Source organism: Rhopalosiphum padi, chromosome 2 (assembly GCF_020882245.1).
Source record: "Rhopalosiphum padi isolate XX-2018 chromosome 2, ASM2088224v1, whole genome shotgun sequence".
NCBI classification, from domain to species: Eukaryota; Metazoa; Arthropoda; class Insecta; order Hemiptera; family Aphididae; genus Rhopalosiphum; species Rhopalosiphum padi.
In genome coordinates, this window is record NC_083598.1 from 22,750,937 (window position 1) to 22,895,115 (window position 144,179).

At 30.4% G+C, this 144,179-nt stretch overlaps 4 protein-coding genes and 1 long non-coding RNA gene across 5 annotated transcripts; 4 read left to right on the plus strand and 1 right to left on the minus strand.

Moving 5' to 3' along the window:
• The first annotated feature begins 507 nt into the window (after window positions 1-507).
• LOC132920539 (ecdysone receptor-like) lies at window positions 508-37,405 on the plus strand. Its single transcript, XM_060983008.1, is given in 8 exon segments — window positions 508-1,432; window positions 28,249-28,635; window positions 32,095-32,222; window positions 32,297-32,461; window positions 32,534-32,692; window positions 32,768-32,990; window positions 33,086-33,291; window positions 33,293-37,405. Coding segments are annotated over 8 exon segments (1,803 nt in total). The 5' UTR covers window positions 508-936; the 3' UTR covers window positions 33,332-37,405.
• A 13,246-nt stretch (window positions 37,406-50,651) lies between these two features.
• Window positions 50,652-54,245, plus strand: LOC132922004 (uncharacterized). Its single transcript, XR_009660980.1, has 3 exons — window positions 50,652-51,940; window positions 52,177-52,269; window positions 53,690-54,245. It is a non-coding gene; the product is annotated as an uncharacterized LOC132922004 (long non-coding RNA).
• Window positions 54,246-58,751: 4,506 nt separating this feature from the next.
• Window positions 58,752-61,867, plus strand: LOC132922295 (uncharacterized). Its single transcript, XM_060985739.1, has 4 exons — window positions 58,752-59,379; window positions 60,896-60,964; window positions 61,176-61,268; window positions 61,594-61,867. Exons 1-4 carry the CDS (start codon window positions 59,113-59,115, stop codon window positions 61,711-61,713), a joined length of 549 nt encoding a protein of 182 aa, XP_060841722.1. The 5' UTR covers window positions 58,752-59,112; the 3' UTR covers window positions 61,714-61,867.
• Window positions 61,868-65,811: 3,944 nt separating this feature from the next.
• Window positions 65,812-113,533, minus strand: LOC132919364 (reversion-inducing cysteine-rich protein with Kazal motifs). The gene is made up of 15 exons (XM_060980930.1): window positions 113,287-113,533; window positions 110,721-110,770; window positions 94,703-94,783; window positions 80,129-80,168; window positions 78,847-79,007; window positions 74,653-74,893; window positions 73,758-73,894; window positions 72,292-72,550; window positions 71,391-71,667; window positions 69,146-69,654; window positions 68,220-68,424; window positions 67,932-68,089; window positions 67,486-67,613; window positions 67,121-67,383; window positions 65,812-66,620 (listed from the first exon to the last, which is right to left on the minus strand). The coding sequence occupies exons 1-15, from the start codon at window positions 113,384-113,386 to the stop codon at window positions 66,206-66,208; spliced, it is 3,024 nt and encodes a 1,007-aa protein (XP_060836913.1). The 5' UTR covers window positions 113,387-113,533; the 3' UTR covers window positions 65,812-66,205.
• Window positions 83,318-91,080, plus strand: LOC132919366 (uncharacterized). The gene is made up of 2 exons (XM_060980931.1): window positions 83,318-83,962; window positions 89,020-91,080. Exons 1-2 carry the CDS (start codon window positions 83,925-83,927, stop codon window positions 90,635-90,637), a joined length of 1,656 nt encoding a protein of 551 aa, XP_060836914.1. The 5' UTR covers window positions 83,318-83,924; the 3' UTR covers window positions 90,638-91,080.
• Window positions 113,534-144,179: the final 30,646 nt, after the last annotated feature.

Here is a 144,179-nt window from a genome sequence, read left to right on the forward strand (position 1 = left end):
TTAGTATGGAAATAAGTAATGAAGTGCATGTTTTAACTAGTGTACTATGGAGTTTCTTTCTGGAACTTCTATAGTGCCTTATAATAATCACGAATTAATTAAAACAAGGATGATGGACGTATCCTTGATTAATATATATATTATTCTGAATTCCTATAATATATAATATATATTATTATAAACTGCATTGGTTCGATCATGAATTTATTGTATTAATTATTTCTTCTGGCTCAATAATTGTGGTTTATAACTGTTTAGTGTTTAAAATATATTTATATTATTTTTAATTAAAACTACCCCGTGTTACCCCCCCCCCCCACTGCATAGAACTATTATAATAGGTATGCTATCACACGACTTGGTGTTTGACTAAATCCCATCGTCTCCGCTACGCGTTTACTTTTTTTTTTAAAATTATTTAATGTTCACCATAATAAAAACTATAGTGTGTAAAGTTAAATAATTTAAATTACGATTTCCTAACTCAGCTCGCGTTTTTGTTCGCAGGTCTGGAAACAGTCACAGCAGCAGCAGCAACATAACAGTGACAGGCGACAGTGTCGGCGAACGAGACCGTTTATCGCGTGTACATATTATATAGTGTCATAGTGTCGTGTTGATAACGTGCGAGGCGTATCGTGAAAAGTGTCGTATCGATTTTTATATTAATATAGTAATACAAAAGTGGTGTTGCCGCGTCGGCCGGTGTGCGGTGCGCGTCTCGACGACAACGACAACGACGACGACAGTGCGTGGCGCGCGTACAGGCTGCGGGAAATGCACCAACGCGGCGACGTTCAAGCGGACGACGGTCACGACGAGCCGGCCACCATCGCGGGGTGGTGCGCGTAGCGGCCGAATCGCGGCGGCGAGCAGCACGTCGTGCCGGGCCGCAACAGTCCATGCGTGATAACGTGCGACCCGCACGCGGCCGCAATGATGGACCAGAAATGTGACGGCGGCGGCGGTGGTGTCGCTGCTGCCACCGCCGGTGTCGGTGGCGGCGGCGTCGGCGGCCTCATGTCGTACAACCGTGGCCGTGGTGGCACCGAGGTCATCATCAAACCCCGTAGTCCCGCTGTGGTGCAGGTGGCCACCGGTGGCGGTTACCACGGCCTTCCGACGGCCTCCGACGCTGTCATCGTGCGCAGCCCGCCGGGCGGCCACTTACCCGGGCCGCAGCAACAAGCGCCACCGTCCCGCAACGGTTGTTCCACCCTGTTCAGCGACATCGCTGGCGTCAAGCGGCTCAGGCCCGACGATTGGTTGGCCGTCAACTCGCCGCCAGCTTCGTCACCCGGCACGTCGCACATATCCTACACCGTCATATCCAACGGCGGCAGTGGCGGTGGCGGTGGCGGCGGTGGTTACAGCACGTCTCCAATGTCGACCAACAGCTACGACCCGTATAGTCCGATGAGTGGCAAAATCGGTGAGTGCTTATATATAAATTATATGCAGTTTTTTGAAATTCTCTCAAGGTAACCCCTATTATAATATTATGTTAAGTGCAACGTCTCTCAGTCCATCTAAACTCTCCTTCCCCTCCGTACACCCTTACACACGGCTAATGTCCGTCTCGTGCGGTGTCAACTGCCAAGTTTGAATCTTTTGCATTTTCCATCAGTTCCTTATTCGGTGCGATGCACACGCGTACATTCTTATTTAGATTTATCGTGTGCGTGTGCATATAAAGTTTTTGTGAAAAACATAAAAAAAAACGACAAACCTATTGATTCGTTTGTCGAAAAGTATTTTCGTAATTTGGTCAAACGTGTCAACAAGGCGATAAAATTATTTTAATGCCATAGTCTTTCAACGAGTGGTCTACAAGTTTGATGTGTGTAATAATACAATAAATATTATGCGCGTCCGTATTTACTTGGCCTAGTTAGGAAATCAAACACTTGAAATGCCGCGGCCGCCGGTCTGTTATTATTACCATTATACGTTTTTATAATTACAATATATCGTACGGTCGGCAAATAACCGCGCGAATAGAAAAACAAACCGAATGACCGCGCGGTATATCGCGGTACCTGTTTATAGGAATGAAAAACGGTAAGCCTTGAGATTGTTATTTGCTAGGTGTAGGAATAATATTATAACCCGTACAGCGCGCGTCTAGACAATTTTCGTTTTTTTTCTGCCGGCGTCAATATTTTTCACGAAAATTTTTACCTCAAAAATCATTTTTTTTTTGTACGCGGTTCGGATATGAATAATAATAAAAAAAATGAATTTGTTACTCGTTAAATTAGCTACGCGAGTTATACACGCGACTATAGGTATACGTTTATTGTATCTCTCTCCGACTACACTTATACATTTTATTATGTACACGTACAATTTTTAACGACCTTGGTGGAACTAGGAATATTCACGTCGTCGATTGCGCAATAACCGAACGTTTATGTGTGTAAATGCAGCAAGAAATAATAATTATCTCTAAATAGTAATAATAAAAAAAAATTATTTAAACGATTATGATGTGTGTGTGTTGTGCTTATAATACATATATGCTATATGTACTATATATATATATACACGCATACATAATATTATTTTACTATCGTACACGCTGTATATAGGCCACACACACACACACACATATTATTATAATATACGATGTGTACACTCTGCGGGGTATCAATCACGTAATTGGGTTACGGAAATTTATTCAAAGTTCGACGGTTGACCTCTGCGGACCTCTGGGTGCCAAAATGTTTTTTTCTTTTTATTCTTACAAAAGAAAACATTACTTCGTCATAAATGGCGAAAGAAATAAAGTAGTATCGAGAGCCATTATATATGTCGTCGTCGTGGTCGTCGCCGTCGTTCCGTTGACGTGAAGGTGGGGATTATTAATTTTGGGATAGACCTTGTGTGTTTACACACTATACAGTAATATATATATAATACATATATACATGGCACTCGCGCGGACTGATACGAAAACAAATATGTAGGTCATTGAGCCTCGCGTGTCTGTATATCTCTTTCTTTTCCTCTCCCCGCTGCTGCAGTCTCCCCACCGTCCCTCAATAACATATTATATATATATTTCATTGGCTCGCCAAGCCAACGGTATAATATTTTTTTTTTTGGTCGTGGTCCTTCATTTTTTCTCGAAAACAAATATATAATATACATAATATATATTATAATATTAGAAACCGCTTATATTGTTCGAGATAGAAAATAAAAACCCACTAAAACAATCTCGGCGACACAGGTAAAAATATAAAAATAATAATAGTAATAATGAGTTATAAAAAATCCAGAAAGGGGAATATATTACTTTATTATACAGCAACTTCATCATCGCCTGCTGGTACGTTTTCTTTTATTCTCTCGCGTCCCATCATCATCAGATAATGATAATATAATAATAATAGTAAAGCATATTTCGAACGTAAAAAATACCTAACGGTACCTACAATAGGTAACAACTACGTATACTCTGTAGTTTTCTTCTTCGCGTCCGTTGCGCCGTGTAGCAGCGCGCTCGTCGGAGAACAATATCGCCCTTGGGTAGCTTAACCTTGGGCGGCCGCGGAACGGTGGTACATTAATATAATATAATAATATTATATACGAGGGAGAAAGAGAGGAGGCCTTTCTCTTTGTCCATACATCGTAAAATAACGTTTCATGTAGACCGTCCGCTGTGACAATAACAAAAATATGCGTTATAACGGATCACTGCAGCGAACTTTTTATCAGTTTTTAATTATTTAATATATACCGTGTGTTCGATTTCGACGTGTGCAACGTACAGCAACGTAGGTACTCGTCGTCGTCATCGTCGAGTCGATCGGCTAGTTACTCGGCTAGTTATTACATATTATTATACTATTATTATTATTATTATGGTAATCTGTAATATAATGGTTTACGCTCGTTTTTTTTTTATCCGCGATAATATAACTTCTTGACCTTGTAAACTATGGCGGAGGATACACTCAACTGATAAAAATATGTAGGCCAAGCTTTAGCGAGAAGTAAACTTTTTCGCGGTGTCTACTTACATAAAAATAATCGCGGGTGTACAATATATTATTTTACAATATTCTGTGTGTAGAGCATGCCCTACCTAACTTGACTCGTATATGAAATACGAATAGACACAACTTAGTAATATTTCTTTTGAAAGACGTTGATAAGTTGTATGCTCGGTCATACTATATATTTTATATTATATCATTATAGTAGATAACGTTTTTTCGTTTTATTTGTGGTTAGCTTGCCAATAATGATATACCACAACAAGGTGACGACTGGCGGTAATTATAGTGCATGATAACTATATCATCAACTCTAGTTGATTTCCAGTTAAAATTAAATCGATGGTTTTGCGTTAAAAAAAAAATTGTATCTATTTAAACACTGAATCCGAGTGTGTACAAATCGAATGAAGCGTGTTTTTGAAAGTTAATGATAAAAAAAAAAATTGATTTATATTTAATTGGACGCACATTTGTCTGCGAGAAAGGACATCGCTCAAACGCACAACTCAAATGCGGGTTGATGTGGTATGTTTTTTATATTGTATTTGTTTCGTATACGCTACCCGTATGCGCACATGACACATTAATTGGTTGAAATTTTACAGTTTATGACGTCGTGTGTTATATTATATTATGCCGCTCACACACGACCGTCGGTTGTGTATTATAATAATTCATGAAATTCTTTTTCAACTCTTTTCGACGTCTCCCCCCCCTCCAACCGCCATCACCTCAGACGTGTGCGTGCGCGTGCGAGCGTTGGACACATAACTGTGTGGGCGTCTTATTCGTTCAAAGGGTTGTGCGAGTCAAGGACTTTCGATCGCGAACGGTGTGATCGTGACACGACAATAATAATATTATTGTTGTTGTATCGTATAGTGATAGTAATTATTGTTTATCAATTTATCACTAAGAAGGGAAATCGACGAGGATTTCACGAACCGAAGGGAACGCTCGCGCGGTGAATGGACCGAAACGAAACGACGACACGATGACGACGACGATAATAATCGGACCAAGGTCGTCGGACGATATGTTATGATTGTTTTCCTTCGCGGGCCGACGGTTTCAGGAAACGCGGCCGCCCGTCGTCGAAAGGGATCGCGGCCTGTACGTGTTTTTTATCCTATCAATGCACCTAGGTGCATTATATATTTGTATGCACGTATTACCTAACACGTAACGGGGCATCGCGGTGTAATGTCGGTAGATAAATCATATTTTTTCTCCCCTCCCGGACAATGACGAATACACAATACACTACGGGCGTTCTGTATTGTCACTCCGTAATGAACCGTGTGTGTGTGCTCGCGCTAGAAAGAAAAAAAATAACGTTTACCACATACAACGACGACGACGACGCTGACGAACGACGCACAGCGTACGCGTTAGATAACAGCGGCCGACGGACGTGACTACTTTTATTTGAGTATATTATTATTATAAAAATGGTGAAACGCCGTCGGTTTTGGGATATTGTTGTACACCGCGAGCCGGTATACCCGTACGTTATGTGGGTCATTCGGTGTTTAATTTATTATATTATTATTATTATAGAAAGGGAACCGACATTTGACCTACACCCCGGAGCCGGTTAACCAGTCGGATTTTTCGTCGTCTACGCGTACGCACGCGCGACTGAATTTTTTCTCTTAGTCATCACCGTGTACAGTATTTATATTTGCTGGAGAAATAGTCAAAGTGAAATCTCCGTTTTTTTCCATCCGTCCGTCCGTCGATGAAGTTTATTAATTATTATCGTTATTATCGTCGTTACTACCGATATCCGGTCCGCTGCATCAGCTCGCCACCGCTTTTTTTCTTTTTCTGTACACTAACGAGTAATAATAGTAAAAGCGTATCGGCTTCTGTGAATCATATGTAATATACATCATCACGAGAGTATAGTAATCATATTTTATGGTCGTTTATTGACTCGGATGCGTGTGCCGTGTACGACTGGGCATGTTTTATGTTAATATGCCTACATGGCCGATAACTCTGTTTTTGTCTGGCGTGATTTGTTTTTTCACCAAAAATAAACATATTTAAACGAATTATGTCAACGATTTAACAATTCAGTTAAAAATTAACCGTTATCTCTACATGCTTGTATCGTATATTTTTTACTCTACAGATTAATATTGAAATTTAATTCGACAATATTATTCGTATTGAATTCGTAAAACTCTATACTTAAAATAACGTCACTTACGAATTATTGACGGTGTTGGTTCACTAGTCCCCCTCTCTCATAACTCGATTGTGTGCATTTAATAATTTAAGAGCTTGGTTTCGAATTTCGACGTCTGACCGATTTTCTTCGTGTATAAAAATATTTTTAAACACGACCGACTGACCAATATTATTTTCGCTCGCTATACCTACCTATCGGACTTTTGCATATTTAATCGGCTCGTTCGACTGCTCGTCGGCCGTTGTAAATAAATAAATCTATAATACTATTATATAAATGTATTTTGTATTTAATTTTTCTCTTAGCTGCACGCATACATATTTTCATATTATTATTTATATTATATACGTATTATAGGTCCGTATATTATAGAGCGGGTCCGGCGTTTTCTAAAATTAAAATTTCTACGACCCGAGTACCCGACTAAAAATACACACACACGTCGTACAAGTACGTGCCGGGCGGGCGGAAGGTTCCAGTCTACCGGTAGTATCGCGTTGTTGAGTGTTGGTGTGGGGAAACGCGATTGGGAGGGGGAGATGGATCTTTCACTTTTCGAATGGGGACACGGTGGCACTGAAAACCAACAGTCACCGCGGCGGCGGTGGCGTGAGCGGCGTTTTTTATACTTTCACTATATAATATACAAAATAATATAATATACCAGTTACAATAACGTGAATAACGTTGCTAGTCTTTTATAATAATAATATAATCGACACCACCGTATACGTATAGCGCGTGATTGATACGCGTGCCCGTCAAAAGCAGCAGCGGATATTAAGAAAAAGAAAAATTAACCGTTTACCCTGAGTTGATTGCTTTTATCGCGAGAATTCGTTAAGGGTGTCTGCGCACTATATTTGTTTTTTCTCACATTGATCTCCACACAAAACATAGCAATTTTTCGTTCAACGCGGCCTTTCTCATGGTTTTAACTTAAGCATTAGAATAAGTTGAGCTATAATTAAACTTAAATTTTAGAACATTATCTGTGTTTAAACATGAGCATTTTTTTTAATGTTTAAATTTGTATGAAAGTTATAAGTATTGTTAAATTGTAATATTTTACATACTCATATAATTTGCATAACATCGACATTTTATGAAAAAAGCTAACTTACTAACACAAGTTATGTTCTTAGTTTTAAGTTTGATAAATAATCAATTCATTATAACAAACAATAACGTAAATTTACCATATTATGAATGAATCGGAGACAGAAAATGCATATTGCGCTGACATGCTCTTATTATAGTTTTGTACGCACATGAATCGTTTGGAAACGGTCAGCAGGACCGGGCATAGAGACTATTCATTTTTCAACAACCTTCGATCGAATGCGCGCAGAAAACACTGTATCTCATCGAATTTATTGTATTAATTAATTTTGTCTGTGGTTGTAGCTAAGGCGAACAATGTACCGTGTTAATATACACACCCGGAGAGAAGACTCGCCTTCGTTGTGTTTATTTCGTTTGTCCGCTGAATCTGCAGCCGTCGTTTGATTAAAAAAATAATAATCTCGACGAGATTACACGTTTTTTTTGTATTCAATGGTGCCGCCAATTTGTTCAAATATTATAATATTAATATATAATATATGTATGGGCGTACCGTAACTATGACAAACGAACAAAAGAGAAATTAATTTCGGGAATCAATTGTTTTGTTTTTATTGATTTCTCGTCTAGGTATATATAGTTTTTCGCGTCTGTATATTTTTTTATTCGATTGAAACAAACCAAAGTGTAACAGTTTTGTATATTAAGCTCGTATGTTTTACAAACTTAACGTGTATATACCATTAAATTAAAAATCGTTCAAGCCCCTATTAGGTTAAATATTACATGTTAAAATGTAGATACGTCCATTATCATGCAAGGTTACTATATTATAATTTAGAATATTACAAGTGTAGATGTTGTTTTGGCTTGTAAATATATATTTAAAAAAACAAATGTTATGTTTTATGTTCAAATGAGTAAATGCGATGTATGATGTAGGACGTGGTGGTGTAAGAGTAGTCCCATGACACAGTTTTAAAGATTCTCATTAGTGGGCTTATATATTTTTATTTTAACCTATACTTGACCGATAAACGCTCATAAAGCGGAACTTGATGTATTAACTACATGGAAAATTGTACATTTCAATATTTTTATTTTAGTTTTTATGTAATTTCTTCCGTCAATTCAAACCGTACTTTTTTATTAGATTATTATTATTATCATTTTCCACGAGCAGCGCCAAAAAACACCTTTTATCTATGGATTTTAACCGTGAAATCATACAACAAGTTTCGTCGGCTAACGTCATCTTATCGTTCGATCAAATGCTTTATAAATGTTATGGATAGTAATATTCGTTATTATAGTTACTAGTTTATTACTTTATAATAATATGCGTGTATGGCCGTTATCCCGCGATTCATCGAAATTCTTTTCTCCATATGCGTACACCATTAATTTTCCATAATTACTAGGTATTATCCGTTACCCAACCCTCCCGTGATACATTATTATTAATTAGGTATAAACAGTATATTTACCAGCATAATAATACCGGATTGGAATGTAATAATAATCATGCGCCTTTAACCGTTTCAAACTTTTAAAATATCAAATTATTTATTTTTATACTCGCGTGGGTATATAGGCATGTAACAGCCTAGTATACATATTTACATAATATTATATTTGTTATTTAGTAGTATTATAGACTTAATATTTATTAGTAGTTGGATTTTACGTTGGATAAAATGGACAAAATGAAAACAAATGCACACGATTTCGTTTCAGTCGATGTATCCTTTAATTCGTATATTTGTAATGTATTCAATACAATAATTATTTAAACCGTCGTTTGTTCACAATATACACAATATAATATAAACACATCTAAAATATTATTATATACAGCAAATCCAGATAAAATGGTACTGTTATTGTTTAATTAGCAGTTTTTTTTCATTGATATCTGTAGATCCGGATTCATATTGACATAGGTGTTAATGTGTTACAAAATTTGTGATTTGCGTTAGCCTTGATAATACATTTTTATTATATTTTTATAATAATTTATTGTGCGATTTGATTTTCGACAGTTACATTTTCTATTAATAATCTCGTGTATTATGCGTGACATTTTATTATTAATATTTTGGTAATTGTTGTCAATCTCTCTTCCAAGCGGTTGAAGTCGAGCACATGTTTAATGTTTTTGGGCTGAATATTTTTATATACGACACACACACGTGTTAAATTGAAAAAAATACGTTACATTTTGCAATGAATCAATGGTTTTGGAAATCGATTGTGTATATTCATAGAGAGAATCTCTACACATGCTGAAAACCTACGGGTTACGATGCCCAAACGGAGGAGGTGTTCAGTAAAAATAAAAACATTTTGTCGTAGTGATGATTGTTGTTTTCGTCTGTTCCTCCGATTTTCGTAGTTTTGAACGGTTTCGGTGAGAGCTGGTTCGCCATCTAGCGGACGAACAGTGCGTAGACGTCATTCGGATTGCTATTCGGCCGACAGATGGCATCGGACGTTACGGCTGATCTGTTGCAACGACACCATCGGGCGGTGTGTGGCGTGTCGGACAACATTCATCGTCAGAAATCAGCCTTTAACAGAATTCCGTATTCCAGACCCGTTTTCGGGTAACCGAAAAATTAAACGAAACGTAAAGGCCGAGAACAGTTGGACTTTCTAAACTTGGGTTTGTAACTCACCATTTCTTACCGCGTATAGATGTTGGTTTAAGTATGGACGACTCGCCGAATTTGGAGTTGCGATTTCATGAGTACAATATTAAAGACAATATCGTGTGATGCGATCTGTTTAGATAACACGTACTTTCTATTATGGTGACCGGCGAGTGTACCGAGTGCTATAGGTACTACAGCGATACAATGATTGTTCATTAGTAGTAAACCGTTTTCAAAAATATCGAAATAACAATTTCAGAGCAATATGACGACGTCGTATTATTATCATCAATTGACAAGCACATCCGTCAATAAACGTTTTTAAATCTGATCGACGTTCGGTTACGCGGGCGTTCAAGTTCCCCTAGCGACACTCCCCCATAGTCCCCTATGCCGCTTTACTCGTATAATAAAACGACCGCGCTCTAACCTATACCAACGGACGAAAATATTCTACCCCCATCGGTATATTATGCTTTATGCGTATAAGCTCGTTCGAACTATAGATACCTATATATTACTACTACTACTACTACTACTACTACCTATAGATTATGTGCATGTGTTTTTTTTTTTTCGTAAACGATTTATTATTTTCAACGACCCGGCCCAAAGGTCAATAATATGTTTACGATTAAACACACCGGTCCCCCCCACTTCAACCCCGGACACCGCCGCCGACGTACTCGCGCATACCCATTGTAGGTCAGCAGCAGCTGCCTGCCAACGCCACCGCGTTTCCCTGCACCGTATAATATATAATAATGTAATATCATTACTATTATTATTATTATTATTATTTCGTTTTCATTGTCGTTGTAACGTAACGTGTACCTCCTATATCATAGCTGTATATGTGCAGCGTATTACCATTTATTGTAATGCGCTTCGCTCGACGTTTATCGTCGTTATAGTCTACAGTTTTTTTTCCTCTCCTATGGAGATACGACCTACCGCTGGCGTCGCATATATTATATTTATACACACATACATGTCAATATTATATCATGTATACCTCGTACGTGTATATTGCCTCTGTCATATTATACTATTTATATACATAATATTATACTTGCTACACTGTAACTTGCAGTCTGTACGACCGATTAGATTGCGTTCGGTCGATTATCAACACCGTATATACCACCGGCTATGCAGTGTATAAAATTATTACACGCGCCGCCTTATTTTCGATGGTATTATATTATTTAAAAAACACGTACCCGCCGCCTCGTGTTTTATAATAGTATTACAATGGTGGCGATATACACAATATGTTGGTTTGGGCCGAGTCCAATCAACCTGTCAACCCGTGACAACCGAAACTGATTTTTTTTCCGTTCTGACGAAATTCCCCCACTCACCTCAACTTACTGTATCAAAAACGAAATTATCACCTCTACCATCATAATCATCGTCATCTTCGTCATGATCACGGTTATTTAAATTATTATGTGCGAGTTGTAACACACACGACGACATTGATTTTCCAGCGCATCGTTTATTTTTTCCACGATCGTTTTTTGAATGTTTTTTTTTTGTTATTGCCATCTCAAGGCCGCTTTTTTCTCGTGAAAAACTAACCATCATCATCTATACTGCGCCCCACAAATCCACTTCGTAGGTATACAAACGGCAGCATCGATCGTCGACAGCGTACCGTCAGTATCATGTTATATTACGTGAAAGCGTACTCATATAAAAGTACAATACTTTTGTGTATATATTTAAAAAAAACTAAATAGCGTTTTTCACGTCTTCTGAACGTGATGCAGTGTTATTGTGCACCACGCGCGTCGTGTGTGGGGCCGTGGGGGACCCAGGAAGATAATATTGCGCCAACGCGAACCGATAATGAAGTATGCACGTAAATTATTAACTCGCGCGCGTACCTATCTCTGTAGCGAATAATAAAAATATTAAAAATGCTAGCAAGGTAGTTCAGACGACAGTCGTAAGATACATTGCACATATTATTCATCGCGCGGCCGATGTTATAACATTGCATTGCAATATTGCAGCGGTGTTTACCGGCCGTGACGGTTGTGACGGTTGATGTTGCAGTAGTAGCTGTGTGAAATGGCAATCGTAAACATGGAGCTAGAAGAATGTATACGGAACAAATGGCCAAATAGTAAAATAGAAGAGAAAAAAGTAAAAAAAAAAAAAAAACGAGAGGAGAGTTGAAAGACGGTCGCTCCGACCACAAAAAGCGCGGGCTATAGACGAAATAATAGCCAAGCAGTTTGTTGTGGTCGTTTATAGTTCGTATATTATTATTACACGAATTCTATGTACATCGAGAATTACGGAGCGTGTGATAATATCTGCAGCCCGGCCTAATAATGCGTAATAATATTTTTACGTTTAGTCATCGTCATCTCGCTCTCTGTAAGATATTTATTATGTATATATATATATATATGTGTGCCCTGCAATATGTTTATGCGTTGTTGTTATTATTATCGCGTGTACAGTTGTCCTTGGAACGGACACGCGCTTGTTCGGGGTGTGTGTTGGGAACATAAATTTATTATTATTATTATTATTGGTTTCTGCCGATCTCTGGCACGGACGCGTATTTTATTAACGTGTCGGTGATTTAAACGTCGGCGGTGTGTATTAAGTGCACATTACAGCTGCAGCCGTCGGTAAATCGCTAATAATATCTCTAACATCCGACGTTACCAGGTAACACGCGTGACCCGGTTAATAACTGTGGCGATTTGCGTTCGACGACTTCGGATCCAGCGAGATGTGGTTGGTCGTGTCTTGCTCGATAAACAATTCGGCACGTGCGAAGTTCGTCTTCGACATTCGGCATTACATAATATGTGCATATTTATTACCCAGCCATACAGTCGATCCGTACAGCTGGTCGGACGACAAGTTCATCCGGAGGCGGGCGGACAAATACCTTCGGTGGTGTGTATATGCATCATATTTTTGGACACAATAAACACAATAATAGTATAATATTACAGTTTCTCGCGACCAAACACACGCGCTGCACAATGGCGCCGAGGCCAGAGGCACATACGCCGCGCATTGTTGAGACGCTTCAGTCGTACAATATAATATCATTACGGCGTTTCGTTCGTTCGGTATGACGTGTACCGACAAAAACGTCGTAGGTATACCCGTGCGATAACTATAATATGCGCGTGCGACGTGATGATGTGATATGATGTAAAAAAAAAATTGTTTTCGACAAATTTTAATGGATAATAAATAATAATAATACCACAGGTATACCTACGCCACTTAATAGTCGTGGTGGGCACATGCTGCAATTTCGTGAAGGTTATCGCGTCCGGATTTGACGCCGAGAGAACGTTTGTCGTCGTCGATATTTGGTGGAGGCCGAGAAAAGATTTGAACGCATAAAAAACACCACGTTATCGATCAAAATATCTAGTGTTATAACAATGCCAGCGGGAGTTGAGCGTATATTTTACGTATTGTTATTATTACGACGTTAACGCATCCGTGACAAGCAAACAGAAAAAAAAAATAATCATGGCGGTGGCGCAAAAACCTATTGACGCTTGTGAAACGTTGCCAAAGAATAATATGTATAATAATAATATGTGCATGCTTGCGAGTTCGAAATAAGAAAAGAAAATCTCATTTGAAATCGGTCGAACGGAGATTCATGGTAGGAAACCTCGACGATTCCTTCTCCAGTGGAAAACACGCTCAAATTACGTATGGTGCTCGATATTCGTTTTTGTTTTAATTCGATAGATACGATTAAGCGTATGATGCTACAACACTCAACGGTTGTAATTACACCCCGAGAATTAATTACTTGCCTGTACATAATGCTTTTTTATTGTGCAATTAACTGTTGCGTTAATTAGTTAATTTTATTTTTGTCCTCGTTCGATTGCGATCTGTCGTGTTTTTACGACGTGGGTGTTTTGTTGACGACACGATCATTGCAATATACTTCGCCAACTACCATTTATATCGATTTGGAGTTGCAGTTTAGGTATAAGGTATGAATACGATGAAACACATAAATTCGTATTTACCGTCACTATTTACACGTTAGGAAAATAAAGTAGAAATTGTATACAACATTTTTATTATATTGTAATTTGGATAATATTTTATTAGATAGAAAAATATTTTCCCAAACCATTATCATCTTTCGGAAATCTATTGACAGAGTGAATCATTTTTTAAACGGAATTGTTATAAATAATGCGCGATCGGGATACGCTATTGTGTTGCCTATATTTGTATTTTAAAGGCGCTTTTTGATTTTCTCCGGCTCTTGACTGAAACAGTAATAACGTCTTTAGATTTAAGATAACAATTATAAGTGTTGTATTCTGTTTTATTCCAATTTTATTTTAAATTTGAATTTTAGCAAACTATACGTTATAAACGGCATCATAATAATTTTGTTTCTATTTCATCTATCTATCTATAATACAGAATAATATTTTTAAAGTTGAAATTTAAGCAGCCCCCTAATCTATATGTATATAACCTACCGGCTAGAATAAATCACTTGTAAATACCAGTTACAAAGAGAATATTAATATTTGTGTAGGTACCTGCTTTTAAAAAATAACTTAGTCTAAAAAGCTCTATATCTGCAGCTATTCAAATATACAAACAACTTACTACCAATTAATATTTATAATCTTTAAAAATGTTTATACATTTAAATCAATCCTCTTACAACCATAGACTTTTCGACTATAAATATTTTATAAGACCATTTAAAAATGTAGAAATATTATAATCTTTATTTAATTATCTATGCATGTTTATATTAGTGTTGTAATTATATTGTTTACTTTATCTTACTCTTAAGTTTGTACTGAACTTTGCAGACATATATACCTCCCCCCCTAAACAAGGTTTATGCTTAAAGGGCTTAATGCAAACATAATATATACCTTGTATATTTTTATTTATATTGTAAAATTGTATATTGTTTTGTTAAATAAATTATTATTATATATAATAATAAAGGTTTTCGTATACTTATCTTTATATTTTCGATTGTGTAATATCATATATGTGACGTGTTAGAATTTTTATTTATTTCACTGATTTGCCCGAGGTTCGATATTATATATTAGCAAACGTTAATATAACGAGGACGGAGTACAAACGTATTACGAAATCAGACGTCTGATTTTTATTTAAACTATGATGTTCGAGCAACGTAGTGAAAATTGGATCGTGATCATATAAAAAAATAATTATATATTTTTCTTATTATTTTTTTTCTCATTCTGATTTCTATTCCTTTTTAAAGTCAATATTATTGCCGTGATTACTCGTATAATTTACACGTTGAATAATAAGATGAAATTACTATTGCGTTCATATTAATTATATCTGTATACTCTGTAGTGTGCTATACGCATGTCTTATTATCCATAATATACTGATTTAAATTAATAACGTTGTACGAAAAGTAGAGTTAGGATTTTAAATCCATACGTTTTATCTAAAATATTGTATTTATTATCTAAAAACTCCAAACTTATTGCCCTTGAAAATGCATTAAATACATAATTACATTTTTGTTGATAGAATAAAAGTACCTATTATTTAATAATGGATGAGATCTGTTGTAGAAATAGAATAAAATTGACATATATATATACATATATGTATTCAATCGAATAAATCTGAGACTGGTATTTCAAAGCTAGATTATGACATGTTTAAGGTATTGTATACAAAAATGAAAACTACATATTTTATGTAACCTTATATCTCGCAAGATTTTTTTTTTATTTTGTCATATTTTTTTTTAACAATTAGGTGAAAAATGACCTATAACAATGAAAAACCGCACCGAAAACGCCAAAGTCCTAAACAAATCCGTTGTTAAATTAGTATGAAGACGAAACACATTTTATGTAGCTTGGAAAGCTCCGTCAGAAAATAAAAATATAAGATTCAAATTTTCATAGAAATGTTAGTTAATTCAATACTGCTTCTATGGTATTCTAAACACGCGTGTTACTTCACCAGTCGTCTCGTATAAATAGTATTATAATAGTCTACTGAAATGTTTTGATTTTGTGAGCAATGAGCATGTAATTAGACTGTATAACATCTTGGACTGCGTACAATAATTATGTGCATTCGTAGAATACTTTTTTCTATTTCATTTCTACATTTATAAGCACAAATATTCCCTTTTACGTTCAGAAGGTATACGCGCAATCTCCAGATGGTTCGACCAAGCTCGTAAATCGAAATCGTTAATATATATATATATATATATATATATATATATATATATAAAAACTGACTCGGGGAAACGTAGGTCGTGCAGAGCCGTCGTTACAGCCGTTGTACAGCATAGGACCTACTATAATAATATCCCTCTAGAGAATTATTATTCTTTTTTTTTAAACCTCCAAGAAGAGACGCAAAATCAACAAATGAAACTGGTTCTTATCTTTCTCTCTCTCTTTACTATCTATAGTCTATACCTGTTATACACACACACACACTCGCGCGCGCAACGCGTATTGCTTAACGAGTTTTATTCACCGCGTGTGTCTTATATTACAAGCACGTCGTAAAGAATGTCTAAGGGTTGAGAACACCGAGAGAGGGTTGTATAATGTATAACACCTGCTGTACCTAGAGGGGGTTGCTGGAGTTCGGCTTTTAACCCCGCGCACTGCAAGGTGTGCATCAAAAACCGCTTCTAAGAAACCCGCCTCCGCGGCCCGTAGCCGACCCGCGCTGCTGCTGTTGTTTGGGTTTATCTCTATCTGACTGAAACGTATATATATAATAATATATAACCGAAGAAATAAAATCCGTTTCGATAAGACTATAAACATGAAACTACCGCTACCGACATGTCTCTTTCCGTCTAATGGTAATAATAATAAAAAAAAATCTCGCAGGAGAACCGCTTGTGATATGAAGGAGAGGGCCGTATGCGTTAGTCATGGGTTTCCATGTATAAAAAAATATCCATTAATCATTCACGTATGATATGAACAAAATTAATATTAACCCCTTTAAACATTAAAATGTATGACCACGTTTGAAAAAATCTCCCGACAATCAGCCACGTGATCCGATTATGTTATAACTTTTTACCTACACACACGTCATATATATATATATATATATATAATGTTCTATAGTATACGAGTTTATATTATGCGTTTTACTTTTTCGTAAAACATATTTTTCGTGTAATATAAAAATCATTATTACTATTTGGTGTGTCGTCGAATAAAAATAAAATATATCATAATGTTTTTCGATACTTTCTTGAGAAAAATTGACTGAAACAAAGATCGTCTACTTGGTATCTATTTTTTTTTTAATCGAGTAAAAAATAAAACAACGATTTTCCTATACATTGTATAGTATACAACAGTCGTGCGGGATCGAGGTAGGTAGTAAATTATTCTCTCCACACACGTCGTAATAACCGTATCGTAAAACGCGGTGACGCGGGTAGGATAGACGATAGATAGATAGTGCGTGTATAGGGTAACTCGTAAGAATTTGAAGTGCATCTCAATAATATAATAAATAATAATATATATTATAACGGGTTACCGATCGGACGCATTATATACATTTTGAGATTATGTACTACGTGTGCTGTTCAGTGTTGTGATGACGCCGAAAACCCGTAGGTACCATAAACACTATTTATATTACTACAACTACGGGTTCGCCGGTTTCAGATATATACAAACGATAAATAAAAAAACGTTTTTAAACGTCCACGTCGCTGCCTCTGCCGCGGAGAGAGTACTACTTTCACTTGAAAACGTCGTAGCCGAGAGAGTGTGTTCTCACTCGTGTGCCGTAATATCAACGTAAGACCGTAGAAACGCTTGTATTTTCTCGGTTTTTGGTCGATTCGCTCGTCGTGTTTTGTACTCGAAACATTACAATTTTACGACATTATAATATTATATTATTGTGCTTTATATACGGTCGGACGCGGTCGCGGTATAATAATAATATAGTCTTGGTATAGTCGTCGTCGTTCGTGTGTGATTGTGGTGGGGGCGGCGGAGGTGTATTAAGCGGGCGGGCGGGCGCAAAGTGTTGGCCCTGAACTTATCCCCACCCAGCGGTCGTGACGACCACGGCGGCGGCACTCGCGTGTTGTGTTGATATCGGAGGCCAATGCCGCCGCCGCCCGGACGTCGCACTCTCTCTCACCTGCAGCCGCCAGTTCAAGTTCATCGTTCCGGCAGTGTCATCCCGTCGCGCGTTCAAGTCTCCTCTGGTCGTCGTCGTCTCGACCGTCGCGTGTTATTTATTTCTCTGACACTTTTTATCAGTTTTAAAGTTTCCGATACTATATATTATTGTTATTCGTTTTTGAAACGGTGTGCGTTCAAATTTTAATATTAATTTTGTGATCGTATGCGTCAAGTTTGACAAAAGGTTTTTGGTTTCGGTTCGGTATTAAGTGTATTTCGTTTTCGTTGTTACATGTCGTCCCGCTCGCGGGCGGCTCGCTGTACGAGGTACGAGAATATAATTTATATAATAGTGGCTTAACGAAATGGGTGTTGTAGTGATATGTTATGCGAGATTATGTGCGACTAAAGAAAAAATTCTGATTACGAGCAATCTGAGGTACTTACAACGACTAAGAAAAACACTGGTTACGGTTTTTGTTTTTTTATTTACCAAGTTTTTGGAATTATTCAAATTGAATACATATATTTATTCTTAAACTTATCAATACCCCCTTCGTCTTGTGTTACGACCATAACGTGTGTTTTTTCAAGTCAAGTTGTGTTCTCAAAATAATTTATTACTCTTGTAATTGTTTTACTTGATGATGATATACCTACTTTTTTATGCGTTTAGACGTTTAGACGGATAAACAAAAATATATGTGATAAGAAATATTGATGATACTAAAAATATTATACCGGATAACTCAACTCTAAGCACACTGAATTTGCTTTTTAAAATCTTGCAATAGCATATCAAAACGACAACCCAAAATCACCTGAATTAAAAAAATAACATGTTTCAAAGCCGTTTTCGAATATTCGCTCCCAACAATATAGGATATCAGATACGTCTCCGCGTCAAAAACTTTAGACGCGAACGATGGGAGAAAAAAATATAAAATATATGACATTCAGCCGCATAAACCAAAATCTAATTGAATAATCGTATACCTACGTTAATTTGTTAATACATTATATATAATATGTATATTGTATATGGGTACATTAAACATTTATTTCGTGGTGGATACCATATAGATTTCTATAAAGATGACATTGTAGACGACGTCGCTCGTATCGCACCTGTATATATAACGTGCGTGGAATGTGGTTTTTTTTAATGGACTTTTTCAAACAGTCGTCGCAATGTGACACACAGACAGGCTCAACATTAACGACCCTACGCCTATATAGTATAATAATATACATTTATACACGCGTGTTACAGATAAACAAATAATCGCTTAGCGCGTTCTTAATGGGCCTGTGAAAATAAATATAAAGATAAACACTGCTATCGACCGCGTTTTCGGCAATTCGAAGGTTTTGTATATATAATGTATCGTATCGCTATCCGCGCTCCTTTTCGAATAATTATTTTCGGGACTAACACAATTTCTATCGTGCAACTGTCGATTTCTTACCTAGATCTTACCGATCGCGTGTGTAAGTACGGACAATCGTCCCGACATCTGCATAACATAATAATGTTATAATGTTATATCGCGGTGTAAGGAAAAAAATAAAAAACCGTATTTGATGGGCCGGCGATGGAGCACAAAAGATTCTATTGTGTGCACGCAATGACGTCACTTTATTATTAAATCGCTGCTGGTCCCTCGCGTACATATTATAATAATGTAATGATATAGTATAATATAAGAAACGCATTCACGTGATGTTACTGTTGCTGCGTCGTAGCGACGTCGTAGAATAAATCATAATAAAAAAATTAAGTAAATTAATATCATTTTCACTGTCTTTCCGGGGATAGACCGACTTGGGGGTGTAGACAGAGGTATTGGCTCTCCAGATGGGCTATAGGTTTTATTTCCTCCCATTAAGGTTTAGAAGTCATAATTATAATAATAACATAATTTCGTTACAAGTCTCAAGTTGGGAGAAGTTTTTGGTATATTTTTAAAATAACCCATACGAAAAACGGTGGCGAAACACGTTGACGGGTCTTATCACACAAACACATAAACAAAGACACAACCATACATGTATAAATATAGTAGACGTTTCCGAACCCGTTTTACAGAAGTACAGCTACTACTATCCCGGTTATTTGGTCGTACTTCCGCGGTCGACCTCGCAGTCACGACCTACGGCCCCTAGTCGGCCGCGCCTCCTCTGTTATTCACATGTAAATCGGCCGACTCGGTGACATGTTGCGACTCGCGTCGCAGAACGATGGGGCCATGACTTCGTCGTCCGAAGTCACCTCGTCGTCATCGTCCTCGTCGTCGGCGGCTGCTTCTGCAGGGTTCTCGGCCACCAGCATGTTTATCAACGCATTCTTCAGCACCAACATCAACAGCCCAATGACCCGGGAAAGCTTTGAGTTTCTGCAAGACCTCGACGACAGCTTCGGTGAACAGCCCACTTACACCACCCATCAGCAGCGGTATCACCAGGACACCATCATGAACCGGTTCATGACACAGCACAACAACAATTCGTCCACCGTCCCCGTGATAACAACAGGTATATGATGACGGTCACCTACGTTTATTTACTAATGGAATAATTGTCGTGTCGTCAAGTGGTCGAAGTTTATTTTTTATTTACATTGTACACTCTCGTTGTGCGATGACTAGCAGGGTTTGTCGTTCATCACTGACTGAGGGGGAGGGGTTATTTTAGTATTGTGATTATAATTATTAATATATGTTCGTTCGTCACCTTATTGTCGTTGTCCGTGCAATGGACATCATGATGTTGATATGTCAACTGTTGCTTCAGTATTACCGGTTTGGTTTGGTTAAGATAACAGAAACGATTTTTTCAATACGTATATATCTTAATTCTTGAAATGGTTAAACGGTTTGATAATTTTTTTAATAATAGTCCGCGCATAGGTACATACGATCTGACTGCGTGTGCGATACTTAACGAAAATGCGCGTTCTGTAGTTCAGCTAAGTTTCTCCTCTAGTCTGTATTCTAAGATTATAACCAATCCGCGCGCCGAGGTAATAAAGTATTTCTTCCAAAGTGTCGTTGAAAAAATAACTCGTTCTATTGTAAATGTATGTACGATTAATCTTCCATTGAATAAACGCCGTCCCGTGAGTCGTCACCAAATCACGAAAAGAGACTGTCATATAGTAATCTGTGTAAAAAAATAAACTGAAAAAAAAGTTGAATCTTATTGGCGACATACTGCAGACGTATAATATTGTAGTGGTGGAGTAGTTGGAATATCTCGAAGAGGATCGTACAACAAACTCGTTGTGTACGTACATTATACAGCAAGTACGCCTACGTTTTGGCCCACAGACACAATAAACGCACACATGAATAAATCCGTTTAAATTCTTCGCGTGTTTTATTATATTTTTTTTACTTTATATATAATGTATATATATTAAAAATACACAAGTATTGCTTATTAGTACTCTTGACCCGAAATGTCCCGTTTCATTCCGTACCAGACGACTAATTTTTTTTCCCGATCCGAATAATTTTTGAGAAACGACTATATATATAATAATACTATATTTGGTGCTAAACTGCTAAATGACTTATGTAATGAATGCACAATGCTAATTATAAGAACTGCAGTGTTTGAATATTTTGACGGTTATTTGTCAAAGTTTTTTAATAAAAAAAAAACTGATAATTTCATATAAAATAATATTTTGCTTATATTATGTGAGGTATATAGACTTACTATACTATCTACCTTAGCACCTTATAATTTTAAACATACATTTAAAAATATATATAGTACCTATATCAATAAAGTATTTTGTTGATATAGGTGTCGACTGTCGTTCACTACAGGGCGTAATATTTCCACGTGTGTTTTAATTTTTGTGGACTTTATCTAAACAATCGTTGTTACGTTAGCGAGTAATGACCATTAGCACCAGATTATTTTTAACGTATGTTATGGAATAATAAATTAACTATGAATTATGTAAATATTTTTATGTCACTAGGATATTATACCTATAGGCTATAGTAACTAATGTTTAAAAAAAATTGTTTACTAAAATAAATCACAATCCGTGTCCATGGCTGTTATAATTTATTGTATGCTATTCTGGTTATTAATTTTTTATTATATATTATACTATTTTTTTTAATGCATCTGAAAAAATATTTGCGTTTAATCTATTGTTTTTTTTATGTAAAGTATAATAAACCGGTTCCCATTATTTTAGTTAAATCAGACTTATGATTTGTGAGTCACAACCCACAAGTGTATGGGAGTGCACTAATACGCGACAAAATTTCTTAACACGTTCGTGCAACTTCCTTCCGCTCAAGCAATTTATTAAATCCTATGATATGTTTACCGTTAAGTCACGATAGGTTTTCCGATCGATTATTAATTTGTTTCCAATTATTTATCATGCTCATCCGGTTGAGTCCTTTTAAATACATTATTTAATAATTATATTGTTTTTTACGATTATATTTTCCACAAAGACTTACTTCCTCTTAGTCTTAGGAATTGATTACATTTTTATTTTTATTTGTAATTATATTATTATTATTTTTTTTTAAAAGTTTTTTCATGTTACATTACTTGTATCATCTGCATATTCGTTTCGAGACATCGTCCCAGAGACAGACACCTTATAGTGATACATACTACATAGTGAAGTTAAATCTGTTCCAGTTCACCATTAAGTAAAATACGAAATACCTTTGTTTATTAGAATTTGAATGTTTTGTGATTCTTATTGCTTTTTGACGCTTTTATTGGTATTGTAAAATTTAAATACAATTAAAAATGTACAGAAAAATCATGAGTACTATAATTATAAACAGAAAATTAAATATTTATAATTATTAGTTGGATTTTCTATTTTTTTGAGATTTTCATTACTTATTTTTATATACATACCTGCTGGTTACCAAAATGAACAGGCCTAATACCAGGTATTCTCAAATCCTAAATAATTATTTTTTTCCTTCACATTTTTATGTAAATTTAATAATAATTTATTTATTGTTAGTTAAGATATTGTACAGGTGAAAAAAGGTTTAAATATATTTATATTTTATTACTTTGAATTTTTTCACAGTATATAAACGTGTAGGTATATTTTATAGACTTTTCAACATTTTTATTGCACATTTAAGCGCTTCTATAAATATTTTTAATTATCTACTTTTAATATTTGTTGAATTACAAATTCTAAGCCTTGTTTATTACTTTTAGAAGAATATAAAAATTTATTTAATAACATTTGTATTACAAATGTACCTTATTACATTATTAGTTACCTATATTTTTAGTTCTTATTAAGAATTTAATTTCTGTCCTATAAGCTTATATTATTATAGCGTTCAATAGCCCCGAGTCTGCTAACACATTTTATGTTGATATACTATTTAATATGACTTAATAAGAGAGTTAAAATTTGAATATTAATTTTGTTCAACCTTGTACTCGCGAAAATTAATGAATAAATGCCATTAAAGTACTTACAAATTCATATCAATTGTTAACACCACATATTAGAATCGATAAATGATTGTTAGTCATGTGTATTCGGGTGATACGTTAAAGTAGTTAATCAAACAGAAAAAAATCGACGGTAAATACGACCCGTGTGAATACCGCCATCATTAGTTATTGACGTAAAAGTTAAAATTATTTTTCAAAACCTATAGGTACTGACCCAAAAGTTAATTAAATTAATTACTTAATTAAAATTACATTTTATATTATTTAATATAATACTATCTTATATACTATATCGGTACATGTATAGCATTGTCTTTTTTGAAATCCAAAACCCAAATAATTATATAGGTAATATATTTTTATAATATAACATGTTTATTGTGGAGTTTATAAAAAGAGGTAAAGTTTATAATTGCTTAGAGTACATTGTGTAGGTACATATACGTTTACGTGCTCATTGTTCTTACTCGCGCCACCAATTCTACCTTCACGTTAATTATTTCTTTGCTCATTATTGCGAATAATATATTATTCACATTCGGAAGTTTTTTTTTTTACGTTACCGAAGATTCTCACCATTGAGGAGCACTCTGACATCACCAGAAGCAACAGCAGCAGCAGCAGCAACAACAACAACAACAATAACAATAATTGCTGTTCACTTGACCGTGGCAGTAGGAATGAACCTTAGTCGTCGTTCTGTTCTGCCGAATGCACGTGCCTTAGTATACGTGTGTATATCGCATATAAAACGGATATTATTATCACCGTCGTCCAACTGAGCAAATATACTTATAAACAGCAATAATTATAACGATTAACATATATTTTTTTGATCCTCTCATCCGTGATATACGTAGATGTCTCCTAAAGTGCAGCCACAGTGTCTATACCTACTTATTGTGTATAGCTCTAAAATTCGCGATTTACCTCTTTTGGTCGTGTTTTCCCTCCCCAATACCATAATTCAGTCAATTATTACTTTTATTTTCACGATTAAAACCTCCACCACCTTCCACTGAATGTTAGCTACATTATATTGCTACAATATATAACTACGTAAACGTAACTATATTAAATAATGCATTATTTTAGAAATGTGACCTCTTTTTACACACTATCTCTCTGTTGAATTCTGGACAAAGTCCGATTTGAAAAAAGTCTGTACTTATTTTTTCACTGTTGAAAAAGTCTTAACTTGTTTTTTGAGTAGAATAAAAATAAAAAGTCATAAATTATTCAATTCACAAAATTAGAATATTGTATAATATTATTTGATTATTGATTGTTAAATAATAATTTTGATTATAATTTATAGCCTATAAACTTATAATTTTATATTGTATAAGAAAATTAAATACATGTGTACTGTGTAGTGTAGTTTAATATTTTAATTTTGTAAATTGAATAATTTGTATTTATTTTTTTACTTTTAGACCGATTACTTTCCATGATCATACCAGAATATTATTATAGTTAAAACATATAGTAATTGTATTAAGCCTGGCGACTGCCGATAATATTAAATTGAGAAAAAAAAACTTATCATGACGGAAAACTATGTAATAACAACAATGATAAAAGAAAAAAAACTAATCTTGTTTTCCATTTTTGTCTTTCGTTCTGGTTGTTATCTAGACCGCAGATCTTCGCGGTTTTCTGATTCTACGGCCTTCACGGGCTGCGAGTCTGTTTTTTACTCACTTCATACGTCGACGTCTGTTCCGCTCGCCGACCGCACAGATTACTCGGCGAACGAATAATGTAATGTGCGCACAACCGTTTCCGTCGTCAATGTCATGTATACGTAAAAATGTAAAACATTAGCACGTAACTGCGAGTCGAATTTACGTCAAAAGCTTTCGTTTTTTTCCTCCGATTTTTATGACGTTTCCTATCGGTTAAAACGACGACGACGACTATGATTTCTTCCTTCCCTCATTTTCCTCAACACTATAAACATTATTGACTACGTAAAATTTTTTTTTTTATTAAACAACAAGCGCATACTACTTACAGCTTTTCATTCTTTGCTTGCACACAATACACAATCATCATCGTCGTCGTGGTCGTTGTCGTTAACCGGTTTCAGTTCTTCGAATTCTTCTTCGTCGCCGCACGCCTTCACCGAGCACATATTATTATTATCGTTACTATTACCTCTACGACTGCTGCATCGTGCGCTTACTCAAGACACATTACACACACAATATGATACGAAATAATAGCGTTTCATTCCCGTGGCGTTCGAGATCGATTTTTTTCTATACAATAGACTGTTGACGATGCTGTATTATTTTATCATTATTATCGAGCGTGTATATACGTTTTAAATATTGTAATATATATATATATATAGAGATAGAAAGATTTACACTCGATAAACCGGTCTACGAAGATTGTTTTCTCCCTGTAGTTGTAGTGGAGCTGAGTTGCAGAAATTTTGAACAGGGTTTTCGCCAGTCGGAAACCCAAAAATTAGCGTACGCTGTGACAATGACGCCGTTCTGCAGTCACGCTTACGTGCAGCAGTGGTTCCGGTAATTAGCGCAAAATATATTCCATTTGCCGCTGGCTTATTGGTGTTCGGAGAGTTGCGTTCGATGAATATTCATTTGATTTTAACGTCGAATAATTAACATCTGTCCCAGTACAGTACGTACGTCCGGTGCGCGAAACCCGTGAACGAAATATGTGAGTAGGTACACGCCAATTTTATATCAATTTTATGTTTGCTCTTTGGCGTCTCCGACATCAGTGTGGTCGTTTCTCACATTGTTTTGTATACAGTCCACACACGTGTATTATACGACATGCTACTTGAACGATAGATTTATCAATCGGAATGCGTTCGTTTTTATTTATTTTTATGTAAATGTGCGTGTGCGTGTCGTGTGCGAGGTCTCTCGAGGATTACTGTTGGGCTAGGTCGTGGGGGGAAGAAAAAAATGCGCATCTCGCTAGACGTTTAAAAACAACGCACACACGAAAGCAATTAATCTCTTGGGATTTATATATTTTTTTCCCCACAAACCATACAACAATAAGGCTGAAACCCAGTGTGTGTGTTTGTGTGTGCGCGATATCTATTCGTTTCTATTTCTGTATATAATATGTTATTACTATTGCGAGAATGCGTTCGTCGTGTCGGCGACTGTTGCGAAACGCGGACGGCCTTGAACGTCGTCGTCGTCGAGTGATTTTTCTTTGGAATAATAATAATAAAAAAAAACTAGTCTATTATATATCATTATTATTTACTTATCCGGTCGCTTTTGACGTTGCCTTGTATAGTCGTAAGTGCGTCCGTTTTCAGATTTTGCCGAATGAGAAAAATGAGTGTACAATGACGTAAGCGTCAAAGGTAAATACGATGTATACATTTATATAATACATCATAAGAGCCAACATTTTAGGGATTACAATAGAATTACACAATTACTCGTTGATATAACTTGAAATATTTTATTTTTAACATGAAATCGTATGACCGGAACACTTTATTTCAATAGTTAATAAATATATAATTTAAAATACTTTAAAAACATTCTTTTGTTTAATTTAACACATTTTTACTTTAATGATAAATATATATTTTAACTTATTTATAAATATAAATTAAATAATTAATACACGCATATACTTTATTAATAAGTTCAAGAATTCCAGAAGCCACATTATTTAATAATATAGTTTATTCATTAATCACGTCAAGTTAAACTTAAATCAAGCAAGGTATTTTAGCTATTCTTATTATTCGATGAAAGCTTACTATAAATCCTTTGAACATTTATAAAATATTATTTTATGAACAAAATTAACAATAAAATACAAAAGTATTGGTCATCGGAATATTTTGTATACAAAGAAAAAGTATTTTTAGAATGTTTAAAATGCGTTAATCAAAAAAATATTTGAAATACCAAAATATTATATTTGAATACACGTATCTGAATATTCTGAATACTTGTCAAGACTGTCCACAGGTATCCCGGGATATCTGCTTGACGTCTAGTTTTAGTGCTTTTTTAAACGGTATCTAACGCTGAAAAACAACGTTGCCCGCATAATATTTTATAATATATTCGAGACCCGCGTATACGAGGCCTCCCTCGTCGGCGGTGGTACTCTCCTGCGGGTTACTCGGGCCCGCGTCGATTCTGTCGCATTTGTCATTACAATAAATAATATTATATGATGGACACCGTTCGAGAACGCACTGCGTAGCGACAAAATAATTACAACGACACGATACTATCCGATTCGAGGGGCATTAACCCCGCGTGACGCAATGCCGCACATGGTATTATTATGTTATTATATTGTATACCATAAATATATACATATATATTTATAATATATGTTATCTGAAAAGATTTTTGGAGGGAAAAGATTTGTGTATAATAACATAGGTATATTTCGTTGTCGATCACAAGGTCACTGGGTTCGTCCACTCCGCGATGGTGTCGGTCGTTACCAAACAGGTTTTCGGGTTCTGTTTACTTCCTCTTCTCCCACACCCCGGCCCCTTAACACCACTCGCCCAAGACGAAAGTAAAACATAATATTATAAATAGATATTAATATTTAAGTGATACATTTTTTTATATTGGTATGTAATAATTTTTTCGTTTTTGTTTAACCGTTATTCCTTCTTTTTCCATTTGCAGTCAAAGAGGAGTTGTCTCCGCCGAACAGCCTGTCGGGAGTCAGCAGCCACTCAGATGGGTTGAAGAAAAAGAAACTCAATCACGCGCCCTCGACCGGCGCCGTAAACACCACGGCATCGGGCCCTGGTGGTGGTGGCGTGGGCGGCAATGTGTTGAATAACCGACCTCCCGAAGAACTGTGCCTGGTGTGCGGTGACCGATCGTCCGGTTACCATTACAACGCTCTCACGTGCGAGGGATGCAAAGGGTTTTTCCGGAGAAGTATCACCAAGAACGCTGTGTACCAGTGCAAGTACGGCAACAACTGCGAAATCGACATGTACATGAGGCGGAAGTGCCAGGAGTGCCGGCTGAAAAAATGCCTGACCGTTGGCATGAGGCCCGAATGTAAGCGTTACATTACTCGTATAGTAAAATAATAATTAAAGAATACTCATATTTCGATTTAAAATTAAAATACCATAAAAAAACCACCGTAAAAACATAGATAATGTTCTTAAATTTAAGTTGGATAATAGGTCAATTCACTCTAATACTGAAGCTATCACAAAGTTGGTTTTGTTGAACGAAAATTTACTATACCGTCTATACCGTACGTGGATTAGAATAGTTAATAAATAATACGCTTACAATGCTTGTATCCTCTTAGTTAAAATTAAGAATTTGAGTTGTACTTTTACGAATTAAAACTTTTAATTTCTTAAATAATTGAAGAATAATGCAGAATTATAAGGTTTTTGCTGAGCCTGTAAGTTATCTTTCAAACATAATAACGATACTATACAAAAAAATACAACATATTCGACGCAAGACCCTAACCAACATGTCGCACCAATAATTTAAAAAAAATGGTGTTTACTAGTCACCTATATTTACTAGGATTTCATCGACTCTTTTTTCCTCTTAAGATTTTTTTACTTGATAGGTACAGTTGTGCCATTCAAAATTTTTCTCGTGAAATTTATTAATGTGTATTTGTTATACGTTATTAAAATTATGATTTTTAAAACACAAAAACGGTAACTATACGTATGTTGATTATGTAGAAATCTGAAATAGGTCTATTCAAAAAAACATAAAATTATATTTTATTTTTGTTTACCCACAAAATAATGACATTTAGTTGAAAAATTATAAATTGCAGTTTGAAAAGGTTCATTAACAATTTATAGATTAATCATGCATATTTTTCTAGAATCAATGACGTACCAAAAATATTTAAACCAAAAAATTGAGTATTACAACATTAATAATACAACTCCTTTATCGATAGCTATTGCGTTTGTTTTTAATTAATAATTATGTTATGTTTAAAAATGTATTAAGAATGCTGTTGCGGGGGCGTGACAAGGTAAGGTTAGACCAGAATAAATACTGAAAATAAGTCTTGAATCAAATAATTTTACGAACGGTTATTTAATAAATTATACTAATTTCTATGTAATTAATGACTACACAATCCAGTACATTGTCTCGTTCAATGTGGTATGTATAGGTATAGTACAACTTCACAGTCAACTAACCATAACATAACATAACTCATAATAACACGGAGTCACAGACATTTAACTTAAACATGTTTCATACTTTCGTGAAAATACGTATATACAGTATACCTACACATTACATAGTATTGTAAAATCACGATCTGTTTAAAAAAAATAATTAATTGATATATTTATAAGTCTTAATTGTGTATATAAAACAATTTTTATATTTTAAGTGGGACCAAGAAACGAGAAATATTGAATAGTCTTACAATGTAATATAATTAGTAATTTATTTTTATAACTTTAATTGAAAAACTAAAACACACATAGCAGTACGTGGCTTGAAAATTTCATCCACTTTTTATAATTTTTATTTGATACATTTTAATCTATAAATTGATTTAATAAAATCTCGTGAAATCAGAATATGTTGGACAAATCGTATACAGACTTAGTCGCCCAAATTATGCAATTATCTATGTAAACAAAATAATCGTTTTTCGAATTTAATGGGACTCGAATGAAGGTCTGCTGTAGGTTGGTATATTATATCACACTAACCGAGACGACTGCAGACAAGTGGCTAGTTTTAAGTTTTTTTTTCTTGTGGTTCTTTATATATAAGGAGTCCGATGACAACTATTCGGTTAACGTATTAACCTTATCGTTGACGTTAACGAACAACCTATATTGTTGATTTGTTTGGTTATTCTTTTACTGTAGATTGTGTGGGGTGTGATGCCAACAGGGAAGTTCGGCGAGTTCGGTTCTAACTTTAGTAAACATAGAGATTACCACTATTATTGCGCAAATATTCGTATAATATACTGCTGACAAAAAATATTAGTTGCATACTACACAAAATATTATGTTGTGAAGAAATCCCCTTGTGTACAGACGGACCGTATCCGCGACAACAAGAATTTGAATACTTACGTGGTAAACGATGACAGAAAATCGAATTTTTCCAAATCCCCACGCCCTCGATATAAATAATAAGTAGTCGTGTATAAGCAACCTTGACCGGCTGTGGTAGTTGTGGCATTGTAGCGAGCTTTTTTTTTATGGTAGGTACATTGACCTTTTTACGCCTTTTTTTATACTATATTATTACATTGATATCGATCGACTAGTCGCGAATTTTTACTCGCAATTTCGCACCGCATACTAAATTACGGTGGGTCTAGAATTATTGCTTCTTGAATAATAAATGAATTTCAAAGGCAAAACACGTTTAGAAGACCGTGGTTGTATTACCATACTACCTATAGCGCGTGCCCGATTAATTCACGCGTTTTATCGTACTATTATAATTGTTCTACACTCGTCGGGTGTATCTTTGTTTATTTATTTTTCGTTTTCGGAGGTCACACGCACAAACACTCATCGTCCGCCGTATAATGTGCCATTATAGTGGGCTCCACATTATAGACTTTTGTGTCATGTTTTTATACGAAAATGTTATTTTCATTATGAAACGTCCACGGGGGTTATTATTGTCTTGTCGGAGTTTCTTGTACAAAAATTAATAATAATTATGTGCAACAGTATTGTAAATTATTTATACATATTTTATAATAAATAAGTATTAAATATAATTATTATTTTTTGATTAATGGGTAATTTCAGAACATTTAAATCGTTTGACAAATAATATTCTATTAGCCTAAAATATTAAAGAATTTACAATGATTAATTTCATCGACACACTTCCCTTATACATACCATTATCAAACATATAACAATGTTTATGTTAAGGTATTATTTAATGTGTTGCACTGCTATAATAGCACCTAATTAATTAGATGTTATGTACTGAAAATGTGTTATGTTTTCATTAGGTGCAGTTATGATACAACTGATACAAGTATTTTTTTTTACTTATTCAATTGTAAATGTTGTTTTTATAGTCTTTTTTTTAATGATTATAACAGATAATGTAATGAGTATGTTTTAAAGTTTTAAAGCGTTTGCACGTTATAATAATCATTAATTAAACATTATGCCTCCGAGTGAAGTCCATTATTTTAATAGGGAATTTGGTATTTATATTAATATTTATCAAATAAATCTTTTAAAGTTACAATATTTCCCATTCATAGTCCCAAGGTAATATTAATGTATAATATTCGTAAATTGCGCATCGGATAAATGTAATAGGTCATTAATATTCTATTAAAATGTGTATTTATAAACATGAAATTCTAATTGTTTTAAATTTTGGTGTGTCATAACATGTTTTTTTGACCTACGAATATTTGTTTAGTTAGGTATACGCCTACCTTAAAATTATATCAAATTATTATTTTAATTAATATGCCTATGTATTGTTTTTTAATATGACGTTGATTTTTAGGTGTTGTACCAGAAGTTCAATGCGCCGTAAAAAGAAAGGAGAAAAAAGCTCAACGAGAAAAAGATAAACCAAATTCTACTACAGATATTACTCCTGAAATCATAAAAATAGAACCTACAGAGATGAAGGTAATTAAAATTATAATCACTTCTAGAAAATAATTTTGTATTTGTATCTATAATATAATTATGTTTTCTTTTAGATTGAATGCGGTGAACCAATGATAATGGGCACACCTATGCCGACTGTACCTTATGTAAAACCGTTGAGTTCTGAACAAAAAGAACTGATTCATCGACTTGTCTATTTCCAGGATCAATATGAAGCACCTAGTGAAAAAGACATGAAGCGTTTAACAATAAATAATGTACTTACTTGAAATTAAAAAAAAAACATATATCCACTTCGGTAATTGTAATTATTTAATTCATTTTTATAGCAAAATATGGATGAATACGATGAAGAAAAACAAAGTGATACAACGTATCGAATCATCACTGAGATGACAATACTTACAGTTCAACTGATTGTTGAGTTTGCCAAACGATTACCAGGTTTTGATAAACTTGTAAGAGAAGATCAGATCACTTTACTTAAGGTAATTATTTTTTACAATAAATTAATTTTGTTTATATGATTGTTTACATTTTATTAATTTATTCTGTAAAAATAGGCTTGCTCAAGTGAAGCTATGATGTTCAGGGTAGCTAGGAAATATGACATCACCACTGACTCGATAGTGTTTGCTAACAACCAGCCGTTCTCAGCAGATTCTTATAACAAAGCTGGGTTGGGAGATGCCATTGAAAACCAACTGTCGTTCAGTCGGTTTATGTACAACATGAAGGTAGATAATGCAGAATATGCTTTATTGACTGCCATCGTCATATTTTCAAGTAATTATATATATTTAACTCATTTATGAATAAAATTATACTATAGTATTATTGGTGTATAGTGATTAATTATTTATTTTTTCATATATTTTTAGGTAGGCCAAATTTACTAGATGGTTGGAAAGTGGAAAAAATTCAAGAGATCTACTTAGAGTCCTTAAAAGCCTATGTAGATAATCGAGACCGCGACACAGCAACAGTCAGATATGCGCGACTTCTCTCAGTACTTACTGAGTTGCGCACATTGGGCAATGAAAATTCAGAGCTATGTATGACACTGAAACTGAAAAACCGAGTAGTACCCCCCATTCTTGGCCGAAATATGGGATGTCATGCCATAGTAAATTGCTTCAGCTAGTTACCTTGTACCTGGTCACACCATTTGTGTTGCTTGGTATTATTTTGAAGACTGTCAATATTTTTTGTTAGTTCAGACCCCTGACAACCACTTGGCAAATATGTGTAGCTCTGAACATCAATTTGACTATATTTTGTTCTACTTCTTGGATGACTATTTAAAATACAGTTTACTAATTTTAATAAAAATGACATATTGAAAATTAACTATCTATCTAACATGTCAGGTAAAATATTAGTTTACGTGTTGTCTTAAATGCGCTTAAAAATAGCTAAATATATAAAGTTTGAAACTGTAGGTAAATTAGGAGTTGTTTTTAAACACAAGGTGTATAGAAAAATGTTAGCACTCTTAGATTTTGTATTATTATGTTTGAATTCACTCCTAAATCAAGACATAGTACTGTTAAGCAGAATTTGTTTTTAACTAAGAATTTTTAACTATGAGGGTGCTATATTGTTTCTCTGTTATCCTCGTGTGGTTTTTGAGACTGTATGTTTTGTACCTGCGTGTTGGATTTTTTCTTTTTAAAATTATTTATATATATATATGTATAAATATATTATATATGTTTATCAATAAGCCAATTAATTTTATTATAACAAATTTATATAAATATATTTTTTTTTTATATGAAATGTATGAAACATCATTTCTATTCGCGAAACTGTGATATTAGTTTATAATAAATTGTATATGATAAAAAATATATTGTGTATACTAACATCTATTAGTTAATAATCATAGGACGTTTGATGTAAACGTGTACAAACATAGGTTCAGGGCTTTAGGTAAATGTGGCACTCTTTTATGTACATAATTATAATATTATTATTTTTTTATTACTTATTATTGTTATGCTTTCAAAACCTAAATAAGCAATTCTGTTAATGGAAAGTATTTTATTGCAAGTGTATTTAATTACAAAATATTAGAAACAGTTTTGATTAGATGAAATTTTATATATTTTAAGTACAAAAACAAAATTACAAATAGGAAATTAAAATAGCTATTATTAATGTGTGTTTGTGTGTGTATTGAGATGAAGACTGTAAACATCAACGTTTAGATATTTATATTATTTTATTATTATTAATATTTTAGACCAATTGTCTTCTAATTGCTTTACTGATTTCTTTTCTAATGATCAATAACTTTTAGGCCGGTTATCGTTTTCCTTTTTATTTATTATTTTTGTTTTCATTTAACATTAATTCAGAACATTTTTGGTATGGTTCAACAGCTTTAAAGATAGCTTTTAAAATAAAATTTTAGTATGATAAATACTTATAAATTTTCCTTTATCCTCATAACCATAATTATATTCTTTTTTTTATGTTGTTTTTTGTTATTGTAATTAAAACCAAATTGATGTATCCTACCAGTGCAATAGTTATCAAGTTTATTAAATGTTGTCCATAGTTTTGTTTTCACAGAAAATAAATTATCTGGTGGTATATAATTATATATTAATAAAATACCAATTTTTCTTGGGTCATAAGTGTAATTGTTTGTTTTTAAGTAGATGAAATAATTATAATATTTGTAAATTAGAGTGTACTGGGTGTTATTTTCAATTATTATTATTATTATCTACTAAATAACAGTTACTTATCACAAGTTTTAGTTTGAATTTAAGAATAGATAATTTTTGGCTTTTATTTTCTTCCTCCATCTACATGTATTTATGTATCATATTTTTTGTTGTTGTTTTAAAAAAAAAATACATTTGAGTACACTCTAAAACAATGTCTACTAGTTGAAGATACCCACTGTTATATTTCCTTAATATTGTAATTTATTTAAAAAACACGAAGAAATTAGTTTACTGAGATGAATAGTTAATATGTTTAAAAAGCTCTTTACCAACCGATTCAATTGGAAATTCCTACCTGATATTATGATATTTTTAAGAGATAAATAGTTTATATAATTTGTAGATGAAATGATGTTTTTTACATTCTATTTATTTGAGTTGATATCTTTAGTAAAAACAATTTCATTCATAAACGCAGAAAAAAACCGCCACTTGTCAGTTTTAATACAATTATATATTTATAATGTTATGTACATTTTTATGATTACTTTTGTGCAAATGTTAATTCTTAGGAAATTGAGTGTAATTTTAATATTTTTTTTTTGTAAAAAAATTTTTTTTTTAAATACCATTGAAAAATGATCTTGTTCTTTTTTATAGATATAAGAATGTGTATTGTCATAAAAATATTATTTTGACTATAGAAAATATAAGAATCCAATGTTAATTATGTGTTACGTACAACAGCCTCACGTTTGTTTTTAAAAATCTCCGGTATTATATTTTTGATAAAATAACAATGAATTCAAATTGTACTTCATCAGAATATATTTGTTCAATATAAGTTTAAAAAGTGGCCTTAATTTGTAGCTAGTACCAAAAGGTCAAACACTAAACTCTTATGTTTAAAATATCATGACCACCGTTGTGAACTACATTCTGCACCAATGACACTGTTTATGTTTAAAATGTAACTCGTTTGACCTTGCACGTACTGGCAACTTTGGAGTGTACCGTTTAATTTTATCATATCTATTTAAAAATAAATATAAAATATTTAAACAAATTAATTTTAACTTAGAATTTTTATCACGCATAGAATTTCTAAATTCACTGCCCTTCGAAACAATTAAGCCGTATTTCAGCGCACTTGTGCAGTTAAATCTCACATGCCACTGCCATTTTTTTCTTTTTATACTTAAAAAAAATAATGTAATTACAAACGTTTGATATTGTCTCAAGTAACACGTTAATACTCTCTCGACTATGTACCATTGTATGTAATCCGTGTAGTTTGTTTAGAACGCTAATATTCTGGATAATAAACAATAAAATCGTTCTAAAACTATAAACGGTGATTAGAATTTTTTGTACTTTTTGTTTTTATATAATATTTTATACATGTATATAAATACGTAAAGTACATTCTATAGTTGCGCTTTTTTACGAAATTTTGATATTAGCTATAAAACTGAATGTTTTATAAAGTAATAAATTAAAATTATAATAATACTACTATACCTACTACTACTACTACTACTACTACTAATAATAATAATATTATAGTACGTGAAAAAAAATTTGTACTTTTGTAGATCACGATTATAATATAACTACTTACTTTTGAGTGTATATTCTATATAGTGTGACGCATTGTATAATATATTGTGTAGACAGTTTAGTCGATTATAATTTTAGTATAGTATACAGTCGTTAACGTTTACCGAGTATGATAATATATAGTCATATAGAGGTACAGCAAGATGCTGTAACCGTGATAATGAATATCCACGAGATGTTAAGTTCTTTATGTTTGTAACTACAGTATGATAATAGTGTTGTTAGATGCATAGTGAATTACAACAATGATGGTATTTTTTTTTTTGATTTCCCATTTTATAATTTTTTTTTCAATTGGGTGCGCATTAACTCCTCAATGAGACTGACACGATGAGAATTATGTTAAAGATGGTTGATAATATGTTAAATATCATACGTGTTGATTCGTTGCAGCGGTGAATTAAAAACCGATATCCATCAATGATAATAGTTCGCAGGAAAAAACTAGTAATATATTATCATGTATTATTTTTTTTTTCCCAATTGCCTATTGAATTATATCATATTCTACGACAAAATAAAATGCTGTTTTTTCTACATATATCCGCGTTGTCGCGTATTAACGTTACACCAGAAAATTTGTTTTGATATTATGTATAATCAAAGACGAGAAAATCTTATAGAGCGCTCGTGCAAAAAAAAATATTGTATACCTACTCGTACGGAACATTTTGGAATATTATAATGCGGAAAAACATTGTGCGACGAAAACTATTAATTAACACTATCTGTCTATCTATATTCTATATATATATATATAATTATATAATGTATATATTATGTTTTATTAGTACGGACGAGCTGTTGTTAAAATGTACGCGAACGAACCTTGAACACATTTTGTAAAAAAAGAAACATATAATGATAAAAAGATAAAAAAATAAAGGACTATATAATAATGCTGTTTGTTTGTTTTGATGATATTATATTAATATGAAATTCTACTGCCGATTCGTCATTTCAGGTTTTCAGACTTTCAGTTGTCGACTTGTTGGTGCTAAAATACGAGTATTTACAGGCAATTTTTAAATCATTATGCGAGGCGTACGGCACTAGCACGTATGTGTATATAGGAGTTTGCCAGTTGTGCAGTATATCTATTATAATATATAGGTATATCTACTTAATGGCTATATAGTAAGCATACACGTGCCTGTAGCCTGTAGGTATATTTAAAATGCAAACAACTAGGAATGCCACTTTTAGAGTTTATTTTACTCGACATTTTATCATTCATCCAGCACGATTTAATGACTTAAATTTTTTGTGCGCGTTTCTCGTGATTGTAATGGATATACAGAACTATACAATTGACAATATTGTGTGTGTAATATGTATAAATTATCTTCTTTTGTTATTTGTTATATACAATATAACAGTGCCAGAAAACTTTTTTTCTGAAGAGGCGCACTTATTTTTTTCCTCTAGTTTTTGTTATATTATACATATTATGTATATATGTTATATATTATTTTTGTTATACTTATATATGACTTTATGACTTTATATAAAACAAGACATAGGTGATAACACACGACCGGAATACCTAAAAACAATAAAAGAGATGATTATGAAGAAAATAAGTAAACTGCAATAGTTAAAAACATACTATAATATAACTTCGTAATCATGCAGAAAATTGTATTTGTATTTTTATCTTAAGTCTGTACTTTTAGTTAAAGCATTATCTACTACATATTTGGCATTTTAAAAATTGTGATTTGTTATGTTACGTACGACTTGAAGATGAATCACAGATATCTAAGTAATAACAAATTATCATAGATTTACTTTGTTATATATTAATAATATAAATTAAATTAATTTCTGTTCACTGCATTAAAGCAATATGTGGTTCATAAAAAAAAAAAATGTATTTCAGATACGGAGGAAAGGGGCTTGACTGTTGTCAAATTTGTCATCGTGCAATTGGTCAACTGTTGGACAACAGAAAAAAATGTATTAGAAAAATATAAAATGATAAATTTTGACTCGATATCAGCAAGACAGGGTAATAATGTAGTATACCTATTAATACATATATATATATATTATATATATACATTAAATCTTTAGGGCTTTAGGTATAATGTATATCTTATATGAATTATGAACAATGTCTAAAAATTGTACCAACGTTTTTGAAAATAAAATCTCAAGTCGACGTCGAGTATTTAAATATTATGTTGGGTCTGACACGTGCAATTAATTTGTCTGTGTAAATTCTTTCATTTTTCCGCTAAGGAATTCGAATATTTCAATTTTGGTATAATCTACGGTAGGCATGTAATAATAATATTGATGTAGACATTTGACAACGCGTATCTCACACGGCAGGAACGCGCAATACAACAGAGAAGATTAACGATTTGTAATAAATTCTATACAGATAAGTGATATTTGACAAAATTCTTCACATATAACATTGTATAATACATAATAGTATTTACGTTTACGTGCGCATTTCTCTGCAAGTCGTATTTATTTTATCTGATATGTTATTAGAAGCGGACAACGGTTATTATGACTTATGAGCTTGAATAATTATATCGAATTATCGAATGCGCAATAATTCAAATATTTAAGTATGTATTATAGTCAATAATATTTTAGAAAACATTCCGTTGAACATTCTTGGAATAATATTAAAACTGTACGAAATTTAATTTGGAATTTTATCCGTATCCACCCTGCAATTTTTGTGGGTAATCTATCGGGCGTCTGGGCCATTTGCCATAAACGATGTGCACAGCCAGAATTTAATTTCGGTTTGCTCGATTAAAGCGCGGGGGTGGTGGCGGCGGTCTTATTAATTAAATGTATGATGTATGATGTATCCAAGTGTTTCCGACTGTATACTGTATACTATTATTCTATGCACTATTTATTGATGACTAACAAAAACTGAAGAAACGATATTGATTTTAGAGTATAAAATATCAGTGAACGCTAATCGTGTTAGACTTAGATATACATACATTGTAGGAGTCTGTAGTTCCACTCATAGGCGTGTGCACGGGGTACACTGCGAGCTTATATTCTTTTTATATTATGGTTAATGGACAATCTAACCTTATAGTTGAAAAGAATACATTGTCCTAGAATGGCTAGAACTGAGACGAATGTTAATTATTGTAAATAATAATATAGGTATACTATTAGTACTTACACCAATTAAATAAATACACCATTATTCAGTAACAATATTATTTTTATCTCATTAATTTATTACAGAATAATATATATATATATTCTGGGGTTTTCATATCGTCAAATGTATAAAGTTATCTAATAAAATTAATTATTTTATTTTATTATACTTGGTCCTCGATTATTGATGGATTAAACTGATTAAATATATACATAGAAAAAGTTATTTTACCTAAATCATAATATTATAAATAAATATATTGCTATGATAATAAGTCATTTTTTTTTAAGGTAAAAACTAAAAAGCCAATTTTGCTTATGACAAAAGGGGTCGCAGAAGGAAAAATGTTTATATAAGGTTTGTGTATAAAATATAAATCATAGATAAATAAATTATATGACTAGGCACAGTCTATCACTGTATAGCCAGTACAAGTGTGTAGCTATTTGCTGGTAAGGATTTTTGCTGACGGTATAGGCTATTAATACAACCTACATAATATAAATACCTACCCACATTTTTTTTTTTATAGATATTTTATTTCATAGACCGGTGAAACCGGTAGTGTGCTTTTGTTTCGTGGTGACATGGAGGTGGTGTACATACCTATTTTAGTAGGTTTACAATAAAAGCCAGAAAAAAGAATGTTTTATTAAAACATTTTCATTTTCATTTTGAACATATTATGTTTGAATTTTGAAGATTATTTACGGCTAATGACTACCTACGTTCGAAAAAAAATTTACGGTATTTATTATTTGAGACGTGAAAAAGTGAGATTTTGTTTTTGAAAAAAGGTGACCATCGGACCATATTAGGCATTTTTTGAATGGAGAAACCAATAATTTTCTACTACATGTGTACATATCATGTATATCATTTAAAAAATATATTATTAATTATTATATTTTAGATACTTATATATTCTGTATATTCATATTAATCAACAAATATAAAACAATTAATATCATTTGACATAGGTAAAATAAAATACGTCAAAATGTCCAAGAAACGCTGATAGGTTTTTCGTCCGTAAGTAATTTTGAATAATTTTAACTTATTTAAAAAAAAAATAATGCCCATAAATTGTAATATATACTAGTATACGTATACTACTACAATTGTGACCAAAACACTATATATTTTATATTAACAAATTATGAGGGGCTTTGTATTAAACTTTTAAACATTTCTATTTAATACAATAATACCCATCAAATAATTTTTATTCGACATTTATAAAAAAAAAAAATACTAAAAAGAAATGTATTACGCCTATAAATAGCTCAACAATAGTCGAAATATTTTTTAAATGTTATTGAATATAAAAAACAACAATATAAACATTATAAACATTCAGTAAAAATACCTGTTTACCTATCTTTAACTTTTTGTTTGTTTTTCCCAATCATAACATAACAATAAGTATACTGGTAATTTTAAATTTTGATCTCTCAAAAGTACAAAATAAATCCAATTAGATATTCAAAACTAATCTCATTTTTGAAAATCGTAGCATATTATCGACAACTTATTAAAATTTATAAAAAAATACATATCATGATAAAATTATTACCCAATTAAGGTGGTCAAGTTAGTAGGAACCGTTTTGTTGTAAAGCATGTTTCGCATAGGTACCTACACTTTTGTATTTGTCACGCACGCACTTTAAATATTGCCTATATCTAACTCCTTAATTATACACCATCACCGATCCCCTTAAATGATAAATTTATACATGAAAAATTTGTATTCAATGATACATCGAATGAAGCGGTTTTCAGTCGACTATTTTTAAATTATTTTATATTAGAATTAGCACTATTAAATGATTTAAAATATATCTAGTTTTCAAATTTCTTTGTCTAGTTGTGTCTTGTGTGGTACATAAAGAACAGTTCCAATGTTTTAAATATACATAAATATCAATAAGATAGTATTCTCAGTATTTGTTATCATAATCGAATTAAAAATCTCCAATTAAAATCAATAAAGTAAATGCCACTGCAGAATGTCACTAAATTTAAGTCATAATATTAAATAAATAAAATTATCATAATAACTTCTGTTCTGTTTGTTTTGTCGTTTAAATTACTAAAATTATTATTTAGTAATCGCATATTAAAAATATATTATATATATATTTTTTATATTTATTCACAAATTCATTCATAACTCTTATATTATTAATGAATAATGATAATAATTTGTTTACATAACACATTCTACACGGTAAAATTGCTAAGAAACCAATACAAAACAATAGCAACATAAAATAAAGTAGGTATTTAATTTAATCAATAATTTATTATTATTCAATAATCACAAATAATATTGTCTGTTTTTGGTTATTTCATTTGGAGGTTGTTATTATGTAACAATTTTGTATAAGTATATAAATATTATTTTGTTGTTAAGTGGACAAAAATTATTTTAATTTTAATACCAAGTACCTACTTCAAGGAAACGTATTCTCATGATGTCTACCGCTTTTCAAATAACTCAGAGGCCAGTTTTATTCTTATGCAAGTGTTTTGGCATCATCAACATTTCCTATAGAATGGGACCCGATGGGATTCTAATTCAAAGCGCAAACTTAAAATTGTATTCATTTCTTGAACTGACGCGAATAGTCCTATTCTTTATGTATACGTACTATGTTCAAAAACGAGTTTTATTACCAGAGAAATTATCTATATTCAAATGTTGGGTCATCATAATATCAGCAATGTAGTAATAAGTGATAACGGCGACATCTTTTATTATTACTATTATTATTATATTATTATTATTATTATTATTATTCTTTTGTTATTAGTATTAACCGACGCTCCGTCGCGTACGCGTCGTCTCCGCGTCACAACGCCGTTCTCGGAACATTTATATTTTACGTTTTGTTATATATTATATATTATTTGTTATTTAATTATATTAATAAAGTGTATGTATGCATCATAATTATACTGTAGTTGTATAGAACGCCCTACAGATTCAGAAGTGGATTCGTTTTTATTTTTATAATATTATTACGCGTGATCGACGACCGTAAATTGTATTAACAATTAGGCAACTGTATATTGTTCGTAGTTCATTATCATATATTCATATGTATAAATTAGTGCAAGATGAATAGTGCGAATTCGGATTCCAACGTGGATTCTACGCGGTTTTTGCGAAACGGGAAAGTTCTTCCGTCAAATAATGCAAATCATGATGGTGAGGCAAGCGGTGAAAATGTACCTAACCTACAAATATCAAACGATGACCGATCGCACAATTCGGGTAGCGATGCGACAGTTGGTAACAGTGACGATGATTTACGCACTGTGTTATCAGAATTAATGCTGCAAAATAAATTGCTGTTAGAACACTTATCACAGGAACAAAACAAGCATTCAAGATTATCAACAAATAATAGTATCAACTCAGCTATGCCTGTTAACACGGAAAATCGTAATGGATATTTCGTTATGCCAGATTTTAACAACTCGCTGACCGAGTTTTCGGGACGTGAAGCAGGCCAAGAAGCTCGGCTGTGGATTAATTCGGTCGAAAGTGTTGCCAGGCTACATGGATGGCCAGAAAGTTTTAAAATGGAAATTGTTCGGACTAAATTAGTTGGCCCCTCGCGTAATTGGTATATTGGCCGTACGTTTACGTCCTGGAGTAGCTTTGTCGACCAGTTTGAAAATACGTTTATCGGACATACACTTGACACCGTCGATCGAGTCCGTATTATGTCTAACCGTGTGCAAGTGAAAAATGAATGCGTATTTGAATATTTTCACCACAAGTCTAGACTTTGTCGCGAAATTGGATTGTCGTTCCGTGAAGAAAAACGTCAGATCGTCGAGGGTCTGTACTCCCGTGATCTCTGTAATTATTTATTGGCACGAGACCACTTGAGTGAAAACGAACTTTTATCTGATTTACGTACATTCGATTCCGTGAATGTTGCCCGAAATATTCGTTTTCGAGCGGGAGAGTATCCTACCTCGAATTACGGCGGTAACCAAAGTAATAACAAAGCAGCTCAGCATCCGACAACGAATCATCGGCCGGCAACAGGAGATTCGACCAAGGCTCAACCACCGGCAAAATCATCGAACACCCGTAAGCAGAAAGACCTGTCTCAAGTCACGTGTTTTAATTGTAAAACAATTGGACACTTCGCGAATGTGTGCCCAACCCGTACCTGTCAAAAATGTCGCAGCTTGGGTCACTCCGAACGAAATTGCCCCGACTTCCGGAAAAGCCAGCAGAACGACGGAATTGGTGAGAATGTATCACTTTTAGAAAAGTCACCTCAATGTATTGTACCCCCTTATATGATAAGTATTACTATTAAGTACCCAAATGGTGTTTCGTCCGACGTAATTGCACTCGTCGATACAGGCAGCCCCGTTAGTCTTTTAAAATCTACCGTAGTTCCTTATGTATCTGGAGTTGTACCTCCTAGATCTGATTTGGTTGGTATTAATCAATCTAGACTTAGTGTAGTTGACCAATTCTCCGCTGACATTTTTCATACTGATCTCGACATTCCTATTAATATAAATTTTCATGTGGTGCCCAACGATACTATTAAGAGTGACTGTTTGTTAGGGCGCAACTTTTTATCTCACCCTCGCATAATTTTGAGTGTTGAGAATGGAACATTTTTAATCAATTTTAAGAAAAAAAGTGACAACATTTCTTTTGAAGAAATTTTATCTATCAATTTTAAAAGTGAAGATAATAGTAATTTAGATATTGATTTAAATATAGAAAAAACATTACCAATAAATATTAAAATGAAGGTTAAGCAAATTTACATAGATTCATATTTAACTGGTAGTATTGTTGATAGTAATGATAATAATGTACACCCAGAAATGGTTATTCAATTAAAAAGTGATAAACAATTTTATTTCAGACCGCGGCGTCTATCCTTTTATGAGAAAGAGTGCCTTCAAAAATTATTAGACAATATGTTGAATAAAAAAATTATTAGGCCTAGTAAATCCGAATATAGCAGCCCTATAGTTTTAGTAAAAAAGAAAAATGGTGACTATAGATTATGTGTCGATTATCGCGAGCTTAATAAGTTTATTGTGAAGGACAGGTTTCCCCTTCCATTGATAGATGATAACATAGATTTATTAAGGGGTAAAAAATATTTTACTTGTCTGGATCTGAAGGATGGATTTCATCATGTTAATATTGCTAAAGATTCAATAAAATATACTTCATTTATAACACCTTTAGGTCAATTTGAATTCTTAAAAATGCCTTTTGGGTTAGCCACGGGTCCCTCGTGTTTTAGTCGTTTTATTCAAGACATTTTTAGTGAGTTTATTCGGAAAAAAGAAATAATTGTGTATTTTGATGACATAATGATCGCCACTGAGACTATTGAAGAGCATTTAGATCTGCTTGATAGGATTTTGTGTGTTATGAGAAACAGGCGACTTGAGATACGTTTGGATAAGAGTGAGTTTCTCAAATACCAGGTAGTCTATCTTGGATATAGTGTAAGTCGACTTGGAATCCAACCAAATCCTAAAAACATTTGTGTCGTTCAAAATTACCCAGTTCCAAAAAATCATAGGGAACTTCAAAGTTTTATAGGCTTAGCATCTTATTTTCGACGCTTTGTCCCAAATTTTGCAATCATTGCTAAACCTCTTTATAGCTTACTTAAAAAGGGAATTATTTTTGAGTTTGGGGAAGAGCAATTAAAATCATTCGAGTCTATTAAAGAAAAGTTGGGAGCACAGCCTCTATTAGCTATTTATGACCCAAAAGCGAGCACAGAACTTCACTGCGACGCTAGCAGTCATGGGTATGGTGCTATTTTGCTTCAAAAGCAAGCTGACGACAATTTTCACCCCATATTTTACTATAGTCATAGAACTACAGAAACTGAGTCACGTTATCATAGCTATGAGCTGGAAATGCTAGCTATTATTAATGCTATTAAGCGCTTTCATGTATATTTATTAGGTATACATTTTAAAATAGTTACTGATTGTAATAGCGTAACGTTAACACTACAACGAAAAGACATAAACCCGCGTATAGCTAGGTGGGCCATGTTTCTTCAAAATTATTCTTATGATATTGAACACCGGCCAGGATCGCGTATGCAACATGTTGATGCACTAAGTCGTTGTAAACAGGTAATGGTGTTAGAGGCTTGTACCTTTAATCAAACTCTTGCCATTAAACAGGGAACTGACCCGGATATTAAAACCATTTTTGAGTATCTTGAAAAATCAGAACACCCGTTATTTGAACTTCGTAATGGACTTGTATATCGTAAGAGTAATGATCGGTTATTATTCTATGTTCCGGCAGATATGTGTGAACAAGTTATTCGTTCTTGTCACGATGAAATGTGCCACGTAGGAGAAAACAAAACTATTGAATTGATCAAACAGATATACTGGTTCCCGAAATTAACAGAACGCGTTAAAAAATATATAAATAGTTGTTTAAAATGTATCATATTTTCCCCGAAAGAGGGTAAGGGTGAAGGGTTGTTGAACTTAATTGATAAGGGGAATAAGCCGTTTCAAACTATACATATTGATCATTTCGGCCCTATTAATCAAACCAAAGGTCGATTTAAACATATTTTAGTAATTGTCGATGCGTTCAGTAAGTTCTTAACTTTATATCCTGTTCGCACAGTAGCAGCAAAAGAAACTTGTTCTAAACTGTCGCAATATTTTAAATGTTATAGCAAACCTTTTAAAATTATATCTGATCGTGGATCTTGTTTTCGCTCAGAGGTATTTCAGGAATTTTGTCAAACTAATGATATAAAACATATAAAAACTGCAGTAGGTTCACCGTCGTCAAACGGGCAGGTCGAGAGATATAACAGAGGACTGGCAATAATGTTGTCTAAGTTAATGTCTGAGCATAACAATAATTGGAATGATTATTTATATAAAATTCAATTTGCTGTTAATAACACGGTTAATCGGTCGATACAAAATACACCTAGCAAACTCTTATTCGGTATTAACCAAGTAGGTGAACAAAATGATTATGTTAGATTATATCTGCAAGCTGTTAATGAAACTGATGATGTTGATGATAGCTCCCGAGATTTTACAAAGTCTAGGGCTGATGCTCAGGGAAATATTCGAATAAGTCAGCTCCATAACAAGGCTTACCACGATTTAACAAAACAAATAGCTACTAAGTATGCAGTAGGTGATTATATAATGGTCAGAAATGTTGATACCACACCCGGTACTTGTAAAAAACTTTTACCTAAATTTAAAGGCCCTTATAAAGTAGAAAAAATACTCCCTCACGACAGATATGTCATATCTGATATCGAAGGGCACCAGGTAACCCGCATTCCTTTAAATACTGTTTTTGCAGCAAAGGACATTAAACATTGGGTTAAAATCGATTAGCTATTTTTATTCATACTTTTGTAATATAATAAAAATATTATTTTATTTTAATATTCCTTTTTATTATATATTTTATATAATTCATATTTATTATACTTGGTTATTAAGGTAACAATAACCTATATTAATTATATTTTTTTTTTTTTAAATAATTATGTTGTTATATTAATTATGTTTGTATAATTAAATATTTTATTTTATTTCCTAATTTATATAAAAAAAAAAAAAAAAATGTACAGATCGAGGACGATCTAGATGTCAGATATGGCCGAAGCTGTAGTAATAAGTGATAACGGCGACATCTTTTATTATTACTATTATTATTATATTATTATTATTATTATTATTATTCTTTTGTTATTAGTATTAACCGACGCTCCGTCGCGTACGCGTCGTCTCCGCGTCACAACGCCGTTCTCGGAACATTTATATTTTACGTTTTGTTATATATTATATATTATTTGTTATTTAATTATATTAATAAAGTGTATGTATGCATCATAATTATACTGTAGTTGTATAGAACGCCCTACAGCAAGAATATCAGAAAAATGGGTAATACAGTACGTATAATATTTATTAATTTATTATATGCTTTATTAAAGTTAGTGTGTTGAATAACATTATTATTTATTTTATAAAGTAACTAAGTGAGTAGTTATTGAATTCAGAATTACATTTCAAGTAAATTGTTCAAGAGAATGTGGGAATATACAATTTATCTTATTTTAACTAGTAATTTTATTAAGTCTCTAGGCTACTTATATGATATTAGGTGTAGGGCATCGTGTAGATTTCCCGATTTCAATGGTTAAATTGAATATAAAACACATTGCTCGCTGATTGTGTACTGTGTACAGTGACCAAAACTGTGAAGGGTTAATCTATACCTACCTATTGTAGGATGAATATTATATTAATTTATTTATTATTCAATAACAAGATTAATTTTTTTGTATTGATTAGATACATATAGTTTTAGATGATATATATACAATATGTATAATGTATATAATGTATATCTATAGTAATTGTGATTTATGTTTATTTTATATTATAACATAAAAAATAGCTATGAATAAAGTATAACCACTATTAATTAATGCCTCTCATTTCTCAATACTTTCCAATAATGGACACTTTTGAATTCTTCGAGAAAAATGTATATACACAATGTATATAGGGGTTATAACCTCTTAATAGTGGACACTCCTAATAGTAGACGAGAATACTAAAAACTGATATCAAAATTAAAATTACTTTTTATTAATGGATACAATATACGAACATATCGAAAATGTTAATACTATATAATATATATTAGTAAATTTCATTCATATTTTATCCAGAATTGATCAAAATGTAAAAAATATTTTTTAACGTTTTAGACGTAATTTTTTGGATAAAATCTGCACTAAAGTATATTAAATCAGAGACAGATAAAAACTGTTTAACATTTAGAATTATTATACCCACTTATTATTACAATATATATATATATATTATATGTAATTAACTAATAAATAAAAATAAAAATTAATATAAATATTATTAATCATATTATTTACTAATTATAATGTGTATGTACATTTATAATCAGTTCTTATCCTATGAGTATGAACATTATACTTTTTCCCGATAGTGGCTCCCTATAGTGGATGTTTATTAATTCTACATGACTGTCCACTATATCAGCGTTTCTCAACCTAGGGGTTGTGTTGGTCAAAAATAATAAAACACTGTTAACAAAATGAACCTTTCTTTCAAAATTTGGTTTTCCAAACGATATGATACAAATTTATACTTAATATAGATAGGGAGGAGGGTCGTGAAGTGATTGAGTATATTTTAAACATTTTTTGGTGGTCGCGAGACTAAAAAGGTTGAGAAACGCTGCACTATATAAAGACTATTGCGCTTAAAGTTACACAGCTCACCTGTCTCTTTCAAACATTTATTTTAAATTATTAAAGTCAGTTAATTTCAATATAACTGCAATAACTGAACAAGCCTTCTGTTAACATAGGAAATTTCAAAACTTAAAGGTACTGTAAAACAAAATAATAATTATCACAATTTTCGTGATTAATAAATTTATTATTATTTTAAATTGTTTTTCTACATTTTCTTTAGCTATTTTTCTCTCTTTAGAATATTTCACTATTTTAAATCATATACCAAATTTAAAGATACAAATACCGTAACGTAGCGATAGGAATACTTAATTATTTGTATTGTATTTTAATATATGTTAATTGTTGTCGTTCTACATATCTTCCTATTCTTCCTTGTGTTTTTATCGGATTTACTCAATTCTTATGATATTATTCTAATGACCTATTATTAAATTGATAAATTTATAATATTTTCAATAATAAAAATTAAACGGCTAGGCGAACTTGATTAACTGAAAGAAAAAAATAAAAAACTACATTTTAAAGTATGATAATTCTATTATAATACATCTATGTCGATAAAACCTCAATCTTATATAACTAAAGGCACATCAAATATATAATGGATAAAAACAATGTTTTAGTTACATAATTTATAAATAACTTAGTTAATTCATTACACTAATTAATTCTGCACATTGACTGTGATGTATTTATTAATTTTTACTGTTTTTCAAGGTTGATTAACGGCATAATAGAATACGATCAAAAACTACCGTTAACATTGCATTTCATTGGCCCACGTCCGATTCAAAAAAGATGTTGGAACATAATTTTTTATTTTGTGTTCGTATATTACATTGCACTTACAGTGTTCTTGTTAACGATCATACCGTTGAAAGTGGTAAACATTATAACTTTTTCATTTTATTTTTTTCGTTTGCCTTTCGCCATTGACGTCACTGTGGTAATTTCCACTTATTTTTACCTACAAAACTTGGAGTGCAGATTCCAAACGTTGAACGGTTTCTGGACACAACTTCCAGATGGATTGACGACAACTACTGTCGTTTCCGGTGGATTAACGCACGTCGAAATCACAATGTTGATGGATAAGATTCGTCGGCTACACGCTGATTTATCTGAGCTGTTGAGAATATTCAGTACGGGTTTCGGACAAATGCTCTTGGGGTTCTTCGTATTCAATTACATCGATATAGTGGTCTCCTTTTTCTTTATGATTCATTATAGAAGTAACATTTATCAGACCTATACCGTTATTAATACATTGTCCAACATATTTCCATACTTGCTATGTATACAAAATTTACTTTTAACTTTGTCCATAATCATCGCAGCTTCTCGCGTAAACGATACGGTAAGAGTGATAATGAATAATATAAAGACTCATGTGTTTTTATTATAATAATAAAACAATTTTTTTTTTTATCCATTCTGATTTGTGTTATCAAATTCAATAATTCTGATATGTTATTTGTAATTACATTTATTTCAAAATGAATCTTATACAAGTACTGTAATCAATAAGTATTATTAATTTATAATTCCTAAAATTTAAAGAAGGTGATAGCGAAGATTAGTTTAGATAAATAGGTAGATTTTTATAATAAAAAAGATTCAAATCAACTTTTTTTTGTCGATTTTTATTAAATAAAGAGATCAGTAGATACAATAATGATGTGAATAAAGCGATTTTGTTTACATTTTTGAATAATTATTATTTTAATTATTTTCTGTTTTACTTACACTGAATTTATGAGTTATCATTGGGGCTCACCGGAACCTAAAAAAAAATATGCAAATATGACATAAAAATGACAAAAAATTAATAATAAAAAGTTAATAAACATAAATTTGTTTTAAATTGTACTCTATTTTATTATACAATTCTATATACATTTATCAAAGCTTACAGATAACTCAAAATATGACATAAAAATTACAAAAAGTGTTCTTTAAAATTAAATAAAATATTACAAAAATTATAATAAAATTTAGGTATAATAATATTCACTACAACATGACAACGACTACTGTAATTGGTGAGATAAAATTGGATAGTTACTAATTTTAGTCCGTGGCAGTTTTAAAGTTCTAAGTAAGTTATCGGCATAATGATAAGAAGTGAACAAATGTGAAATCAGTAAAAATGACTAAAAATGTGGAAAAATGACCTAAAAATTTCAAAAATGACTTAAAAAGTAATAAACACCAAAAAATGCAAAATAATGCAAAATAAAAATTAGTTGTTCAGGAGAGCATCGTCTAAAAAGTTCCAAAAAAAAAAAAAAATACATCAACTTCCGAGCCCTAGTTATCATTATATTTGTTAATAATTATATCTTTATTGATTATGAAAGGTATTATTATTTGTTTATAGAAAAAATAGTTTTTTTGTAAAATATTATACACTATATATAAGTAAACTCAAATATCTGTATGTTATATTTTTGGGTTATTAAAGCAAGTTGATATACATAAATAATCCATATTTACTCTCAAAAGTTTTTATAATTTTATTAATTAATAGCTATCATTATATTATTTATCAAGTTCTTACGTGTAAACAAAAAAATAACACTTTAATTTATTTATCGTTGGCATTCCAATAAAAAACAAAATAAGTTTAATAATAAATTAAAATTTATTAATTTGGCTCTTATGTCGCGTTTTTAATTTCATGTGTACATAAAATCATTAAAAACAACAATTATAATTCTAATCACCCTTTTCCTACCATGTAACTATGTGGCCAAGTGTATTTATATCGAATTTATGATTAGCAACAGTAATTTAAATTATTATAAAACTAAAATGCACATTGAATGTCTGATAGATTCTAACCTTTGAATATAATATTTTTTATATTTTTGTATGCTTACAGAAAAGGAAGATGATTTCATATTTACGGTTGATTAAGATTTCAAGTTTACTTGTAGATGTCAAACTTCAAGTAAATTATGTATTAATTTATTTTGACGAATGATTTTTATAAATAATATTCTTATTAACTGTACCTATTTAACAATATTTAAAAAGGTAATCAAATTCATAATCGTAACACAACTTTTTATTAGAGTATTATAACATTATTATTTTTATCTTGTCAGTTACGGTTTTAGTTTTAATCTAAAATTAAATACTATTTCTAGTATTAATATATTTTATTTTTGTGTTAATCAAAATTAGGTGAAAATGTTCATGAACCAACTAACAGTTTTTGATATGGATAAAATAACAGCTTTTGGAATTTTCAATGTAAATTTGAATCTCGTTATGTCGGTAAGTAGATATAAATTTATCATATAATTTAATATATTATTTTTAAGATTCAATAACTCTATTAAGTTATAAATGATTAATTTGATGGACATAAACGAGTCGAAAAACTTTGCACGTCCCACGTCCCACGTATCCTCACAATCATTGTATTGTTGTAGAATTTGATATTAGGGAGGTCGAGTCATTTACTGTGCTCCTTTAATATTTCGATATACCTACTTGAAAATAGTTATTTGAATTAAATATTCGTAAAATATTATGTCGTTATAAGTTGTATAGGCTCAATCAAAAAATGAGATAACTGTTTATAAAAATTATTTTACGTGGTAATCTAGTTAGTTAAAGAGGATACAATTAGTATTTCAAAGAAAAGCATGATGTGGCCTTAAACTACAATTTTTTTTTTATAAAATACTATTATAGTATTTATAATTTTCAAATTATATAAAATAGTACTTCAAATGTATTTTTATTTTAAATACAAGGTTAGTTAAACCAATACTATTGTCTATTATTTATCTACTTGTAAATAAAAACATTAATATTTTGTAAGATTATATAAGTATAATTCTATATTATTTAAATTAAATCTTATGTTTGTTAATGAATTTAAAATTATACTAATATTTTTGTTATCAGTTATCGCATACATAAGTTTTGTGTTCGTTACGTGTGTGTTTATTGTAAGTAAATAAGTAATATTATTTGAAAAATAAAAAAGAATATAAAAAAAATATAATAGATAAGTACATATTATTCTACGAATTTATATATGTACCTAGGTAATAGGTATACGTTCATTTTACGACATTTTTTCTTAGATTTTTATAATTTGTTATTTCTTTACTGTACTAGTTTAGTAAGTTTATGATATTCCAGAAGTGTTCAAATATACGTACAATTTATTGAAAATAGTAATGTTCGTAAATGTATTAATGACATATATATAGTATACTCATAGTATACTCAGTGGTGTAATTTGGGAAATTTTATAATAGGTCAGTTCGCTCTTATATCAAAACTAACAGTACAATATTGAAACTGGTGAACGAAAATTTGCCATGTCGTGAGTGTGTAAGACGGAGACAACACGTGCGGGTATACTACGTCCTAAATATAATTACTTATTTTTTTTACTATCTAGCGATAAACCATAAATATGAAAATTTCAGGGGTTGCAAAATAGTACTTTTGCAACCCCTAGATTATATTTGGGGTCCTAAGGGTGACCTCTTGTGACCCCCCAATTACGCCACTGGTTAAACTTATTTTCATATAAATTTAGCGTGAAGTCTAATTTATTTTTGATTATTGCAGTTGTTTTATATAAATATATATAGTTTGATAATGATATATGATTTAATTATTTTTATACATAAATTGAAACTTATTGGTTTTGTTAACTATTTTTTTTTAACAGTTCATTATTCTACTTATAACTGGATTGACAACATTATTACAGATGAAAAACTATTCAATTATGAATCAGTATATGAATAATACAATATTATATTTTACAAATTTTTCTGAATCATCCTAATACCTTTACTAGTCTGTGCTAAAAAACTTAAATCAAGTACTGTAAACAGTGTAAACTGTAAATAATCAATTCTTATTGCATATCGAATATAGTTTATTAGTGAACTTAGCTAGACGTTAAACAACTGAATAACTGATTAGTTATTTTTAGGATAATACAGTGATTTTTATCATTGAAAGACATTTTTATTTGTATTAAATTATTCATTGAACATATAGTTTGTATTTCTTTTCATATTTAATATTAGTATACATAGATTATTGTTAAGTCGTTTTGCAAATTTATGTTATTTTCAGTGTACTTTCTGAAATCGAAAATTCAGCGGTGAAACTACTGAAATGTTATTTAATACAATAGTTTATTAATTTTAATAAATTTTAATAAGTTGTTTATCCGAGTATTTAGATGAAATTATAAGTATCCATGAATCACTTATATCAATCATTGGCGTAGTCAGGATTTTAAAATATAATAATATAATATTTTAATTTTTATTATATTATAATAAAATACATTGTACGGAAAGGTGTTCATTTATCTATTGTAATAATGCTATTTATGATTAAAATTAAATAAATTACTTATATTATATTAAATTCTAATTTTTCGCTTCAGTTTTGTAAATTAAATATAAATATTTAGATTTAGTATTGTATAGTATATTATAGTAGTACAGTTGTAGTGTAGGAAATATGATAGAAATCGATTATTTTATATGACTAACTAATATGTTGAAATCTATACTTTGACTAGGGGGTTAGGTTACGCGCAGTCATATATAAAATATAATATATATTATGTTCGTCTATACTCTATACTATTAGTATAGTAGTATGTCACACTGTCGACTTCCTCGTATCTTAACTTAGGTATTAATAATCAATAATCATAATATATTTCATGCAAAAAAATACAATATACATTATACATATCAATCTTAATATTAATTAGAATAGATAGATGAAAACTTATTGCATAATGCTTGTGGTGGTGATAAAAAGTTTAAGTTCATTACAACTAAAATACATATATATCTAATTGAATTTAAAAAATACACAATAAAAAAAGAATAACAAAATAATGAACAAATTATACCATTAAAGTTTAAAATAATTGATAGGTACTCTGAAAAATCTAGTTTCCCCAGAAATAACTAAAACATGTTTAAATTATTATAAGAGTTGTAAATATTAATTTTAAGTAGTCTAAATATTTGAATAGCAACAGATTTAAAACTTACGATTTACTTTTTAAAATTTCGGCCAGATATATTGATGTTTTTTTGTATCGTATACCTATTATGTAAACGAGTTATCTTGGCAATGTTATGTCTAACATTTAATTACCTAAGTAAAGTACTATAAAAATATAACTTATAATATATGGGACATTCAGTTCAATATATTCAAGACTATTATAATACATAGGCTTTAGAAATAAAAATGTAATTAACATATTTAAGGCAATCTTTAGCCTATAAATATGTGAGTAATATGCCTGTCTCAAAACACATAAGTACTTCATAGCTGACAATGGAATGGATTAATGATGAATATAGTAAAGTTTAATCTGATCGTTGAAAATAAATCTTATTTCATAAAACCATAGAAAAATGTTTGCAAAATGTTAGTTTAATAACTATTATGATTATTCCATCCTACTTTATTATCAATTGTTAAAACTAAATATTTAATAGTGCTTACCTACTTACTCAGTAGTCACTACCCCAAGTTCTAATATTATTACATATTTTACAAATACCATTACAGTTTGACGAGTGAAACATATTTTGTGACATTTGTTAATAACTTTTGAGTTATTTTTAAAATAATTAAAATTTAATATATTAATACTTAACTGTTATAAGTTATAGTCAAACCAGTCTTTTATAATTTTTTTTGATAACATTAGCGTTTTCATACAAAAGTGAAAAGATCTATATTTTTATTAGAAAATAATATTACTATATATATTATTTGCATAACTAATAAGTCTTGCATTTATTATGAAGTTTAATAAACCATTAATAAATATAATAAATGGGGATAAAAAAAGGTACATGTGTAAGTTCCTACACTAGGAATATTATAAGTTATCAATCTACGTCTATAAAATATTTAAAATTATTAAATATTATATAGAATGCGTTATTTGTATATTTTTTTTAATTATTATATTATTACAATTATTATTTTTAAAATTATTAAATTGATAATATTTATAAGGTAAATTATTAAATATTATAAAGAATTATATATTATATAGAATAAAGGGTTAAAATGTATGACAGTATTAGAATATGATATAACTAATATTAGATTGATAACTTATAACATACTTTGTGTAGGAACTTGCACGCGTACCTTTTTTTACCGTGTAGGAACTTACACATGTACCTGTTTTTTACTGTGTAGGAACTTACACATGTACTTGCATTTTACTATGTAGGAACTTACACATGTACCTTATTTTATCGTGTAGGAACTAACATATGTATCTTGTTTACCTGCTAGGTCTCGTGTAGGAACTTACATTCGCCCTAATAAATATTAGTGATGGGTTGAACCTGTTTTTTTTGATATCAAGCCGAGTGAACCCGAACCGAACCGAACAGAACTATTTAAATTTTTTATCGAACTTAAATTTAGTACTTTATTGTTTTCTTATATAAAAAGGATTTCGAATCTACCTAAATGGTAAATAGTTCGGTTCGATTTACTTTCATGCTGAGTTTGAATTACTAGGTGTTCGTACGGTTTTGACATTCGAACAGTTCGACCCATCACGAATAAACAATATATGACTAAGAAGTAAGAACTGCTGTTCCCTACGGAACCCTATGTGTAATGTCAAGTTGATAACTATAAGTATTATTTATTTTAAATACTTTCTTTTTGTTTGATAAAGATGATCTTATTAGGTTATAGATGTTACCTTTTAGTTATTATCATAATACATCTTTTTTAGAAGAATAGTTACGAAATTAAATCAATAAACTATCATATATTTCATGTTTGTTTTATTGTTATAAATTATTGAAATTATTATTTATTACCCGGATATACTTACTAATCCATTTATGATAAATGATCATAATTTGTATAGTCAACAAAATTCTACACATTAAAATTGCTAAGAAACCAATACAAATATATAACAACATAAAATAAAGTAGGTATTATTTTAATAAATAATTTATTATTATTCAATAAAAACAAATACTGTTTGTTTTATAGTTTATTCCATTTGGAGGTTTTTATTGTGCAACAATTTTATAGGTAGTTATAAATATTATTTTTCTGTTAAATTAACACAATCGATTTTAATTTTAACTCTAATAAGTTATAAACCTAATCAGTTTTTTATAAAATTTTTTTTTTTATCACATTAGCGTTTTCATACAAAAGAACTATATTTTGATCAGAAAATAATATTACTGTATTATCTGCATAATTAATAAGTTTTGTATTTACAAGGAATATTTTTAAGCCATTAATAAAATATAATAAATAATAGTAATGAGCGAACCGGCTTTTTTAGTGTCGAGCCGAGCGAACCCGAACCGAATCGAACCGAACTATTACATTTTTTTAACGAACTTAAATTTAGCATTTTGTTCCCTACAGAATCCCGTGTGTAACTTCAAGTTTATAACTAAAAGAATTATTTACTTTAAATACTTCCGTTTTGTTTGATAAAGATATTATTAGGTTATAGATATTACCCTTTAGTCATTCATAATACATCTTTTTTAGAAGAATAGTTACAATATTAAATCAATAATACTTGTGTTTGTTTTGTTATATTAAATTGTTGAAATTATTATTTAATATCCGGATATACAAACTAATCTATTTATGATTCTTATATTGATGATAAATGATCATAATTTGTATACTCAACAAAATTCTACAAAACCAATTGCTAAGAAACAAATACAAATATATACCAACATAAAATAAAGTAGATATTATTTTAATCAATAATTTATTATAATTCAATAAAAACAAATATTGTCTATTTTCGTTTACTTCATTATTGGAGGTTGTCATAGTGTAACAATTTTATAGTTATAAATATTATATTTCTGTTAAATTAACACAATTGATTTTCATTTTAATAATAAATGTCTACCTCAAGAAAACGCATTCTCACGATGTCGACCGATTTAAAAACAACTCAAAGGCCAGTTGTATTCTTATGCAAGTGTATAGGCATCATAAGCTTTTCCTATACATTAGGACCCGATGGGCTTCTAATTCAAAACAAAAACTTGAAATTGTATTCTTTTGTCGAATTTATGCGACTAATCGCATTACTTATATTTACATACAACGTTCAAAAACGTGTCTTAATACCAGAGAAATTAGGTATTTTCAAATTTTGGATAATTATAATTTCAGCAAGAATATCAGAAAAATGGATAGTAAAGTATGTATGTATAATATTAATGATATTTTGGTTTGTTTTATAGTTAGTCTTTTGATTAATGTTCTTACAATAAGTAAAAAGTTAAAAAATTAGGTTGATAGTTAATGAATTCAGAATTATTTCAGTTGAATAGTAGAATGAAATGCGGGGAAATATTATTTATCTTATTTGAACCGGTTAATTTATTATTAAATCTATAGTTATTATTACTTGATACTTCCATTAACATCAGAAATTTTAATATTTGAGTAGTATTAATCCAAATAATAGTTATCGCAATTTCCATATCGTCCATTTTTTGAAATTGTATTTACGCATGATATTTTTATCATAATGAAATTTAAGTAATCGTCTTATCACACATATTATAATGCATGAAAATAACGTTTTAGTTATTTTATAATTCATTTAGTTAATTTTTTCATTTGATGATTCAATAACACTTTAACTATAACAAATAATTAATATATTATATTAATTTTTATTGTTTTTAAAGGTTGATCAACGGTATAATAGAATATGATCAAAAACTACCATTCATCTTTGCATTGCATTTTATTCACAGACGTCCAATTAAAAAAAAATGTTGGAAAATAATTTTTTATTTTGTATTCGTATATTATGTTTGTATTGCATCCATATTGTTAACGATCATACCGCTGAAAACGATAAACATTACTACATTTTCAATTTATTTTTTTCGTTTACCTTTCGCTATTGATGTCACTGTGGTAATCTCCACTTATTTTTACCTACAAAACTTGGAGTGCAGATTCCAAACGTTGAACGGTTTCTGGACACAACTTCCAGATGGATTGACGACAACTACTGTCGTTTCCGGTGGATTAACGCACGTCGAAATCACAATATTGATGGATAAGATTCGTCGGCTACACGCTGATTTATCTGAGCTGTTGAGAATATTCAGTACGGGTTTCGGACAAATGCTCTTGGGTTTCTTCGTATTCAATTACATTAATATAGTGATCTCCTTTTTCTACATAATTCAATTTAGGTATGACTTATGTGGGACCGATATCATTGGTATTGTGAAACGAATAACCCCATACTTGTTATGTACACAAAATTCATTTTTAATTATGTCCATAATCATTGCAGCATCTCGTGTGAACGATACGGTGAGTATGAAAGTCATGATATAGACTCACGTATTTACGTTATAATAATAAAATAGTTCATGTTATTGATTCTGATTTAACGTATCAAATTCAATAATTTTTAAATGTAATTTGTAATTACATAACATTAAAAATTAATGTTATATACATATAGATATATGTACTGTAAACATTATGTATTATTTTTTTTTTTTTGTATTTTGTAGTAAGGGGTAGTTTAGGTTAGTGAAAGAGGTAGACTTTATAAAATAAAAAAAGAAATTGTTTTGTTAATTTTTAATAAATAATTAAATCAATAGACAACAATCATGATTCAAATAAAACATTTTTTTATAAATTATAGTTGTTTTTTATTGTTTCTATACTGAATTTATGAGTTATAATTATTAATATTAATACATTGTTTTTTTTTATTAAAGATTTTATTTTTTGTTTATAGAACAAAATAATATATTTTTTTAAAAGTAATAGGTACATTATAAATTAAATCAAATATATATAATGTTATTATTTGTTGTTGGATATTAGAAGTTGTTATAAATCAATAAACCATAATTTTATTTACTCTGTAGTCATAGTTTTTATAATCACATTTTCATGTTTTAATAATAAAATAGTTCTTGCTATTTATTCTGAGTCATCTTATCGAATTCAATAATTGTTTAATGTAATTTGTTTAATTACATAACATTCAAAATAATTCTTATACAAAATATGTACTATGTACTGTACTGTTATAATTATGTATTACGTTTTTCGTATTTTAAAGTAAGAGATAGTTGAGGTTAATAAAAATGGTAGATATTATAAAATGTAAAAAGAAATTAAAGTCGCCTTTTTTTTATATAAATAATGAAAATCAAAAGACTTATAAGTATGATTGTCATAAAACAATTTTTTATAAATTTGAATTATTTTTTACTGTTTTATATTGAGTTTATAAGTTATAAAAAGTTATAATTATGAATTTTAATAAATTTGTGTTTTTTGTTATTAGAGATAAAATTATTCTAATTTTTTGTTTATAGAATAATTTAACGCAACTAATACATAATAAATAAATAAATAAATTCAAATACATACATATAATATGATTTGTTTGTTGGTTTATTAAAGAAGTAAACATAAATAAATAAACCATATTTAATTACTCTGTAGTCATACTTTTTATAATTTTATTAATTTTCATCTATCTTATTATGCACTTATCAAGTTTTTACGTGTAAAAGAAAATAACATATAATAATTCTTATTCGTTATCATCGCCATTCCATTGCAAAAACCAATCAAGTTAATTATAATTTAAATTTATTGATTTGATTTATATGCCATGTTTTTTATTTTAAGCATAGAAAAGCATTATTTATAATTTTAATATTTATAGTTACTCGAGACTGAATATACTGGCAAGAATAATTTTTAATTAATATACTATAATAATTGTTTATAACAATAAAATGTCTTATAGATTTATACCTTTGAACATATTATGCTATATATCTTTTTATGTTTACAGAAAAGGAAGATGATTTCATATTTACGGTTGATTAGAATTTCAAGTTTAGCTGTAGATACAAAACTCCAAGTAAATTATAAATATATTTACTTTGACGAATGATTTTTATAAATAATATTCGTATTAACTTTATTAAACAATATTTAAAAAGATAACCAAATGTAACTCATAATCGTAAAACAACTTTTTATAAGAGTGTTATAATGGTGTTAGATTTAATCTATAAATAAATACTATTTCTAGTATTAATAGTTTTTATTTTTGTGATTACAAAAATTAGGTGAAAATGTTCATGAACCAACTAACAGTTTTTAATATGGATGAAATATCAGCTTTTGGAATTTTCAATATTAATTTGAATCTTGTTATGGCAGTAAGTAGATTTAAATGAGCTAAATTAATATTCTGATATACGGTATGTTTATGATATTCCAAGAATCTTGACAAATGTTAAGATATTTATATCTTATTAAAATAGTATATCTGTTCGTTAACCTATTAATAATATTCATAGGGCATAGATAGATTTATTTACATATAAATCTATATTGAAACCTTATTTATTTTTATGTTTATTGCAATGGTTCATGTAAATTGACATACGAATTTTACTCCTAATGTAATATTGATTTATGATGTAATTAATTTTTTTACATAATTTGAAACTTATTTGTTATGTTCACTAATTTGTTTAACAGATCATTATTCTACTTATAACTGGATTGACAACATTGTTACAGATGAAAAACGATTCAAATATGATACAGTATATGAATAATACAATATTTTTTTATAAAAATGTTTCTAAACCATCCTAATACTACTACAAGGTTGTGCTACGAAATTTAAATCCAGTAATTTAAACTACATATAATTATTTTTATTCTCATAACGAATGTAGTTTAAAGCGAATTTAGCTAGACTTTATTCAACTTATTAATTCCTTTAAAATATTACTGTAATTTTTATTTTTAAAACACATTCTGATTAGTATTACATATATATTAATTGTATTTCTGTTTATTTAATATTTGTATACACTATACATAATACGTAGGTTATTAATAAGTTGTTACACAACATTCAATTTTATAATTAAATTCGTATTCTTCAGTCAACAAACCTTGTTCATTAAAAACTAAATTTATGTTATTTTGAATGTACTTTCTGAAATCAATTGTATCAGCGATGACAATTCCGAAAAGTTTTTTATAAAGTAGTTATACTCTTAATTCTTTTTAAGAAATTGTTTATACTCAGTTGACATTATAATTATTTTTGGATCATCTGGACCAATTTACTAAATTTTTAAAATGTAACTTATGATTTAAGTTAAATAAAATACGTATATTATGTAATTCTAAATTTTTTTTTTATTCTTAAAATTTGTAAATTAAATTCAACAAATTATTAGATTTAGGTTAATTATAATTATCACACAATTTACTTAATACAATTCAGCATTTTTAATTATTTTATTACACTTAACATGAGCATACTATTTTGAACGATTATTTTAAGTTTTTTGTTTGATGAAGTTTAGAATTTATAATTTTTTAAAACTATATTTTATGTTGAATGAACAAAAATCTATAAATAAAGAGTGCATTTTATAATTCTGTCGCACACTAAGAGACGAGTTTAGCTTGTCATTGAGTATTTTATAGTTATTTATAACAGATGTATTTAATTTGAATTCAATAATAATTAATTTGAATTAAAAAATTACAAACATATTACTGCCTCTCTCCTCATGCAAGTTGGATGATTGTAGTTTGAAGATTGGTTATCAAAATAAAATTTAATTAGGACACTTGGGTCACTGATAATTAATGTATATATTGTTAAGTTAGGATATTAATTGGTAAAACAATCGAAAAACGGTTTCTTACTTTTATTCAATAAATCAGCGATGTATCAGCGATGACACTTCCGAAAAGTTTTTAATAAAACAGTTATAGTGTCAATTAATTTTAAGAATTTGTCTATACTTAGATGTCATTAGATGAATCTTTGAATCATTTGTACCAATTTAATATTTTTAAAATGTAACCTATTATTGATATTAAAAATAATATGTATATATTATACAATATAAAATTCTTATTTTATGTTTAACATTTGTAAATTAAATACAATTATTAATTAGAAAGTTAATTTTATTTATAACACAAATAACTTAATACAATCAAGTATTTTTAATTACTTTATTACACTTAAGAGGATGTCAGCGCACTATTTGTTTTCTCTCTCTGATCTATGCGTAATATAAATAAAACGCATTTACGCAGAATCATTTTTTCTATGATTTTAAATAATCTTAGAGTAAAAACACACAAAAAAGATAGAAAATAATATTTTTGAGAAAATGACATATCAATTTGTCTAAATATGTCTGAAAACAATTTTGTTTATTTTTAAAGTCAAATAACAATAAAATATAAAATAGATATGTTATTTCCTCAAAAATATTAATATGTATATTTTTTTAATGGCTGATTTTACTCTAATATTACTTAAAAACATAGAAAAAATGATTTTACGTAGATGCGTTTTGTCCATGTTGCGTGTGGGCCAGAGAGAGAAAACGAATAGTGCATGACATCCTCTTAACATAAGAATACTATTTTGAATGATAACTTTGAGTTTTGAGTTAGATGAATTTTAGAATTTAAATTTTTGTAAAACTATGTTTTATGTTGAAATGTTTGTTATTGAATGAAAAATAATTTATAAAGAAAGTAGTGTCCCTTTTATAGATCTGCCGTACAGTTAGACACGAGTTTAGCTCGTCCATTGAGTATTGTATGTTATCTATATTAGATGTATTTGATTTGAATTCAATAATAGTTAACTGGAAATGAAAAATTACATATATATATTACTGTCTCTCTCCCCACGCAAGTTGAAAAATTGTAGTTTGAAGATTGGTTACCAAATTATAATTTGAATAGGACAGGACACTATGATCTCTGACAACCAATGTAAGTATTATTAAGTTAGGATATTAATTGGTTAATCAATAAAAAATGGTTTCCTACTTTTATGTTTTTTCTTAAATTTTAATAATGGGAATACTCAACGTTGATCATCTTGATGGTTGAGCGTTTTGTCACTTTAATATTGTATGAATAAAAAATGTACTCAAATGCCCTTAAATTGCCTATCTAATGCGCCGTTAATAATATTTATGTAAAAGTATATTGATATATTTTGTGGTGGAATAAATGAAGTAAATCTACTATTTTAAGTTGTTACCCGAAAACCAATTCAGTTTTGTTTTTCCAACTGAAGTTTTCGGTATTACGTTCTTTGAAGACGAAATGTAATGAAGTGTATTGCAGACAATTATCATAGTTTGTTTTAATGAGTTTTCACTGTAATAAAGAACGATATATAAATAGGGTGATGCTTTTATCATATTAAAATACATTCATTATTTCGTCAAGTATTGATTTTTTTTAAAAAATATTTAGTATCATGCTTTTTTCAAACCTTATGAAATTTTTAATTTTTCTACTATTTTATTTAATAGTGAAACCACTATCAACTTATCATTTTCAAATGATAACCTATGTTTAAAATGTTATATAATTAAATTAAATTAAATATGAAAATATGTACCTCTTATTATCTATTACCCGCGTGACCACTGGTCTTCAGAAATAATAAGTACATATTATAAAAATCAAAAACTAAAAACTACCAAACATTAAAAAAGTATTTATCGCTAAAAAAAAATAACAAAAAATAATATGTTGAACGTTAAAATTCATAAAAAAAATATCCCTATTATTTTAATACATTTTAAATATAAGTTGTCATTTGAAAATCAAAAGTTGGTAGTGGTTTCACTATTAAATAAAAGGGTAAAAAAAATAAAAGTTTCATATATTTGAGAAAAGCATGATACAAAATATTTAAAAAAAAAAAATGAAACAAGGCAATACTTGATGAAATAATGGGTGTATAATGTTAAAAGAATCACCTTGTTTATAACTAAAACTTCAACTTTTTTAGTTTAATAGATATAATATTTAATTTTGGATTATGTTCACCTTGTATTGTATTTTAACTTTTAAGTTTCAATTATATTTACTAAATTTCTATGGTAAAATACAAATATACTATGACTGATGCTTTTTTTTTATAAAAAATTATTATTATTTAAATTAGTTTTTACTTTAGAAGTAAAATTTACTATTAGTATTGTTTTATTTGATTCTATAATAAAATCTTCCCTAAGCGTATTTATATTAATGTACTTTAATCGTTATAGTTTCGTCATAGAATAGGTATGTAATTAGCATTTAATTGAAAGTAGTATATAGAGTTTATAATATTCATTAATTATCAGTACATAATTAGTTTTTCAATGTCATTTCAACGAAATATTGATTTTGGTTTATTAGAAAAATACTGTTACACTCTACAGGTATACTAATATATTATTATCATACTTAACCCGGTTTGAAATTATTAAAACTCGTACTTTAATTTAAAAAAAAACTAAAATATAAGATAGGTTAAAAATTAAAGTTAATCATCTGCCAAAGATATTATGATTGAAGCCAATGATATAATTAACTGTTAAGCTGTAACACATAGAAAAATGAATCTTTGAAGATTATTTAAAAGTTTTAATTAATAGTTATACTACTTATACTTAATATATTAAAGGAATTATATGATAAGATAAATATATGATTTGTCACAAATATATGCTGTTGGCTTATACTAAATGATATTGGTGTAAAATATTAAGTAATGACCAGTTTAATGTATATGTTACGAATGAAGTTGTTTATACGGTTTTTAAGTCTATATAATATTATTGTCGATCGTGCAAGATAGTGATTGTCTGGTGTAATAATATTTTAATGGTTAGGATTGAATTTCTTAAATTTAAAACATAATTTTTGATCTGTTTCAACAAATAAACATTTATTATCAATAAATACATTTGTAAATATAACATATTCGAATAATAATAATAGGTAATAAAAATAAAAACTAATGTTATTTAATGTCAGAAAAACATTACAACATTGTATAAAATAGGCACGTAAGAATAATGATTTTTTATCACAGCCATCGCGTATAGTAAAAATATAATATTATAATCGTTCTATATATAATAATATTACTACTGTAATAATAATAACAATAATAATATGTACATAATAACTATTACTTACTATCGAAATATTTTTAAACCATATACAATATCGAGTTGAGTAAAATGCTAAAACAAAAATGAAATGAAAAATAATAAACAATAAAAAAAATTCAGTCGGATTATTTTTGTTTTTAGCGAATGAGCACAGTCAGAATCAGCGTCACGGCGGCGATGGCGACACTGGACCGGCGACCGGGTGCGTCGGCAGCGGCGTCGGCATCGTCGTCCGCGACCATCTCGTGAACTGGACTGGCCGAGATGAGCGTGCTGAGACTCAGGTCGATCGTGACCCGGGGACTTGATGTTTCCACCAGTGTGGACAGTTTCTCCGATTCCATGATGCAAGCTTCCAGTTGCAGCCTGGTTGGGTTCCGGACCGTGGACTCGACCAGCACCAGCAGGTCTTGGTACATGGTCAGGTGGCCACGGACCACGCATTCGGCCACCAGCACGTGCCTGTCCAAAGCCCGGAGTATAGACTTTGTGTTCAGCGCGTTCACCGAAGGCTTTTTCAGAGTATGCATCACCCGGTCGACTTGTTTCTGACTGAAAATCCGTTCAAAGTAAATTAACTATTTAGAGTTCAATTCACTAGAGGAGGGGACACTTTTACGACCTACATTTTCAATAATAATATCATAATCAGAAATAAGAAATACTTTTCTAAAAATGTTTAAAATACAAATTAAATCGTTGTATGTTTAAAATATTAAAACGAACAATCTTTTTTTTTTAAATGATGTAATTTCTATTAAATGATATAGATTATAGAGGTATAGAGACAATAGGATCTTATTAAGTAATCACGTTTATTTTGACTCAACTAGGTAGTAGGTACAATAAAAAATTAAATCGATTTTATCAAAAACTGGTTAGTTCCCGTTTTTTAAATTATAAAGGAGAGTAGGTATAAATAATTTACTATTTTATATTTATTTTATAGCTAAACTTTTTTTGACGTAATAAAAAAAAAAATTCTACTTCTCGCAGATAATTTTTAGATGAAATTTCATCACCTATTAATATGTTTAGGGGTGTGAACATACCTAAAAAGTAGACGCAGAGCTCCGGCGCATTTGGGACAGCAAGCCCCGGGAGGAGTGATACCCAGACATCCTTTTTGGGGCAGTTTCGGGCAGTCTACTGCGCCCTTTGCAGCACAATACGGCCGACCGTTGTGTCCGATGAACCCGGAAGATGCACACGGTCCTGGGTAGTCAACGCTCGCCGATTCCGCAAAGGCCGCGCACTCAGATGGATAAGTATTGCCATCCACGCCACATACGCTTCCCGTCGAATTGCATCCCACCTAAAAATTGACAACGCCGGGTAAAAAAAAATGTTATAATCACACGGTGAGTCAGCGAAACGACTGAGCACTGGGTTGAGGCTGTTATCCTTGGGGACTTACTAGGCATGGGCCGTTGTAGGCTAGCGTTTTGCCAGACCGTAATAAGTGGCACATGTTAGAGTGTTCCACGTCGTCCGTATCGCATACCACACCTTTAGCTGCGTCTTCGCATGATATCTTTTCTGAAACTAAAAGTTACACATCACTGTTTCGAGTTCTTATATACAAGAAATACGTATCAAGCAATTTTAACGCAAATTCCTAATATTAAATTTGATCTCGTAATATACATTATTTTCGTTCAATATATACTATACGCATGAATAAGTATATATTTTTCTAAAATTGATAATCATTTTAATCGTTATTTTAGTAGGTTTTTATATTTTTTTAAATCTTTTGAATTTCGAAGGGTGAAAATAAAAAAAACAATGTAATATGTCTGGCAATAAATTTATGAAATGCCTTTTAATAGTTGTCAGTTTATTCTTCTTATAGAGGCTTACCGCATTTGTATTGAACACAAGATTTCTTCAACATTGATAAGCACACCTGACGGGCGGGCACGCACCTCTCGTCCGATCGACAAGTGTGATCGCCGGCGCAAGGATCGTCGCTCCAACATGTGCCGAACTTGAGGTCCACGTCAGATAGGCCGGCACACCTGGTAACACGTAATAGGCACAATATAATACTATGATTAATTAGAAAGCCGGCACAGTTCGATTTCAATAATATCCCTCAAACCACATCCGCTCCAAGTTTGACGGTCAGAGCGAAACGAGTGTACTCACTTGGCTAGACACGAGTTGGGGTAAGTGTTGCCGTTGGAACCACAGACGGGCACGTGGTGAGGAGCGCAGTTGCACGGCAATCCGGTGTGTCTATACCGGGATACGGCGTTGACGGTCGTGGGTTCGCAATGTTTCTTTGTGCAAGTGATTTCACCAGCGAAGCAGTTGCACGTGTTGCAATCCATCTCGAACGTGGATCCGTGGTCTATAACATCAAACAAACAATCGCTGCTGTTTCATCCAAATGTATAACATAAAAATCATAATGAAATATAGGCCACCGGTTACCCCTCAACTTCTGATATGGTAACCAGGTAACGTTCTATGAAAATATTAGCGAAATATAATTTTTGCGCTTCAATATGAAACATAATCCTAGGTTTATAGATAATATGAAGTAAAAATAAAAATTATAAATTATTAAGTTGTAAATTATAGTTGTTGACAACTAAATTCGCTACTCGCTAGTAGTTATTTTTAAATTTGTTTTGTATAATACTTTTGTAAATCAATTTTTAAATTTTTGTAAGAACAAATCGTATGGTCTGACTTTTAATTTTATTCTTTTTTTTCGAGTGACGAGACAAAACTACCTAGTTCTTCTCATTGCGTTCTAAGACACTGGTTATTATTAAATTATTATTATTTGTTTATTTTAATACGGAATAAGTATAGTTTATTAAAGTGGCTCAGTCTTAATCAGACTAAAATGTATAAAATTATATTTGTTGAAATGGGTTTTAAAATGGTTCCGGTTTATTATCTATAATTTCCAAGTCGTCTGGAGGTCTGATTAAGTTTCACGTCGGTTCTACAAACAAATATTATATTAAAGGTACTCAAATGGCAAAACATGTCTCGAGCCCTAGATACTACACTATGCATTCGTAAAATAATGGGTATGAACCGTATTTATATTATCTTACCAATCGGTTTGCCGACCAACCAACAGGACTGCATCTGTGAACAGGGTACCTGCTGACATTTTTCGATGCCCTTCTTCGTGCACAGGCAGATCTTGACGCAGCCCTTTTGACCGTTGAACGTGGGTATGCGAGCGTACGAGTCTTCTGGCACGAGGAAGTGCGACACCTCGCCCGCCTTGCATCCAGCCACGCACCGGTACGGCTTACACCCACGGCCAATCCTGCAGCCTCTGTTGACCAGGCATACCGAGCCCGGGGCGCACGGATTCCGCTTGCACGGGGTGGTCACCTCCGGCAAGTCCACCGCCGTGTTCTGTATGACGTCCGTCTGGCGGTTGTGTTGTAGCCGCGGTGACTGCGGCCGGGGTGCCCCGAGTTCGGCGAATGCTCCGAGCGGCACGCACGGCCCGGAGTCGGGCGACAGTCGCGCGCAAAGTGCGTTCGCCGACATTCCCGGCGCCGAGTTTGTCCAGTCCAGGCACGTGCTCAACAGCTCCAGACAGTCGTCGCTGTTTTGTACACAAAAACGAACAGCGGTTATAATACGTAATTTATTAAGGCTATTGCGAAGACACGTATTTGTTGTGAAAAGGGGTGGGGTTGAAAGCGATCGTGTAACGAAAATTAAATTATTCGGGTCACGGTATAAATTGTCCCATTGTGGCAGGCCTGTCCGGTCCATAGTTTAGTAGTACAGTGGGTGAGTAGCAAAAATGATAGATATCAATTATTTTAAATGATAACGAATGTTTTGAAATCTATACTTTGATTGAGAAGTTAGGTTACGGTAATATTTTCGTAACTCTACAGAAATTTTATCTTTCGCAATATACAATTATAATTTATTAATATAGGTCACACGGAAGTCCTTTCGCATCTTTATAGTGGGGTATTAAAATAATGTGCATGATGGACTTGTAAAATTTCACGAGTTCGGCGATGGAATACTCTCGCAGACAAATATTTCGACAACCTATATTGGTTGTGACGCGTTGTTTGGTATTCGGTGCGCAGAAATGTGTATACTATTGTAGTTCTATTATATAGCTCGGATGACGTATATAATATATAGTGCGTGATCTGACAAAACAATAACAATAAATCAAGACCTCCGTGTGGCGAACGACACAACTAGACAGACGTCTGTGGTGCTTGCCAACAGCTTTATGGCATTGTACGAGACATGATGTGGCCGATCGATACGAATTGTTTAGTGTTTTCCATCGATATACGCGCGTGTCCGCAATAAAATATCGTCGCTGGCCGAACGCCACGAACGTTTGTCAATATCGTGCGTTTGTATGCATATATATATATTTATATGTGTGTGTGTGGTGTGTACAAGTTTGAAATTGAGGAATTCCGTGTCAACGGTCTGAAATAGTATTAAATGTATTATATATGTATGTGTGATATTTTTAGTCCGTATTGACGGCAAAAAGTGAGCTATAAATCGGATACAACTATATAATATGCATGACGTATACTGTTCGGACGCAGAAGTTAAAAAGAATAAAAACCTTGTCAGTAACTGTTGAGTTATCATTTTTTTTTTTTTTTTTGATCTCTATTCCGATTGTTTGAAGTCCAAATGCCGATTTACAAAAACGACACCGTACGCACAGACCTGGCATTACATAAAATCGACGGAAAAGAAACAAAACTATTGGTACTCGCGTTATTTATAAAATATTCGTAGGTCCCGTGTGATATTGACCATTATAACTGACATAATCCTCGACCGTCTTTTTAACCGTAAATATGCGTTAGCGAGCTCTGATAGACAAAACGTAAGTATCACACGTCAATTTTTAGATTCGGAAGAGTCAAATTTGTGTTCGTCTTTGCATAGAAATTGGCTTATCAGTTGAAAATGACAACGAATTAAAAATAAATAGAGGACACTCGCTCTTATTGTCTATTTTTTTCTACGCGTATTGTGCATTAAATCACTAATTAAAAGATTTCTTATGTTTATACATAGATAATTGTCCACCTAACAATATTGCTCTTCGAGGCCAAAAAAATGTCTAAATAACGGTATATATTATGTGTATGGGTTTTCCCTAAAATATATTTAAGTTTGCGCGGCTCTTTCACAGTGTCGTATTTAGAATTTCACTATCGGGGGGGGGGGAGGGGGAACAAAAATTAAAATTATATACCTTTGCTCAATACCTAAAAATAATGTCTCACAAGTCATAAACAACAAGACAGCCTTGAATCGATGCAAAGTTTTACTTACCGACAGATTTTGTTGACGTGCGTTTGCCTAGTGCACGGCCTTATCTGTAGGATGCAGGCGACTGCTTTCCAACTGTCGGGCATGCACTTGGTGATGTTTTTCAGCGGTAGCTCGTAGTTGAACAGCGTGATGGTGCCGCGCTGACGCCACAACGTGACGTCGTAGTGTGCCGCCTCGTCCGTCTGCGGCGAACAACTCCGGAAAAGCTCAGTGGGCCGGTTGTTGAATGCCGTACAGTAGTTTAGGCCGTCGCAGCCCAGATCACATGGTTCTTCGACTGTTTCGATACAAAAAGCAAATTGTTTTTAAGCGTCCGGCGGCAATGATCGCGGAAATCGTTTACAGGTTATGTTCATATAATAATAATAATATATCTATACGTAATAAACTATCCGTCTAAATTCACCAAAAACAAACGTATCATCACACAAGATAACATCCGTATATGGTCATTATAATAATGTCATCATAAACGGTTTTTGTATATAATACTTATAGCTACACGATTTTTTTCTATTAGATCAGATATGGTGATATATATATAAAACGCCTACGTATATTTATTTCAGAAATATGTAAAATTTTACTTATGATAGTTTTATGACGAATTATTGCGCTTTAATATAATAATGCTATACAACAAGCGTAGCCAACATGAATGTGTTTGCGAACCACATGGATAAATATAATGATACCGAGAGCAAAAATGTTTATAAATACGTTTTGTAAAATTTGATAAATTTTTATAAATGTATACAAAAAAAAAATTAAAATTCATAGTAATATAATAAGTAAATGTTGATTTTATAAATGAGACGAGAGTCACAAGTTGGCCACCCCTGCTATATAAAGTATAATAATATTTATATTTTAAATTTCAGAAATCAATGTGTATGCTTACCGTCGTCCAAACACTTGAGCAATCGATCTTCGTTAGGATGCGACAAACATTCGAAATTAAAGTCGTTCCACGATGAAGACCATTCATTTGTAAACGTTTTCAAGCAAAGTTTGCGACATCCCGCTATTGTTGCCTTTTCACAACAATGTAGTTTCACGCTATCCATGCCGAGTTTCTCTATTTGTGACATCGGTGCAGGCGCCGACGTATCTTTCTGCTCGGCCCGTTCGCTTTGCAAGAAACATTGCCAAAACCGGTCCTAAAATGGAATAATCGTTTAAATCCGACACGTCAAATATTATCTACCTAAAACGTGTATAATAAATTATTCCTAAATAGTAAAGAGTGATTGATTTTATTCTAGCCATATACAGTTATTTATTGTTTTGGGTTTTTGTTTTATTGACGTGTGAATGACGTGAGGTCTTAATCCCAATACATTTAATTTATGAGGAAAATTAGTGATGCGTATATAATAATACGTGTAGATATTTAAATATATAATTTCACGAAACGAACAAATTGAACAAATGGCATAATAGGTATAGTTGTAGAATATTTTATTATTTAAATTTATAATATTAATGTAAATGTAATAATAATTATATTTCATCCTTATTACAATTTTAATCAATTTATTATTCTAAAATCATATTATACATACTTATGTTTTTATGGCTATTATATTATATAGTTATTAGTTAACATATTTTTTGAAAATGTGTTCATTTTTTGAAGATTATTTAATTTAAAAATTAAAAATATATTTCACAACGAAAATAATTTATGGAAATTAATAAAATGATGTGATTAAAATTATAAGAAAATATTAAAGTGTGTATCGCGTAGGTTAGGTTAGGTAATAGTATTTTTTAATATATCGTTATCTTACACTGAATCAATGACTATAGCAATGCAATGAATAATAATTTACTATTATGTTAATTAAAAAAATATGTGTAAATTCCGTAAAAATAATACAATTTATCAAACAAAACACTGTATTATTTTGTTTCCCATCAGTGTAAATTTAAAAATGTTTGTTAAAATTTAAAAGGGTATTTATAGTTTTTTATAAATGATAATTTTAATTATATTTTAAAGTAATTATCAGATTTTACACGATAACAGTCCATATTATAAAAATGAAATAAATGTGTTGTATTAGAGTTATTAGATGCTCATGTACCTAACTATATAAAATATCTAGATCAATTAGAAAAAAAATGAATTGTGGGAGATTTACTATATTTTGTTTAAAAAACGGTTAAGAAAATAGAAACATAAATATAGCTAAATAGTATCGTTATTCGTTATCGACACGAATTTTTTTTAGACTGTGTATTAGAAGAAAAGTTTAGGTAGAAAAGTTTAGGTAACCATTCTACCATACAGCACAGATGGTGTACGCTGTGTTATTACGTCATTGAGTATGTAATGTATGTGTTAAATCTGAATTTACTCACGTCCAACGACGGCGGTCCGCATCCTCTGCCCTCCAAACTGTCGACTGCCTCGACGTCTGAGTCGAACTTTCGGCGCAGACTGTCCTGACAGGCCTGTTCGCACTGCGTGTCCGCGGCCAACTTGCAGCAGTGCAGGTCTGCGAGGCGAAAAGAAAATAAGCCAATATCATTAAGTATTCAGTTATTATTATTATAATTTCACCCTTTCCATCCATTTTCCTAAAATCAAAGATGACTTCTACGTGTTTGTTTTTATAAATCTATTATATCAAATATTTTGGCGTGACTAATCGCATACCATTTTTTAAAGAGATGGAGTGACTGTCTATCGCCTGTTTATTAAACCGCTTTGCCGTATATCAATGGTAGGTAACCGACGGTCTGCGCCGCTATTGTACATGGCCCACATTAAATTTTAGAACGGAGAAATTTTTTTTTATACATTACATTATTTTAAAGTTTTAGACAGTATTTTTTTTTCATAGTAAATAATTTTAGAATATACAGTTTTTATTTTTGTTCAGTCTGCGAATTCTTTTTAATTCGTGAATGTGGCCCAAGAGTCCAAAGGTTGCTGGATCACTGTCGTATATCAACAAATCGTATTCAAAAGTTCATTGATAAAAGTTTTTATTTCGAATTCATAATATTTAATATTTAAAATATAATAATAATGGGTATAAGCACACAGACACCTTCGGATCTCTTACAATAGAAGAAGGGAAACTTCAACAATATATTTTATACGCCATAAATTAATAAAAAATATTTTTAGTTTACGTTTCGTGTCTGATTTTAAAAAGCCAGAAAGGGAGTAAAATATTATGTTCCATCTCATCCCGCCCAATCTGGATGCTTATGATACAGGTATAAATCTATATACCACCCAACTTACATTTGTGTCCGTCGGACGACGGTTGTCTGGCGGTTGTATTTCGGGTACACCGGCGGTGCAACTCGACCGATGTGGTGGCTGTGGTGGCGGAACGCGTGTCCCGACGATCGGCCGAGCACAGATCGAGAATTTCCTGGTTGGCTGCGTGTCGGTTGATGGATGGCGTGTTGGCTAGGAATTTCTCGCACGCGATCTGACACTGCGCCGCGTCCGTCTTGTCGCCACAACACGTATCTTTGACCTACAAAACACACAACGAGCATAAATAAACATGATATATGTATATATATTATTTAATACACGCAGTGAGTTTGACAAAAAATACCCACGTAAACGCCCACGGTTAAAACATAAATACTATACAGGGTGATTATTTTAACAGTCGCATACAATTTTTTTACCCTTACGAATGGCAGTATGTATATTGAATTTCATATTTTTGATTAGAATTTTTTTTCTGACGTATATAGAAGATCGAATTGCTAATCAGTAGTGAATTATAGTTAAAATAGTATTTAAAGTTTTGATGCAAGCGGACGCAGCGGACCAACATTTTAATGGCTACCTACTCCTGTTTCTGTACCACTCGTGTCTATACGCACACCTCATAATAAACTACAACAGGGAAATTCAAGGTTTATGTATTGAACCTTTCAGTTATCTATTTAACTTGAGTGTATGACATTTTCCGAGTAAATAAAAACATAAAAATAAAAACAGTAAAACATATAACTGAATGTGGTTTTGTTTAATGATATCAGTTTATGATTTTATGAATACTAATGAGTATTCAGATGGTATCGTAAGTTCTAAAATTTTGACGGGTGGAAACGTATAGTGAGACATATTGTACACAGTATTATCAAAATAAGTCTTGTGGGCACACACGGAACAATATCCGCGACCAATTAGAGAAACAAATATTTCATCGGTCCTTATAATATGTTTAGTCGAATAGGTTCAAATCCAATCACAATAATCATATAATACATATATTTATAATATATAATTAATAGTATCGTAATAATTGTAATCGTTTTTTTAGAAAATGACCAATGTACGATGCTCTCAAGAGCAGCCGTTAACGTGTAGTTGCAATGTTCCACTGGTCCTATTTCGCTAATCGCTTCATATTATACTATAATTTGTTTCGTTTGTTTGTCAGCGTAACAGAGTGTGAGAGTTTAATTAACTAAGACACACGCATTTTTTCGTGCAAATAAAATTAGTTTATCGTACGATCGGACGAGAGACGGATATAAGAATACTATAAATTATATTAACAGTTACGTTTACTTTTGAATGATGACAATTAATAACAAACAGAATCGGTATTTTATTACGTTTTAATTTCGGCCACTCTGTATAATTATATTTATCCGACGACGTAATGAACCATGTGTGATTATTGAGACGCACTACTGTTATGCCATGTACCGAAATAAAAATCCCGTTAAATTGTTGCGGTTGCTTTGACATAAATTTTAAAGAATATGAAAACGTTTACTTTTACACTCCATAATTATTCGCTTTCGCATTGTATTATTTGTATAATTGATAAATTTTATTTATACTAAAATATTGAAGAGTTTATAAATCTTTGTATCACTATTAAAATACTGCAATATATACGAAGGATCGTATAGTACCTATACAATTATAATTTAATCTATTATCTTAAGCTTTAAAATTAATTTCATTAGTTTTTACAGATCATAAAGTATTTATAATATTTAATAAAATAAAGACAGAGTTCACGCTAAGTATTCATAATAAACGTAATCGTAATTTGTTAAATAATAATTTTGGATGGTTTTTGGGAAGTTTTAAAGAATATTGTTTATTAAAAACCACTAATGAAACACAGCGATACATATAAGCATCGTGTGCATTTGATTTAAAAAATACTTGCACATAACTTAAAACGTTTAAATACGTATATATTGTACACAGAAAATAGAAACACTTGAATTGATAATTATTTGATATTATTATGTATTGTCCAAAAACCAATTATCATTTTCGTCTGCGGAATCTATTAAGAATATTATAAAATTCTGTCCGAATTAATGCAGTCTGCAACTTTAGTATGCACGAAACGAAAAGGACACTTCGATGTTTATTATATGTTTGCACGACGAAAACGATAAACTGCCGTCGGACACGACATCATTGCCGAACAGAGTTGTTTATGATGGTAGAAAAAAACTAGTGAGGTAAAATATATATAAAAAAATCTGAACCATCGGATGCAGCGTTATATTTTATTTTTCAACCACGGTGGTAATCTGCAGATCGTCGGCAACGAGTATCGCTTTCGAACGCGCGTAAAATCTTCTCTTATACTCTTCTTTTTAATTGAGTACCTACATAAATTATAACTCGCTACTGGACCGACCGTGTTAGCGTATAAAAATTATACTCTCGATGATGATGATGATGATGCATCGGACGGTCGAGCGGTTAACATTATACGTGTAACTATGTAATACGCGAGTACGTCTATAGTTATGTCGAAAGACTGTCTAATAAGTAAATAGTATAATAAGTAGTAAACTAATAAAGTAATAACTAATAATAGTGTCTCACTAACGAAAAATGCAAAATCGTTGAATATAATTTTATGTATCTACTTACCAAAAATGTAATATTAATAATAAATTTCATTTGATAATAGAAACGTATAATATAACATGTAAATATAGTAAAAGGTATATTGTGATGTAATATATTATATAATATATTACGTTGAAAAACACATGTATTTTACACTTTGGTTAGTCGTTGTTGAATTTTTAAATTGAATAGGTACATTGATTTTTTGATTATAAAAATACTTTTAAAATGTTTCTTTTTACTTATATTTTGTAAAGTGGCAAACTGAAATTTACTGAAGTAAACTAATATTGCTTGGCGTAAAATAGTTTTTATTGAATATTTTAAATCGAGTGTTATTACTTTTTTTAAATTAATTTCATATGTTTATTTAATACATAAGTTCATGCATATTGCAAAAAAACCATAAGTGCACTGTTTGTATAGTCCTATTGTTAACTTTTGTTTATTTTATACACAAACTCCTATTTTAAGATATAAAATAAAAATGTTTACTTTACATTTCCTATAGTAAAACGTAGTTATACCAGCTGTTCAATGTACAACAAAATAATATTGTAAATATAAAATATTTGTCACGGATTCGTTAATTTCGATAAAGATGTCTTTTGGTTAGGATTTTTTCATTTATCTAGTCATATCTCATCACCAATTGTCATTTATCTAGTCTGTTTCGGCCTGTCATCATACGCGCGTCGGAGTCCGTCGGAATTTTTCTTGGATATTATTTTTCGTTGACGACACGAAGATGCGGTGCCGCATTTGTTATTGTTCTCCGTCATACGTCCGGACTTGGAGACGTTTTTTTACAGTCCGCTCGTAAAAAGTTTGGCTTCGGTTTGATTGGTTCTTTCCTCTTTGGAGTTGGTGTACGCGAAATCGGATTGTATACACCATCGACGACTTTTATCCGCGTTCTGATCATTGTCGTTGACCTTTGGTTGCAACACGTGTTTGATCCCCGGTTGATTTTATAAGCGCTCCGGCATTCCACTCTCTTTTCCAAAATATTACGACCCAATTGCACTAATTAAATAATTGTAATATATTGGTTCGAGTTTCCACAAAAGTGAATACTTAGCGGTACGGGTACGTGCACATGCCAAGACCGTGTCGCATGATCATCATTATGAATTATTAACATAACCTATTGGCTACCTGCCGAAAGTTGTATGCGAATCGGCTGTAGTTTACCGTCTGACATTTATTATTATTGTTATCTGTGTGTTATTATCATAATTTATATTATATTGTTATAATTATTTGCATGTCCCCGTGACCTAATTACTTAATTGTTGTCGTATTTTTATATTACTAGCTATTATTATTACCGTGTCGTTTTTGTTATTTTGTCATGTACACATATTATTATGCATTATATTTTTTATTGGAGCACCTCAGAAAATGCTTTGTATGATTATTTTATATGTATATTAGAACGATTGTTTCTATTCATTATTAATCGGTGTATTTGTTAGATATAAAGTTTCACGTATAACTCGTGTTAAAAAAAAATACTTATACGAAATGACGCTTTTTAATGTATCTACGTTTGCGCCTAACACGCAATGGTCTTACCTGTTGGTGTTGTAGACAATTAAAGAAATCTGTTTCGTCTTGGCAGTCCCTGTGCACCGACCGGGACCCGGCGTTTCGGTCTAAACAGGACAGTTGGCAGCCATCCGACCTGGCCACGTCGCAGCACTTCCTAGCCGCATCCAGCCACTTTATCTCGGTATCTGCACATATACCATCATCAAACGTTAGTTAGGTACATACAGTATATACTATATATATATATAATATTAAAATCAAGTGTTAAGCGCGAATTGGATGGGCTTAGTTCATCAAAATTTTAGCGAAACTAACATCGTCAGTGTGATTCAATTTGTTCGTTTGCAAGGTAAATCTAACTTTTATAATTATACACACACACACTTTTTTTTTCATCTTTGGTTCTTTTGTCATTTAATTTGTACTGTTAAATTATTACTGTATATAAAGGTGAAGTGCCTCGCTCGCATGACTCCAATCATATGATCACATTATTTGGTCAGGTATACTCGGGTGCGTGTAACCGTGTTTAATTAACGAATCTCTGCAGTTTGATTTTAAAAATAATTGCGCACGACTGCCTATTTAATTAGACACGTACGTCGATACGGCTAATAACTATATACTATATACATGCTACTTGTATAATCGTCATATTATCTACCCTCATGATTGTATACATTTCAATATCGTTTACGTGCAACGTCACGCGTTTACTTTATTATTAGTTGTATTATATTTATACTTCAGATATGATAGTATAATGTAATTATATAGCATGCTCATCTTAATATACACTATGAACAAATTAGGCCTGTCTTGACTTATAATATTTTCCAAATTCGTTAGGAAATTCGATTTTATCACTGCACAACATACATATAATTTAATCACTGATATATTTTTACCATAAATATTTTTGTGTTTAATATTAGTTATTTAAGAATAAATAAGAGAATATTTCAAGTTTTTTTTAGCGCCTTATGGACCTTCGACAAATTAAGTACAATTTAAAATCTGAAAAAAAATAAGTAATCAAGTTTTTTTTATTAATTTAATTTTAAAGATTTCTTTTAAAGCGTTTTAAGTGTTTTAATGTTTTACTTGTTGACATTCAATTTAAATAAATAAAGATCTTAATTGGAAAAATATCACATAATTTTGCATAGGTATTTAGTGTAAAATTAACGCATGTTCATATTTTTTATAATTTTATATATATTAAGTTCGGATGATACGGTGTTTTTTACTCATTATGCTTATTATTCAAGATCTCATTATATATATGATATTATGTTTAATTTACCTTGAGCCGAAGACGACATACACCATTCAACGTGCCGGACCTGAGAACAAAACATACAAACGTATGATTAATACAATTAATAACATAATGAAAAATTGAGGTACCTGCAATAATTAATAAATACCATTATATATTTAGGTACATATTATGCGGTCTGCAGACTACTGCGGTTAATTTCAATCAGATGTCAAACGAATTTACCAAATTTTTAAAATCACAATTATTTTTATAATTTAAAATTTGGCGACTAAATGCGCTGTAATATTATCATGTGTACTATTAAAAAAATTAATGCAATATGTTAGCTGCCGTATTATATTCGATAACGTTATCTATTTACAGAATTTGGGAACATTATCGGAGTATATCGGAGAAGACGGCGCAATCGAATTTGGAAATTAATGTTCGTACCCCATCTTTGGCTTATACTATAATACATAAAAAATATTTAATTACAATTTTTGTAGAGTGCAAACCAATAGAAACCTCACTGTAGTATAGTGCATACCTGCTACAATATGCGTAGGGAATATCGGCTTACTCGTATATATTAAAAATATAACTTGTCCCGAGTGTCTGGGATAGGGTCATATACTCATATATATTATAAGATATCTCGAAGGAATATATGACGAACAAATAATAAATAACATATGTCCGAACGGTGGCGGACTCACTCGGATAATCCTCCGCCGGCTGTCTACAGCAATGGTCCTGGGATTTGTTTTTTGTATTTATTTTTATTACTATTTGTTTTTTTTTTTTTGTTAAGGGTCTAAGGATAGGGGATTCGGTTATACGAATGTGTACAGTTTACCCCGAAACAAAATAAAGGATCGGGTATCCTAGTCGGAATTCATTAGCTCGTATAATATATAATAAATATCATACCAAATAATTATAAATATCAATCCTTTGTTTTGTTTTTTAAAATTAAGTATTATTTTTTAACTGAAATTTATTACGGGCTTACATGTACAAAAAATAATCTAAGTTTATTTCATCGACAATAATAAATATTTTAATATACTTGTGTAATATCGTTAAAAACGTTAATTGCCATTAGAATGAAATAACTGTCATACTAAAATGTATAAAATATGATATATAGTTATTATACGAATTTATTTTTCTAAAAATAACTCAAAAAAATGAATACTTAATATTATATGACTAATATAATGAGGTGTAATATGGTAGTTAATACAATAAATTGTATATATGGTTAGTTTTAAATTTAAAACCAAACAGGCTAATACACAGGTAGCTACGATCGAAAATGTGTACAAGAGGTAAAATTCAATATTAAAATTTTTAAATATAATAGTGAAACATTCGTTGAAAAATGTTGTAGTGATGTACACAGTATATACAATCACAATGCACACATTACACATAATATTAAAGTGTGTACTCACATATTAAATTAAATATACCTAATCTATATGTGTGTGGAGTAATAATGCACTGAAAATCGACTGCTATTGAGTGATCATAATATAAAACATGGAAGTGTATTTTCATGTATACTATGTGTACAACCACCACACGAGTCCCCTTAATTTATTGACTATAAAACACACGCGGGACTACCCACTATTTTCGTTGTATCCATTATCAGGTATTATATAACATAATATCTTATTAGAGAAGTATCTATACTATAATACTAGACGAATACATTATAGCCGTACAACTAACTATAGATAGGTACATATCTATTTAAATTTTAAATAAACGTTCTCGACGATCATTTAAGGGGGTGGTCTTGGGTGAGAAGTCGCGTCATTATATTTTCGTTACGCGTACTCGGGAAGATTCACACGTTACATTATCTTTTATTTTATCTCTTATATTATATAAGATATAAAAAGTTCGTATAATATTACATCGCGCATATACGAGTATGATTATGGCCATCCGACGATTTTAAAACACACGTCTTACAAGTATTAGAAATTCTATAAATCAGGTCTTCCAGACGACACGTTTTATTGCGTGGATATAATTTACTAGCGTGGGTTTTTGCCGGACCGCAGATGAGAAATATAATTTGACATTATATAAAATACATAAAAATGGGGGACATCAAAACGATAAAAGGTTAAACGTATACCTACTGCGTATTATCGCTATTACGATACCGTTTAATAGAATATCATCCACGGCGAGATGATAATAATAAGTAATAACAATATAATAAATCGGAAATGTTTGTTTTGAAAACACCGGCAGTTGCGTAGTTGATGTCTCCTTCTCCCCTCTCCACCCGTGTAGGATACATATAACCACTATACACATATTATACATGACCGCGTGTACGGGTGTTGTGTGTACGTATATAATGTGGTCGTATCTCGTTAATAAATCAAACATATTTATCGCCACTGTCCCGAGAAGGTATTTTTTTTTTCGCGGACCGAAGGGCCTATAGATTACTATCACGGACACGAAACTTTTTTTGAGGTAGATTAATGAATTACGATGTCGACATGCCCCGCTGCAGAAGGTGAACCCCCCCCCCCCTCCACCCCATCCGTGGACTCCTCACAACGAGCACCAGACCGACGTTGAGCGCGCGTCTGGCGGGCCTAACCCCAAACGTCCCGCTGAGAGTTATTTTACGGCACGGTACCTACTTAATTTTATTACATGTCCCGCGACGTTTGTTCGTTGCAGCAGTGTGTGTATAACCTACCTGTTTAATAGCGTCTCCAAAACGGGCGGGAGAAACGCGCAAGTAGGTATATTGCACCTACGCCGTTTATTGTTTTTTTTTATTTTTTTATTTTTAATAATATTAAACTCCGGTGCAAACCGCCGACAAACCGGTGCGCAGCAGCAAACAGTGTAACAATATATCGCGACGACCGAAATTTCGCGTCAAACGAACGACCGTCACGCGTTTCGTATTACGCGGCCGCGGCGGTGGTATTATCCTATATAGTATAATATGTCACTGTGATTGGCGTTACGTATTATTATATTATATTGTTAGGAACCCTTGCACACACACTTTAGATTAGTAAGCATATTATACAATAACATAGTAGTGTAAGCAATATGTGTAATTTTTTGCAAGCGACTGCGTCGCCAAGACAAGAACGTAGAATAAGCAAGAGTTAGTCGTGAATAAGTAGCCGATTCGTATAATACTGTGTTGTTAAAATATTCTTATAATAAAATATTTTCTTAAAATTAAACAGATTTTGTGTAGTGTTTTGAATACAACCCGTAAGTGAACGAACTTTTTTACAACATATATATACCTTTTGGCCTTAACCGAAAGAGTATATAACAACTGGTGGCAGCGGTACCTTTTCGGAGTATTCTAACACAACGAAGTCTGTCTTTTACTCAGGTGACACAGTCGTCAATTTATATAAATTTTAATATTATATACGTAACAAATACGTATCTATACAATATACGTATTATTATATACGTCTATTGTCTATACATCATTCATGCTATGGTGTCTTTATACGTAGCATAATACACCGTGTATAGTGTATTACGCAACGTCAACAACATTCCTGAGTGCGAAATTACAATCATCAACATCGATATTAAAATCGTTTCGATTGTGACGTTTACTCATCATCCGTCACGAGTCGCTGTCGTCGTCAACGCCGCCGTCGTTATCCTTGACCGTGACAGAAAATCTAAGTGGGTCAAACCAACGGAGTGGGAGCGCTGAGCGTCCAGGAACGTCACGAGAGCAGCTACGGTGTTTACATTGTGACAAGCTATCACTGATAATCAGCCGTATCAACCAATAACAACAACAAACAGCATGTATACGTTAAGCATAAGAACTATACTAGTATTACTGTAAGTTATTAATTTATTATAAAACCTTAACGTAATATTAACAAATTACTATTATAATCACGTTTTATATACATATATATACATAAGAATATTAATGCATGTCAACTCATACGAGTGATAGTGAGGGTAGCAATTCTGATTCAACTGAATTAGATCCTGATTTCGTCCCCCACCGAACGGTTGTACCTGATAATCCGTCTAATAAACCATTAACTAGGTTACAAAATAAAACAAATATAAATACAAATCTAAATCTTCTTGATAAAATATCATTAATAGACTTAAACGATAAAAACACTATTTTAAAACCAACGAACAAAATGGCGAATAATAAACAAACATTACTTTCTTTAGAAACAGCTATAAGACTCGTACCACAGTTTAATGGAGAAAATCCACAGGATGTATATCCATTCTTTAGTGCATGTGACTTTGTGATTAAGACTGTAGATGAAGAATGTCGCCCTATTCTTTTGCAGGCAATTTTAACAAAATTAGCAGGTAAAGCTTTTGCGATAACACAACATCGAGAGGTCAAATCATGGGACTCACTTAGGGAGTTATTATCAGTTACATTTTGCGCTAAACGAACTCCAGGTTACCTTCAACTAGAATTGTCCACAACCCGATTTAAATCAGGAGAAACTATTCAAGAATATTCTTCAAGAGTCGAGAAATTATTACACGAGCTGTGTAATGTTAGTACAAGCAAAAGAACAATAGCAGAAGCTAAAGCAGTGCACGACTATATCAAAGAAACTACTTTAACTACTTACATTGAAGGATTACCAGATAGCATCCGAAATATCATAAAATCTAGAAACCCATCCACTTTGGAAGACGCTATGAAAGTAAGCTTAGAAGAAGAAAAAATATTTTTATCAAATAAAGAAACACGACGTTTGTTCCAAAATAAATCTAACGCTAATAGCACAAATAAATATTGCAAAAACTGCCAAAAAAGTAATCATAATACGAATGAGTGTAGATATATAAATCGTAGCATAGACACAGGGCAAAACAGCAAACAAAAAAACTCAAATACAAAGCAAGAGACATGCGCATATTGTAAAAAAGCTGGTCATTCCATAGAAAAATGCTATAAAAAAAAAGGAGCGGATGAAAGAAAAAATAATCAACAAGAAGGTGATAAAGGAAATCAACAAAATTATTCGGGAAACGGATCGGGACCGAATGCCTCGGGCAGTCGTTCGGTCAAAGATTTAAAAATAATAGCCCAAACACAATAAGAACCTTACCATTTACAATAAAATTACATAACGACCATGCAATATTCCAAGCCTCACAATGTACGTCAGGAAGTGCAAAACTCCTAATAGATACCGGCGCAAAACTAAACCTTATCCGACTTGACGTATTGCATGACGAAGTTCTAGTTTCGGATACTAATATTTATCAGTTACAAGGAATAAACGACCGCTTAGTCAACACTATGGGTGGTGTTGTACTCATGATTTCAGATAAGAACCAAACTTTTGAAACCGAATTTCATGTGGTACCATCGTCATTTCCAATTGACGGGGATGGAATTTTGGGTAAACCTTTTCTAAAGGAAAACAAAATCATCATCAACGTAGATCAGGAGGAAATAACTTATCCTGACAATGCCACAACAACCATACCAGCCAGAAGCGAAGCGATAATTCCTATACGAATATTAAACGAACCTATAACTGATTCACAAAGTATTCTTATTCATGCCCAAAACATTAATGAACATATAATCTGTGGAAATGTCTTAAACGAAATAAAACAAAATCAAATACTCATTGCTGTAATAAATCCAACAGAAAACCCACAAACTGTGAAAATTCCAAATCTAAACGAATTATCTCATGAAACTTTTGAAATAGTACCTATAAAATGTACACAAAGTAAAGAAATTCCAAAAAATGCAAATAATCGTATTCAACTATTAAAAGAAAATCTTAGATGCGATCACATGAACAATGAAGAAAAAGAATCCATTGAAAGATTATGCAGTGAATATTCAGACATTTTTTTTCTTGAAGGAGATACATTATCCTGCACAGAAACAATACAACATGAAATCAAAACGTCAGAAACAAACCAACCCATATTTCAGAGACCATATCGTCTCCCTTATTCTCAAAAAAAAGAAATAGATAAACAAATTGAACAACTCGAACAAGATGGAATAATTAGCCCCAGTGACAGTCCATGGAACGCACCATTATTAGTAGTACCAAAGAAAACAGACGCATCAGGTATCCAAAAATATAGGGTAGTAATCGATTTTCGTAAACTTAACGAAATCACTGTGGGAGATGCATTTCCAATGCCAGACATATCAACGATCTTAGATCAGTTAGGAAAAGCCAAATATTTCTCATGCCTAGACATGGCAAGTGGGTATCATCAAATAGCTCTAAAGCCAGAAGATAAGCACAAAACCGCTTTCAGCACGGAAAAAGGGCATTTCGAATTCAATAGGATGTGTTTTGGTCTAAAAGGCGCACCAGCAACTTTTCAAAGGTTGATGAACCGAATCCTAATTGGTTTAAATGGTGTGAAATCATTCGTATATTTAGACGACGTGATTGTGATAGGAGCAACAATCAAAGAGCATGAACAAAATTTACGTCAAATATTTGAAAGATTCAAAAAACATGGACTACAATTACAACCGACAAAATGTGAATTCCTTCGACGAGAAGTAATCTACCTCGGACATGTAATCACAGAGCAAGGCGTAAAACCAGACCCGAAGAAAATACAATGTATGGTAAACTACCCCACACCAACGAATGCAAAAGACGTAAAATCTTTCCTAGGTCTAGTCGGATATTATCGAAGATTTATCAAAGATTTCAGTAAGAAAGCTAAGCCACTTACTAATTTACTAAAACAAAATCAACAGTTTATCTGGTCAGATCTTTGTCAAGAATCGTTTAATTACTTTAAAAACATTTTAATAAATGAACCAATCTTACAATACCCAGATTTCAATCAACCATTTAATATCACCACAGATGCAAGTAATATTGCAATCGGAGCTATTTTATCGCAAGGGAAAATTGGCTCGGATCTGCCAATTGCATACGCGTCACGTACACTCAATAAGGCGGAAACCAATTATAATACGACAGAAAAAGAATTACTGGCAATACTTTGGGCAGTTAAACAATTTAGACACTACGTGTACGGGTGCAAATTCAACATTGTGACAGATCACAAACCATTATCGTGGTTATTTGGAGTGAAAGATCCTGGAGCTCGTTTGACCAGGTGGCGACTACAATTAGAAGAGTATGACTATAATATCATATATAAGCCAGGAACGCAAAACACAAACGCAGATGCTCTAAGTCGAATAGCAAAAATCGACAAATTATCAAATGTAGATGACTACAGAACAAAAACATACGAAAAATTCGAAGAAGATATACAGAAAACATTAATAACAAATTCAAATGTAATCGAAATCCAGGGTGATATATTCGAGGCACCTGAAGTCATAACTCTTGTAGTTTGTGTATCAAAAAATTTTGAGATGTCACAAGGATTAGCCTTAGAATTCAGAAGAAGACTCGGTCAAATTGAAACATTAAAAGGACAAAACAAAGAAATCACAGAAGTCGCACATATTCAACATAATGAGAAATCTCTAGCATTTATAATCACCAAAGAATTATGCCAACAAACAACTACTTTTGAAACATTTTATAAATGCATCATTAATCTACGAACTTTTTGCGAAGAAAACAATATTACAAAAATCGGATTATCTAGAGTCGACAATGAACTTGATAAACTAAACTGGGAAAAAGTTCGAGCCATTATTAGGTACATTTTCAAAAATTCAAAAATAAAAATCATTATTTATGTCGATATTGAATATTCTGAAGAAGAAAAGCTCAAGATAATCGAAGAATTTCATAATGCTCCACTTGGCGGTCATCAAGGCGTGTCAAGGACAATCAAGCGAATCAAATTACATCACCAATGGAAAGGACTTAAAAGTGATGTTAAAAAATTCATAGCTTCTTGTCAATCATGTCAACAAAACAAAAGCATGAACAGGACTATAAAACAACCCATGGTAATTACAACAACGGCCAAAAAACCGTTCGAAAAAATATTTCTTGACATTGTGGGACCGTTAACAACAACAAATGAAGGTCATTCATATATACTTACCATTCAAGATGATCTAACCAAATTTTCAGCGGCGTTTCCATTAGTAACTCATGATGCTAACTCGGTAGCAAAAACATTTGTTGAAAAATTTATATGTCAACATGGCATACCTGAATCGATTGTAACTGATTGCGGCACTGAATTTATGAGTAAAATATTCAAAGAATGCTGCAAGCTACTTAAAATAGAAAAAATGAATACTACACCATACCACCCACAATCCAATGGCGGTTTAGAAAGATCTCACCGAACTTTGGCAGAATATCTTAGACACTATGTCAATAAAAACCAAACAGATTGGGATGATTATGTAGCTTTTGCTATATTTGTATACAATACAACAGTTCACACAACAACTAACCATCAACCGTATGAACTTGTTTACGGTTTTCCTGCTACAGTCCCTCACACATTAAGTCGAACACCGCAAGCAAGATATAACTACGATGATTATACATATGAATTAAAACAAAAACTTCAGGAAACATGTAAATCAGCCAGAAATAATATAATAAAAAACAAAGAGAAAACAAAGAAAAAGTACGATCAAAAAGAACTACAAGTAAATGTAAAAGTCGGAGACCAAGTATGGGTAAAAAACCACCAACAGAAGGGAAAGTTAGGACCAAAATGGGTGGGCCCTTACAATGTATTACAACTAAATAACAACGAAAATATAACAATTCAACGAGGCAGAAAGGAAGTAAAATTACACAAAAATGAAATAAAACTTGCAAATTAAAATTCAATAATTCATAACACATAATGCAAATATAATAATTACTCATAAATTTGTTTATTAAAATATTCAAAGCCGTATTATATCATTTTGTTTTTCCAATCTTCTTACATTTTTTTTTTCTTCTCATTTTCAGAATTGTTTTTGGAAAAACGATGGCAAATTCATTCAATCTAACTCCAATATACAACCCATCAGGAATCTATTTTCACACAATAAACAATCTACGCATATTCAACTCTCACTGGCGCTTCTTAACCTATATTAATATTACAAACTATAATGAAAAATACAATAAAATCGGTAACATGATAAAAGATTTTGAAGAGTCCTGTGAAATGAGTAAATCCCTTGAGATAGATTCTTTACAACAACTTTGTTCCCAATATAATTATCAAGCATATAACTTTTTATCAGAAATTAGTAGTAATAAAGAACATGTAATGAAAATTATAGATCAACCAAAAAACAATTACCGTACCAAGAGAGGTCTAATCAATTTAGTTGGGAGAGTATCTAACGTCCTATTCGGTGTATGTGATGACACCGACGCAGAATATTTTTACAGTAAAATAAGAGATCTTGAAATTTCAAATTCACGCGTTTCTAAATTATCTGATGCACAAATACAAATTATGCAATCAATTATATCAAACGTAAACTCATCGCTATTAGAAACAAATAAAAATGAAATTAATTTAGCCGAAAAATACAGTTATCTACTTCATGAAATGCAAGCAGAGAAAGCTGCAATAGGTATCTTAAATTTTAAAACAGCACTAGAAGAAAGAATATCATTATTAAATATCATTTTAACACAATACGCATTTGAAACAGAAAATTTACTAAATATAATAAATATGGCCCTACAAGGTTTTGTTCACTCCAGTATATTAGATATAAATACCCTTAAAAACCAATTAAAAGATATTAAAACACAATTACCCATAGGAGAAGGCATACCAATAGATTTAGATAATTCAGGAATATCAGAATTGTTACGACTAATTACAACTAACATAGTATATATAGAAAATGTATTAATTTTTGTCATAGAAATACCTATAGTTAACAATTATGAATTTATATTATATAAAAACATACCTTTACCAGTTAACATATACGATAACGACTATGTAATGATAGCTCCAAAATCTGATTATATAGCTATAGATAAATCTAGATTATATTACTTAGAATTAAGCGAAATACAAATATCAAAATGTAAACAAATGATGAATACGTTATTATGTACTTATGATCAACAGTTACATCATTTGGATGAATCCTGTGAGCTAACAATATTTAGAAAGCCAGGTATATTACCTAATTTGTGTAACTTAAAAAATGTTAATTTTAATTTTAGTATATGGCATAGATTAGATAATACAAATTCTTGGATATATGTTACGATTAGGGATAATATTATCATTAAATGTAAAAATAATTCAGAAACAATAGTAGTAAGTATAAACGGCACAGGCATTTTAGATTTAGACAATCAATGTGAAGCCAATACTGATGACGGGACATTATTAATAGCAAAAAGAAAAATAACTACAAAAATGTATAAAGACTTTATTCCACAACTAGACGTTTCAATTAACTGGAAAACTAAATTAAACATTACAAATACAATTTTAAAAAATTCAAATATTCCAGATAAAGGTAATTCTATAGTAAAAAAAAAATTTATTCAAACTAATAGAATACTCCAAATCACTAGAAGAATTAAAATACATAAAAACAAGTAGTAATGTTATGGGCACAATAGGTGATGAATTATACATAATTATAACAATAAGTATCATCAGTATAGGTTTAGTAATAATAATAATTTTATATTTAATAATCAAAAACAAACATTGTAAAACATCTAATTCTGTAAAAAACCCAATAGAAGGTAAGATAATATATGAAACCGTAGACAATCCAAATCATGAAAATCCATTGCCTAGAATAATATAATTTGCAATAGGCAATGAACTTTCATTTAACCCCGGGGGTGTTAGGAACCCTTGCACACACACTTTAGATTAGTAAGCATATTATACAATAACATAGTAGTGTAAGCAATATGTGTAATTTTTTGCAAGCGACTGCGTCGCCAAGACAAGAACGTAGAATAAGCAAGAGTTAGTCGTGAATAAGTAGCCGATTCGTATAATACTGTGTTGTTAAAATATTCTTATAATAAAATATTTTCTTAAAATTAAACAGATTTTGTGTAGTGTTTTGAATACAACCCGTAAGTGAACGAACTTTTTTACAACATATATATACCTTTTGGCCTTAACCGAAAGAGTATATAACAATATATATAGATGTGGGTTGTGGGCATATAGATCGTGATCTCCACTCATCGTTGCGGCGTTCCTATAGTGTCTGCCGGACGGTTTTATCGACGACGGTGCTGCGCGCGGCACGGTTTGACGAGAGAATATAATAATAATAATAATAATGGGCGATACCTACGACTGCAGCACCAGTCGTCAAGAGCAATGAGATAGTGACGTGAATGCCGAATACGTTCCATTATTGCTGCCGGCTATACAGTATAATAGTATATAATGTATTGTATGGTATATTATAATACGCGTATTATTATTGTATTGTACACGCCGATATGCGCGTTGATGCGAAATCCATCGTTCTATTGATTCGCGGCTGTCGGTGAAATGGCGAAAGAAAAAAAGCGAACGTAACGGACGGATTTGCAGAAATGTCTGAAGACCAAAGAAAACAAATACTCGTGAACATTATATTATATATTATTATTGTGCAGTTTGCAGGTGTAATAGAAGACGCTGACGCTGCAGCCCGATTGACGTCGTGTGACGCAGCTGACAGGGTGGGTAAGCGCTTACCTACTCATAACTCTCTGTAATAATATAGTCGTGCGATATTATTTATTATTTAAATGCTTACTGTAAATTATTCTAGATACGAATGTTTTCTACGGATTAAAAATTGCCCGTATTGGCCGAATTTCATCTCAAACCCTGTGGAATAATACTACTGTCGGGGCCGATCGGCGGAAACAACTATATACGGTTCTCGTATACCTGTCCACTTCGGCGTAGGACCATATAATAATGTGTAAAATGCCACTATCTCCCGTCATAAACGATTCCGCATGATATTATGTTTTAAGAACACTTAACGTTTCATCATAATAAAATAATAATTGCACGTGAATGGTTTTTTAACCACCCTTAGACCATCCACCCTTAGATTGTCTTTTTAATCGCACCGTCTTTGTCGTTACTTTTAATATCCTTCTACGTCATTTTGGTAGTAGTTTTTTAATTTTAGTTTTAATTCGGCGTCGATATAGACCGTTGTTATTCGAACGACTCAAACGCGTGATCGTCCCCGTTAATCGTCACATTCAATTTGTTTACACAGTAGTTTACTAGTATAGTACGTAGATTTTATTGATTTTATTAGCGTTTTCAAATGTTGATTTTAATAAAGAACATAATACCGTGGAGTTAAGCTTGACATCCGACGTCGAATATTGTGACGAGGATATAAGACGTATTATATTATACATCGACAATCGCAGCGACCGCGGAGGCGCTGGTCGTGAGAACCAGACGGACTCCCGCGGTTTTAATTTTATGATAGTTGCGCGTCGTTTCTCGTGTTGATATCACACACACACATATACACTCACTCTCTCTCTTTTGTCGATACACCATAACTCGTGCGCACCAGACGGCATCATGAGCATAAAATACTCACGGAATATATACGTATGGACGCACATATATTTTAATATATATTTATATGCGAGTGTACAGTGTTTACGATATAGGTAGCCTATATAGTATATAGTGTTGTTTTAAATCACGACACCGGTGACAAGGATAAGTGGTCATCAAGATTGCGGGCGCCCGGTGCGCGTGTGTGGCAGCCGAGTCGATTTATCACGTCGCGTATACTCTGCCCAGTGTACTTATATACCTACGTACGTATATTGTATATATTAAAATGTATGAGTATATGCGTGTATGTGTGTATGTGTGTATGTGTGTGGAGTTCTAGGGGGGGGGGTCAAGAAAGAAAGGAAAAAAATCGTTTTTACATGGATATTATGTATAGGACGATTCATCTGCATGCATAATCATCCCTATTTTTTCTATATTAATTAATTTATTCAAATAATTCTGATATTTAGAATTTTTAAGTTAACTTAAATAAGGACCATATTTTCATTTATATATATTTTTATACCATATTATATGTGAAACAGTGATAAAAATGTCTTATTTTCAAATGAAAATGAAAAATTGTACACTATGTTAAGGATAATAGTGATTTAAAAATTAAATGTTAATAATTAATTGTTAAAAATTATAAAATGCCATGAATTAGTACAAACAACTACCATTTTCTAACCATTATAGCTTATAAGCATTATAGCCTCTATACTCCTAAACCCATTTCATAGTCCTATAGTACTCTTAATACACAAAATTAAATAATTCAAAAATTACTATAGTAAGAATTTCCTTTTGAATAATATAGATACATAAACATTTTCAAAAAATTCACTACAGAATACTTTAAATGTTTTAACAAATTTTAGTATTTAAAATATGATTCTTCCAGATACAAAAAAAATCAAAAATTTGAAATTTAAATAAATAAATTATTGATGAACCTAGTTATCGAGGTGAACATGCTTGGTGAATAATTTACACTTATTATATATATATTATTTACTATATAGCTATAATAATTAATATTCGTTCATACTTGGATTTAATGAAAATTCTTCTCACTTCTTCGCGGCCAAGATACGTATATCGTTCAACATTACATATAATTTATTATATAAAAACAATATTTTAGAATATTCACTTTATTTTCGTGTATGCATAATATGTGCGCATTACACGCGCGACAGACGCCGAAGGGAGAAAAAAGACACATTTCGGAAAACGAGCCAGATCCTGCCGGCAGATAATACGAGCGTATATATATATATATAATATTATGGTATGTATATGCGCACACCGGTGTCGGATTAAACGGACCATGTGTAGGTATTCACCCCAAGAGTCGGGTCGGATTACCCACACGTGTTGTGCGTGCGAGTGTGTGTGTGTGGAACGCGATTTATCTGAAATGACTCCAATATTATATTATTTACAGTAGAGTAGGTACCCATAATATAATGGTCTTATAACCCTGCGTGGGCGTGTAATGTGTAAACACGGTCGGTTATATCGCGCGACGATATTATTATAATATCGTTGTCGTCAATTCGGAGGCAAAATTTTAATATTATTATTATTATTTCCTTTTTTTTAACAACCAGTTTTTCATTTGTGTTTGTTTTTTTTATTTTGTCTTTATTCCTGTCTCAATATTCGTTTATAGGGAAAATATCGTGTAGGTTTTTTTTTTACCTCTAAACACAACAACTGGTTTAAATACGGAGACATCATCGTTCCCCGCTGCACCACACCGACCACAACACGACGAAACATCAGATAAAAGTACGCGACACCGCTTCAGCTAGTATATATTCACTTTAAAATGTATTTGTTATTTACATGATATTAAATTATTATTCAACGGTAACGGATAATATATTGCTGTGTAGTTATTTGTGTTCAAATTTTTGAATTTGAAAACTTTCTAAATGATTGTTTGAAATAAAATGTTTACTTACGTATAATATAGAACACGAGTATTAAACTATATAATATTATATACAATTTTATTTTCTACAAATTCTCAATATGATTACGGTATTTAATATATTTTTAATATTTAAAACACCAAATATTGAAAAAAATACTCACATTTTTGGCGGAACAATGATTATAAAAATCGGTTATCCGCCCAGCTATTTTGTCTTTTGGGTATTCTTGTAGAACAGCCAACTGCAAAAAAAAATGTTTTATATGAAACAATCATCAATATGAATCTGAACACAAGATGAAACTATTTTATATTAATATAAATTATACGTAACATTCCACATTTAAAAATTATTAATTTTATTTCCACATTCTTAATATATAAGATCATAATGTGAAGATATAAGCTACACGCGACTATTCCTACTTATAAAATACAATTTATTTTATGATAGATTGTTATCAGAATTCATAAAATGACATAAAGTTATAAATTTATGATCCTGATAGCTGTTTCGTAAAATCATAACTTACGATAATAATTGTACATGATACACGTATGGAGATAAAATTAATATGCCTTTAAAATGTATTGAATATCTAGTAAAAATCGTGTATTTTTTTTTATTTCGATGTTTTTAAAATGGGTTTTATTTAATGTTTTACGGGCAGCATAAGAAATATTTTGAATATTTCTTTATTTTAATACGAAATTATTTTTAAATAAATTAAAAATTAAAATGTTTTATGTTGTTTCTATTATATCTTAAAATTATCATAATTCATAAAATGCGAGGTATATGAAATATATTTTTTAACGTAATAACGATCCATCAAACTGTTTATGTTTTATCTTGCTACTATATTTATTTCCACTTGATGGTTTTATGGTGAGATTTAATATGATTTCTCACAGTGCGCACAGCTTGAGTTTGTTTTTCTGATACACGGAGCTGACAGGAAATATTGGACGTTATTAATGAACATCTCTAGTTTAATCTTGAAACAGTAAAATATTAGTGAATTAATGTCACGAGAATTATATATGTCACATCTGGTTGTATAGTCGTGTACATATTTTATAAGCGAGGGTCTAAAACTCTTAAAAGAATTTCACATATTATAACGAATATATAATAATTTTAAGTTTTAATGTATCTTATGTATATTATGTTATTATGAAATATTGTTTTCTGAGAAAAAAACATGTTTATTTTTATTTCATTATAATTTATGCGTAATAAAAATCAGTTTGAAGATTTTAAGCGACCAAATTTATTAACGTAATAAAAATGCGATTTTACAAACTGATATTCAGCCGTTAAAAAATGTAATTATATTTTTTGAATTACTCAATTATACAAATATTTATCGAGAATCTTGAATTTTAAATATTTTTAATGACTAATAAGGAATAATTTTCGTTTTTGTCCGTCTTTTTTTGACCATGTGCGGTGCGGTGACAGGTTTGATTAAACCTAAATAATATAATACTTCTAAGCATATATACCTACTTATAAATAATATTGGTAGAACCTCTGAACATATATAATTATAATATTATATAATGTTAATGTCAAATAACATCTTCAAAAATATTTTAACGGATAAACACGCGTAGTCAGAAAAACGATAAAGGACATTGTCACGTATTACGATGAAAAGGAAATTTTAAGTACTTATACCTATTTTATATTATAAAATAATATTCCTTACACGTTACTATGACGTAACATGTATAGACAAACGCTATATCATCGGATATAAAAGAATAGTATATGTGGTGGTAAGTGACAAAATTACAAAATAGTCGTCTGGCATATATTTAGGAATTATATTAGTATACATAGCATGTACAATGTTTGTTTTTCGTTCCACGAGACGAATGTTTTTGGTTCAAAATCGCGGACATGTTTTATTATATATAAAGAAGTTACAATAATAATAATAATAATAATATATTTTGTGTCATAACGTTATTGCCATGGTCATAAATGACCCGCGTATAATATGATTAGATAAAAGTATTGCGATTTGATTTTTTTTTTAGTAAAATTGTTAAAATTTAAGTAGACCAATATTTTTTCATTTTCAGGACACTTATATTCATCGTAGTAAATACATATTATATTATGCAGTTAAAAGGTTATATATTTGACATTTTAACGAATTAAAAAAAATTGAAAAGTTGGAAGTAGCTTTTGTCATAATGCATGTCAATAATTCAATATAATATACATCTATAAATTGTAAATACACATTACTTTCATGTACATTTTATAATATAAACAATAACACAGAAAATATCCAAACTACACCCTGGTGCTTCTTAAACGGTACCACTACTGTATATAATGGGCGGATATCGTATCTTAAGTAGTTATATAAGTGGCGTTTGGTTTTCACTTATCGAGCTCACTATAATAATATAGTCACTAATATGATGAGTCCGTAGATCCTGTGCCGCCGCCGCCGCGGGCTGTTTGCTTTTCGACGTTTCAATTAACCCGTCACACTCCGGAACAATTCTCAAACATATACTCGTATATAGTAGGCATATGAACCGAAATAATACAACAATGTTATTATCAAAGCTGTTGATTTGTGGAAAAATGTATTATTTTTAGCTTACTGTATAACATATTATAGCTTCAGTAGGGAAAAGTTTGAATTAGGCGTAGTTATATAAATACGATTTTTAAATCTTTATTTTGTATCTTTTCGATTGTTTATGTTATATTTAGGCCTTTTTAGATCATTTTTAGTAGGTATTTTTTTTCAATATTTTTAATAATTCTCTATGAATTATTGTATAATTTTTGATCATTTAGACGACCCCATTTATTTCTCAGTACACGTCACACATGCCTACATAGAGAATGCATAATTTAACGTACTATTCTTTGTAGGGGGGTATATAATATGTGAATATTATATATTATTCGTGTATCGTGTATATGCGGCGGGCGGCGTGTTGAATAATGAAAAAAAAAATACAAAGCCTAAGGAAAAATGCATTTGAACGACTACAATAATAATAAAAGTAAAAACAATAACACAATCGGTAAATATTATACACAATATATACATATATTATAATAATATAAATGTCATTTTTTGAATGCTATTATTTTTCTCTCGATTACGAATTCGGACGTCGGCGACGGCGGTATCGGTCCCGTGTGCGTGCCCGTCTGACAAACAAATAGGAATTCGGTTCGTTATCCATGCAAGTCCCGTCGAGTATATAATATTGTATAATACTCGTATTATAATGTTAGGCTGCTTTTAATTTATTTTTGTTGTACGCGTAAACCACCCAATTTCAATATCCGTTTTATAACGCGATTCGATGTTCTTCCGTTTCCCATAATTTGTAAACAGCAAGAGTTGATACTCAGTTAATCGTCAAAGAGATGTTTAAACATTATTAGTTATTACTATAGTGCTGTTGACAGACGAAAAACGATAAAACAAAAATCCACTATACCTACCCGAATCGACAATCGTCACAATCGTTGTATAACAAAATATTATATAAAAACTATTAACTATTTTAAGTATAGTAGCACCTATATTAGTGTTTCGAGTAACCAAATTATTTAGTATAAAAATTTAAAAATGAAGAAGGAAAAATGTCCGTTGTTTTAAACGTTTGGGTTTAGCATATAATAAAAGTAAATTTACATTTTACTGTGACGAGTGTGATGTTTATCTGTGAAAACGTTATTATTAATACGATCATTGCAGTTAGACGGTAGTAGAGTATATTAATAAATTGGTAGTAACTTGTAGTTGTAGTCATATAGCAGGTGATAGAAAACGCCGAGAAGGTAGAACTTGAATAGTGGCAGGATCGTTGTGGTATAGACGAATAGTATAATACTATAATATGATAAAGCACTCCGTTAGAGTATATTTTGGTCATTGAAATGGTTTAAAAACTAAACGGTTACTCGTAGAGACGACGACGATGAGTATACATAGGACTATTATAAATTTAACATAAATTAAAAAGTCGTAAATCGTACTTTTTGGTTGAAAGTATTATACGTTTATTTAAATTATTATACATGGTTTAAAGGCGCTTAATAAACAATATAAAATATAAATCTAAAATAAGAACACTACGAAAATGTTATTACGTAGTATGAAAAATTAAGTTTAAATTATAGATATGTGACAATTTTTTTTTCGTGGATGTGGGTTAATTAACATTAATTCTATGCCTTTTTTTTAATAGGTTTTGAATTAATTAAAATAAGCGAATAATTATATTATTAGTATTAATTCAATTTATCGTCCTTGAAATACACTAAAATATAATTATTTTTGTTAAAAGTATAAAATCACTTAACACTTTCCGGAATTAAAAATAATGAATTGGCATGTGCGCGCGCGACGTTTGCCAAACTATCTAATATTCTAACACTCTAAATATGTTTTGGACCATATTATGGTTACATGACGCTTATATAAATTATTTTAATACATACGCACTAAAATCAGTGATTTTAATAATTAGTAAATTATATCAGAGCAATAATAGAATTAAATTGTAATTTGACAGGGAAGCAACGTGATTGTAATACGTTTCGAATACTCTTCGAGAAAAATATTTTAAATTCCATAATTTCGGGTGAACAAACAACTAAAAACTATTTGACACAGTCTATTATCCTATATACAAAGTATATTATATTGTATATAGTGCCTATATTATAGATGTTTAATTCAAAAATAATGTCGAAGTGGACGTCGCGGCTTATCGATACATAACAGTATACCTATTATAAATCATAAATGTATACAATACATCACTATAAACCATTTAAAGTCGTATCTATGTAGTGTACTTGACGTATCGTCGTTTTTTAAAATTAACTATACATATAATATCATATACACGGATCAATATTTAAATGAAGGACACTATGGTCGTTTGAAAATAATAAATTAGTTTAACCCATAGCAGTATAGTACCGTAATGGCATGATTGTACATTATATTCTATTTGTGGCAGAACTCGGATACGCGTGTCACCCACACGCAGTCGACTATTATTATTTTAGAAATAATATATTTATATAACTTATAACATTAATGTAGGTACCCTATAGTCCCCACAATACGATATAATAAGTCGTAAGTGGCGTACCTGCAGATATAATAGCCTTATACGGTTATTCACCCTGTTTGCGTATAGTGTTCAATATAATAGTGGTATGCAATATTCATAACGTATATTATGTGGAGTGCTGCAGTGTGTATTATATAGTATAACTGTGACACGTCATTTATGAGGGTGGTAAACGCCGATCCTTTTACTGTATAGGTTACTGCAATTGGTTTGGGGGTAGAAACAGGATTGGGCGGATAAAGTGAAAATGAAAAAAAAAATTGTATTTTAAAATATCGAAACATCGTACGGATAAAATGCGCATATTACACGAGCGGTTAAATGTGATACTTGAAACTGTCACTGATTTAATGATAAATATATCCTTAAAAACAACTCGTATGATTTATATTTAAAAATTCGAGTTTGGACGAACAAGAAGCGTACTACGTTTTGTTCCCGCGGCAATCGGTTAAGTATTTGAAAATATTCAACCCCCCACGCGCGGGCACACACATGCGGACAATAAAATATTATGTCGGTGTACAATAGTAGTAATAATAACACAACGATTTCGGGCTGTGGAAAAGACGCAAGTGCGTGCATATGATGATGCACCCCGCGACGACGAACAAAAACCCGTTTTGCGTCTCGCGGTATACGATTATAATATTATTATTTACATTAATATATATTATTATTGTTGTATATATGATGCCAGTCGGAGGTCGTCGCCAAAACGGTATAATATTTATTTTCGTTATTACAAAACATATACGGACGAGAGGGAAGTCACCGCGACGGTTTGTGCCGGTTTCCGACGAGGCATATTTAAAACAAAAGTTTCACTACTGCGATGTTACCTGCAGCCGAGCGCTCGCGATTATTTAACATAATATTATAATTTATAATATACCGACTGTATTATAATAATAATATATTAATAAGAATGTCGTGTAATTGAAACGTCGACTCGAGATCGCGTTTGGACGTCGGCCAGCGTCGGGTCGTCGTCGTCGTCGTCCGTTGTTTGTTTGCCTATTAACTTTACCAAGACGGCGGCGGCGGTGCACCGGTTGATTTAAGACATCCGCGCGATAGACGGGACACCTTGGCTGAGTTGGCCTCACATTATGCACACTCGTATATTGTACACATATATATACACGTTCACACGTAGCGGTGCACTCTGCTTACACTTGCACGTAATAATACTTAACGAGCAGTAAAGGGCGCGTTGTGATTTATATATTATTATTATTATTTATTATATAGGCATATAGGTATCGTGGGTTATATATATATATAGGTATAAATATACACGTTATTGCATGTGTGACGCGGAAGAAGCACACGTGTGCGGAATTCCTGTTATACGCTGCAGGGTTGACTGTGCGGTGGTCGACGCTGGAAAACAACACCAGCGTATATAGGCAGCAGTCAGTAAGGCAGATTTTCAAAAAAAATTATGTGGTATTTGAAGTAATTAATAAACTATTTTACAAGTTTTTGTAACTTTCAAAAATTTCTTTAGAACTTGAAACATGCAATTATATGCACTTTGGTTAAAATATTCGAGAAAATGATATTGTTTAGGACTCGACGTTCAATATAAGTCAAAATGTATGGTCATCACAACTGACGACCAATATCTAATATACTCGAAATGGTGGAAAAAATATACTAATGCTCTTAAATCATAATAATATTGCAACAGTTCGCTCAATAATTGTAATAATCTTTAACTATAATAGAATATTAGAATGACATGAAGAAAAAATATGGTCATAGCGGGGGAGGCGAGGGGAAATCACAAGAACACTCATCAAATCCGTCACTGTATAGTGTTAATGCGTTGCGAGGACTTGCCAGTATGCCGCTTGCCCGCGCTCGCGAATTTTCCGATCGGTGTCGTTCGTACGGACTTTGGATCTTAGTTTATGTTTTATCATCGAATTCTGTGTGAAAAAGTTAAGCGCGCATGTCTGAGCCGCTCGACCGGAAACGACCGTAGCATGATGTACATTAAAAAATATATACGTGCAGTATACGCACCTTATAATGATATAATATTATATATATATATTGTTAAAATACGTGAGTATATAATATTATTATCACGTGGAAAAGATACATTCTCGAGAAAATGACGTATACAATACACGTTTCGTTATTATTACTATTGTTATTATTATTGTTATTATCCTGAAAAATACGTTTTGAATTTTTAATATTAAAAAAAATATTATATTTGCATTTTATATTATTGTGGTCGGCGGATATCAAGACTCAATATTTTTTAAACGTTTCAGATTTTTATTATTTTTATCTCTTAGTCAGTTTTTATTTGAAGGTTTATTTTCCGAATTCTGAATTCTTCATTAGCTGAATTTTTTTATAACTTGAATTATTTTTGTTTTCAAAGCCAAATTGGCTGATGGAATATATAAATGTTAAGTCCAGAATTCAATTAATGATAAAATTAACATGACGATTTCACCGGAAGTAATGGTCAAATTAATTTAATACGTTTTTAAATAACTCTACTTCGTTCTGTAAATGTGTTTAGTTATATAAATTTATTTATATTTGATATGTAAATGATAAAAATAATAGTGATTGTAACAATAACAAATTATAATATACTGCAACCGCTTAAATGATATCATTGAATTAAATATCGCTTAATTAAAGTTTAACATTAATTTAGATAACAAAATACTTGTTATATGCTTATAACACTGTTTTTGATCTGTATAACCTTTTCATTAAAAAAGAATAACGATGTTAATTAATATTTATGGTAATTTAATTAGTAATTTATATTTGTTTAATTTATTAAATAGACTTTGACAGAAAATTAATAATATAATTACTTAATAAATAGAACGCAATAAATACACGCATCTAGTAAATAAAAAGAACGCTTTTTTTCAATCGTTTTTTCGGAATTAAATCCAAATTATGCGTTTTTATATTAATAAATAGATAGTGTTAAAAGTTATGACTGTTGATCCCATGTGAAACTCATTAACAGATTACGTTGACGTTTATTAGGGTGAAATGAAATTCCCCTACTACAAATCTCGTTTAAAAATAATTATCATGGTTCGGAACTAATTACTGTTTAATTATTTAATAGATTTATATTTGAATAAAAATAGAAAAAATTATGTATTAAAAATATAATTCAAAATGACGCGCGAACTAATTTGTAAATGGACGCTTATATAAGCTTGATTGTAAGAAATATGTCGAAAAATAGTAATTATAACTCTGAACTCGTCCACATATTTTGATGTGTTCGCTTATTTTTATTAACATATAATTTGTTCAAGATCATTATTGTTCAGATTGATTACGGCGAAACGAGTTTCGAGATTAGATAAAAAAAAAAGGGCTTAAATAATAATAAAATCAAATATGTAAGTAGGTACTAATAATAATATGAACGAGATGAAAATATTCAATATTTCGAGCGAAAACGTCATCGCAGACGACAAATGGCGGAAATATACGTTATACGTACGTCGTAGTTGGGTTTACATTTCATTATATATATATATACGTATATATATATCATTATATTGTTTATATAGATTTTCATTCGTTCGGGGAGGATAATATAATATAATATTGTTTCGGCCCGATAGACCATAATATTGTATACGAGAAAAACGTGTCAATGTTTTTTCAGCCTCCGCCACACATTTCACATTCCCACGTGCAGAACCGCGGACATGTGTGCGCGCCGAAATACGCGTACACACAATATAATAATACTTAGTATAATTTATCTAGTCGTCTATACTTCTCTCTCTCTCTCTCTCTTTAGAATACCGGCTGCAACTCCGTGTGTGTGTGTGTGTGTGTGTGTATTTGTACACTTAGCGCTGCTGGAACCGAGACGATCAACCACGAATCCCTGAATGTGAATTCGACCTCGAATTGGACTGGGTGTCTGGGTTATGGGTGGACATAATATATTATAGTCGTATATACATGTATTATTACGATGCACGTATCTATTATATGATGTGTAGGTACACATTTTGTCACTGGAAATGCGGTTGAAGGGATTACACCGAGCACAAAACTCACGAACAAAAAAGATATTCGGAAATTTACATAACAATATGGTGCGTATACCCAGGCTACGTGCGTCAGCATTCAATTTGATTGTGTACGTGTAAAGGAGAAAAAAACTTAATCATAAAAATTATAATAACGTAGGTACAAACACATATTATCTGTCATTCGGCAAAGAAAGGACAACGTGTGTCGTCAACTTATTATAAGTACCTATATATTATATTATATCATTATTTAGAATAATATTATGCATAATATATAGCTGGTATGTGCGATGTACTTACCACACGTAAATCGTAAAAGTGTAAAATGTTTGGACGACTTAAAAATACGTTTCATTTGAATATAAAAGTATTTATGTAAAATATAAACCTAATATATATTTAGAGTTTACATTGAGATACTTACAGAAATTTCAATTTCGTTATTTCTATTTTATTCATTTCAATAAAACCTTCATTCATTATACTGAAACTGAATCACACAAGGTTATTAACTCATGGATTAACGAAAATTATTAACAATAATAAAATTACGATGACTATTTTAATGAATAATTTCATCTTTGCTTATAAATATACTTTAAATTAAAATAAATACAACATTAACGAATAAATGCGGTTACCTTTTGCATAAAAAAAATACGTACTACTTATTATCTAAGACGTATGATATATACAGATAATTATAATAGTGTAATTATAGTAACCACAATAATATAGTATATTATAAGTATCTGTATCGGCTGTATTTCACATGCTATAAAAATATAATACTGTGCATGCTATAACTTAACCATAATATAATGTATGTGTATCTTCACGAAGTACTATGCATATTTTCTTTCTGATTTTGTAAATAAATTATGATTATTGTAGTCTTATTAAGAACGATTGTATAACAACAAAAAATATTGGACTTGCGTCCTTAAATACAATCTGTGCAAACTATTTAATATTTTTTTAAATTTTAGTTAAAGCGCGTATACGTAAAAAAAACCGAACCTCTTAGTTAAGTCAATTGTTTAAGTGGATGGCGTACTTATACTTTAGTATACATATATCGCCATTACACACGGCCATAACGTTACTTTAAAGTGTTTTCCAACCTAGGTGGCTATAATATGTAAATGATGAATGCTAATGCGGTTTTAATGGATTTTTTAATGTGAGGCGAGATAATTGTCGCCTTATGTGGTATCAATATGTAAATTTTACTCGTTAGGTTTGGCAGCTGTTTAGATAATCTCACACCTCCGACCGATCTCATGACATTAATAAATAGCCGTTTAATTTTTATCTCCATCCGTGGTAGGTCATTGGATACGTTTGACTTCAGGATATTGTAATATTATATAGGAGGTACCTACTATATTCACTATAAGTCCATAATATATATACCTAATAATATGTTAGTATATACACAATAAAAAGTATCTTTGTGATATCCTAGGATAAGTCATAAAGAAGAGATAATATTATTTTTCTACGCAATCTCGATCCAACATTACATAGTATTGTATCAATCAATCGCAAAATATTTATTTTCCATAAATTGTAATTCATCATAGTATTAAAAGTTAAATATTTTATGATAAAAAAATCATGACGTCTTTAGTTGCTAACGATTATGACCGCGATAATGATCTATAGACAATATTTATTTTTTATAATACGGCCTCCCCAGTAGGAAGAATTACTCAAAATCATCTTTGTCCACGACGTCATGTAATATAAAAGATTATGAAGCGTTCAATAATATTATTGCCATATTATAATATTATAATAATACTGCTACTACTATGTTATAACATATTAATTTATAAATTATAATTGTGTTATATCAATGTTCGCACGGTTCATCACGCATGCAACGTAATCGTATGTTAACAACAGGTCAGAATGTAATATTCACTCGTCGTCCCAGGAATCGAATCATTTTTCGCGTAATTATTATATGTATCGACTGATAATTGTTGACTGTTATTGTGTATATTATACTCATACTATATATATACTATATAGGTAGTAGTTTAATCTGCTGCAGCAGCCGATAACATGTACGACATAGTTGTTGATTTATTTTACATAAAACACTCAGTATCTAAAAAAGTATTTTTTTTTTAAATATTTCATAAAACAACATTTTTTTAAAACTTTTGGAATAACCACAAACATTTTTAATTTTAAAATTCAAAGCAGAATATTTTTTCTGAAATTGTTGATAAATAAATTATCAAAATTCAAATTTTCAACTAGTATTTAGGTAGTTAATTTTATAACTATATTAAGTTTTCATAAGTGATAAAACTGACACGAGAGATACAGGAGAAAATGTCTGGTAAAATGTTGTTTATTCACTACACTATACTTAACAAAAGTTTAAACAATTAAAGTTATATAGTTACTACTTACTAGTGAAAAAGTTTAAAAAAAAAATACACAATATAATATGTGATTTTTTTTATGTCAACAATTAGTTAAACTATCATACGTGTCTTTATTTAGTCCATTATTAATAGAAAATAAATTACTGAAATATAGCAATATAAAATATTATTTATTATAATATTCTTAGAAATTTAGTTCATCTTCGACAAAAAGTCAATATTTAAATGCAATGATTACCGTTGAATTAAAATTTAACAAATTCACTACAGTCGAAATTATTTACTTGCAACACAGCAGAGAAACTTCCCCGTTTTTACACATAGCGCAGAAATTCTCAGGAAACTATACTGTTGTTGTTTTTCTGATTTTTCTTTCACACACATATTGTAATATTTATTGTATATTATACTCTTCAAGTTCCAGTTAAGTCGATATTGAAGTAGATTATAATTTAATATGTACTCGATAATTGAAATGCAAACGACTCAGGTAAATATATTGTATTCACAATACGGGGACGGACTGATTACGTGTGTTTTCCGAGCGTAATGAGAATTAAAAATTGAATTGTCCGACTTTACGAGTCGTCATCTAATCCGGCCGCGTGAGATGTCCGGATGTGTTTTTTAAGTTTCTGCATTGCTTACTACATAAATAACGTTCGTTTTAGATTCGCCAGTGATTTGTAGTTACTGTACATATCGGTTATATATTAAGCATTTAATCGATCATTGATTAATTGATTGTTCGTTTATCTGAATAAAATATATTATGAATATCGTTCGTTTAGCCAGTTGTTCTTTGACGCAAATGAGTAAATGACACGTCCATTTGGGAGTTTTACAGTTTAGTCCTACATAGATTTGAAATCATATATATGGCTGAATTCTGTCTGATAATATGCCTAATTAAGTCCAGTTTTTACCAATAGATACTCTAACGTCTCTAACTATAATATTGCCAGTCCTAAGTGTGTAAAAATAGAAGAACAATTTTTTTGTTTTATTTTAATTTTTGTTGGACTCAATTAAGATATTTTTTTGACTTAATTATCTTATTTTTTAGACCAAATTAGGTGTAAATACATCCGTTTGTTTCAACGAAATTACATCGTTATATATACTAACCTACCAACCTAGTGTAGTGCTGTTCTATCTTATACAGCAAGTAGACGAGCCGTGTTTTAATTGGTCGGCGACAAACGCGGGTGAGCTGCCGTTAAAGTACATAAAATCGAGACCAAATCGCTGGCTATATAATATTATTATTATAACCACACATAAAGGCATATTATTATTATAGACAATATTCGAAACGAACGTTTCACTTGTTATTTTTTTGTTTTTATACCGCAAAAAATTCTTGACGGTTTTTATGTCCCGACGCAATAAAACGGCACGGCGAGGGCAATAAAAAAAACTCCTGGCTCAGATTCGTACACATCCCGCACACGATACGTCAAATATAATATTGTTTATTTGATCATTCCGTCCGTGTTCATATTTATATGTATACGCGATCGTATTTGTACGAGGTGTACATTATAATATCATTATGCAGTCGGTGTTGTTTGATCAAGATTGCACTTCTATATGAGACTATATAATATTATATTGTGAATATAATATATTTTTTTATTTTGAGACGTAATAATAATAATAATAATATAATCGTTTCAATTACAAAATGTTATAATAACGTATATTCGATTAAAATCGAATAGGAATCATTAACATATTGCCGAAAAATAGAGAGTTGGTTTGAAGAGACACATGCGATCATTGACTGAAAAAATTCTTTGTTTCCTATAAACATTATTTACGTGAATGCCGACCACCTGTTATAATTTCAAGAATTGAAAATTTTATTAAATAATATAATAATGTTAAAATTAAGTTGAATCTGTAAACCATAAATTTATATAAAAACATGTACTTATATGACTAAATTGAAAAAATGATATCAGTATTAGAAACATAAAATACAAATTATTAACTATTAAGTATTTATTTTTATTTAATACAAATATATTATGATCTCTTAACTATTTATCAAGACACAAATATATTTGTTAAAGTGAAAATTAAATAAATATATAAATGTTTAACAAGTAAAATATTTAAAAAGAAAAACGTTTATAATAGTTGTATAGGATTATATAAAAACAACTTAAAATTTAGATTCCACTGATTCTAGATATTTAGTAAAAAAAAACAAAGCGTTTTTAAGTATTATTATAATATTATTATTATTGTGTATTGTTATTAAACCATAACATTTTTCAAATGAAGCGATTAAATATTTTTTTTATCGAATTAAGCTTTTTATAATGTCCAATATAGTTATTAATTGTACCTGATTTTTACCGATAAATACGAGAGTACATAAGTATACGTATTATAATAGTGATTCGGTATATTAATTTAAACGTAGTCGTTATAATAGTTATTTAAGTAATTATATGATTTATGGTTATTTTAAACACAGCTACCTAAACGTTGCAACGAGAACACCAAAAAAGTAAAAATAATATTTTATTTGAATCCGATAAATGTTTAATAGGTTTTAGTAGACGTCCTGGTGACTTTAAACTCGCACGTAAGTGTACATCGAGATCAAAACTGTTCGTACACGTTATGTCTACGTGTGCAATCGTGCAATGTGTGTACCTAATGAACGGATAAAATGCAATCCCAGACAATATAATAAGGAAAATATAAGACTTTTGTGCTTGACGAACATATTATTATCATATTCTTTATTATTTCTTAATCAGTAGATTTTATATTGTTAGATATTGTATGATTTGTACAGCTTACACGACTGTCGTTCAGACCGGTGGCGAACAAGGTGTTAGGACGCGTTTTGTATATAGAATGATAACAAAAATCGTGTGCGAAACAAGCGAAAAAGAATAATAATAAAAAAAAATGCAAACTCACATAATACACCTGTCACCGGGGCGTTATATTGTTTTTTGCGCGTCTTTCTCGTGGACACGAATGCGCGAACAAAACGCTCGGCTGCCAGGGAAATTATTGTTCTATTATAGCCTTTAATACACTACCTAATACTATACAACAATAATTAATAGTTTATCATAAGTATAATATTATAATACCGAACGGGTCTTTTGATGTTACAGTACATGTACAGGATGATCTCCGTGTTGCATATTTTTCAGCCGTATATTATGTTTGTATAAAACTGTAAATACCATATGGCCGTTTATAAAACTATATGTACATATTTTAAAATGTATCGAATTACCTATAAAGCTGCAGAATATTTTTTTAGAAAAATTTGGAATATTTTAACCCAAAGTATATATTTATTAGTGTTCTAAGTTTAGATAGATAGAAAAAGGAGTGAACTGATAGTTAAAGTTTTTATCTTTTGTATACTATTCTGAACTATAATAGTTGTAAATTATTAGTAATAATTTTTTACAAACATTGCAGATGGTAGAATTTTGGTGAAATGTAGTTCTATGTAATGTTTCGTACACAAACATTGTAAATTATAATAGATATCGAAAATAAATTTTTTATAACGTACAAAATCGTTAAAATTCACAGTGATAAAAATATAAATAAGTAATTTTTAAAGCAATCCGGACCGGGGTTTGAAAAAAAAATTACGAAATTTGTATTATGAAAATTATAGCACGTTTTGCGTTAAAAAGACTGTACTATTTCGACTTCGTAATGACATTATATATTATGTTTCGTTTAACAATTTTCCAAATTACGCGCACGTATAACATAATATACGTGTAACCGTGTAAGTGTAGATATACGAGAGTGAAAAACTGAAAAATATATATCGCGCGCTCTACGAAACGTCGAAACGTATTCGGTATAAAACGTCATATTATAATTCAGTCGATGGTATAGGTATATACGCGATGTATATTATAATATAGGTATAATAATATCTGACGGACGAAATAACTTATGAAAGCAGACGTGTTTTGGCAAAACTTACATTATTCGTTCATATATGCAGTCGATGCGCGTTGTCGGCGTATAAACAATAATTCATAACGCACAACTGCACAAGACTTGGCCGGTCGTCAAGACTGTATACATTATTATTATTATTGTGTAAAGGCAGCGGTTGCGGATCAAATTCGTGCGGTATCCGTGGTCGTGGTCACCGCATCACTCTGTATATAATATAACTATACCCTACACAAAATATCTATACGCATAATATATTTTAGTATATTTGAGCGCGCGTATATACCTGCAGTACGCTATGTGCAGTACTATATATATTATACGTTAAAGTATTGTAATTTATGATGTACCTATACATCGCGGTGACCATAATATATAGTACTACCTATACATATATGTGTATATGTGTATATAATATGTCCAAGTGACGTGTATCGCGTTACGTCTCAAGCACGCACACATTATATATATATATCTAGGCAAGTATAATACGGTTCTGTGTACTCGTGTATATATATGTATGAATCACAATAAGCACAATATGACGGTTATACACGCGTCGTATATAATATTTGTATATGTGTAATATATATATATATAGGTGTTTGGGTACTCACTTGTTCGCAGGCTCTCTTACAGTTCCCGGTCACGCGGCCGCAACACTTGGCTGTCAACACACAAATATAATACAATATAAGACAATCGAAATCGTACGTACAGTTTATAATAATATGTATACGTATAATAATAATAATAAAATGATACGTATACCGTGTACGAACACGGTGTCGGGTCCCGTGGAGAGTCTGTACGCGCGTGCGTAGACCACCCGGTCATGCGATTTCGCGATTTATCGTCGCGCCCGACGTATCTATATAATATGCACGTAGTTAATATGATGTTATACGACGTCAAATGTGACGTTCCTATTTTATTACGATATTGCGTCCGTCGCGAGTCCGTCACTATCTGCCGGGAAAACGTGCATTCATATATATATACATATATATATCAAACAAGTATATAACTATATACACACGCGATAGGCCAAGTATATCGCCCTAGCCGGTCCACGAGTATTTTTAACCCGAACCGCGCGCGACGGGTGTACGCGACGGCGCGAGAAAATTCGCATTTATCATGCTCAATTATTTCCGATTAAAAAGTCTTGTGCCCGGCAGACGAACGGCGCCTCGTTAGTACACGGTATTATTATTATGATATGGTCTATCTCGGATTTCGTGTACTCGCACAGCGGAGATCCCCTTCCCACCCTCCCATTGACACGTTACACGGGGTCTCAAGTCGGAAATAACCTTATGGTCTGTCGCCCGCGCGTCCCATTTAGAAGCTCGCGTGTTTGAACAACGTTGCACTCTCACTGGCGCGCGGGATATGTCCGTAATCGCCTTTTGCTGTTTCAGATGAGTGTTTAATGTATATATATATATATATATATATATAGTTAATAGTTATATGCCCGCAACATGTTTGTACTTCAGAAACTGTTCATCGACGTTTATGGCCTAACGGTTATATATTATTATTATTTATTATTTGTACTATATCGGGGGAAGAGAAAAATGACTAATACGCGCGACCATCTCTCGCTTGAACATACATATGTAATATATACATCGTCATCATCACGTATGCATACATATAGTATTATACCACCACTCACTCCAACACGTGTTTTTCGTATCGGCGTCTGTTTTTCGTTACACGCATGCCACCGGCCGGGAAACGTGTTCAATGGGTATTTACGAAATTCGATACAGAATTTTTTTTTTTACTTTTATGTATACATTTTTCGGAATACGAGTTTATATAGCATCTTAGTCGGTAAAGTATGCTGCAGCTAACGTCTACGGAAAAACGCGTGAACAACGCACACGTTTGGAAAACAAATTTGAATTACCTACTGGATTATAGACGATTGAGGTATATATTGTTTATAGTGTCGATGTTATTCAATAGGTAAATATATATATATTATATACATAATACATATAGTTTATACTATTTTTATTGCAGATCTACGGTGCTGATGGATTCGACGACCTGTCATGTCAGAATCGTGATCAATTAGAAACGTGACGTAATAATTATTGTTACAATACTACACGCCGTTCCATGGTCTATATGTCACCAACGAGAAAGATAAACTATTTGCTTTAATAACATAATAATATGACGCGTGTGTTAATTAATAATTGTTCGTGTGTACATTATGGAGGGAATATTTTGTCCGCACTGAGTTTATATTTTACCCTGACTCTATACACATAGCGCTAAGTCATATTTGTGTAGTGTAAATTTAAAATTACAACATAGCTGCTTAGCTGCAGGTAAACAAAAAAGAATATTATTTTTAAAAAAATAGAAATTTATAGATACCCATACAAAACGATGAAATTATATGTATACCATTTTTTTTACTCCGATTACACATTTAAACTTTTAAAACACCCCAAATAGTGTTGATTGACATAATTTATAACAAATATTTATAGTTTAAATTGCGACAAAATTATGTATATAATAAATTAATTATTTAGCAATACAATTTTTTCAAGAATATGTTTGAATATAGTGAAAAATGTTAATTACATAGATTTTAAATTTATAAAATATATCCAAAATTTTAACAAAATATTTTTTAATGTAAGCAATTATAAAATTCTATAGTTTAAAATGTTGATTATACTTCATTGACATAACATGAAGAATGTCTATCATACCAAAAATGTTGTCCACTATTCTTTTTTATAATTTAATAAACAGTAATAAAATTATCAAATTAATATAAATTAAATTAAAATAAAATTATGTATTTTTCTGATGAATGGTGTTTAATATATAGGTAATAAATATATTATTATTTGAATATTTATGGAATATTTTATATATTCATTTTTTTTAAATTGTCAACCAATCCAATCTTGCTTTACTACTAATCATATGGCTAAAAAAAAAACTGTGTTTTATTTTTGAATAAATAACTCCATGCCGTTGTGTCAGTATTCACTAAGTAAAGCAAATTTTGATTTGTGTGGATGTGTGGTTTTCAAAACTTTTATTGTTGTTACTACTAGAGTCTAATAATATTATATTATTAGTATACAAATAATAATTGTGTATACAACATAACTCGTAAGGTTACACAGAGAATGGACTTACCTTTTTCGGCATCGATAAGACGTCCGGCGCATAACACCAACAAGAGATAAACGATCAACATGATACTGTGGTCAGGTGTCTTACAGATGATGCGGATCATTATTCGTTTCGCTGCATATCTGTTGGACCAGCAATCCAAAAACTTTTATAAAAATGATTTTTTTCTACCCGCGAATAAAATTGTACGAATTCGCAGAACGGACGATTAGGCACGAGGGGCACACCACGCGATACTGAACGGCGATGACGACGAACGCGCGTACCGCACATAATATTCTATTTGGAGGAGGAGCGTCTGCGGCGGCGGGTGTTGTCGGGCGGCGCCCCGATATACTCATTATTATAATATATGTATAACGTACAGGTGACGCCATCTGGCGTGCCGGACTCGATCACGGTTCTAAAAATACGCACAGCCTCCTCCGGACCATTCATCAAACGACAAACGCCGCAGTCACGTCACGTATCGTTTGTGTTTACACTCCGCGGCGGTATAGGTCATAGGAGAGGATAATAATGATACGTTGCGTAGTAGGCAAGAGGAATAAATCCCAAAACGATCGGAAAATGAAAAGATGGCATTATAGGTACAGTATACTAAAAGTGACCGCGTATGATTTAGATCAAGACCGTAAGAAAACCACGTATAGAGATCAGTCCACTGTATATTGGCGCTGAACAATGATATCACGCGCGGAGATTAAAATATTATAATTATTAGGCCTAGGATTTGTATGTAAATACATATTTTTACTAAAACATGATAAATTAAGTATTGTAAATGATTAATTCATTTCACGTGATTTGCAATAAAATAAAACATATTTTATTTTTCATGTTTTTAGATATTTTGTCATAAATACATATTTTAACATTATTTGTAAAATTTCTGCTTTTTTTTTTTACATATTTCGTAAATTTTGACAATTTTGGTGGTTTAGTTGTATTATAATTTATAAAGTTGTCCGGCGCAATATCGAATTTTAACGTTTGTTCTTTAAGAAAATGTATAGTAAAAATACAAATAAAATAAAAATGATTACAAAATATTATAAAATAAAAACATTTAAATTTAATGTTTATGATAATACAGATTTAAAAAAACTGAAAGTGTCTATTTTTTGGTCTTTATAGTCTTTTATTTTTTGCAATATGGTTTTTCTTTACTATTGGAATTACTGTTTTTACTTAATTTATTTTGTTTATAGTAACTTTGAATGTTTATGTACATTTCAGTTTGAAAATCTGGTTCACTGATTCATAGTATAAGAATAACATTTAAAACAACTCGGAAGCGGGGAGAGTTTACACATTTCCTACAGATAACCATTATGTTGATCATACAATTGGGAGAGTGTAACTATCTGGGTAAAGGAATAATTTTAAACTTTTAAAACTTCACATTAACAATTCAGTGTTATGCCGAAACGATAAATGCATATAAAAACGTAAAAAATCACATTTTTTTTCATATGGTCAACGGCCACCTGTTAAGAGGACGTTATACACTTATACGCGCTAGTGTTGTCTCTATTTTACTATAACCTAACGTACAATGTACAGTACATCATAGCAAATTTGCTTCAGCAGAACATTTTTTGTAAAGTTAGCTTTAATATAAAAGTAAATTTACGGCAGTTTACCAATTGCGCCTGAAAGTACCATTTTATATACCAATTGCGCTCTTTACATTTTATGGTCGATAGACCAATTGCGCTTAAAACATTTTACAATACCTAAGGAAGATGTATTAGTTAGGTAGTTTATATTATTATATAATAAATGAAAACACAAACCGAATTTTTTGTGAGTACTGATACATAATATAATATAAATATGTAAATCATTTTTTTTTTTTAAATTAAAGTTACAAGTTTCATTTTTTTAGAATAATAATAGTACACTCTGATTTTTTTTCAAATTTTAATCATAATATTATCAATAATAGAGAATACAATGTTATGAAATGTTACGTTTTCTAGTTTACACGAGTGCAACGCGCCGCTTACGTGCAGCCTGCCAGCCTATGCCCTATTATATAGATTATTAAAGTGCGCCACAACAATAACAGGTTAGGGTTCCGAACCCTGGATGTAAAATATATTATACCAAGTCAATTTAACCAGTAATAAATTGATCAATAAATAAGTTTTAATTTTCAAGCATTTTAGCTAGTAAGTGTTATACAAGCGCAATTGGTATATTGACCCTAATCAAACATTTTATGTTAGGCGCAATTGGTCCATGCCCAAATTTACCTATTATCAAATTTAAAGTTAAGAATATATTATCTAAGAAATGTCATATGGTTTTATTGATAATATCATTTTAAAGTGAGTTATGAACATTTTAAAGTTGTAATATTTTACATAGCTCTAATTCACTTCAAAATGATAATATCAATAAAACCATTTGACATTTTTTAGATAATATTCTCACCTTTAAATTTGATAATAGGTAAATTTATTTTAATATTAAAGCTAACATCACAAAATATGTTCTGCTGAACGCAAATTTTCTATGATGAACGTTATACTCGTAGTAAGATAGAAATAACAAATGCGGGTATAACGTCCTCTTAACGTTCATTACTCTGGCTGTGGAGTTTTTATTAATGACAACTCTTTATGATTTTTTAGATTCGAATTGATATATGTGGAACTCAGCATCAATTCCCTTTAGTAGATGAAGTAATAAATTCAGTAGTCACCTTTTTTTTTTAGTTTGAATCTTTAAGTCAATATATGTCAATTTTCATACGTAACCGTTAAGGCCGATTTGTTGATTTGTTTTGTGAATTCGGTAATTAAGAAAGCTTAGAAATTTAATAGGTACGCCTTTGATAAAAATGGGTATCGTCAATATTGTTTTCGGTGGTATGTTTGTTGCGGTTAAGGGTTTCTGGCTATCGGATTAGTGTAAACCGTTGTTTTTATTATTGCGTAGAGTTCAGTGAAAACCTTGTGTAATGATTATTAAATAGTTTTGGTTTTTTTCTTTTTTTTATCAAAACATTTGGAGATGTGGTTAATAATCTATTTTTATAGAACTAATTAGAGTTGTTTCCTATTAGGTAGAATCTGATTATTTTTTAATTTTAATTGGAAATTCTGTTTTATCTATCTAGTTGATCGACATGGTGTTGATGATCCATTTAATCGAAGTCCAAAGATCACCGTCACGACGGTGTCTTGGAGGTGAATGATAAGTGTAAAATTTGGAGTGCAGTTCTATTTGATTAACCGAGTAAAATAAAGTTAGATAACATGTTTAATATAAAATAAATAATTTTCAGCTTCTGGTAGGGTAGTGGTTGTTGATAGTAAGCAACTACGAGTCAGTTGTCGTTTTGTATTTTCAACTATAGGTGAGAAAACTTGTACTAAGAAAATCCGTAAATATTGTAGAATAACTATAATTTCATACAACACGGGAGATAGCGTATAATGCATGTGCACTGTGCCTGCGAGAAACGGTATCGCGACTGAATTTAATACTAAATAATATAATTATATCGTTTAATTGTTTTGTTTTTGTGTAAGCACTTAGTTATAAGTTTTCTACAAAAATATTTTTATCCTGTTTTTATACAACGTCCACATGTGTAAGTTATCACAGGTGTTATGTCGATTTTGAAGCTATTTTATAGAAAATCTAACGTTAATATACAACTGCAGTGTGTATATCGGTAATGACGGTAATGTAACTATTGTATTTTTAAATGTAAATCGCATTTCGTGTAATATGATAATATGAATTATTTAAAACGCTTTTTGTGTATTTTATTGTGTTCCAATATTTTTACTTCAATAGTTAACTGTAATATTTCCAATGACGTGGTGACAAAATTGAAGTACATTCTTTCTAAAAATGATGACATTTGGAAAAACTGCATAGGTAAAAACAATAAAGTTATAGTTGATGGAGAATTTATAAAATTGGAAAAACATTTAAAAGTTAGTAATGATTTTCTAAATTCAATTCGAGTAGATGATCCAAATTATATTAATAATTCTTATACTAAGAAATTGTTCGTTGTTTCAAATACACTATATACATTTTTGAAATGTAAATATTCCATTTTAGTTGCTAAATTACTCAGATTTATTAATAAATCTATTAAGTCATGTCAACATATTAAAGATCCACCAATTGACACGGATGATATAACAATGAATAATTGTATTGAATTAACCTTGGACAATTTCATAATAATGAAACCATATCTTTCAAAAGCAATTTTCGGATTATTTTATTTTAATAACCTGTCTGAAAATCTCAAATTAAGTGATCAAACATTATTAATATCACTATTGACCATCAATAAATTGTTATGCAACAAAGATAATGTTGTTTATGAAATTCAAAATTATAAAAGATTATCAAGTGAATATGATAATTTAGATGAACAACATATTTTTATTGATGCCGATCAACATTTTATTAAATTGGTTAATCAATTGATTTATTCATTAGAAAACTTTTTATGTATAAATTGCTATTATACATTTACGCTTTTGGATTACAACAATGGAGATAGCATAATATATAATGATATTAAATCTGGTTCAAAATTTACTGTTATTAAAGAAAAAATAAAAGACTTTATAAATATGAGCTATGTTAGAGATTTTATTTATTTAAATAGTTTAAAATTTGATAATGCTATGAATCCTGATGATTTAGAGAAATTTAGTTATAGTAACATATATGATTCACAATATGTGTTACTTAAAGAAGTTTTTGGAAATGAAAATGATTTTAGATTTCCACCAATGGAATTTGGATTAGAAAAAGGAAAAAACATAGCTAAAATTATTAAAGATGTAGAAACAAGTTATGACATAAGAAAAGTATTAAAATATCAAATTTATTTAATTGAATTCATTGGGAGCATTTTTTTTGTACAAATTCAACATATTATAACTTTTTCCAGTCAATACTCTTATAAAAAAGAAGCGTTTGGTAAACTCGAAACATTAATTAAATGTTTTGTTGACTACGTTGATAACATTATACCTAAAAATTATCCTCCGATTTTGTTACGATTCATAAATGAACTAAAAAATGCATTACTTACGGATCTCAATCAATCTGAATCCAATGGTGTATTACTATCACAAAAATCACAAAAATTATTAATGCGCAATTCGAAGATTTGGACAGAAAATCCATACACCGATTTGTATTTGAATATATCAATGCCAAATTTAATTAAAAAAATTCTAGGGCTCCATTACAATGAATCTTTCAAACAAATATTTGAAATTCTTTTACAAGAATCGAATACACCCGATCATTTTTATTCAATACAAGCTGAAGACCACAAAGAAATGGAAGTTTCCTTAGGTACTTCTAAAATTGATACAGAAGTGGTGTGTTTACACTTAGGAAAAACACGGGAATATTTGTTATTACTGTGGTCCTATTTAGACAAAATAGAGGACAGAAATAATAGAAAAAACCAAATGGCAGGTTTAATGAAGACTAAATTACAAACAGCTACTGACAATTACTTATTACTACAAGATGACCTGATACCGTCTTTTGATAATATATTTCTGTACATGGCTCACGTTTATAACAAAACAAATGATTTTCGACTTCGGATGATTTTGTTACCAGTATTGGTTCATTTCAAAAGAACTGAATGGATATTGTATAAAGATAAAGACAAAATATCTAAAAAAATTACTTTAATACAACGAACACTAATTATGGCTGTAAATTCACTACAATACTATGAAGTAAATAAATGTAATGTTGCAGAACTTAATCAAAGTATTGTTAATAAATTGTCCACATATATTAAACAAAATATGAACAGCACGTACAATATACATTTACAATTAATTTTTAAAACAAAAATATATAAATACGACAACTACAAAAACCATACATATATCAATGGTGTTATAGATACAACCACGTTTAGTGATATTTTAGAAATTATAAACGGAACATATTTGACTAATATTAAATTTTTTTGGAGTGGTCTCGAGATGAATATTTTAGAACTAAGTCGAGATATCACACAAAATATTGTTAGTTATCAACGTTTACTTAAATATGAAACACTTATAATACATTTTCTTCTTGTAAAAATATATACTCAACTTGAGTATCTTTTTAAATTTCCTATACGGTTGACCAAATACAGAATAATAGCAATACGAAAATATTTGGAAGAATTTAGTCGTCTTGAGTACTCAGTACCTCTAGTATTGGGTTTACAGGATATTTTTCAATCATATTTGAACATTTTTGAGAATGAAGATATTTCTGAGAAGAACATTAAATTATTTCAAAACCAAATCAATGACCAAATAAAAGATTATGGTATATTTGAATTGGATGATACACAAAAATGTATGTCATTCAACGATTGTTACGCGTCGTTAAAAAACGATATTGAAACATTTAAAAAGTATTTAATTAACTTAAAGCATAATAAACAATTGAGTTATAAAAATGATTTTGCTGTGCCAATGATTTGGAAAGAAATTAGTTTAAGTAAATCTTATTTAAATTAATGTCGATAAAGTTAGCTTGTAAACAAGTTGTAAACAGTATACTGTCAAATCATTAAGAGCTTATTAATTTTTATTTTAACACTGGAAACTCGATGTGCTTATGTTAAATGTCACCTAATCAATAAAATTAATATTTTTATGTTGATAAAATACGATACCATATATGATTATAGTTTTTTTTTCGTACTACTATTTTTTAGTAAATTTATAAAATCTAATTTTATTTTAAAAATTATTAATGAAAAATTATTTTAATAGTTGAGACTTATTTGCATAAAAATAACAAGCAAAGAAGTGTGAAATTTACATAATGAAGTATACCTCATTTTAATAATATAAACTGTGGTCACACATTCTATCCAATATCCATCGTATGTTGAGTATGACTTATGAACCAACAACCTTACTCACTTAACTTACTAATTCAATTTTAGTGTATCTAGTGTCTACTATTCTATTCCAATCTAATATTTATATGTAATTTGTAATTAATTATGAATTGGCATCTGTTATGTTTTGAAATAAATAATATAATCTTTATTTTTTGAGAATGTGCGTTTATATGCAGAAACAGTGTATGGGTATCTATAACAATATTAAAAGTATAACTATTTTATTATAGAATATATGTTTATACTAAGTAATTATCTAATTTAATACATTATGATAATATATTTTTGAATACTGTTTGACTAAGATTTTATAAACACTTTTTCCTTAAAAAATAAATCCTCATTGTATACAAAGACAGAGTGTTTGGCATTTGGTGATAGTGTATTATTATGTGTTATATTACTTTATATTAGTGATTCTCAATTTTTTTAGTACCACGGCTCAAATTTATCACGAAAAATCTTTCGCGGCCCACATGGTTTCACTTTTCAAAAAGTAGTTATACAAAACCAAATTTGTATTATATAAATATGTATAAATTAGTAATATATATTTAGTATTTTATAAGTTTATAATCAATTTATTTTTATAAATGTACTTTTATTTAATAATTAAGTGTATGCGAATGTGTGCTTGTTTTCTGTTATGGTTAATAACAGCATTGATATCATAATTCAAAAAATTGTTCGCGACCCACTAAAAATTGACTGACGACCCACCAGTGGGCCGCGACCCACACTTTGAGAAACGCTGTTTTATGTTATACATTTTTATTTTTTTGATAAAATACTAGGTCAATACACTTTTTCCGTACATACTACATCTCTATTGTATAGTCTAACTTGCTGTAGATTGGGATAAATAAAATTATCAAAAGAAAATGGCTTATGATTACATGCTATTTTTAGTCATTTATTCATATTTTGTATTTTTTTACTACACATTGGATAGGAGCTAATTTTTATTAGAGTTCTTAACGATCGAGCACAATTTTATAAATCAAAAAGTATGTGAAAACACCAGCGTACGAATATTCACTTGTATAATTACAAGTGTTATTTTAATTTAAAATGTCTTCAGCAATTGCGCGCACAGTCGATAAAATTATTAACAACTACAAATTTATTTCAGTACGGTATTGAATTTTTTACTAGCCTTTATTCCGTGTATGCAATGAAGTATTTAAAGATATTTTTGTTTTTTGTTTTATGTTCCTTTAATGTGTCTGAAACTATCAGATATGACGAAGCTGAAAATGTATTTCTAATAGTAAATAATCTGATCTCTAAAAATAATAATTGGGCGTCTATTATTGAAAATCGCAAAATATTAATCATCAATAAATTTCAAACAATAAAGGCGTATTTGACACAGTTTGCTACAAAATCGAAATCCAGAACTTCATCGTCGTCGCAAACAGAGTTATACGTTCCAAAATCAAATGTATTACAAACATTGAGCTTTATGTACACAGCTTTAAAATGTGAGTATGCCAATTTGATTCGTGATATCTTGCAACATATTTGTCAATATAAAGAATTGTTTTGTCAATCTTTAACTGAGGATAAATGTATTGATGAAATATTTGACAGTCTTAAAGTTCTACGAAAACATTTGGACAAAGTTATTTTCAATTTATTCAACTTCAAAGAGTTATCTTCAAATCTAAAATCTAGTGACCAAACATTAACAGAATCGTTTTTGATTATCCATGTTTTCTTGTATAACAATGATATTAGAAACGTAAGGAATCATGCATACGTTTTACTGAAAAAATTTTTTCATCAAATGATTTCTTTGGTAGATAACTTCATTTGTAAAAGATGTTTATTCGATTTCACGAAATTAGATACTCCGAGTGATGTAAAAATATTAAAAAGCGATTCGCTTGATAAATATTTATTGCTATTGCAGGAATTTAATGATATAGGTTTAATCAACGACGAATATATTGCTGATTTATACAATCCGAATAATTATTTGATGTTTAACAGCTCAATAGAATTGAATGATATAACGATAACATCTATATATAAATCCGTTCAGAAAAAAACAAAGGACATTTTACAATTAGTAAAAACTAGTTATGACATAAAAAATGTATTAAAATATCAAATATTTTTTATTGAATTATTAAGGAGCATATTTTCTATAAACATTATAAATTTACTAAAAAATTCGAGTCATCATTCTAAATTTTCTCAACTTGAAATATTATACAATAGTTTTTGTAAATACATGGATCTCATACCCGATAATTATCCGCCAACTCTTTTAAAGTTTATAAATGATATTAAAAATGCTTTGGAAACTGATCTCGAATCAGATATATATAATTTTGAATCATTGAATAACATACAAAATATATTGAGTGAAAAATCAATAATATACTCAGAAATCGAAAATTCACAAAGTGATATCATGACTATTGTATCATTGACTGATTTAATTAAAAATATAAAAGTAAGCCCATATTTTATAGCGTTCAAACAAACGTTTGAACTTTTTTTACAAGAGCCAAATATATTGAACGATTATTATTTACTAGAAAAAAAAAATTACGAAAAAATATCTTCAAAGGAGCCAAGTGATTCGTGTACGGTTTTACCTCAACTACGGACTGGATTAATTTGGTTTTGGGTAACGTTAGATAAAAATAAGGATAAAACATTACTGAATGACATAAATTCATCATTAATAACTATAATTAATTGCGTCAGTTATTTATACAATGCAAAAAATACCAATTTAATGGTTAAAAGAACATTGTTACACTTTTTAAATCATTTTAAAAATCCAAAATCTCGATTATTTGTAAATATCGATTCTTCAGAATTCATTATATCAAAACAGTTAGTATTTAGCACTCTTATTTCACTGGATTATCACGAATTAGACTATTGTAATGTAGATGGAGAAAATGCAACACTTTATAAAGAATTACAGACTATTTCAAAACTCATTGAAATTGGTATTATTAAATTTAACAATTCCATGGAAAATATAAAAGAAGCAATATCGAAAATTTATAATTTAGGTAAAAATGAACAAACGTCTACGGAAATTATAAAGCGACCAGACGAGGTGAATTCGTATAAAATTAAATTTTATTCGGATGTATACAAAAAACAAGTTTTAAATATATGTCAAGATTTATACCAAGATATTAAAATACCGGATAATAATGAGATGGATAAGTTTCAAATGACTGTTTTGGAATGGTATATATCTCAAGCATACACAAAAGTCTTATGTATGTTCAAATTTCCAAGTGAACTACCATCATATGAAATAATAGTTCTTGTAAGAGAAGGTTTGGAAATATTCAAAAGTCTTACATTTACAACATATTTTATGAGAACTGTAAGAGATTTTGTTGACATGTATTTAGAGTACTTTGCAGTAGAAACAATAGATCAAAAATATATCCAACAATTTATTAATGAAGTGAATGTTAAGTTTGGGGCTTACAATGTTTCAATCAACGAATTTAAATTTCATACCATACAAGAATTTTACAATTCATTCGAAAGAGATATTGAATTTATACAATTATATTTTATAGATACTAACAATAATAAAGTGATTGTAGATGAAAAAGACATACCCATGTCCATGTTTTTGGACGAATTAGATATGATATGAAACATAGATAATGAACCATACAATTGTATTTTATTTGTTATTAATTATTTTAAATTTAGCATGTTAAAACATAATGGATTGGATAATTAAAAATACAATTTGTATGATTTTAAAAATTATATTTAGTTTATTTTATAATATAGGTTCAAATAAAATAAAGTTACTAATTATTGATAATTAATGTAAATTTAATATTATAAATAAAGTGTTCAAGTCCTGTACTTTAAAGTATATAATCCTTAAATTTAACTAAATGCCATGTATCTTGGAAAGGCCAGGAGGTAGTTAAAGGAAATAGTATAATAGTCTTTTATATTATTATTGTGTCCTTATAATAATAATAATCCATAATTATTTTACCAAAGAAAGTATTACCAAAAAAGTATACATTTTGATTTTAATTATTTAATTCTATTATTATTTTAAATAGGATTTTTCATCTTAAATTAAACAAAACTTTATTTTTGGATATTTATATTTGTTAAGTTTTGTGTTTAAAATTAAAAATAATTTTATACATACATAAGATAAGTACACGTCATAGTTTCCTATTTTATGAGAGAAAAATTATAATAATTTTCAACTCCATCAGAAATATAATATTATAGTCAGTGACATTTTTAAGTATATCGTTTAAGAACTTACAATTTTTTAACGTTTTGTTTTGCAAAATGTTTAAAATAACATAAAGTTTTTAACGTTTTTTCTAGTAAAATGTTTAATGACCCATTTAATTTATAACGCTATACTTATAACTGTTTTTTGAACATAACTTAATTTAATGTTTATCGTAAATAAAGTTCAAAAACGAATTAAAGAACTGAACCAATAATTAGCGGTTAAAGTCACCCTGATAGTCACTAAACAACAGCAACCCACATATTTTTTTGGGCGATTGTAATAAACTCCGTCAGAATACCGGTTAAGATAAAATGTTATTTTTTTTACGGAGGACGTTGTTAAGACGTTGAAGTCGAATTAAATAAAATTTAACCACTCTAATTATTAGGAACTCATCTCTTTATTTTTTTTTAATATATAAATACTTTATTTCAAAACGATTTATGGAAATTCTAATTATATTTTATTTTGTTAACCAAACAAACCATAATATTTCATAATCAAAATTATACTTTTTGTAATTAATTATATAATATAGTATTTTTAACTGCTTTTATTATGATAAACTTAAATTATTACACAACCTTATGAGTAGCCACTATTTAATATAATATAGCTAAAAAAAGTTGAATAGTTAGAATAAATCACAAAATACCTAAATACACGAGTTTTGAATTTATTCTCAACGTTTTTTTTTTTTATAATTCAAAGTCAAACGTATTATTTTATTTACAATTTGGATTTTTAAAACAATTAAAAACATTATTGAGAAAAAATCTATCATTTATCTAAAATATAACTGTATAGCATAAATGTTTTTTTTGCATTGTTCTGTCGTCAGCAATTACCCATGGTATTATGGCATTATTAAATACTCATATGTCATTTTTTAGCCTCCACTACCCAAACTCTCGAATACCTACCCGATATAAAGCTTATATACAACGAGAATGGGTGACCATTAAGATAATTTGGACAGGTTAGGACTAAAGCGGATAACAACTAATGACGAATGATAAATAGCTCCGTAGTCCGTACGTAATAATTGTAGTTATTAATTTTACACCTTAAGTCGTACGTCACATAACAAAGGACTGCGCTATCCGATCTCATACAAGGGCACAATCGATAAATTCAACAATATCGCCACCAATGTGCGTGGAATAAAGGATACGAGAGAAAATATTTTTAAGTACCTATAAGTTAGTAAGTTACCAATCGACTAATATTATACTATATTAAATGTAATTACATTTTTTTTTTTTTTATTATTCGTAATATAAAATAATAAATTTCTTCTACTATATACAAGTATTTATTTATTGTTTTTTATATAATATTATGTTTATTGTTTTATTTTTTAAATTTGTTTTTGGTGTATATTCTATTTACTTGTATGTATGTCCCTTTGCTGTATACAATGTGTATTATAATATGTAGAATGTTGGTGTATGTGATCGACGATTTCATAAAATTGTTTGTATTAAAATACCTAAGATTTATGATATATAACTTGTTCGGTCTTTTAGTAATAAATTAAAATAGTTTTAAAATAGTAATAGTAATAATAATAATGATAATAAATTTTTGTAATTTAGGTTTTTACAAAAAAATGATTTAAAAAATAACTTAACTTGCAGTGTTGTATAAGCACTTGTGTAATCACATATGTGATATTGATTTCACATGAAAATAATATTATAAATTATAGTAAAACGAGAACGTTATTATAGAAGCAGCGGTATTCTATAGTGGTATTATATTTTATTACGAGTAAGTGAGTTTACATATAAAATGAAGTATTTGGAATCATTTGTATATATTTGTTTCTTTTACGTTATTTCGAAATCGTTAACAAATAGTACACAGTCAACTGAATTATTAAACACCATAAACTCGATGATTTCCAATAATAATAACTGGAATACAGTTATTCGTCAAACCAATATATTAATTGATGGAAACCCAAAAACGATTATCAGTTATTTAAGCGACAATTTAAATTACGATGATAAAACTTCAGTTATTCAGTTAAACGAATCAAATGTGCTAGAAGTTTTAAATTTGGTGTACACCGCTTTCAAATGTGAGTATGCTTCATTGGTAAGATATTTACTAAATACATTTTTTGAATACATCTCATCGTGTGAATTATATTTTGGAGTGAAATCCGTAAACACAAGTTCAAAAACTACCGAACACAATAATTGCTCATATAAAACAATTATTACTAAATTTATTGGTTTTAAACAGAATATTGTAAAAATGATTTTCAATCTATTTAATTTTATGGACTTATCACAACATCTCAAATTAAGTGATCAAACGTTTTTGAAGTCATTGTTGACAATTAATCTATTTCTATGTTACCACCATCAAATTGATATCAATAAGTCGACGACAAACAACCATTACGATATTTTACCTACTAATGCAACTGATATGAACGATATATATCAGGATGATTATCGGACAGATCGTATTATCGTATTAAAAAAAGTAGTTGTTCAGATGAAAGACTTGGTCGACCACTTTCGTTGTAAAAATTGCTTTGTTGGCTATGATTATTTCAACGGCTCATCATCAGAAAATAACAATATTAAGATACCGACTACAACACATGACCACAATACAATAATCTACGATAATTATTTAACTTCATTAACCTCAAAAATGAACGATTATAACGATATAAGTTTACACAATGATTTATATAATGTTGAAATGTACGATCCACAGTATTTGTTAGTCGAAAAAGTATTTGAAATTGATCATTATTTTAAACAAACAATGTGGGAGTTTTACAAAGACACGCGTAAAAGCTATGACATTAAAGATATATCAGATTATCAAAATATTCTAGTTGAATCAGTTAACATAATGCTTTATAGAAAATTTGAACATATAATAAACATGAAACTCGAAATTGTAAAAAAGAAGCAACTTTTGAATGAGTTATTGTCGAGTTATAATGATAATATTAATAAAATGATACCATCAGAATTGCTGTCAAATTCTTGTAGGTTTTTGGTTAAAAAAATGATTTCACTAATGACGTTATCAGAGTCGGACGAAATGTATTTATCTGAAAAAGTAAACTTATTGAAACTGTTAAATGATGCTGTGCCAGCTGATTCGTTACATACTAAAGATTTTGAAGACTATATAAATAATTTATCGATAGCAGATTTAATCAAAAATATCACAGAATCAACTCATTTTAAATCATTCCGCCAGACTTTTGAATTATTCGAAAGAGAACTGTATGCAAACGAAGATTATAAATTACTCACGATGGATGCCCATGAAAAATTAGAAAAACAGTTAGACGGAAGTCAGGATATGGACACGTCGTCGTGTAAGGTCACTACAGTTTTGCGGCAAATCCTGGCTTCGATCAGTCGGATGATAGAAGTCATGGAGAAATATGATGTGTGCACCAAAGGCGACGATATCACCGTCAAAGAAGACTGTTTCCAGGATAACTTGAGATTGCATTTGAACAGTGTATTCTCATATATTGATGATTTGATTGATAAAACGACCGATTTTAAGTTGCACCAAATGTTGTTTCCCATATTATTTCATTTGGAGAACATGGGGTGGGTTTACCGTGACGCGAATGACGACGAAGCGTGCACGCAGTACGTTACGATTTATCAGTATGTATTGTTGACTATGGGCTTGATAGAACGCTACGAATTGAAAAATTGCAAATCGCCAGAATACAATCAAACGATTTACGACGAAATTACCGTTTACGCTAATATTAATAAGTCTATATCCGATGGAAAATCATCTGATACGCCTAGTGCTGCTGCAGATGTTGTCGTCAAGTTGAAAACGCAAATAGCTTTTAAAACAATAAAATATAATAATAACACACACCAAATTAGCATGTACAGTTATATTGACAATCATATGTTCAGAGAATTTTTAAGTCACCACACTCCTGCGATATATTCAAAAAATTATAAATTTTATTGGTATGGACATAAAACAAATGTTTACAATATAGTACGGGGTATCACACAAAACGTAATCGATTATCATGACATACTCAGATATCAATTGATTTTAATGCAATGGTTTATTTCTACAATCTACATAAAAATAAACTGTCTTTTGAAATGTCCATTATCCGAGTTCAAAATTAATTTAATAAAGCAAAAGTTATTAGAGATCGGTAGTGAATTTAATTACCCGGAAACCGTAAAAAACGATTTTGTGGATACCGTTAAAATGTATTTTGATATTCTTAAGCTCAAAATTCCCGAAGTGTCCGAAATGCCCGAAACACCCGAAATGCACAATAATTTCTATAATTTTATTAAAAAAAAGTTAGAATTATTTGATTTTACTGCTATTGAAGCCGAATTATCAAAAGAAAATTGTTGTCTAGGTTCATTAAAAAAGTACTTTGAAATCACAAAGATAACTATGTTTATGATGAATATTAATTTGTTATAAATTGAATACTGATATAGCTATAATTTTGTGAAAAGCTTAAAAATTTAAATATTTTTAACTTTTGTTTTTTAATAGTTTGTTATTTAAATAAAAAGTTTGAAAATCTATACATTTATTCCATAAACATTATATTATAATACGCATACATTTTTAAACTGTAAGGTAGGGTTACATTTTTAAATTTGTTACCAGTCCTTGTCATGAGTGGTAAAAAATAGTTGTATAAAATAGATATGTGTATATTAAAGTATGTTATAATTTTTTTTTAATTTTATTTCATTATAATATATAGTAACCAAATAAAATATACTTACCAGCTATCGGATAATACAAATGTATAGATAAAATTTGATAATAAATCGTATTTTTCTTAACATTGTATTATTAACCGATTTGTAAAAGATTTAGAGCTAAAATCGCACCTGTAAGATATAGGTCTAAAAATCGATAATTTTTCGTTGAACACGACTGTTATAAAGTATTTTATTTTTTTATTTTAAAAATTCATGAAAAATAAAATAAATAATTATAGGTATTGTATAAAAGTTAATAATAAAAAAAATATTGATAATAACAGTTATTGATACTACTGTTTTTAAACAAACAAGAGTAATAATGACTGATATAATATAGTAATCATATTAATACGTGGTATAAATGTCCCAAAGTTCATAAAATCCACTGAAGGCACTGATAAACCTAGTTTAACTATCCGTAACTTAAACTATACCATTGAACAACGTGGCAAATGTTAAACTTAATTTAATTTTTAAACTAAGTTTATATTTTAATCTCGAGTTTAAACCATTCTGGTACAACTGGCCTTTATTAATATTTACTTAAAAAACATAGTAATGTTTTCACTACTAACTATTGTATTACATTACAATAATATTGGTAGTGAGATAGAGAAAAATCAATATAACATCTTATACATGGCTATAATAATAAATTATAAACCTTTACAATCCTCTATTTATTTTTTAAAAGCTATATACGAACAAATTTACACTCAACTCAGCACTAATTATTTATGCTCTAAACGTTTAGTTCAAGGAATTTAAAAACGTTAATTCGATTTCCATCTAATGTGCACACACTTATTGTGACAATTATTTAAAAAATGCAGCTGTGTGTGTAAACATTGCTGCAGTAAAAATACTATTATATTATTATATTACTTACACCGACACGACAGTCGAAACGCGCATTTCAACCCTCTTTGTGACGCGTATATACAGAATGATTCATAAAGTATCCTAACTCAATTTTTTTCTTTAATAATGAATATTTGAATTTTTAAATATACTTTATACACTTCAATTGTTCCAGTTAGAAACCCATTTTCTGTAAATTATTTAGTGGATAATTTTATTAAAAATGTTAATGCACATAGTTCAAAAATCAAACGAATTTCTCAGCTATTAAAATATTAATTACACTAAGCATAATAATCCTTAAAAACGGTTTTATCAATAATTAAACGCATGCGATATTGAATCAAATACGAGTTACACGTTTTGACGGATTGATATTAATTACTAATATTTTTATGCTCATCAAATCCCCTATTTATATTCCATGATCTATTAGTAATAGACTCTATTACTAATAAATCATAGTCTATTATAAATAGAATATTACCGTAAATATACAAAGTTAAATAACTCGAAAAATACTTGTTCGAATTCTGATTTTGATAAGTCAAAATGTTGAGATAAATAATCAGCTTAATAGTTTACATTAGAAGCGGGCATTCTCGATGAAAAACAGAAGCTTGTATTTTCACATGACACTATCCTAAAAGAGTAGGTACAAACAATTTATAAAATTTAAAATATATAATATGATCATAAAAAATAAGTTGAAATTCCAAAAATCAGATTTTGAATAACTGCATAATATTGCCGAAAAAAGTTGTGCATGCTTGTTGAATCATTCTGTATAATATTATTATACAACAGTAAGAAAATCTTTTTTGAAAAAAAAATCGCGCGATTACGAAGACGTGCCCCGACACCTGCCGTATGTATATTGTATAGTATAATGTAATTGTTGTATATACCTTGTATATGTATATATACACACTACGAACACGCTCCTCGTCTTCAAAATGACGACCGGCTAGTCGATCGCAGTAGGTTTACTGTTTGAAAACGTTTAACAATACAATTATTATTAAATCGGTCCGTCGTTATTATAATAATATTAAACGCATAGTATATACAACATGACCGCTAAAAACATAATACGATTGTGTCGCGGTTCGGCGCGTCTTTGTAATCCGAGAACGCAATCGTAACACGATCGTCGAATAATAATAATTATTGTTATGTGTATAAGTTATGATTTCGTAGCACTGTCTAATACGTATTATAATAATAATAGTACCAACCTGCGAAATATTTTTCGAGCCAGTACAATAAAATATGATATTTTGACGGCGACGAAGAATTCGGCGCTGAAATGAAAGGTAAGAGAAAAAATCGTCTGATAGGGTTCATCTATAATATAATATATACGCCGCGGTAGCGGTAAATAATATTCTATGGTCGTATCGAATTCGGAACGTTTTCTCACTTCACGTATCCTATACTATTGTTATGTGTAGGGCCCGGATTTAAATGCACTTAAAACCATACAGATATGCTCTAAAAAATAGCCAAAAATGCCCTTAAAAAATGCATTTTACCACAAAAATGACCTTAAAAATGCACTTAAAAAATACAATTTACCACAAAAATGACCTTAAAAATGCCATATATATTTTTTTATACAAATTGTAATTTATAAATGACATAATAATTATTTTATTAAAAAAAAACTGAAAATTTGAAATATTGACTGATATGATGTTGACACGCATGTTTTGGCCGTTTTAGGGGAAATATTATTCATTCTAAACATACCAAAATATACACTTAAGATTATGTTAAATTCTACGTTAAGCTATTTTACCTATAAAATGTTCAGCATTGCATTGAACAATAATATATTGTTTAATATTTTCAAACACCAACGATCTTCTGTTGTCCGAAAGAATATTTTTATATGTTGAAAAACTTCGTTCGACGTCCACTGATGTTATAGGAGCATATTTAAAATGACAAATGTCATCTGGTGTTAATTCTCCTGGTATGTTTTTTAGAGCGGTTTCGTTACCTTCTAAAATACTTGAAATCGTTTCCATTACAGTATAACCATTATTTTTATTTAAAACAACTTCTAATTTTTTTTTTATTGCTTCTCCATAACTGCTTGTATTATTTAAAATACAAGTTTTGGCATTATTTACGATACCAATTGCCTCAACTAGAGGTATATCTGATGCTTCAAGGCGTGTTATACAGCTTGGTATATTTCCATAGTTGGATTTTATGAATATCAAGTTAGCTTCAATTTCTTTGTCTGCCATTAAATGTTGCGCTTTTTTGATAGCTATGGCATCGTTTTCTTCAAATCCATCAATAACTGTTTTAATAAATTGAAAATATTCACAGTAGTATACCGACGCTTCTAACCAAGTACCCCAACGTGTCAGTATTGGTTGAGGTGGTAAAGGAATAGTTGGGCCCATACATTTAAACTTTAGAACTCTAGAAGGTGCTTTTAAAAAAATTTTCTTTACATTTGATATCAATGCATCCACTTTAGGAAAATGCTCTCGCACTTCTTCAGCTACCCTGTGTAGACCGTGTGCGAGGCATGTGACGTGTTCCATTTTTGAGTACAGAGCTTTTATATTTTTACCAGCTTTAACCATGTATGGAGCTGCGTCGCTGACAAACAATAAAACATTATCGTATTTTACTCCATTTTGAATTACCTATATTTAGATTATTAAGTTGTATCCATAGAGTAAAGAATATTGTATCAGAGATTTAATACTGCTAGTATATTTAATCTTTGGCAGTAAAATGTATAAATACTATATGTCTATATATTATACTTGTATATTATACAAATATGCATTAAAAACGAAAAAATGACCGAAAAAAGCTAAAATATGTTCTAAAAATGAAAAAATATTGAAATATGCAAAAAAAAGCAAAAAAATGCAAAATAAAAATTTCACCTTTGAAGTCTCTGTTACATGAATCAAATTATAAACTTGGAAAGCATTGTCTAGGATTAATCAAAAAATGATGCATTTTGCATTGGAATCCGGGCCCTAGTTATGTGATATGCGTAAGCGGTAGGCGGTAGCTTCTTTTTTATAATTATTATTATGTACGCGATTATAATACACACACACGCGCGCGTCGACGGGATATCGTTAAATTACTGATAGAAATTAATTAAATCACTAAACCACACGAGAGGCCACGTAATATTATTTGAAGTATGGGCAGAGCAGAACACGTACATTTCCCCAACCCCACCCATTTAACATTTTCAACTTTTTCCAACGCAAATAAATATTTATTTATTTATTTTTAAATAGTGCTCCATTCCTGCCAATTCCTGCCACCACTTCCGGAATTCCTGCTCAAAAAACGCCCCCGCAAAAATTAAAAAACTCCAGGTGTGGCTGGAGAAACGTTTCCCCCGCCCCACTCATGGTCGGCATTTGACATTTCAAACTTTTTCCAACGCTAATTTCATCTTTTCTGGTTAGATTTTTAATTAATTTTTTCATATTTCGATATAGATTTATTTTATTCAATCAAGATTTTTCATCAACATTTTTTTATTTTTTTATTTATTATTGATTATTAATTATTCAACTAGGATTTTTTATTATTGATATTCGGCTTATGAATAAATCTCTGATAAAAAAATTATATCTAATAAAAATATAACTTAATTTGATAAAAAATCTATATTCAATAAAAAAAATCTCGATTGAATAAAACTATAAAACAAATCTAAATAAAAAATATTAATAAAAAATCTATTTTTGAAAAAAAAAATGTGTATTTAAATATCAATCAAATCTAAAGAGAAATTAAAAAATATTAATAAAAATTTAAATTTGATGAAAAAAGATGTTGAAAAAATAAAATAAATTTGTTATTATTCAATTTAGATTTTTTATTAAACTGAACTTTTTATTCAAATTAGTTTATTCATCAAATAAGACTTTTTTATTATCTAATTCAGCTTTATTATCCAAAAAGCCTTGATTATTAAAATTCGATTTTTTATTCAATTTATATTTTTTTATAAAATTAGGTTTTTTTATTTAAATAGGCTTTTTATTCAAATTGAAATTTTATCCAATTAAGATTTTATTGATTTTTTATATTCGATTGTTTATTACCATTGATTTATATCCTGTTTATATTGGTTTAAAAAAAAAACTAAATCTCTACAAACGAAAAAAATAGATTAAAAATCAATACAAACTGACTACAAACGAATGGTAAAAAAATTTCGAAATTTTGCTCAAAATTTATCTGTGCCTATAAAACATAATATAAAAAAACCACCCCGCCACCGATGGAGAGACGTACTGTACAATTATAATTCTGAAAACTGGTGATCTGATAGATAGTTTCAACTACAGGAGTCAATTGAATCGTGCAAACGTAAATGAAAAATAGGGTGTTTATACTTGAATTAAGAGTTCGATATTCGTGGGTACGAATAATTACAAATTGGTAGCCAACCTTAAATGTACAATTAAATTTACTTTAAACAAAAATAATTAATACTATTTAATAAACAGAATGTTTTATTTTTAATTATATAATTATATCTAACTGTTATATGTATTTTATTACCTTCAAAATATATCTGGATTTTTAATGGATTTTTACAGAAATTTATCGATTTTTAACGGTTTTTCGGCTCTTTTATGGAGGTTTTGAGGATTTTTAACAGTTATTTAGCTCTTTTATGGAGGTAACGAGTAATATTAAAGAATTATTAGGATTTTTAAAGATAGTAACTGCTGTTTTATGGAATTATTGAGGAGATTTATGGATTTTTATGGATTTTTACAGGAATTCATCTACTTTTAACGAAGCATCGGCTCTTTTATGGAGGTTTTGAGGATTCTTAATGGATTATAAACAGTTTTTCCGCTCTTTTATGGAGAAAATGAGGATTATTCAGGAATTATTAGGAATTTTAAAGATAGTAACTGCTGTTTTATGGAATTATTGAGGAGATTTATGGATTTTTAAGGATTTTTACAGGAATTTATCGATTTTTAACGAATTATCGGCTCCTATTATGGAGGTTTTGAGGATTTTTAACAGTTATTTAGCTCTTTTATGAAGGTAACGAGGAATATTAAAGAATTATTAGGAATTTTAAAGATAGTAACTGCTGTTTTATGGAATTATTGAGGAGATTTATGGATTTTTATGGATTTTTACAGGAATTCATCTACTTTTAACGAAGCATCGGCTCTTTTATGGAGGTTTTGAGGATTCTTAATGGATTATAAACAGTTTTTCCGCTCTTTTATGGAGAAAATGAGGATTATTCAGGAATTATTAGGAATTTTAAAGATAGTAACTGCTGTTTTATGGAATTATTGAGGAGATTAATGGATTTTTAAGGATTTTTACAGGAATTTATCGATTTTTAACGAATTATCGGCTCCTATTATGGAGGTTTTGAGGATTTTTTAACAGTTATTTAGCTCTTTTATGGAGGTAACGAGGAATATTAAAGAATTATTAGGAATTTTAAAGATAGTAACTGCTGTTTTATGGAATTATTGAGGAGATTTATGGATTTTTACAGAAATTTATCGATTTTTAACGAATTATCGGCTCCTATTATGGAGGTTTTGAGGATTTTTACCAGTTATTTAGCTCTTTTATGGAGGGTAACGAGGAATATTAAAGAATTATTAGGAATTTTAAAGATAGTAACTGCTGTTTTATGGAATTATTGAGGAGATTTATGGATTTTTACAGAAATTTATCGATTTTTAACGGTTTTTTCGGCTCTTTTATGGAGAAAATGATGATTATTAAAGAATTATTGGGAATTTTAAAGATATTAGCTAATGTTGAATGGAAATATTGAGGAGATTTATGGATTTTTATGGATTTATACAGGAATTCATCTATTTTATAACGAAGTATCGGCTCTTTTATGGAGGTTTTGAGGATTTTTAACAGTTATTTAGCTCTTTTATGGAGGTAACGAGGAATATTAAAGAATTATTAGGAATTTTAAAGATAGTAACTGCTGTTTTATGGAATTATTGAGGAGATTTATGGATTTTTATGGATTTTTACAGGAATTCATCTACTTTTAACGAAGCATCGGCTCTTTTATGGAGGTTTTGAGGATTCTTAATGGATTATAAACAGTTTTTCCGCTCTTTTATGGAGAAAATGAGGATTATTCAGGAATTATTAGGAATTTTAAAGATAGTAACTGCTGTTTTATGGAATTATTGAGGAGATTTATGGATTTTTACAGAAATTTATCGATTTTTAACGAATTATCGGCTCTTATTATGGAGGTTTTGAGGATTTTTACCAGTTATTTAGCTCTTTTATGGAGGTAACGAGGAATATTAAAGAATTATTAGGAATTTTAAAGATAGTTACTGCTGTTTTATGGAATTATTGAGGAGATTTATGGATTTTTACAGAAATTTATCGATTTTTAACGGTTTTTCGGCTCTTTTATGGAGAAAATGATGATTATTAAAGAATTATTGGGAATTTTAAAGATATTAGCTAATGTTGAATGGAAATATTGAGGAGATTTATGGATTTTTATGGATTTATACAGGAATTCATCTATTTTATAACGAAGTATCGGCTCTTTTATGGAGGTTTTGAGGATTTTTACCAGTTATTTAGCTCTTTTATGGAGGGTAACGAGGAATATTAAAGAATTATTAGGAATTTTAAAGATAGTAACTGCTGTTTTATGGAATTATTGAGGAGATTTATGGATTTTTATGGATTTTTACAGGAATTCATCTATTTTTAACGAAGCATCGGCTCTTTTATGGAGGTTTTGAGGATTCTTAATGGATTATAAACAGTTTTTCCGCTCTTTTATGGAGAAAATGAGGATTATTCAGGAATTATTAGGAATTTTAAAGATAGTAACTGCTGTTTTATGGAATTATTGAGGAGATTAATGGATTTTTAAGGATTTTTACAGGAATTTATCGATTTTTAACGAATTATCGGCTCCTATTATGGAGGTTTTGAGGATTCTTAATGGATTATAAACAGTTTTTCCGCTCTTTTATGGAGAAAATGAGGATTATTCAGGAATTATTAGGAATTTTAAAGATAGTAACTGCTGTTTTATGGAATTATTGAGGAGATTTATGGATTTTTACAGAAATTTATCGATTTTTAACGAATTATCGGCTCTTATTATGGAGGTTTTGAGGATTTTTACCAGTTATTTAGCTCTTTTATGGAGGTAACGAGGAATATTAAAGAATTATTAGGAATTTTAAAGATAGTTACTGCTGTTTTATGGAATTATTGAGGAGATTTATGGATTTTTACAGAAATTTATCGATTTTTAACGGTTTTTTCGGCTCTTTTATGGAGAAAATGATGATTATTAAAGAATTATTGGGAATTTTAAAGATAGTAACTGCTGTTTTATGGAATTATTGAGGAGATTAATGGATTTTTAAGGATTTTTACAGAAATTTATGGATTATTAACAGTTTTTCTACTCTTTTATGGAGAAAATGATGATTATTAAAGAATTATTAGGAATTTTAAAGATAGTAACTGCTGTTTTATGGAATTATTGAGGAGATTAATGGATTTTTAAGGATTTTTAAAGGAATTTATCGATTTTTAACGAATTATCGGCTCCTATTATGGAGGTTTTGAGGATTTTTAACAGTTATTTAGCTCTTTTATGGAGGTAACGAGGAATATTAAAGAATTATTAGGAATTTTAAAGATAGTAACTGCTGTTTTATGGAATTATTGAGGAGATTTATGGATTTTTATGGATTTTTACAGGAATTCATCTATTTTTAACGAAGCATCGGCTCTTTTATGGAGGTTTTGAGGATTCTTAATGGATTATAAACAGTTTTTCCGCTCTTTTATGGAGAAAATGAGGATTATTCAGGAATTATTAGGAATTTTAAAGATAGTAACTGCTGTTTTATGGAATTATTGAGGAGATTAATGGATTTTTAAGGATTTTTACAGGAATTTATCGATTTTTAACGAATTATCGGCTCCTATTATGGAGGTTTTGAGGATTTTTAACAGTTATTTAGCTCTTTTATGGAGGGTAACGAGGAATATTAAAGAATTATTAGGAATTTTAAAGATAGTAACTGCTGTTTTATGGAATTATTGAGGAGATTAATGGATTTTTAAGGATTTTTACAGGAATTTATCGATTTTTAACGAATTATCGGCTCCTATTATGGAGGTTTTGAGGATTCTTAATGGATTATAAACAGTTTTTCCGCTCTTTTATGGAGAAAATGAGGATTATTCAGGAATTATTAGGAATTTTAAAGATAGTAACTGCTGTTTTATGGAATTATTGAGGAGATTTATGGATTTTTACAGAAATTTATCGATTTTTAACGAATTATCGGCTCTTATTATGGAGGTTTTGAGGATTTTTACCAGTTATTTAGCTCTTTTATGGAGGTAACGAGGAATATTAAAGAATTATTAGGAATTTTAAAGATAGTTACTGCTGTTTTATGGAATTATTGAGGAGATTTATGGATTTTTACAGAAATTTATCGATTTTTAACGGTTTTTTCGGCTCTTTTATGGAGAAAATGATGATTATTAAAGAATTATTGGGAATTTTAAAGATAGTAACTGCTGTTTTATGGAATTATTGAGGAGATTAATGGATTTTTAAGGATTTTTACAGAAATTTATGGATTATTAACAGTTTTTCTACTCTTTTATGGAGAAAATGATGATTATTAAAGAATTATTAGGAATTTTAAAGATAGTAACTGCTGTTTTATGGAATTATTGAGGAGATTAATGGATTTTTAAGGATTTTTACAGGAATTTATCGAATTTTAACGAATTATCGGCTCCTATTATGGAGGTTTTGAGGATTTTTAACAGTTATTTAGCTCTTTTATGGAGGGTAACGAGGAATATTAAAGAATTATTAGGAATTTTAAAGATAGTAACTGCTGTTTTATGGAATTATTGAGGAGATTAATGGATTTTTAAGGATTTTTACAGGTATTCATCTATTTTTAACGAAGTATCGGCTCTTTTATGGAGGTTTTGAGGATTCTTAATGGATTATAAACAGTTTTTCCGCTCTTTTATGGAGAAAATGAGGATTATTCAGGAATTATTAGGAATTTTAAAGATAGTAACTGCTGTTTTATGGAATTATTGAGGAGATTAATGGATTTTTAAGGATTTTTACAGGAATTTATCGATTTTTAACGAATTATCGGCTCCTATTATGGAGGTTTTGAGGATTTTTAACAGTTATTTAGCTCTTTTATGGAGGGTAACGAGGAATATTAAAGAATTATTAGGAATTTTAAAGATAGTAACTGCTGTTTTATGGAATTATTGAGGAGATTAATGGATTTTTAAGGATTTTTACAGGAATTTATCGATTTTTAACGAATTATCGGCTCCTATTATGCAGGTTTTGAGGATTCTTAATGGATTTTTTTTTTTTTTTTTTTTTTTTTTTATTTTAAGGCTTCGACAACTTAGGTCATTAGCCTGTAGGTTGGTAGGGTTGGTACAGTAGGGTTGAAACAGTAGGGGTGTTACACGTGAGTGTATTTTGGCAGAATTTTTAATGGGGCACCCGTAGGTTTCTGCCATGCCCCGGGGTGGGGGGATGGCAGCACTTGTTCTCCGGACACCGTGACTTGCCCGGAGAAAAATGCCACCCAGTGGCCGAGGATCGAACCGGAGCCGGCTGCGCCGCAGCCGACGAATTAAACCGCTCGACCACCCCGTCCCCCTCTTAATGGATTATAAACAGTTTTTCCGCTCTTTTATGGAGAAAATGAGGATTATTCAGGAATTATTAGGAATTTTAAAGATAGTAACTGCTGTTTTATGGAATTATTGAGGAGATTAATGGATTTTTAAGGATTTTTACAGGAATTTATCGATTTTTAACGAATTATCGGCTCCTATTATGCAGGTTTTGAGGATTCTTAATGGATTATAAACAGTTTTTCCGCTCTTTTATGGAGAAAATGAGGATTATTCAGGAATTATTAGGAATTTTAAAGATAGTAACTGCTGTTTTATGGAATTATTGAGGAGATTTATGGATTTTTACAGAAATTTATCGATTTTTAACGAATTATCGGCTCCTATTATGGAGGTTTTGAGGATTTTTAACAGTTATTTAGCTCTTTTATGGAGGGTAACGAGGAATATTAAAGAATTATTAGGAATTTTAATGATAGTAACTGCTGTTTTATGGAATTATTGAGGAGATTTATGGATTTTTACAGAAATTTATCGATTTTTAACGGGTTTTCGGCTCTTTTATGGAGAAAATGATGATTATTAAAGAATTATTGGGAATTTTAAAGATATTAGCTAATGTTGAATGGAAATATTGAGGAGAATTATGGATTTTTATGGATTTATACAGGAATTCATCTATTTTATAACGAAGTATCGGCTCTTTTATGGAGGTTTTGAGGATTTTTAACAGTTATTTAGCTCTTTTATGGAGGTAACGAGGAATATTAAAGAATTATTAGGAATTTTAAAGATAGTAACTGCTGTTTTATGGAATTATTGAGGAGATTTATGGATTTTTATGGATTTTTACAGGAATTCATCTACTTTTAACGAAGCATCGGCTCTTTTATGGAGGTTTTGAGGATTCTTAATGGATTATAAACAGTTTTTCCGCTCTTTTATGGAGAAAATGAGGATTATTCAGGAATTATTAGGAATTTTAAAGATAGTAACTGCTGTTTTATGGAATTATTGAGGAGATTAATGGATTTTTAAGGATTTTTACAGGAATTTATCGATTTTTAACGAATTATCGGCTCCTATTATGGAGGTTTTGAGGATTTTTACCAGTTATTTAGCTCTTTTATGGAGGGTAACGAGGAATATTAAAGAATTATTAGGAATTTTAAAGATAGTAACTGCTGTTTTATGGAATTATTGAGGAGATTTATGGATTTTTACAGAAATTTATCGATTTTTAACGGTTTTTCGGCTCTTTTATGGAGAAAATGATGATTATTAAAGAATTATTGGGAATTTTAAAGATAGTAACTGCTGTTTTATGGAATTATTGAGGAGATTAATGGATTTTTAAGGATTTTTACAGAAATTTATGGATTATTAACAGTTTTTCTACTCTTTTATGGAGAAAATGATGATTATTAAAGAATTATTAGGAATTTTAAAGATAGTAACTGCTGTTTTATGGAATTATTGAGGAGATTTATGGATTTTTAACGGTTTTTCGGCTCTTTTATGGAGAAAATGAAGATTATTAAAGAATTATTGGGAATTTTAAAGATATTAGCCAATGTTGAATGGAAATATTGAGGAGATTTATGGATTTTTATGGATTTTTACAGAAATTCATTGAAGTATCGGCTCTTTTATGGAGGTTTTGAGGATTTTTAACAGTTATTTAGCTCTTTTATGGAGGTAACGAGGAATATTAAAGAATTATTAGGAATTTTAAAGATAGTAACTGCTGTTTTATGGAATTATTGAGGAGATTTATGGATTTTTATGGATTTTTACAGGAATTCATCTATTTTTAACGAAGCATCGGCTCTTTTATGGAGGTTTTGAGGATTCTTAATGGATTATAAACAGTTTTTCCGCTCTTTTATGGAGAAAATGAGGATTATTCAGGAATTATTAGGAATTTTAAAGATAGTAACTGCTGTTATATGGAATTATTGAGGAGATTAATGGATTTTTAAGGATTTTTACAGGAATTTATCGATTTTTAACGAATTATCGGCTCCTATTATGGAGGTTTTGAGGATTCTTAATGGATTATAAACAGTTTTTCCGCTCTTTTATGGAGAAAATGAGGATTATTCAGGAATTATTAGGAATTTTAAAGATAGTAACTGCTGTTTTATGGAATTATTGAGGAGATTTATGGATTTTTACAGAAATTTATCGATTTTTAACGGTTTTTTTCGGCTCTTTTATGGAGAAAATGATGATTATTAAAGAATTATTGGGAATTTTAAAGATAGTAACTGCTGTTTTATGGAATTATTGAGGAGATTAATGGATTTTTAAGGATTTTTACAGAAATTTATGGATTATTAACAGTTTTTTCTACTCTTTTATGGAGAAAATGATGATTATTAAAGAATTATTAGGAATTTTAAAGATAGTAACTGCTGTTTTATGGAATTATTGAGGAGATTAATGGATTTTTAAGGATTTTTACAGGAATTTATCGATTTTTAACGAATTATCGGCTCCTATTATGGAGGTTTTGAGGATTTTTAACAGTTATTTAGCTCTTTTATGGAGGTAACGAGGAATATTAAAGAATTATTAGGAATTTTAAAGATAGTAACTGCTGTTTTATGGAATTATTGAGGAGATTTATGGATTTTTATGGATTTTTACAGGAATTCATCTATTTTTAACGAAGCATCGGCTCTTTTATGGAGGTTTTGAGGATTCTTAATGGATTATAAACAGTTTTTCCGCTCTTTTATGGAGAAAATGAGGATTATTCAGGAATTATTAGGAATTTTAAAGATAGTAACTGCTGTTTTATGGAATTATTGAGGAGATTAATGGATTTTTAAGGATTTTTTACAGGAATTTATCGATTTTTAACGAATTATCGGATCCTATTATGGAGGTTTTGAGGATTTTTAACAGTTATTTAGCTCTTTTATGGAGGTAACGAGGAATATTAAAGAATTATTAGGAATTTTAAAGATAGTAACTGCTGTTTTATGGAATTATTGAGGAGATTAATGGATTTTTAAGGATTTTTACAGGAATTTATCGATTTTTTAACGAATTATCGGCTCCTATTATGGAGGTTTTGAGGATTCTTAATGGATTATAAACAGTTTTTCCGCTCTTTTATGGAGAAAATAAGGATTATTCAGGAATTATTAGGAATTTTAAAGATAGTAACTGCTGTTTTATGGAATTATTGAGGAGATTTATGGATTTTTACAGAAATTTATCGATTTTTAACGGTTTTTTCGGCTCTTTTATGGAGGTTTTGAGGATTTTTACCAGTTATTTAGCTCTTTTATGGAGGGTAACGAGGAATATTAAAGAATTATTGGGAATTTTAAAGATAGTAACTGCTGTTTTATGGAATTATTGAGGAGATTAATGGATTTTTAAGGATTTTTACAGAAATTTATGGATTATTAACAGTTTTTCTACTCTTTTATGGAGAAAATGATGATTATTAAAGAATTATTAGGAATTTTAAAGATAGTAACTGCTGTTTTATGGAATTATTGAGGAGATTAATGGATTTTTAAGGATTTTTACAGGAATTTATCGAATTTTAACGAATTATCGGCTCCTATTATGGAGGTTTTGAGGATTTTTAACAGTTATTTAGCTCTTTTATGGAGTTAACGAGGAATATTAAAGAATTATTAGGAATTTTAAAGATAGTAACTGCTGTTTTATGGAATTATTGAGGAGATTAATGGATTTTTATGGATTTTTACAGGTATTCATCTATTTTTAACGAAGTATCGGCTCTTTTATGGAGGTTTTGAGGATTCTTAATGGATTATTAGTAAATTTAAAGATATTAGCTAATTTTTAATTGAAATATTGAGGAGATTTATGGATTTTTATGTATTTTTACAGGTATTCATCTATTTTTAACGAAGTATCGGCTCTTTTATGGAGGTTTTGAGGATTTTTAACAGTTATTTGGCTCTTTTATGGAGGTAACGTGGAATATTAAAGAATTAATAGGAATTTTAAAGATAGTAACTGCTGTTTTATGGAATTATTGAGGAGATTTATGGATTTTTATGGATTTTTACAGGAATTCATCTATTTTTAACGAAGCATCGGCTCTTTTATGGAGGTTTTGAGGATTCTTAATGGATTTTTTATGGTATTTTACAGGAATTCATCTATTTTTATCGGTTTTTTCGGCTCTTTTATGGAGGTTTTGAGGATTCTTAATGGATTTTTATGGATTTTTACAGGAATTCATCTATTTTTATCGGTTTTTCGGCTCTTTTATGGAGATTTTGAGGATTCTTAATGGATTTTTATGGATTTTTACAGGTATTCATCTATTTTTAACGAAGTATCGGCTCTTTTATGGAGGTTTTGAGGATTT

Bases quoted from the DNA above. Each gene is read 5' to 3' on its own strand.
- LOC132922295 (XM_060985739.1), top strand. From the start codon at position 59,113: ATGGATAAGATTCGTCGGCTACACGCTGATTTATCTGAGCTGTTGAGA. The intron at 59,380-60,895 runs GTGAGTATGAAA...TTATGTTTACAG, and splicing joins CATCTCGTGTGAACGATACG to AAAAGGAAGATGATTTCATA. The intron at 61,269-61,593 runs GTAAGTAGATTT...TTTGTTTAACAG, and splicing joins ATTTGAATCTTGTTATGGCA to ATCATTATTCTACTTATAAC.
- LOC132919366 (XM_060980931.1), top strand. From the start codon at position 83,925: ATGTATACGTTAAGCATAAGAACTATACTAGTATTACT. The intron at 83,963-89,019 runs GTAAGTTATTAA...TCTCATTTTCAG, and splicing joins AGAACTATACTAGTATTACT to AATTGTTTTTGGAAAAACGA.
- LOC132919364 (XM_060980930.1), bottom strand. From the start codon at position 113,386: ATGATCCGCATCATCTGTAAGACACCTGACCACAGTATCATGTTGATC. The intron at 80,169-94,702 runs GTGAGTATTTTT...TTTTGTTCTCAG, and splicing joins ATCATTGTTCCGCCAAAAAT to GTCCGGCACGTTGAATGGTG. The intron at 73,895-74,652 runs GTAAGTTGGGTG...TTCGCCTCGCAG, and splicing joins GTCGTCCGACGGACACAAAT to ACCTGCACTGCTGCAAGTTG.